The 141,640-nt window shown below is 35.8% G+C and overlaps 6 protein-coding genes, 1 long non-coding RNA gene, 1 other non-coding gene and 2 pseudogenes across 10 annotated transcripts; 5 read left to right on the top strand and 5 right to left on the bottom strand.

The window, feature by feature from the left end:
* Positions 1 to 8,179: 8,179 nt before the first annotated feature.
* On the top strand, positions 8,180 to 11,059 carry LOC122276262 (annotated as a pseudogene).
* Positions 11,060 to 22,639: 11,580 nt separating this feature from the next.
* LOC122276851 lies at positions 22,640 to 23,698 on the bottom strand. The gene has a single exon (XM_043086749.1). It carries the CDS (start codon positions 23,696 to 23,698, stop codon positions 22,640 to 22,642), a length of 1,059 nt encoding a protein of 352 aa, XP_042942683.1.
* A 17,763-nt stretch (positions 23,699 to 41,461) lies between these two features.
* LOC122276850 lies at positions 41,462 to 50,536 on the top strand (annotated as a pseudogene).
* Positions 50,537 to 51,746: 1,210 nt separating this feature from the next.
* On the top strand, positions 51,747 to 54,897 carry LOC122276270 (protein SRG1-like). Its single transcript, XM_043085861.1, has 4 exons — positions 51,747 to 52,133; positions 52,960 to 53,207; positions 53,876 to 54,200; positions 54,465 to 54,897. The coding sequence occupies exons 1-4, from the start codon at positions 51,885 to 51,887 to the stop codon at positions 54,711 to 54,713; spliced, it is 1,071 nt and encodes a 356-aa protein (XP_042941795.1). The 5' UTR covers positions 51,747 to 51,884; the 3' UTR covers positions 54,714 to 54,897.
* Positions 54,898 to 55,683: 786 nt separating this feature from the next.
* Positions 55,684 to 59,180, bottom strand: LOC122276273. Its single transcript, XR_006228817.1, has 2 exons — positions 58,844 to 59,180; positions 55,684 to 55,979 (listed from the first exon to the last, which is right to left on the bottom strand). It is a non-coding gene; the product is annotated as an uncharacterized LOC122276273 (long non-coding RNA).
* A 5,930-nt stretch (positions 59,181 to 65,110) lies between these two features.
* LOC122276257 (ABC transporter B family member 9) lies at positions 65,111 to 75,915 on the top strand. Its single transcript, XM_043085847.1, has 13 exons — positions 65,111 to 65,254; positions 65,491 to 65,805; positions 69,918 to 69,972; positions 70,993 to 71,168; positions 71,388 to 71,609; positions 71,708 to 71,946; positions 72,119 to 72,644; positions 72,745 to 73,018; positions 73,102 to 73,777; positions 73,859 to 74,087; positions 74,167 to 74,433; positions 74,507 to 74,770; positions 74,982 to 75,915. Exons 2-13 carry the CDS (start codon positions 65,545 to 65,547, stop codon positions 75,630 to 75,632), a joined length of 3,840 nt encoding a protein of 1,279 aa, XP_042941781.1. The 5' UTR covers positions 65,111 to 65,254; positions 65,491 to 65,544; the 3' UTR covers positions 75,633 to 75,915.
* Positions 75,916 to 76,255: 340 nt separating this feature from the next.
* LOC122276271 (SH3 domain-containing protein 3) lies at positions 76,256 to 87,456 on the bottom strand. Of its 2 annotated transcripts, XM_043085862.1 has the most exons (10): positions 87,203 to 87,452; positions 86,647 to 86,769; positions 84,858 to 84,927; positions 84,525 to 84,670; positions 82,259 to 82,360; positions 81,921 to 82,118; positions 81,777 to 81,839; positions 81,598 to 81,687; positions 77,263 to 77,337; positions 76,256 to 76,604 (listed from the first exon to the last, which is right to left on the bottom strand). In XM_043085862.1, the coding sequence occupies exons 1-10, from the start codon at positions 87,260 to 87,262 to the stop codon at positions 76,485 to 76,487; spliced, it is 1,047 nt and encodes a 348-aa protein (XP_042941796.1). In that variant the 5' UTR covers positions 87,263 to 87,452; the 3' UTR covers positions 76,256 to 76,484. The 2 variants fall into 2 exon arrangements, with proteins under 2 accessions (XP_042941796.1, XP_042941797.1); XM_043085863.1 differs by lacking the exon at positions 77,263 to 77,337 and having other exon boundaries at positions 87,203 to 87,456.
* LOC122277920 lies at positions 78,461 to 78,606 on the bottom strand. Its single transcript, XR_006229224.1, has one exon. It is a non-coding gene; the product is annotated as a small nucleolar RNA snoR74 (small nucleolar RNA).
* An 18,164-nt stretch (positions 87,457 to 105,620) lies between the features above and the next one.
* On the top strand, positions 105,621 to 113,808 carry LOC122275648. Of its 2 annotated transcripts, none has more exons than XR_006228617.1 (5): positions 105,621 to 106,090; positions 106,850 to 108,246; positions 108,347 to 108,445; positions 111,952 to 112,419; positions 113,264 to 113,808. XR_006228617.1 is itself a non-coding variant. In XM_043084790.1 (5 exons), exons 2-4 carry the CDS (start codon positions 106,000 to 106,002, stop codon positions 108,437 to 108,439), a joined length of 1,581 nt encoding a protein of 526 aa, XP_042940724.1. In that variant the 5' UTR covers positions 105,621 to 105,900; positions 105,955 to 105,999; the 3' UTR covers positions 108,440 to 108,445; positions 113,264 to 113,808. The 2 variants fall into 2 exon arrangements, 1 of the variants encoding a protein (XP_042940724.1); XM_043084790.1 differs by lacking the exon at positions 111,952 to 112,419 and having other exon boundaries at positions 105,621 to 105,900; positions 105,955 to 106,090.
* A 228-nt stretch (positions 113,809 to 114,036) lies between these two features.
* LOC122275649 (membrane protein PM19L-like) lies at positions 114,037 to 115,185 on the bottom strand. Its single transcript, XM_043084792.1, has 3 exons — positions 114,785 to 115,185; positions 114,511 to 114,685; positions 114,037 to 114,211 (listed from the first exon to the last, which is right to left on the bottom strand). The coding sequence occupies exons 1-3, from the start codon at positions 114,915 to 114,917 to the stop codon at positions 114,190 to 114,192; spliced, it is 330 nt and encodes a 109-aa protein (XP_042940726.1). The 5' UTR covers positions 114,918 to 115,185; the 3' UTR covers positions 114,037 to 114,189.
* Positions 115,186 to 141,640: the final 26,455 nt, after the last annotated feature.

The following is a 141,640-nucleotide window of genomic DNA, read 5'->3' as shown; positions in this document are numbered from 1 at the left end:
TGTCCTAGCCTCTTCTCATTTCTTTGTGAAGGACAATCAGATCAGAGCCATACTCTTGGAAGGCAAAATTGAGAATGGGTTGTACACCTTACATTTGGTGATTCAACTATTCTCTACATGGGTTATAACGCTCTACATGGAAACAAAGAAACACCTTTGAGCAAGATGTTTCCTTTCTTGCTTATACTTGATAAGTTGATATGCTTGACTTCATTATGTGCACAACTTGAGTTTGAGACTCTTTTATATTTGAATTTGTTTGTTATCATCAAAATTCATATATAGATATATAATAATATGACGCATGAAATTTTGGATTCAAAATATTAGATGAACAAGTTGAAATTTTGAAATTAAAAATGTGTGATTGGGCACTCCATCCTCCCAATCACAGGTGAGCAATGAAGCTAGCCTGAGCAACACAGTACCCTCACAAGTGAGCAATGAAAATCGCCACGAACAAAAAGCGTAGTGAGATCATCACGTGCGAGCACTAAGACTTGTCTCGAGCAATCAAAAGATGAGCAATTAGCTTGCCCATACACTAAAGTTTGGCAAGCAATGAAGCTCACCCCATTGATGCAGGTGCAAAGCTCGTAACCTCGGATCTCTTCAACAAACAACCAACTACAATGCTCACCCCGAGCTTCTATGCTCATCCCCAAGGTTCTTCTAGTTCTCGAACTGAAAAATATTTATCAAGAGAAGTGTGTTCACACATTGACATATCTAAATTTTTGTGCTAAAAATCTAAAAATGCATTCAATTTTAATTGATTTTGGTTCAACTCTCCTGTCCATTCGACACTACTATATGTTTTAAAAATGAGAAAAATTGGGTTATATTAGCATTTGTTTTTTTATAACTAATTGCTTCCGTTGGTTTTAAGAATTATGTCTTGCAATTTTCAGATTGAAGAGGTACCATAATTTAAGCTTAATAATTTTAAAGCATTTCAATGTTGGTTAGAAAGGAATCACGTTACCCGTAAGTGGCTACCATTTCCCTCACAATTTATCCGCAAGGTATCTCTACCAGTTATGAGTTATCTATGATAAAATCAAATCTCTAGTTACACTATTCCCAATATCTTCCCCATAATCAAACTATAAAAGTAGTTGCCCAGAAGTATGCCCGTTCAGCATGCACCAACCTAAAATATAGCTCGCTAGCTACTTCCTCATTAAGCCACTTGTGCTAAGTGACAGGAGGTAAATGATGGAGCTGAAAAATGTCATGAGGTGGAAAACAAAGACAAAATGAAAAAATAAACTAGGGGTGAAAAATACAGTAGGACGAAAAAAAAAAAAAAACAAAAAGGTCACTAAGGATGGAAATGAAGATAGGAGGGAAAAAATTAGATGGGGCAGGGAAATATAGTAGGCGGAAAAATGAAGATAACACAAAAGCATTCTTGAGATTTTCTGCTTAATTGAGCAAACTTCCACTTCCATCCAAAGATGTATCTTGTATCTGAACATCACATGGGTTAAGAGTCTATTTGTAACAACCCAATGGAAAGCATAAACCACATGGCTTATACCCCAAAATGACTAGTCGGTGATAAAATTGGAGCCCATTCGAACCTTATAAAAAGTAATAACTTCTCATTTCTAAGCAATGTGGGATCTCATACACCACCAACTATCAATCTTATCATATGGAGGTATCACAATCTATCCCCCTTAAATTCCCGACGTCCTCGTCGGGCGTGTTCGTTGTAGGTGGCACAGCTCAAGTCCCACATTTCTAGTTGGGATAGGCTCTAATACTATTTATAACGCCCCAATAGAAAGTCCAAACCACATAGCCTGTACTTAAAAAGGACTAGTCAATGATACAATTGGAGCCTCATTTGAACCTTATAAGGAGCAAAAACTTCTCATTCCCTAGCAATGTGGGTCCCATACACCACCTACCATCAATCTTGACATATGAGAGTATCACAATTGCTAGAAACTAGTTTGATTCATCCATACAAGTTGATAACTTAGCATATTTTACTCAATAGGTTCATCCCTGCCTGTGGCTCCATAAAACTAATAGTTAAGAGACATGTTCCTATGGGACAACTTGAAGTATTAAATATAGATTCATCAAGTATTGAGTTTAAATTAAAAATTTTAGCTATTTCTCTTTCAATATAGACAACTAAATTATTTGTTAGAAACTAATCTTCAATTTTGTTGCGAAGTCAAACATTGGCGATGTGATTTTAGATCTTACTATCTAATTGTTCTATACCACAAAAAAAAAAAAAAATATGTATAGAAATAGATGAAAAAACATCTTGTTATATGTTTAGTTTTACTTGACCTATCTGAAACAAATTCTTGATTCCGCCACTAATGTCAGACGTGAATCTATAAAAGCTACATGTGAAGGGTGTCGTCCATACAGCTTGAAATAACACTCCTAGCATTTTCTGTGTCTAAAAGTTGTTCACTTACCCAACCACCATGGCCAGAGTCCCCCTCCCCCCCAACCACCTAACACGTCAAATTAAAGATATTCTCAAGAAGTGAAGCAAAGCCATTTTCGAGCTAAATTCTCTAAAGCTAGCCGATAGAGCTAGTAAATTTTACATAGACAAAGGACAGGAGCTCTCTCTAAGCACACATCTATATGCCAAGCATATGAGCCAACTTTTCAAGCTTCTGAGCATGCAAATGGAGCAACAAAGTTCGTTCACCACCACGGTTTTATGTGTAGAGAAATGAAGGTCTAGTTTTCCATAATAGTGCACCAATCGTAAAGGAGGTCTAGTTTTCAACAATAATGCGTCTATATAGCTTGACAATAACACTCCCAGCATTCTTTGTGTCTAAAAGTTTTTCAATTATTTGACAGAGCACTCCCAATGGTTTATGGATCATATCCTTTAAAATATAAAATTAAAACCTATTTTTTCTATTTTACATACTGACTTTTACACATTAGTTTATCTATTCTTTCTTTATATCATTTAAATGTTATATTATTTAATAGTTTGTTGGGAAAAAGAAGTACAAGGAGAGAGAAACTATTATGGGAGAAAAAGTACATGAAAAAAGAAAAAACAAATAAAATATTTTTATATTTGTGTACAGTTCATGCTACATGTAGCTGAACACTGTAGCAAAATGGAAAATAGATTTGAAAACACATGATTCGTTGGAGGCAATTTGGAGTTACTTTTCTTCAAAGTTTACATAAAAACGGGTTTTACAAAACCCATTGGGAGTGCTCTAAGGCCAAAGTCCCCCCTCCCCCTAAAACACGTCAAATCGAAGATATTCTTAAAAAGTGAAGCAAAGCCATTTTTGAGTTAAATTTTCTAAAACTAGTTGACAAAGCTAGTAAATTTTACATAGACAAAGGACAAGAGCTCTCTCTGAGCACACATCTACATCTAGAGCATATGAGCCAACTTTTCAAGCTCCCGAGCATGCAAACTAAGCAACAAAGTTCATTCGCCACCACAGTTTCACGTGTAGAGAAATGGAGGTCTAGTTTTCCATAATAGTGCATAGTCATTTAGATACAAACATAATGAGGTACGCCCAAGTTTGAGCAAGCTCGGTAAATACTTGGCTATATAAAAGTTCAAGACCAAAGTTTGCAAACATTATGTTCATTTCATTATTAGTTTACAAACATTCTCGGTATAAGCATTATAGCTCCATCGAAGCGATTGTAAAGAAGCTCCCCCTTGGATCCTACACATATCACAAATTCGAACAAAGTTATAGTTTGTTTCTGAGCAACGTTGTATTCCTTAGTAATACGTTGGCAAGGTTATATTCTTTGTTCACACATTTGGCCTCTATTAGTTGTTCCAAGTTACAACTTAATAGCTAGGCAACCCTTCTAAAACGTTGTGACCGACCATTTAGGCACCGATTGAGTTCACCCGTACAAGTGCAAACTAATACCAAGCAAATCATGAAGGTCGCGATCAAAAGTCTCAACTTTGCTCAAATCACCGATCTTGGTCTCCCAAAAATATGCAGGAAGAAAATAAGCTCTTGCTCAAGATTACCGACCAAGACCTATCTACATAAGACCCTGCCTGAGATCCCCAATCAGGAAGAAAGTGAAATCAACCCTTGCTCAGGATCACCGAGCTAGGCCAATCTCTAGCTTGGGATCACCGAGTAGGGAGAAAGTATGTTCTAGCTTGGGGTTACAGAGCAAGAGGGAAATCAGACCGAGCAAGACTGATCTCTTCAAGCCTCTTCATGATTATCGAGGAGGAACGAAACTAAGCCCTTACTCTCAATTTCCAAACAAGGCCAATTTCTACAAGACACTACTTGCGATCACTTAGAAAAGAGAAAATAAACCCTTGCTCGGGATCACCGAACAAGACAAATTTCTAGCTCGTGATTACCATGTAGGAAGAAAATAAGTCCTTGCTCGAAATCAACAAGCAAAGCAAGTTTCTTACTCGCAATTATGAATCAAGAAAAATAATAATAAACACTTTCTTGAAATTACTAAGCAAGGACAATCTTTACAAGACCTCCTCGTAATTATGAGGAGAAAAGGCTCGGGATCAACAAGTAATGCAAATTCCTAGCTCGTGAAAATTGAGCAAGAAGAAAGTTAGCACTTGCTCGAGAATATCGAGAGAAACTGAACTCTAGAAGACATCTTTGCGATTATGGAGGAAACCTATGCCAAATAGTCAAAAAAGCCCACCACGAAAGCAATAGAAATACCTCCTAAGAGTCATCAGACAAGAACTCATTCTAGATCGATGAGTGAGGCCAAAAATTTGTGGTAAGATTCTCCGTCAAATTATAGTATTGACTGAAATAGAATGATATAGTATTAATGGACCTTTCGACTAAAGTGAAAAACATGTTACCTGTAAAGAATATGAGCAATGGATGACGGAAAAAGTTTATTTTCATTCATGTGATCTTTGCCATATATATAGAGTGCAACAGTATAATAGAAAAACTAAGTAAGGAAAGGCTAGAGACAAGGATATCTACAGATTACAATATTCTATCAATAGAAGATGTCTATACAAAGATAATGTCTAAAATCTCGCATGTTGACTAGTTGTGATGATCTTCCAGAATCTGTCACGATCTCTTCTTGCTGGGATCATTATCTTTAATATGCCCCTTAAGAGGTGTGTTCCATTGGCAACACCAATCTTGGTTAAAAGTCTTTGAAAATGTTGACGAGATAAGCTTTTTGTGAAGAGATTAGCAAGTTTATCTTCTATACTAACATGTGAGACACACAAGATTCCTTTACCAACTAAGTCCCGAACAAAGTGGAGGTCAATGGCTATATGTTTCATGAGAGGGTGGGAAACGGGGTTGAGACTTAGTTGAGTGACGCCAATGTTGTCGCAGAATATTGTAAGAGTCGTGGGAATTGAAATACCAAGTTCACTGAACAGATTTATAATCCAAACAAATTCAGATGCGAAAGTGGCTAATGCTTGATATTCTGCTTCAGTAGAGGACTGCGCAATAGCACATTGTTTGCGAGTGGACCAAGAGATAGGAGTTGCACCAAGAAAGATAAGATATGTAGAAGTGGAAGTGTGGTCAATCTTGTTGCCAGCCCAGTCGGCGTTAGAGTAACCATGCAATTGTAGCTTGTTGGTTCGGCCAAGGAGTATGCCATGGTTAACAGTAAGCTTGAGGTACCATAGCAACCTTGTAGTAGCTTGCCAATGGAGTGTAGTGGGCTGAAGTGGGCTGATGCATGAACTAAGCAAGTTAGTTAATAGGAAAGGCTATATCAGGCCTTGTAAGGGCCAAATATTGTAAGGCTCCAATTACCCTTCAATACTCAATAGCATCAATTGGTTGGGAGCCATCATTCAGCACTAAGTTGTCTTTGAAAGCAAGTGGAGTTTGAACCTCTTTAGCACCTTCCATTCCAGTTCGAACAAGGAAATCACGAATATACTTGTCCTAGGTAAGGAATAAGCCATGCTTGCAGGGAATCACTTCCACACCAAGACAATAGTGAAGGAGGCTGAGATCTTTAAGAGAAAATTTTACTCCAAGTTGACAGATGATCTTGTTGATGGTAGCATAATCATTTCTGGTGATGATCAAATCATCAATATAGACAAGGAAATAGACTACAAGTTTATCCTACTAAAGAATGAACTGAGGGATCTGCTTTTGAGTTAAAGAACCCCAAGTGTAGAAAATAAAGTTGGAGCTCCTTGCACCACGCTCATGGAGCCTGCTTTAGGCCATAAATAGATTTCTTAAGCTTGCAAACATGCAAAGGAGAGTTAAGATCAACAAAGTCAAGCGATTGAACCATATAGACATCCTCATCCAAGGTTCCATGTAGGAACTCATTATTGATGTCAAGTTACCATAAGGGCCATCCATGACTCACGGCAATAGTGAGAATTGAACGAACAGTGACGGGTTTGACAACAGGACTGAAAGTTTTAGTATAGTCAAGGCCTGGTCTCTAATGATAAACCTTAGCCACCAACCGCGCTTTATAGCGCTCAATACTGCCATCCGAGTTCCTTTTGATACGAAAAACCCACTTGCATCCTACTAGATTTTTAGTAGATGTACGTTTTAGAAACTAATTCCCAAGTACCATGTTTCACAAGAGCCGTGAATTCATCTAACATTGCTTGGCGCTATTGGGGGGTCTTTCAAGGCTTGCATAACATAGGTGGGCTCCACAAGGGAAGGGAGAGGGGGCTTAGTAACTAGGTAGAGCTGCTTGGGTTTATAAATGTTGTGCATGGACCTTGTGGTCATTGGATGGGTTCGGGGAGGCAAAACTCATTAGAGGTGAGGGGGTTGGGTTAGATGGAAGACTTACGGGGTAAGAAGCGGTAGATGGCTCTGGACAAGGACTCAGTGGGGGTTGGATTGAGGTAGTAGGAGTAGCATCCTACACGAGCAGATTTCCAACTAGTGGAGATCGGGCTAGGGGCATCAGATGTAACAGATCAGCAGGAGGTCCTCCACTAGCAGATGAGACCAGAGGCATTGGTTGGTGAGTCATAGAAATGGCAAAGGGAAAAAAATGCTCATCAAATTCAACATGTCTAGATATATAAGTAGGGCAGCTCAATAGTAAGGCCATTTAGGCCATTGCTTAAGGCCCTCACCTTATGTAAAGCACACAAAATAAAAAATGATGTTTTTTTTTTTTTTAAATAAAAACCATTTCATTAAATAAAATTTTAAATAACTTTTATGTTTTTCAATATGTGCAAGGCCCCATAATAATAAATTTAATATTTAATACAATAAATTATTTATATTTTAAATAATTTTTTAAAATCTTGCTAAATTGAGGTATAAAATTTGTAATGAGATCTCATTTTAAGTTATTGTATTAAATGACGAGTGGCTACCAACTCTTTAAAAAAAAGTTATTGTATTAAATGTAAATACAAAAAAAAAAAATTATTTAAATATTTTAAATAAAATTTCATTTTATTGAGAATTTTAAAAATATTTAATATAATGATTTATATTTTATTTTATTATAATTACGAATGACTAATTTAAATTTTATCTTAACCCTCAATCTGTATTGAGTCGTCCCTATATATAAGTTTTGGAGGACTCTAAATCTAGACATGGCTTTTGTCGCAACTATTTTATATTTTTTGCATCAAATTTAACATGTATAGACATATAAGATGGTTATGATTTTTTTTTTCACAATTATTTTATATTTTTTATATTTAATTTAAGTAATATAAAAAATTATTTTTTTTACAGAGATAACGATAAGCACTTTAGTAAGATGGCAGCTGGGATCCTTATCTCTAACAACCTGCACCAGGCAGAATCCAAAAACCCAAAATAAATAAATAAATAAAGTCTTCGGCAGAAAAAATAGAGTAAGGTAGACAGATAGAGCATACACACATATTCAAAGTCAAAGCATAAAACAAGTTTCGACAGCAATACAGTACTGGTAATAGATCAAATAGTTACAAAAGCCCGCCACGAAGGCAATAGATCAAATACCTCCTAAGAGTCATCAGACAACAACTCATTCCAGATCGATGAGTGAGGCCAAAAAGTGGTGGTAAGATTCTCCGTTAAATTATTGATTGAAATAAAATGATATAGTATTAATGGACCTTCCGAATAAAGTGACAAACATGTTACCCGCACCAGGTAGAATCCAAAAAACCCAAAAAAAAATAAATAAAAGTCTTAGGCAGAAAATAATACAATAAGGCAGACAGAGCATATACACACATATTCAAAGCATAAAACAAGTTTCGACAGCAATACAGTACTGGTTCCCCCATGGCCATTTTGTAATAGGTAGAATTCAAGCTCTGTATTTGCCTTTGGACTTCCCATCTCAGAGCTATGGAAGCTGAGAAAACGAGGTTTGGGAGCTCTCTCCCAGTTCCCTGTGTTCAGGAGCTGGCAAAGGACAAGCCAAACGCAGTGCCACCGCGCTATCTGCGGCCCGATCAAGACCCTCCCTTCATATCCAACTCCACATCTTTGCCACAACTCCCAGTCATCGACATGCATCTCCTATTTTCCCCAGATTTTATGGACTCTGAGTTGCAGAAATTGCATTTCGCAAGCAAAGAATGGGGTTTTTTCCAGGTCAGTTTGATCTCTCTCTCTCTCTCTCTCTCTCTCTCTCTCTCTCTCTCTCTCTCTCTCTCTCTCTCTCTCTCTCTCTCTCTCTCTCTCTCTCTCTCTCATACACAAACAGACTGCACAGAGTTGTAGAATACTAGAAATTATAGCATCTGATCTATAACTATTTTCAACCAGTAAATGACTCCCGATCACGAAAGACTTTGAAAACACATCCCCCCCAAACACGATACTGACTGATCAAGGGTTCGAAGTTTGAAAAGATTGAAGAAAAAACGAATCCAAACACAAGTATTCGGTCAAAAAAAGTATCAAACACGAATGAGATTACCAGATGCATTAATGAGATAGCAAACCGTAGTCATATATGTTTTCGAGCATCTTTCTTAATCATTGAATTGTTTCATCGAATGATCCGAGAAACGTATTGGTTGTAAACAGACTGCACAAAAAATAATATTTATAAAAAATTAATTTTTTTACTTAATTAATTTTAAGTAATTAATTATTTTCATTCATGTGATCGTTGCCCATCAAGTATATTATGATTTTATTTCTTAAATTATACGATTATATTTATTTTTTCATACGAAATTTTGTTTTTGATATTTATTTATGAGGAAAATTTAATGTGGAAATGTATTTGCAGTTGATAAATCATGGGGTGAGCAGTTCATTATTGGAGAAGGTGAAATCTGGCATTCAACAACTATTTAATATGGAGATGGAAGAGAAAAAGAAGTATTGGCAAGGTGAAGGAGACGGAGAGATGGAGGGATTTGGACAGACCTCTGTTGTTTCGGAAGACCAAAAGCTGGACTGGGGTGACATGTTCGCCCTTATCACCCTTCCCACCTATTTGAGGAAGCCCCACCTGTTCCCTCGCCTTCCCCTCCCACTCAGGTCCCATCTCTTTTTTTCACTCACATGCTTGCATGATTTTTAAAATAGAAATTCTATTTACAGTGTTAAGGTATCTAAGTATGCTGAGTCCCTCTAAAAAATATGACACATAGTCAAGTAGTTTACACAAGTTTTATTTCTTTAAAAAAGAAATGATACAAACTCAAGTAATATACCGTCTTTTACATAATTTTTATAAATCGTTATTTTTAATTCAAGCACTTCAAAGTCAAAAAAATTTCGAATGAGTTTAAACGATAATGTTATTTTATCAAAGAATTTCATAAAAAATTTAAATACCAATTATTGTTAAAAAGAGTTTTGTAAGACCCATAATTATAGTTATTCAAAAGTTAAAATGCCAATATTTTTCATAATCATTATGGAATCCAATTGCAGAGATAACTTAGAAGCATACTCAACAGAGCTGAAAGATCTTGCCATGAAAATCCTAGATCAAATGGCGAAAGCTCTGAGAATGGAAAATAGTGATATGAGGTGCATATTTGAAGAAGGGATGCAGACAATGAGGATGAACTACTATCCTCCTTGTCCACAACCAGAGCTTGCCATTGGCTTAAACGCTCACTCTGATGCTACAGGCCTAACAATCCTCCTCCAACTCAATGAAACGGAAGGTCTCCAGATTAGAAAAGATGGAATGTGGATCCCTGTTAAACCCCTTCCCAATGCTTTTACCGTCAACATTGGAGACATTTTGGAGGTAAATCTTGGAGACTTGTATTGCCCTTAAGTTCTTTTACGTTACACATTCGAAAAGAGACTGACAAAATATATCAATCCCATATCGACTGTTATCTATAAAAAACTGTCTATTAAATATTACAATAAAATTCATCAAGTGATGTATCCATATCTTTCTTACAGTAAAAAAGTGTTTGATTCTAGTTTTCAGTCGTTGGTTAATTCCCATGCATGAATGGTTCGGCAGATTGTGACGAATGGGATCTACCGTAGCATCGAGCATCGTGCGACTGTAAACTCAGAAAAGGAGAGGCTGTCGATAGCCACATTTTTAAGCTCAAAACTGGAAGGAGATTTTGGTCCGGCGCCAAGCCTTGTCAATGCAGACTCACCGGCATTGTTCAAAAGAATAGGACTTTTAGATTACTTGAAGGGTCATTTCTCACGCAAACTCGACGGGAAGTCGTACATTGATACTATGAGGATCTAAGAATTGAGGCCAATAATGCATGCTATTGATCAAAAGAGCATAAGTTTGTGATGCAGGACATTAACAAGCAAGTTGCTAAATCACCGATGAATGACCAAGAATAGCCTGTTAGGATCACACCAGGGCAGCTCAATATTCTTCACGATTTCTTTCCTTTTTCATTGCAAATAAGATGGATTGTTGTTTTGTTTTCTTTCCTACTGTGGTTCTATTTCTTTCATTAGCTTATTACTCTCTTATTGTGTTTTTCTGTTAGAATAAACTTTCATTTATTGTTATTTTCCTCCTACAAATAATCTGTAGGTGGGAAGAGAATGATTGTTATTATCATTGTCAAAGTTTCAGAAGTTTTATAAATAAAGTTTATATCAGTTTCGTTCCAGGAATACACAACTCTTCTTCATAGTTTTTCATTTGTCTTCCGCTACGCCAATTTGGCATTAGAGCAAGGTTGCGCCTTGCTCGATGGCAAGAGAGGAAGGTAACCCCTACGATGAAGGACGTGGACTACCAACCCTTTGGGCTGCTATCCAGTCACAAAACCAACAACGATTCGTGGGGATCGAAGTGATGTTGCTGGAAATCCAAAGAGGCATTACCAACTTTCATGTTGGTGGCGATGGGCATCAAGAGAATGGGAGGGATCGAGATCATCTACATAGAGACCGTGGTTTCATACCAAGTCAACAGAATCAAGTGCGAGATGCTTCATCTAGTGATGAAGAGAATGCTGGTTTCGATGGAGAAGGCCAAGTTAATCAGAGGGGATCAAACCAAAATAATAACTCTCGAATCAAAATTGATTTACCATGTTTTAACAAGCATCTCCATGTCGAGAGCTTTCATGACTGGAAGTAGAAAATTTTTTTGATTATATGCTGATTGAACTAAATTATTGCATATTTTTATATATTTAGAATTAATATATTTTAATTATGTCATTACATTATTATTGGTTTTAGATAAAACAAAATGATTAAGAGGCATAAATCCTAGTTATAATTTAAATTAGTTAATAGCATAATTGATGCTTAATTTTATAACTTGTGATTTAATTAGGTAATATTTTTCACATGCACAATATATCTTTGATATTTTATTTTTCCTTTTTATTTTTCTTGATTTCTATTTTTTTATATATAGGCCAAGATGCATTGATGCTAAAGAAAAGAAAAAGAAAGAGTTCAAAGAAAAACACATAAGAAGAAAATGCATGCATAGAAGGGAGCAGCCACAAGTGAAAATGGTAGCAATAAACAAAACTGTTAGGTACAATCGGCATCTACAAACGTGAGGTAATCGGCTAGCGTACGTGGAAGTGAAGAAATATAAAAAAATAAAAAAGCAAAACTAAACTTAAAAAGCAAAGAAAAAAAAAAGTGGGAAGGAAAAAAGCTGACTTTTTCTTCTTCTTCATGACAGTAGCTTGCAAAACAAAGCAATCCCTTACAACTAATTCTCAAACAGCTTTTTATTGATCTTCCCCTTCTTCCTTATAATTAAAAAGGAAAATCATCCACTGAAGACCTACTTGAGAGTAGATCGAAAAATGCATTTCTTTTCTTTTTTGATCGCCAGACCATTGGGCGATTCCTCCTTTTACCCCAATCTCTTAACAACAACATAAAGCGAGGCTTTTGGGCAGATTTGGCTCAAAATAGAACAAGAGAATGGTTGAGGAAGCTGCCTATCAAAACAAATGAACTTGGTACGTTGAAGCATTTCTCCACCAAGAAAAAAAAAAAAAACTCCATCTCTTAGATTTCATCATTAACATATTTTTCCCAAACTCATTTTCAAAGTATATCTATTATTTCTTGTTGATCTTTCCAGATAAACCATTGTTCATTGATGATGGCCGGCTATGAGTGCTCCCAAACCCATTGGAGCTACTGCTTCTTTTAATTCCGAATTTCGACGATGAAAAAGAAGAAGATGTAAAGGAGAAAAGCTTGTTTTTTCCATTAATGGAATGGTCGTTCTCAGGGAAGAAGACTAGAAGCTTCTTTGCCTTCTTGTAACTAGCTCGGCTGATGGCGTCTGAGGAGCAGGGAGAAGGAAAGTGGAGCCGAAGTGGAGAAGGTGAAGGAGATGGAGAAGGGGAAATGAAAGGTTGAGGGAGTGAAACGCACCTTTTGATGCTCACTTATTCATTAATCCACGTAGGACACGACTACACCCCGCTTACACATACCGACTGCATTTAGCATTTTTGAGCCAAAAAAATAAACTCACACACACAGCACGGAAAGAAGAAGTGAGGAGTCCTTTCTGGATTTGGATGGAAACTCACACACCTCGGCTTTTCATTTGGAGAGTCAGAGATGCACGGGTTTAAAACAAAAATAAGTTTTCTTTGGCACGCAGGGTAGAAACGTAGCATAAGGGGGAGTTTTGATTTTAGACGGAACCCATATATTTTTCTTTTTCGTTGGACGCAAGATGAAAGGCAGATTGTTTTATTTTTTCCGTATTAGGACTGGGACGCAATACAACAGGAAAAAAAAAATTCAGAAAGAAGCACACAGCAACGCCGCTTGAAGAAAAAAACTGCCGCTGCCCAACATCCGCCATTACTTGCTGCCTTCATCTCTATTCATCTGGCCTACTCTTTCCATTTCCTACTTTTTATTTAATTTTTTTTTTATAGGAACTAACATCTTCATTAGAGATCAAACGATTACAAACATTTATCAAACCATAAGGCTTGAGAAAGAAAGTCTGGAATACTATCCCACCACATATCAATATCCTCTACTCTCCAAGCATTTCTCGCAAGTAGATGAGCAGATCTATTGCCCTCTCTATACACATGAACAAAGGAATTACTTGAAAAATAGTTACATAAACGTTTCACTTCTGAAAACAAATTGCCGAGCAAAGAATTTGTCATATCTTCCTGTTGCAAAGCTTGAACAAGGAGCAAGCAATCACTTTCCACCTCAAGAGCCGAGATACCCATTGAAATGCACATCTGCATACCTCGGAAAACAGCCAGGAGCTCCACGGTTTTAGGATCTTCTAAAGCTATCTCAATTTTTGAAACAGCCATAAGAACATGCCCAATTGAATCTCGCAATATAGCACCAATACCAACTTTATGAGCATCTAAAAAAATGGCACCATCAGTATTAAGTTTTAGCACACCTACAGGAGGAGCTTTCCAACTAAAATGAGACCAGGCTTGCATCCGAGATTTAATAACTACAGCTTTATAACTGTGTAACAGACCCAATGAATGGGAAATGACATGAGAAGGAGAGAGGATCTTGTGATCAAATTCAAGTTTATTCCTCCTAAACCAGAAACCCTATGCAAAACTGAAAAATCTTGCCAAATTAGACCAATCTTGTCCAGCAACAAACTGAATAGCCAACTCAACAACACTACTAGGACTAAGATTATGTAACATTGGGAAAAACTGAGCCCAAGAAGCTTGCACCTAATCGCAAGTGAAAACTGCATGCAGTAAATCTTCTACCGGGAAAGAACAGAACCTACAGCAAGCATCCTGAAGAACCTATTTCTGCATCAATTTAACTTTAGATGGAAGACTATCCATACAAGCTCTCCAAGCAAAAATTTTAATTTTATTTGGTACCGGCATCTTCCATAAAGCTTTCCACAACTTCTGCTGAGATCTAACATTAGAAGATTCAGAAGTTTCAAGCCGATAGAGGTCCATAATCAGCCTATAGCAGCTTTTAATCGAAAACATCCCATTTCTTTCAAAATTCCATATCAATTTATCAGCTTTACCACTCGAAAATACCATAATTTTCATGATTTCACACACTAAACTTGGATTGAAGAGAGTTCTTAGTTTTTGAATATCCCATCCCAGATTATCCACCTGAAAAACCGATGCCACAACATCCTCCCTGTAGTCTCGACTACCCCATGTTCTGAAGCTAAGTTTTGATGACCTGGCAACCATTTATCATGCCATAAATTGACCTTTTGCCCATCCCCAATCCTCCAAATACAACCCTCCTTCAGCCAATGCTTCGCCTCCCAAATACTCATCCATGTATATGATGGACAATGCCCCAAATTGGATTCTAAAAAACTGGACGTAGAGAAGTACCGAGCTTTGAGTAGCTTATGTAACACCGAATTATTATTCTGTAGTAAACGCCAACCTTGTTGAGCCAAAAGAGCCATGTTGAAAAATCTTAAATTTTTAAACCCCAATCCACCCCTACACTTAGCTTCACACATCTTGCGCCAACTAACCCAATGAATTCTTCTTTCCTATCTTTTTTGCCCCTACCAAAAATTTGACATGAGACCCTCTAATTCAACACAAAAAGAAGCAGGCAATAAGAAACAACTCATCGAATAAGTTGGAATCGAAAGTGCTACATCCTTGAGTAAGATCTCCTTTCCCCCTTGAGACAATAATTTTTCCTTCCAACTTTGCAATTTTTGCCAAACCCGTTGCTATATAGATTGAAATGCCCTGGTTTTTTATCTACCCACTATTGGAGGCAATCCAAGATACTTCTCATACTGGTGGATATCGCCATTACCCCACAAAGAATGGATCTCTTGCTGTAACTCGTGACTGACATTGTTGCTAAAAACCATAGATGTTTTTTCCTTATTAATTTTATGCCCAGAAACTTGTTCGTAAACATCTAACACCTCTTGTACCCTTTTATTCTCTTCCACATCCGCCTTACAAAAAATAACACTATCATCCGCAAAAAGCAAATGATTGATATTAGGAGCATTTCTGCAAATTTTCAGCCCAGAAACATCCTTTCTAACCCCAGCAGCATTCAGCAAAGAAGAAAGACCTTCAGTACAAAAGAGGAAAAGATAAGGGGATAAAGGATCCCCTTGTCTCAACCCCCGAGTAGGAATAATAGGCCTTTTTGGAACTCCATTAACTAAAACAGAAAAGGAAACTGTTTTAACACAATACATCTCCAAAGAAATAAAGCTCGGCTGAAATCTCATAACTTCTATCACCTTTTGAATAAAACTCCATTCAACCCTATCGTATGCCTTGCTCATATCTAACTTCAAAGATATATAACCTTGACGCCCAGACCTCTTATGCTTTAGATAATGTATCAATTCATAAGTAATTAATACATTATCTGTAATTAAACAACCCGGAACAAAGGCACTTTGACTTAGGGGTGGGCAGCGGGGCCCCGTTACCCACTGCCCCGTCCCGATGCGGGGCGGGGCGGGGCATCCGCACCATCAGGGCCGAGGCGGGGCCCCCCCGACCCGTATGGTGTAACCCAGCGGGGGCGGGGGACGGGGATGGACCCCCCCGGTCGGTTTTTCCCCCGCCCCGCCCCGTATGTATATATAATATATAATATATTATATATATATATAAGTTTAAGTTATACTTAAATGAAACGGCGTCGTTTTGTCATTGACAAAACGGCGCCGTTTCATTTAAGTTGCTGCATACCCCTGACCCCCCCCCCCCCCCGGCGTCCTTCACACTTCTTCAGTTCTCCCGAGTCCCTCCCCTCCCCTCCGACCCTAAGTCGCCGTGCCGCACGCCGTCCCTCCTCCCTCTCCCACGTCGGACGCACGCAGGATGCACGCCGGACTCACGGTATGTATACTTTTATCCTCCGGTCATTGATTTTCTTAATTTTTCTCCGTTAAATTATATATATATATATTTTTAGTTTTGATCGAAGATTGGAGGAAGGATGGGGTTGAATCGGAGATGGAGGATGGAATTTGTGAATTGTGTGCTGTGGATTCGTTGTTTGTGACATTGTGTGATTGTTTCAGATTTCAAGCATTTTGGATGTTTCGGATTTGCCCATTTTTGTTGTAAATTTCATTGAAACCCTAACCCCTAAATTGATTTAGGGGTTTCATGATTAGGACCCTAAGTTAAATTAGGGTTCCAATCCGAAACCTTAAATTGATTTAGGGGTTTTATGGATTGAAACCTCAATCCGAAACCCTAAACTCATTAATTTCCGAGTGCCCACCCCTACTTTCAACTTGCAAATTTTGTTTACAAAATTATTGAATACAAAAATTGTAAAGAATAAGAAAAAGACCTACCAATTAATCAAGAAAGAAATTATTTATATACATATATATAAATTTATGGAGTTGTGAAACTTGTTTGAGATAATAATCATCATGTAACACTATGATTTATTAGGGTTTTTGGCATCTTTCTTTTCTTGGCTAGGGTTTTTGCTCTTGAAAGTATGAAATTAAGTTTTTGGCTCACATCAATTATTTGTTCGCGTGTTAACACGCTAATTCAAAAAAATATTATTTAAATAATGTATGCATATATCAATTGGTAATTTTCGAACTTACAAGTTTCTTTCCCTTCTTAGCTTTGATTTAGATACTAAATTGAGATGGTTTGTGAATATTAATGAAAAAGTTCGTAAATAAAAGTAAAATAGTAATATACCAATATTTTTTAAACATCTTTCAAGATTTTAAAAAATTAAAAAATATACCAATATACTAATATTAATTTCAGTAACTATTAAGAAAATAATTTTAAAAAATTAAATATATGAAAAGTAAAAATGAGAGAACAAAACTATGAAGCATATTATCATTTTTTTTTTTTTGTTTTATTTAAAAGTTTGAAAAAATTATAACTATTAGATAATTAAAATTCAAAAAAAAAATCAATTTGAAAATTATATAAAATCAATAATGGCCTTCATTCATAATTTTTTTTATTCAATCATTTAAGTACATATCATTTAATTGAATGATATTATTGGGTGATTAAGACAATGATAATTTTTGGGTGATTAAAATTATGATAATTTTTTTTATTCAATCATTTAAGTACATATCATTTCCAATTACGAATTGAGAAAGTATGAGTATTTTTAAATGATTGAATAAAATTATCATATGTACTGTGGGAAAGTTTTATACTCATGACTCCACATGATATATATAACGTACACATGATTAACCTAAATTACCTTGGCCTATATATAAATGACACGAAATTAACCCCTATGCTTGCCAAAACTTAAAAAATGGTAAAAAAGAGAAAAGAGAGAAGAAAATAATGCCTATTAAAGTGGCCTATTAAAATAATGCCTATTAAAAATATGAAGCATCTCTCTTCGACTCTTCCTAATCAAATTATTTGGAATTGCTTATATGAGGTGTAAAAACTTATTATAGTGTAGCCATTCATATTATCATCATTATATATAAAAAGTACTTAATACATCAATAATAGTTTTGTATGTAGTTTTTGCTGATTGTGTTGGATTGCACTTTGAATTTTTTTTTTTTTTTTTTTTTTTGTTGGACAATCAGGAATGTCTTCGGATTTCAGTGATAACTCGCCTTCCCCAGCCAACACCCCTACCCCAGAAACTAACCCTACTCCTACCCCTATAACGAGTACACATTGCCCTGCTCCGAAGCCCACACAGGGCAAGAAACCTGTATCTATAGTTTGGCAACACTTTACCAAACTAGAGGGTGGAGACCCCAACAACCCACAAACTAAATGTAATCACTGTGGGAAAATGTATGGATGTCACTATAGGAAACATGGTACATCCCAGCTGAAGGTCCATCTAGAGGAACAATGCAAGAAGAGTGCAATTTTAAAATCCTTAGTAGAGAAGGGCCAATCTAGACTAGATTTTAAAATGGCGGATGGGAGTAGTGGGGCCGGGGGGCCAACATTGAAGGGGTATACGAAGTATAACCCCGATGAGTATAGAAGGAAGTTAGCTCGTATGATTATCATGGACGAGCTGCCTTTTCAGTTTGTGGAGGGTAAAGGGTTCCAAGAATTTGTCCAAGAGTTGGAACCCAGATTTGTACTTCCTTCTCGTCACACTGTGGCAAAGGATATTAAGAAGATGTACCTTCGTGATAAAGATGTTTTGAGGGGCCAACTCGCGGGTTTGGTAGTTTGCCTCACTACCGGTACTTGGACTTCTATCCAAAATATGAATTACATGTCGTTGACTGTGCATTTTGTTGATGCTGATTGGGTTCTACACAAAAAGATTATTAAATTTTGTCAAATAACTGATCATAAGGGTGAGACGATTGGGAAGGCATTGGAGGCCGCAATAAAGGAGTGGGGGTTGGAAAAGGTTTTGTCTGTGTCAGTTGATAATGCGTCGTCTAATGATGTCGCATTGGGATATCTAAAGAATTATCTTAAAGATGCAAATAAGACATTCTTGGGCGGTGAATACTTGCATGTTAGATGTGCTGCACATATTTTGAATTTAATTGTGACTGAGGGGTTGAAAGATGTTGATGACTCGGTTGCACGAGTTAGAATGGTTGTGAAATGGGTGAGGTCTTCTCCTTCTAGATTGGAGAAATTCAGGGTTGCTGCAAAGGCTGCAAGCATAACATCGAAGAAGGGTCTTTGTACTGATGTTCCTACCAGATGGAACTCAACCTTCTTGATGTTGGAGGCGGCCCAGGAATATAAGGCAGCCTTTCAATTATTGGGTGATGAAGACATCTAATATGTCAAATACTTTGATGAGCACGGGGGATCACGAAAGCCTAATGATGATGATTGGGTGGTAGTTTCTACTTTCATTGATTTTCTTGGATTATTTTATGATGTCACGTTGAATGTATCTGGTTCTTTGTACCCTACATCCCATGGGTTTTGTCAACAAATATGTAGGGTAAAAGAAGAATTAGAAGATATGCGTAGGGGTTCCAATGAAAGGATGAGGGGGATGGCAGTGACCATGATGCTAAAATATGACAAGTATTGGGGAGATTTGACTAGAATGAATATTTTCTTATATGTGGCTGTTATTCTTGATCCCCGTCTGAAAGTTTTAGGCTTGTTATATGGGTTGGGACTTGTTCACGATCAGGTATGGACTGACATTATTGGTGAATTGGCCCGAGATACCCTGAAAAAATTGTATGACGAGTTTATGGCAATTAAGGGTGGTACTACATCGAAGACACATACACCGACCCCAACGCCTTCTACAGACACCATGACCGAGCCTCCTACAAAGAAGCGCAGAATGCCGTGGACTCTTGACCCTCGCACAGAATCCCACACTAGTCCATCAATCTACGGAGGTTGTTTCTGAGTTAGACAACTATTTGTCAGCGGATATGGTCCAAGATGATGATGATCATTTCGATATATTAGGATGGTGGAAGAATACCTCAAAGAAATATCCCATCATTTCTGAGATTACCCGCTGTATTTTGGTCATCCCTATTAGCACCGTTGCCTCAGAGTCAGCCTTTAGTACCGGAGGTCGTATATTGGATCCTTTCCGTAGTTCATTGTCTCCTACAATTGTAGAGGCATTGATATGCACATAGAGTTGGACGATAGGAAAGGATATTCATATTCCGGATATTTTAGATTTTAAGGAGACCGATGAGGGTGGTGATCAGTCTGGATTTGGACCACCTGGTAATTATTTTTTATTTTATTATTTTAATTTTTTTATATTCATTTCCATTTCATCGTTATTAATTTTAATATTAATTTTTGTAGTAACACATGAGACGTCTAGCACCTCTGCAACATAAAAATGTGCTCAAGCTTGGGCCGCCCCAACTGTCACACCCATTGACTCACAGACAAGTCATAGCTGACAAGCCTCTTTAGAATGATCAATTTTTAATTATTTGTTCAAATTTTGTATTCAATAATTTGTAATGTTGATACAATGTCCTTTGGACACTTTTATGTTTGTAATTTTGTAATTGTTTATCCTTTCAATTTTGTAATAGCTTAGTTATTATTATTAGTTTATTACGTATTAGACTCTTAGACATAACACTTTTTTTTTATCTTTTAATCTGGGTTTTAAATTTTTTTTTTCTTTTTTACTTATAATTTTATGAGCTGAAAAATGAAAATGACCTACAAGGTATTTTTGGGCCAAAAATACGTACTTGTGGGCCATTTTAGCCCATTGCTGAGATTTCTGGGCCCAAAATGGCCCATTTTGGCCCAGAAATTGCTTCTCGGCCCAAGGCCCAGAAGGGGGGTGCGGGGGGCCGGACGGATTGCCCCCCCACCCTGTACCCCGTCATGCGGGACGGGGTACCCCACCCCTGCACACAGGGGGCGGGGGACGGGGGGGATTTTCCCCATCCGCCCCATGCGGGGGGCGGGGGGGGCCTACCCCGCACCGTATGGTGCGGGTAGCACCCCTACTTTGACTTTCCCCAATAATACAAGGCAAAACAACTTTCAAACGATTAGTAATGACTCTAGATATAATTTTATAAGCCACATTATACAAACTAATGGGTCTATAATCAGCAACAACGGAAGGGCATTTCTTCTTAGGAATAAGAGAAATATATGTATGGTTAAGAGAAGGAGGAAAAACGCATGTATTTTTTTTTTTTTTTTTTTTTGATAGGAAATGCTTCACTGCATATATTCATAGGCGAAGTTACAACTGTGACTTAACAAACTGGAAAACCAGACCATAAGCCAACTAACGCATCTGCTCAGGAGCTCCCCCGTCAACAAATTTCTTTGTGACGGACAGTGTCTAAAACTTCTATACCTCCTCTCTTGACAGCGGTCAAAAGAGAAAGCTCTCTGATAAACAGAGATAAACGACCTCTCTTCCGAAGAAGAGAGGTACACCACACTCTCTCCTCCCACGGAGGAAGAGTACCCAAACCTACATTCCTCCAAAAGAGGAGTAGGACAAAACCCACATTCCTTTTAAGAAGGAGTGGGACTCTAGGCAGTATATTATAAATAAAAGCTAAAACATAATTAAAACAAATACAGAACAACATAAAAAACAGTAAAGGGCTGTGCAAAACAGAGGGCCCAGCCCAGGCCCAAGACCCAACATCGTGGGGGCCCAACCCGCTAACAGAATAGGCGCCTAAGGATCGGACTAGGGTTTCTTCGCTACATCCGCCGCCCCTTCTTCTTCTCTGTTCCTGTGCAGCGCTGCTACTGCCGATCACCACAAGGCACGGGAAGACCCCCGATGCCTAGATAAGCCCCTCCATCGTCGGCCAGAAAATAGATAGAGTAAACCAGCAGCCCCATCGTACGAAACCCAACCCTCTGTTACGAAAACAGAGTATCAAGCCTCTTGCCGTCGAGCCACCCCGCCGTATCCCCGCCTCACCATAGCCCAAGCCGTCAACCTTGCGCCAACACGAATAGGCTAGCTTCTCACCCGTCCAGATCCTCCCATGTGTTTCACCCTCGCCGTACGTCCCCACTGCAAAGCGCCTCCTCGCAGGACTGCTCACGCCTCCTCTGCAAAACGCCACTTCGCTGGGTTGGTCGGGGCCCTTACCGGTGATCCTCGCTCCAGGAAAGACACTGGAACCAGGGGAGAAGAGCTAACCACCACAATCGCAGGGCCGACTGATAAAAAACCAAAAACGAGCCAAAACAACAGCCGAAAAAGAAAAATAGAAAAACAAAGGAACAAAACGAAAGGGAGAAGGGAAGGAGGAGGGGGGGGGGAGGGGGGAGCCGAGGCTCCCACCTCCCTCAACGGCGATGACACGGTTTGTTTACTTTTTAGAGAGGGGGCAGAGCTTCTCGCTCCACAAACCCACCGAGCAAAAACACATGTATTTAAAGCTTGAAGGATCGCACCCTTCATGGAAGATCCTACCACATGCCAATATTTCTGAAAGAATGCAGGAGACATTCCATCAGGTCCTGGTGCCGACGAGGGGTTCATTTCTGCCAGCGCATTCCACACTTTAGATTCAGAAAACTGTTGACTTAGTTCCAAATTCATTGCTGGAGTAACTCGATCAGCAAGTGCATCCAGAAAATCTGTTGAGCTTCTTGGATTAGAACTCTCAAAAAGAGCTTCAAAATAGTCCAAAAGAATTTTATCACGCTGAATACCAGTTCGCCACACCCCATCCCCATCTTTTAATTTATCCAGCCTATTCTTTCTTCTTCTCTGAGAAGCTTTCATGTGGAAATATTTAGAGTTTTTATCACCCTCTTTCAGCCACAAGGCTTTTGAACGTTGTCGCCATATAACCTCGTCTCGCTCCAACCATTTCTGAAATCTTCTCTAGCCTTGGTATGATCAGTTTTGCATTCTCTTGTTGGATCCGAGACATTTAGCATTTCCATATTTAGTCTAGCCAACTTCAATTGCTTCTGCACATTACCAAAACAATTCCTATTCCACAAATTCAGTTGAAACCCACACTCCTTAATATTATGAATAATATGATCCAAATCATGACCCCCTTCTACACCCCTCCAATTGGCTTTAATAATATCCTCACAACCCTTTTTCCCCACCCACATTTCTTCAAAACGAAATGGGCATTTAAAATGCCCATGATCACTATCAGCTTCAGTAATCACCCAAATGGGAGAGTGATCAGAATAAGAGGCCACACCATGGGAAACACCTGCAGATGGGAAAAAATCGCACCATGGTTGGTTTGCCAGTACACGATCAAGTCTCTCACAAATACTCCACTCACCTCCTCTACCATTTCGCCATGTAAACTGGTTACCTTTAAACCCCAAATCCTTTAGCAAACAATCATCAACCACATCCCGAAAAGCATTTATCTGCCAGTTTGGCCAAGGTAAACCACCATATTTTTCATCATGATGCAAAACTTCATTAAAATCCCCAATCACCATCCACGCCTCCCCATCCCGTCTATTTAAATAACGGAGCACATCCCAAGTTTTAAAACGTTGAGAAACTTTCGGAAAACCATAAATACCAGTGAGGTACCAAGTGCCCACACCCATAACATCATCAATCCGAGCATCAATATGACAAGTTGAATAGTTCAAAATAGTTAAAGAAATATACCTACCCCACAATAAAGCAAGACCACCTTTTCTCCCATTACAATCAACAACTAAACAATTAACAAAACCCAATTTAAATTTGCATACCTCAAATTCCTTTGCATTCAAACGCATTTCCTGGAGAAACAAAATGTCAGGAGCTTCTCTCCGCACCAAATCACAGAGAGTTCGAATGCCCCGTGGGTTCCCAAGCCCACGGACATTCCAACTGACAATTTTCATTGCCTTCGGTGGGGCTGAGCAACAGCCACCGCTGATATGAAGTCATCTCCCTGGGGAGATTCAATCAAATTACCCCGTGAAGAGCCTCCTCGTTTGGTCGGTCTTCCCTTGTCATTATCATCAGGAGAACAAGTCTTCCGTTTCAGGGCTAGAGTGGAAGAATGAGAGCCCTTAGCTACGGTATGAGAAGCAGAGGAAATACATGACATCCTCTTCCATTTCCTGCTAGAAATACCATCAGGCCGATCCACCAATACTGGGTCTTGAGCTTTACTGCCCAGCCCTTCACAATCAGAGCGAGCCCCTTTAGGTTCCACAGCTTGCAAAGATGGCCCAAGCCCCGGCCCATCACCCAAAACAAGCCCATCCGACTTAAAACCCAAATCAGTAACCGAAACATACCTAGAAAGGGGGATTTCCGTTTCAGGAATTTCAGCAAACATATGGTTTACCCCCTCACCAGAAATTTGAATCGAACCATCACCATTAACCGTTTCCCCATTTGTAGATAATTCTCCAATCCCAGTAGGAACATAACAATCTGAAGCCTTACCATTTAATTCCTTAATCTGCGCCGAGAAAGCTGGAGATGTTTCATCCCATTTTCCAACTGCTGCACAGTCTCCTGAGACGAGAGAAGCTGGTGGAGAAGCACAACGGCCTGACTGCAACCCAGTTTGATGATTCCAAGTGCGTCCATCGTGAAATAAGTCCCCATAACTAGAGGCCCTTAACCAGGAACCATACGGGAAAGATTCATCAGAGGCACCCAGAGCTACTTGTGTTCTACGTTCACATTCCCGATCTCCATGACCCAGACAACCACAATAGAAGCAGAAATTAGATAAACACTCGTACGAAAATCGAACCCAGTATGATTCTTCTGCACCCATGGAAAATTAGGTACCCCTCAACAAAGGCTTCCTCACATCCAGCGAAACTCAAACCCGAAGAAAATCCCCCCATGCCAATTCACCATTATCCAAATCAACTTCTATCACCCTCCCGATTTTCGCACCAATACATTGCCCTACTCGTTCATTCCGAGCCCGAAGAGGAAGATCATGTAGTCTGACCCAAAAAGAAGCTTCACGGATTTTTATTTGCTGAACCTGTTTACTCCTGTCCACTTCCTGGACTAAAAGAAGATGCTTATCAAAGGACCAAGGGCCTTCTCTTAACACTTTCTCCTTGTCACGCAAGTCTTCAAATTCGGCCAAAAAAGATTAGAGTGAAGGTCTCGGAATTTCACCCCACGCACCAGTCTCCAAGCACGCTTCCTCGTAATTTTGAAAGCATCCCGGTAAAAATGTTTTTCAGTGAAAAGGGATAACACTAAACCCTTACCATTACACAACGAAGATTCCTCCAAATCACACAATCCCACCACAACTGCCTCCTCCTCCTGTTCAGTTAGAGATAACCGTTGATACAAATCATCTAAATCATCCTCCATACCGTCGCTGCCTAACAGGGAAAGCAAAGAGATGAAAGGGACTGTCGTACCGCAGAAAAAGACCCCTACTTTTTTCTTACTTTTTTTTCTTAGTTTTTAAACTTCCATTAAATAGGCATTACAATTGTTATTAATTGATTTTTAAGAATTTATTATTTGAATACAAAGATAAACCCTAGAATCTTCATTTTAGGGCTTTTCATTTTTTAGCTCGTGTTTTGTCAATTATTTTCTAATCTAGCTTAATTCTTGGCTTAGTTTTATTAGTCTCTTAATTCCATTACATTTTAGATTGATTAAAAGTTAATCAGAACTTAAATAATTTCAGTTTTATTATTTGATTTTCATATTAAATAAGATTGTTTAGCGTAGTTGATTCTTTGATTGTTAATTTCAATTTGTTAGTCTTTTAGTTTCCCTTTTGAAACTCAAAAATCCAAAAATATGAATCTAGTCCATGACTAGTACCATTTTCATTTCCGTTGCATTCTTCCACTCATTGTACATATCACCCCTTTGATTTTCGATCTCTTTGTGAATATTTTTACCTTTACATGAGTTTGATTTTAAACACTTTCTCCGAGAAGACGATCTAAGAATTTTATTTCTAATTATTACACGACATTCTCCTACACTTTGGATAGCCTTTGTGGGTCTTGTTTTAAAAAACGAAACCCTTGAGGCACAATAGGTGAAGTTAATGGCATATAAATTGCATGGTGGTGCATTGGCATGGGAGGAAGAAATGCAAAACAATAGGTGGCAACAGGGTAAACAACCAGTGCGAGCATGGTCAAAGATGAAACAATTGATGAGAGTTAGGTTCCTTCCTCCAAATTATGAACAGATTATATACAAACAGTATCAAAACTACAGGCAAGGAATGAGGATTGTTAGCGACTACACAGAAGAGTTTTACCAACTAAACTAATAATAATTTGTTCGAAATAGAAGGGCAACAAGTTGCCAGGTTTGTGGGAAGGTTGCGTGTGGCCATCCAAGACAAAGTTTTGTTCCACACCGTGTGGACTCTATCGGAGGCTATCAACTTAGCTCTGAAAATTGAGCTACAGTTGTCCCAACCACAACCCAAAGCACCATCTTTTACACCACTCGTCAAGAGAGTTGATCAACAACCTCGACTAAGCAATTCACAACCAAGTTCATCTAATCAGCCTTAGAGAGGAAACACCAACAGCCAAACAATGAAAGAACTGACACTCCAAAAGTATAAATGAGCGGCACCAGCAATAATCACTATACTAAGCCAATGATGGGAAATGTTTCCAATGCAATCAGCCTGGACAACACTCTAATGAGTGTCCCACATGTCGACCAGAACATATGATTGAAGAAGAAGAGAGAGGTTAGAAAGATGAGGATGACAATGGAGATAAAGAACTAGGGGAATTGGTGGAAGGTGATGAAGGCGAACCAATGAACTATGTCATACAACGAGTGATGCTAGCGCCGAAATTTGAAGAGGAGAATCAGAGGAACTCAATATTCAAAACACATTGCACTATCAACAATAAGGTATGTAACGAGATCATAGACAGTGTTAGCTAGGAGAATATTGTGTCCAAGGCCCTTGTTACTACACTTGCATTATAAACCGAGAAGCACCACATTGATTTGGCCCCAGGAGCAAGCCTATTGACTCTGTCTCATTACTGTATGAGTCCCAATGAGAATCAAATTCTTCAAACCCAAGTGGAAGAACTCATTTGTTAGGACCTGATCGGGGAGAGTATGAGTCCATGCGTCGTGCTAGCGTTGCTCATACCAAAGAAAGATGAAAGCTAGAGGATGTGCGTGGACAGTCGCACCATCAACAAGATCACGGTAAAATATTGATTTTCCATTTCCAGTTTAGCTGATATGCTCGACATGCTTACAAGGTCTAATGTGTTCTCAAAAATAGACTTACGGAATGGGTACCATCATATTTGAATTCGGCTTGGTGATGAGTGGAAGACAGCGTTTAAAACCAAGGAGGGGCTATATGAATGGTTGGTGATACCATTTTGCTTATCTAATGCACCAAGCACCTTTATGAGGGTCATGCACCAGGTGCTCAAGCCATTCATTAGGAAGTTTATCATCGTTTATTTTGATGGCATTCTTCTTTGCAGCCGAGATGAGGAAGAACAAGTTGGGCATTTACAAAAGGTTCTATTTGTCCTACAAGACAACAAGTTGCTTGTCAACCTCAAGAAATGCTCCTTCATGAGCGACCGACTGTTGTTCCTTGGGTTTGTGATAAGTGCAGAGGGCATTCACATGGATGAAGGAAAAGTCAGGGCCATCCGAGAGTGGTCGAGACCTGCGACTGTTGGTCAAGCATGTAGCTTCCACGGATTGGCAACCTTCTACCAAAGGTTCATCGAGAACTTCAATTCCATCGCAACTTCCATCACTGAGTGTATGAAAAAGGGATAGCTTAGTTGGAAAAAAGAACAAGAAGCTAGTTTTGCTCTAATAAAAGAAAGGTTGTCAACTTTGAAAAGCCTTGAAAGGCTTTACAAGCTTGAAAAGCTTTGAAAAGCTCTTCAAAGTGGAGTGCGATGCATCTATAGTGGGCATTGGCACAGTTCTGTCCCAAGAAGGTCGGCTTATAGAATTTTTTAGTGAGAAGTTAAATGAGTCTCGACAGAAGTGGACAACTTACGAGCTGGAATTCTAGTCTATTATTCGGTCTCTTAAACACTGGGAATATTATTTGATCCAAAGAGAATTTGTTTTATACAATGATCATCATGCTTTGAAATTTATAAACACTCAAAGTAACTTGAGCTAAATGCATGCAAGATGGATCAAGTTCATGTAGAAGTTTACCATAGTGTTGAAACATAAATCGGGACAACAAAACAAGGTCATTGACGCCCTCAGTCATCGACCAACCTTTTTTAGTAACTTTGAAGGCTGAACTCACAGGCCTTGAACAGGTACAAGAGTTATAAGCCGATGATCTAGATTTCGCTAATTTGTGGAGCACGTGCTTGAATGGACAAGCTGCGAGAGACTTTCACATTCATGCTGGCTATCTTTTCCATGGGAACCAGCTTTGCATCCCTCAAACTTATGGGTAAGTGATTCCTTGAGACTCGATTTTCACACATATGACTTATCTAAAACAATCTCAAATACCTCCCAGATAAACTTAATATTATTATAGATAAAACTGTTAATAAATAATTTACATTCATCAAAAAGACAAACTTAATGATAGGATAAACTTTATCATTTTAGTCACCTATTTATATCCAAACTTATCAATTTAGTCACCTAATTCTAGCCAAAATTTTGCATCTACAATGTTATATTATTAATTACGTTTTGCCAAAGTGGTACCTACAAAAATTTAAACTTCTAGGATATTCTAGTACATACTATGCATATCTCATTAAGTCACAATCACTTTTTTTTTTCTAAAATCAAATTAAAGTGGTCAATATAAATATGCAATGATATTCTAAATCTTATCGTTTCTGTCAAAACTATTGACATCATGGCACATTTATGATTCAACCGAAGGATTTGTTTTGAGGAATTATCCCATGCATTGTTCATTTTTTACAACGAAGATGCTAGGGCCATTGAGAAACCGCATCAATGAATTCTATGTGCAAATTTTTTATTTATTTTTTATTTTTTAAAGGATTTTTTATGTATTTTTTTAAGTACAAAAAAATAAATAAACATGATATTAAAAAATAAATAAACACAAATATTGTTAAAAAAACACATATTCGATAGCTTTCATCTTGGGATTCCTTGGTGGAAATATGATTTCCATCACTAGTTATATATGCTACTCATCATCCAATACCATACACTATACATATTTTAAATTTTATTTTTATATTATTCTTATTAAATTAATTAAGTTTTTTTCTACTTATTATCCATAAGTAAAATAAAAAAATAAAAAATAAAAAAGTGTATCGTGTATGTGTGTCGATCACTGGAATTACTCTTTCCATCATTTCCCTTTTTAGAAACCATATGAAATATGATGTGACCGAGGGTGGGTGCGCTTTACACTAGTTTCCTCATCTATACAGTATAGTACTATCCCATTTTTGTAAGGAAAAAGTTAAAGGTAGGCAATTTCGTGCATCCCTTGCGCACGAAATCCATGTAGCTACCAATGGGTTAAATAAAATGGTGCACATGGAGTGGGCCAAGCGAAGGAATTTGGTTAAATAAGAGAGTTTTGCTATGTACAAGTAAAATTGCGTACTAATACTGATTCATTCATATTCAAAATTTAAATTAGCATTATTTTCAATAAAATCTACTTTTTACCAATCACATTAGATTGGTGCACATATTAGTGCGCAGTTATACTTGCAACTAGATTTTCCCTAAATTGAAATGGTGTGCACCGAAGGATTAAATGAAATGGACTCCCAAACATGCTAAACAATGCGTACCAAAGTGCTTTCCTCTTCTCTTCTTTGTGCGAAATCGAACTTAAGCCCATCTTCTTTGTAGCTCCTCAGTCTCTCATCTTCTTGTCTCCAATCTCTGGACCCTAACCTAACCCTAGACAAAGCCCGAAGTGAATCTTTCATCTTCCTTAGATCGCTCTCTCTCTATCTCTCTCTGATTGGTAAAATTTAGATCATTTTTTTTTTGCACTATTACAAATGTTATTCAAGGTTGCATTTTGCATATGTATTTGTTTTGGTTGTTTTCTTGTACTGTCATGTTTGTTCTGTCTGGATATTTGGTTGTTTTGGTTGGCAGTGGCTGCAACTAGCATGCTCAAAATGCTGAAAAATGCTATAATTCAAAGCAACTGGAAATGTTGAACAATGTTTGGGGGGCCAAGCATAATATTGTAGTGTGAAATTAGAGACCAAGGAATTGAAAATTGTAGTGTGGCCAACAACTTTTGTGCAGAGAATGTGTTGTTGATTGTATTAATTGAGTCAATTTCATGTGAAAATTGATTGTTTATGAAAATGAATTCTACTTGAAAAAAAAAAATAAGTCTAGTTTGAACTTATGTTGAAAATGTAGTGTATTTATCTCAGATCAACTAGTTGAGCCATATGGATTTTTGGATAAGAATTTTCTCAATTTCACTGGAAATGAAGAATATTTATTAAGTACAAAATATTCAATTTTGTTTTTTTTTTTAGAGAAATGATAATTTCATTAATTAAACGGAAACACGATTACAGACAATTATCAAGCCCTAAGGCTTGAGAAATACAGTCTAGAATAAATTCCCACCATAAATTAATACTTTCAACCATGAAAGCATTCCTAACCAACTTATGAGCTACCATATTACCCTTCCGATATACATGTGAAAAGTTACAAGTACCAAAACAGAAATATAGTTTCTTAATTTCATGATAAAGCACGCCTAGCATAGAGTTACTCATACTATCATCATGTAAGGCTTCAACAATAATCAAACTATCACTTTCCACCACAAGTTTTAAAATTCCTAGTGTGGCACATAGTTGCATACCTCAGAAAATGGCTAAAAGTTCTTTAGCTTTTGTGTCTTTAACCTCACACTCAGCTTTACTTGTAGTCATAAGAACATTACCTAAAGCATCCCTTAGAATGGCACCAATACCAATTTTTTCCAACTCATCAAAAACTGCACCATCAACATTTAATTTTAACCAATCCGTAGGAAGGTGTTGCCATCTATAATGTTTCTTGAGTTAGACACAAGTTTTCGGCCTCACTTTATCAAAACTGTGCAGCATAGTCAAAGCATTATCAACAACCTGCTTTGGAGTTAGCACTAATTTCTCATGCACATACTTATCATATAGCCAAAGAAAATAGCCAACTTATCATATAGCTTCCTGTCACATAGTTGCAAGGCCATGTCCAAAACTGACAATCAGTTATCAATAGAAACTTCTGGTAAATACAAGTCCCAAGTTTTCTAAATGGAATTATAGCTCATCACAGCATGTGTAAGTGTTTCAAGTTCTGAGAGACAAAGACTACATGTGCCATTAGATAAAAACATGTTTCCATACTAACTGTTGTCCAATGGGTAATCCATCTTTACAGGCATGCCAAGCAAATATTTTTCTTTATTTGAAACTTTCATCTTCCACAAGTGCCTCCAAAGAGCATGTTGATTATGCACATTTGATGCCTCTGCAAACTGGGTACCAATTTGAGAATGAATGTATCTATAACAACTTCTAATTGTGAATTGACCATTCCTTTCGTGAGACCACACCATTCTATCTTCCATATCAGTAGGACACAGAAACACTTTAAGAATATCAACTACTATATTTGAATGGAAGAGAGATCTAAGCTTGTTAATATCCCACACCTTCTCATTATCCACAAAGAGGGAAGCAACCATATCGAACCTTGAGCCTGCTAACATCATAGCCCCTTCCAACAATAAATAAAGATGTCCTAGAATCCACTGATCATGCCAAATATTTACTGATCTGTCATCTCCTATTCTCCACTTGCACCCTGCCACTAGCCATTTCTGAGCCTCCCAAATGCCTCTCTAAGTATAAGAAGGACATTTACCCAACCCAACTTGCATAAAACTACTATGGGGGAAATATTTTGCCTTTAATAGTCTATGCATGAAAGAACTTTCATCTTGAGACAACCTCCACCCTTGCTTTGCTAGTAGTGCTAAATTAAAGCTTCTAAGGTTCTTAAATCCCATACCACCCAAAGACTTCCTTTGACACATCTTAGCACAACTTACCTAGTGAATCTTCCTCTCATTGCCCTTTTGAACCCACCAAAATCTTGACATTGTACTTTCCAACTCATTACACAAACTAGAAGGAAGAAGGAAACAACTCATTGTATATGTTGGAATCGAGAGAGCTACAACTTTTAATAAAATCTCCTTTCCCCCTGTGACAATAATTTTTCTTTCTAAGATTGAAGTTTTTGCCACACCTTTGATTTTATAGATTGAAAAGCTTGAGTCTTAGAACTCCCACTAACAAGTGGAAGCCCAAGATATTTCTCATATTGTTAAATCTCACAATTGCTCCACAAATTTTTTATCTCAAAGTTAGTATCCACACTCACATTTCCACTAAACACAATAGTAGTCTTTTCCTTGTTAATTTTCTGCCCAAAAATAGCTTCATACCTCGCCAACAAATCTTGTACTCTTTTATTCTCCTCAACCCACCATATCTCTAAAGAGAGATCAAACCCTCAATACAAAGAAGAAAAATATAAGGGGACAGAGGCTCCCTTTGTCTTAAACCCCTAGAATGTACTATAGGACCCTTGGCCTCCCCATTTATCAAAACTAAAAAGGACACAAACCTAACACAACACATGATCAAATCCATAAATTATGACGAAAACCCATCACCTCCATAATAGATTTTATGAACCCCCACTCAACTCTATCGTAGGCCTTACTCATATCCAACTTAATTTAAAGACATGAAACCCTTTCTTCCTTTCCTTTTTTGTTTGAGATAATGTACCAATTCATATGAAATTAGTACATTATCTAAAATAAGATGCCCGGGAACAAAAGCACTTTGACTCTCATTAATAACACTATATAAGAATGTTTTCAACCTATTAGAGAGAACATTTGCAATAAGTTTATAAACTACATTACACAAACTAATAGGCCTATGATAACTCACTTTCATGGGACACTTCTTTTTTGAGAATGAGTGTAATATGTTTATGGTTTAGAGAAGTAGGGAAAACATATGAATTCAAAGCATGAAGAACTATTGAGGTAATAGAGTTGCCAACCACATGCCAATATTTCTAAAAAAAATACCGGTGACATGCCATCAGGACTTGTGGCCTTCGTAGGATTCATTTGTTGTAGTGCTTCCTTCACTTCATCGCATGAAACTCCTTAATTAACTCCATATTCATCTGAGCATAAACTTTGCTAGCTAAAGATTCCAAAAATTCCAAGGAATCAGTTGGATTAGAACTTATGAATAGATCTTGAAAATAATTAAAAATGACTCTATCCCTTTCAGCCCCTTCCTGTCATTGATCATTGTCATCTTGAATCTTCACAATCTTTTTGATGTTTTAAACAAGTCACTTGTCCACCTAATTAGATGACGCCTAAAATATATCCAAATTGTGTGCTAGGTGGATACCTATCAAAAAAAATAATTGTGCTGGATGGATTTTCCCAATTGCAAGTGGAATAAATAGAATTTTATTCTTACATTTTTATTTGTTTCAATTGAAGTTCAGTAGTTTCATTACTAGGAGGACTTTGTCAACATTTCAGCTTTCATTGAGACTAGTTAGAAAGGCAATACCAAAAGTTTCATTTCTAATAGTGTAGATTATAACAATGGATTAGAGACCAATCAAACATGTCACCCTTGGGAGATGTTGCGACGTGCTAGTGGCAAATCGATAGTCATGGGTGAAATTGGTTTCAATGATTGGACAAACACTCATTTCCTGAGCTTAATATGATTCTTTTTATGCAATGGTTGCAACTGAAATTTGGTTATTTTAGCATGCAAAGACCAAGTTAAGGTTCGTGGGAAAAGGCAGAGGAAAGAAAATTATTGTAAACCTTGGTTATGATTAGAATTCCTTAGTTAATGTTTTGTAAACCTTAGTTATGATAAGAATTCCTTGAGCCATAGTTATGATCAAAATTACTTGAGCCAGAGTCAATGAAAGATCAAGCTAATGTATTATAAACCTTAGTTATGATCAGAATTCCTTGAGTCGTGGTTGTTTACAAATTAATTGGCCACCAAATTCATTCATTGACAAAACAAAAGACTTAGGAATTTAGCATGCAAAGACCAAGTTAAGGTTTGTGAGAAAAGGAATTTAGGTCAAGTTAAGGAGTTGCTTACAATAAAATATTCAAAAGTATAATTCAGGGTTCTCAAAAGTATAATTTAGGTCAGGTTAGAATTGCTATTGCAAATTTGCTGGAAGAGTACTTAATTACTTCAGGCAATCATTGCATTGCATACAATTTTCGACTAAAACCTTTGGATTTCTAGGGCTATTGAGAAAATTAATCTTAGAGGAGCTGATACAGAAACCTTAAGGTATAAATATACATTCTTATTTTGTATTTTGGGCTCATATGACTCTCGCAACTATTCATTCTACTTTGTCAATGTTTGACTATAGTTTCTTGCACTATTTTTATACTATCAATTTTAGCCTTTATGTGAGAAAATTGTTTTATTAGAGGTCTTTTTGAATGGTCATTTCCTTTTATGCCATCTCTGGGCATTGTCATGGTGCATGACAAATGCCAGATCTCTCTCTCTCTCTCTCTCTCTCTCTCTCTCTCTCTCTCTCTCTCTCTCTCTCTCTCTCTCTCTCTCTCTCTCTCTCTCTCTCTCTCTCTCTCTCTCTCTCTCTCTCTCTCTCTCTCTCTCTCTCTCTCTCTCTCGTGTATTTTTAAGAGACCATATAGGCCTAGCTTATTAATCTTACATACCAATTAACATTCCATTCTTACATTTCAGGTGTTGTAATTCCTTGTGAATGTCATCGTCAGTTGCTTCATCTTCTCTTGTTATTCGTATTTCGAGGAACAACCCAATGTGCACCTGTGAGAAGTCTGCTTCACTTAGAATATCAAATACACACAAAAAAATCTAGGGCGATCATTCTTTGAGTGTCCAAAGTACAATACAGAGGTAGAAACAATCTTCATTACTTTGACATGCATTTGGGCTTTTACAAAATTTTTATATTTTACATACCTATCATTTGTTTGTTTATAATTACGGGTTATTGGACTGCAACTATTTCAAAAGGGTAAATGGCAGTGAGGAAAGAGAAAAATAACTTATGAAAATAAAAATTGAATTGTTAAGGAAAGATGAAGAGTTTCAAAAAAGAAGGGAAGAGATTGTGAAGAGGGCGTTGGGAATTCAGCGTGAATGCACACTTCTTTGTATCTATTGGGTGTTGTCTATATTAATTTTGTTGTACTTGATACGATCACAGTAATAGACGTACTCTTTGTAATGGACATAGTGTTTGTACTGGATGTAGTCTCTGTTTATCATATTAACATGTAATGGACATAGTCTTTGTAATGGAATCTATTTGTTGTTGGGAACATACCAGTTTCTTTTACTCATTTGACAAGCAACAAAAATCTCATGCACTAACAAGGATTGTTCCAAAATATAGCTTTTTACATTAATCCAAATGTTGAAAGTGGCTCAACCACTGAAGTATATACATTGAACACAATACAACAAGTCTGGAACTCAAATTACATAAGTTATATTCATGTGTACACAAAATAATATAACAACCACTTTACAAAAGACTTCACAAAAATGAGAACATAATATGACAACCACTTTACAAAAATGTCAGCTTCACTACTTCTAGCTACTCATCAACTAGATTTTTTCCAATTACATTGAGTTTCAATCATTGAAACATCAAACTGGGGGCCAAGCAAGCTATCCAGCTAGGTTCCACCTACCCCAAGTTGCATAAGTGAATGTAATATAAAGAGTTAAATATGAACGTAATATAACAAAATCAATCACTTTAGAGAAAGTGATGGAATAAACCAAGATTAACTACACATTTTTAGTCTTAATCACTGCAACACCAAACTGGGTTCCACTGGACTCCAACACTTCGACAATGTTTTGGGATGGCTAAAAATAGATTAAGAAAAATTAGATCAAAGTAACCCATAGAGCAAAAATTTAAAATCATATAATTTGACAAAATATAATACATTGAACATAATTTAAATGCAGTACTGTAACCTGAAGGAGAGCACTCTCTTCATTTCCAACAACTATTTGGCCAAAAAAATTCCTGCAAGTGTCAACAATTTCGCTATCTCTTCCTATCAGCTACAACATGGGGGAAACACCATATTACATCTAACAAACAATTACATAAGATAAATGGCTAACACATGAACTGCAAAGTAACACTAAGTTTACCTGTTTACGTTTTTCCTTCTAAGTAGCTTTCTTCATAGTGGGTTTGTGCACTCTCTCAATTGTTGATTTTTTCTAGAGAGATGGTGGCCTACCTTTGCCTCTCAATAAATGGGGGCTGAGTACCTTCTTCAAACTTCCAACTATATTTGTATCGATAGCTGTAACTGCAACGTTGGAGGCGGTTTGTTGCGACAGCCTGTTGGTAGACCACGTTCATTGCAATTAAATTGGCACTCATATCCTCAGCATGGTCATCACATGAAGCACCATTTGTTGCCACGTCGTAACACATCTTGATTACTAGGGGTGAAAACCGACCATTCGGTTTCAATTTTGGACCAAAACTGAAATCGAAATGAGAGGTGAAAATCATGTAAATCTCGACCAAAACTGGCCGTTGAAAGGGGAGAAAACCATCTACGTCGGTCTCGGCATCACTCCAGTCGGTTTGTCGGCGTCTTCGGTGGCGATTAAGGCTATTTTCAGGCGATGACGACGCAGTGACTGGGTGAGAGACAGAGAGAGAGAGAGAGACGATGTCGAGAGGTTCAATTTGAGAGAGAGAGAGAGAGAGAGAGAGAGAGAGAGAGAGAGAGAGAGGGGGCGGTGTAGAAATGATTCAGATGAAAACTGAGGAACTAATAAGAAGAATCGAGGAAGAAGTGTGCATGGCAACGTGAGTTTAAATCCTAGAGTGAAACGACAAGCCAAATTGCGCCATTTCATTTAGTTTTCTTTTTTAACTTCAGATGTTAAACAACGCTGTTTCACTTATTTAAATGAAACGGCGTTGTTTAAGTAAGGTATAAATCAAATATATATAACTTATTACGTCAATCGATTCAGCGATTTGAACCAAGGTCAAACCGCTGCCGAACTGACGTAGGTCGGTTTTGAAGAAATTATACCATACGCCGACAGGTTCTCCAGCGGTTCCGGTCGGTTCCTGACGCAGCCAATTGGTTCCAGTCGATGGCAGCCGGTGGCGTCAGTTTCTGTACACCCCTATTGATTATGCGTGCATATCTGCTCACTTCTAGCCTTGCATCAGCTACGTCATAATTACTTTTCATAACAATACATTTCCTTTTTTATATTCTTCCTCCATTGATCCAATATGTACTTCTCTGGCACAGAACGGACACAGTTAGTTTTGAAAACGGCTAATAAATGTGTACACAAGATCCCTCGCATCTCAAACAATCTGCATGAACACTTGGCCTTGCACGCAGTCTCTTTAAATGACACACGATGGGTAACTGACTTGATGAAACCATCAACACGAACTTCGTCTTCTACATGATATATTGCAATTACATCATCCATTTGGTGAAAAGTTTGCAGAAAACCAAGCGTCCCCATTATCTCTTGCTGAACTTCTCTAAATTTAGAGTTCATGTACAACTCCTGAAATACCTTCTCAAGTGGATTGACTGACACCACGGGTATTGTGACATTAAATGAGTGAAAGTCTGCCCCATTTTCATTCTCAATCTTCTTCCTTAACACATTATCATACTGATTGATGAACTCTTTTAAATTTTTTCTAGTATGGACATACCCGTCAAAGAAAACATTCATGCTGTCTTTTCGTTGGGTTGTATTCATTTCAGCCCAGAACATATCTTTTAAGAATACTGGTGCCTAATACATACGCTCCATGTATAAACTCTGCAACCAAGCATTCTCTTGAAAGTTGTAAGTCGTAATTAACACTTTCCAACATTTTTCAAATTTGTCAATTGTTTGAGAATTATACACATACTTTAGCAAATGACTTTTCAACTCGATTTTGTATGCACCATGAGAACCGAGCTTCCCAAATGCTTTCTTCAATATGTGCTAAAGGTAGAATCTTTATCGAGTATTTGGAAAGACGATAACAATGGCATTTTTCAGTACTCTATCTTGATATGTGATGATAGCATTAGAAGCTTTACCATTCACACAGTTCAACCAAGTCTGAAATAGCCATGTAAATGTTTCTATGTCCTCACTAGAGATCCCATTGTGGTACAAATGGCATCCCATACCTGTTTGTCAATATGTAGTATCGAATGTGACGACATCACCAAAATATTTGTAGGCTGCCCTACTTCATGCATCTACCAAAAAAAATTCTTCAATCTACCGTCATCATCGAAATCCCAATGCAAAAAACCCGTCATTCCTGTATTGCATTCTCGCAAATACTCACGAAGGGCTCCAGCGCACCTTTACCAAGTCAAAGGTGACGTGTCTTATCAATATAATTACGACTTTCTTTTTATAGGAATGGCAAGTTCTCAAACCTACCAACTTCTTGCACAAGAGCGGCAAAACTCTTATTCATTTGGATGCCAGCCTGATCATATGTATCTAACACTCTCTTCGCTGACTAGCACACTTCTCTATTGTAGCGAAAAAAAAAAAAAAAAAAAAAACCTTGATTTTTGTGGGGACAGGTTGTGGTTGTGTGTATTGTGAATCGTCAACACTTTCAACATCCCATCAATCAATGTAGCATTTATCTTCACCTTACAGTCTATTTTTTATATTGGCCATGGCCTTGCACGACATTCGAGGTCCAGTTTCATGCCTTCCCACCACAAGCACAACCCAACATTACATATCTTAGACTCCCATGCTCATAGCTCTTATTCCTTTGTGTCATTATTCTAAAACCACATTGTTCACATATTTCTTATAATAAGAAACTAACTCTTCTTCGGATCGAAACATCATCCCCAACTTGGGCTCCTTAATACCATCACCATCATTAGTCTGCATTGTAATTTGTATCCCAAACACCTCGTCATCTTTTGGATTCATCAGCATTACGCACAAAGGGTGTAGACAAAGTCTTAGCCTCCCCAGAGTCAAGTGTGGGGTCTTGAATTTCTTCGACATGACTTGAGCTTGAAGAGTTTATACCAACTAGAGGTGTAGCTAAAGAGTGAAATGGAGACACAAGATTTCCCTGTAGTTTACAACTATAAAAAATCATGTGTAAATCAATATAAGCACGGTGAGAAATAAGCACATTACTTAAAGAACGAATCCATCACCTGAGTAGTCAGTGGAGATGGGTTGGAATCAAGACGAGGAATAAATGGTGGTAATCACACATATGACATTTGTGCATGCAAACCATGCATATAGTTTTGGAAGTCCGAATAAAATAGTATCGGTATCACTTAACACATAAGTGAAACAGTAGTGATAATGTGCAAAAGATCAAAAACAAATATATTCATTAACAAAATAGTTTAATAGTTCTAAATTAATATTCAAAATACTTGTGATGTTATATTGGTTGATGGATGAGTAGTAGGAGGTCCTAGTAAATCCGGATACCATGATCTTGGTATCACCTAACACAAAGGAATAATGATAATGTGCGACTAAGATAAATATATTAATAGAACAGATAAATAATTCAAAAATATTATAACAGAATACTTGCGTTGTTGGACTTGTGGTATGAGGTGTTGAGAATTGTTGATAAAAGGGTCTTACTATCACCTAACATATAAACCAACCACTAGTTGATGGATGAACCAAAACTTATGTAATAAATATAGACATTAAGTGAAACAGTTATACTGAATTTTAAGCACAGTTACGAATACCTAGGTTGATGAATTTGTTGGTGGATCTGTGGCAGGAGGTGTTAACGAAGATGCATGCCCTTTCCCTTTCTCCATCTAGACAATATTTATGAAAAAAAAAAAAATCAGTTTAGCAGTCTTGCATGATGGACATTGAGGGAATTGATGCTTGTTGTCCATGACATACTAGCGGTTTCAAATGTAAAGATCCTATCAATCCACTTGTTGTCCATGACCCAATCTTAAACAATTATGAAGAATAAAAACTATAAACATATGGGGATTATCTGAACTTTTGTTATTAAAAAAATTTTTTAAAAAATTAAAAAAAAAACACTCTTCCAAATGTCAAGAAAAATATAAACACCTTATCTTTTATAAGGGCTCACCACATAATATGTGAGAGGGTAAAATCATCTACTCCATCAAATTGCTCAATTGAAGGCAAGAATAAAAACCTTGCATATATGCAATTGTATAATTTTTCTTTGTCTAGGAAACCCTGCAAATGTGACATGCCTTTTCCCAATTAAACTCCGGAGCCATGCAATGTTCCACCATCCCATGTTTTCAAACAATTATAGTGAGAAACTTGTTTTTAAATAATGTTTATACATTACTCAATATCTCCTAATCCTTTACATTTCCGGTGAGAATCATCCTTGTTATTGTCTTATTCTTTGCATACATTTCCTTGCTACCAAAATAATCTGCAAAAAATGCCCACGTGCTTCGTCTACAAGCTAAATTTCATGACTTTGTTAAGCATAAGTTAATGGAAGATCAGAAAGCTAACCTAAAAGGGCACAATCTCTTTACCCAAAGGTCGTGCATAGATGAAGTCCCTCGATAAAAGGAATGGCCGCCTCTCAGGAATAGAATCAATCTCAAAAACTTCAAATGTTTTATTCTTCTTCTTAAGATTTCCACTAAGATTTTTGTACTTGGTTGATTCTTTATAGATTGCTACTTCATGGAACTCCAAATTCACATTCTTCAAGAGGAAACCACTCGATTTCTAATTTGAGGTTTGGGATCTCTCTCTCGATTCCCCGTGTTCAAGAGCTTGCAAAGTAGCACTGTCCCCACCACAATATATTCGACCCAAGCAAGGCCCTCCCTTCATATCCGACTCCATAGCTTTGCCTCGACTCCTAGTCATCAACATGAGTCTCCTATTTTCCCAAGATTTTATAGTCTCTGAACTGCAGAAGTTGCACTTGGCAAGCAAACAATGGGGTTTCTTCTAGGTCAATCGTGACCTCTCTCTTTTTTAGCGTCAATTTTAGGGGGGACGGAAATGAATTGGTCGCAAAAACTCTATATTCTTGGAGTGCCTCACCTTTCTCTCCCACTCAGGTCATATCTCTTCTTCACTCTCATGCTCGCATGGTTTTCTAAAACAAATAAATAAATTATTTTGCACTTCTAAACTATCATCTATTATTTTGGAAAAAATTTATTCATCATTCATTTTCTAATCATTTTTTCATCATCCTATAATATGGCATTAGATTATAGGTTCACAAGTAAAATATAATAAATAGTCTTCAATCATCTAATACCACATCATGAAATAATGAGAGGATGATGAAAATTAGGATAATGAGTAGCATTACTTGAAACGTAAAGTCTGTTTAAAAACATAACTATTATCAGATATTTTCGAAATTCTTTACTACTTACTATTCACTGCTTTAAGACTGTTAAGGCGTAGTAAAATGTTGGGAACATTTAAACTGTTTAATCTAAAATATTCAATTTTGGACCACCAGATCTTATGATTCAATCAAACTATATATCTTTAAATATTTGGGTTGAAGTAAAAGTTGAAAAGATCAAGTTTGTATGTAAAGATAATTTGGAAGCTTACTCGGAAGAGCTTAAAAGTCTTGCCATGAAATTCCTACATCAGAATATGGCAAAAGCTCTAAGAATGGAAAGTAATCACATGAAGTGCCTATTTGAAGAAGGGCTGCAAGCAATAAGGATGAACTATTATCCTCCATGTCCACAACCAGAGCTTGTCATCGGCATCAACTCTCACTCCGACTCTATAGGCCTAATAATCCTCCTCCAACTCAATGAAATTGAAGGTCTCTAGATTAGAAATGATGGAATGTGGATCCCAATTAAACCCCAATGATAGAGTACTAAAGCAATTAATGGGTGATGTAGAAAATAACAATAATCAATAGAAAAAGAAGGAATAGTTCGACATTATCTTTGAGAAAAAATTGTACATTCAGCTAAAGCTCAACATTATCTTTGAGAAAAAATGAACATCTAGCTCGCCTCTTTGTCCGTCGAGAAACTATCTTCTTCTGTGCTTCCCTCGTGTTCGGTGGTGTAAGGGGAACTAGATTCGCTACCATCATCGTTGATAAATGTTCTGACATCAAGGTTGTGATTTTCAGCTTCCATTACTAACGATGCATCAATCTAAGTGGGCTCGACATCAAGCCTGTGCATGGGGTTAACTAGTCCAATGTCATCAGCATGGACTGACATGTATTCTTCAAAAGAATCATCCTCTTGGTATGCCTCCACGTCATTAGCATCATAAGCATCTTCTTCAATCAAATTTCTGAGGGGAAAATCATACACATTTCTATTGACAACCTTTTGTATTGCATACCAATTACCAGGGATCATACGATTTTTTAAGTAGAACACCTGTGAAGCTTGACACGCCAAAACAAATGGCTAGTCCTTATAAAATGTCAGAGACATATTCACACTAGTAAGATGATCGCCCACACGTATCCCTCGTCTGGAATCAGAGATGTCGAACCAGTCACATTTGAATAAGTACACATGGCGCCATCCCATGTAGCAAACTTCCAAGATGTCTATTAGAACACCATAGAAGTCAACACTTTGAGCATATAGTTCACTAATGATCAGGACACCTGAATTTTGGGTCCTACGATGTGCTTCACATTGCCTCGTGTGAAATCGTATGTCATTCATGATGCAACCAGAATAAGACACAACCCAAGGGTCAAAACCACATGCAAGTGCATATAGATCATCCGAAACATCACTAGGATTGTTAACACGTAGATTTTGAATCTGTCATAGTTGCATTAACCAAAACAATTATTTGTTGTAAAGCTGTAAAACCACAAGGTGTGAATGAGGTATGTAATAGTAAAATACATACGTGTGACTTGAACCAATTTGGAAAATTTGTCGCGTGCAAACTGTCGACATTATCAGGGTACTCTTCACTGACATGCATGTAGTGTTCACTGGACAACAGACCATCATTAGTGATTAAATATGATATATACAATCTATTTAAGTAATTCAACAAAGGAAAACAATAATGTCAATGTCTAGTTGAAGGTACTTACTTCAGGTATTGTCCGATCTCTTTGCAATTATTAAGCACGTACCATTTTACTTTTAGAAACAGGTCATCGTCTAGTCGATGATGTGATGCAAAACCCATGGGCCTCACCTTTTGTCTAAAAATACTTAGTCCTTCTCCTACACCATCTTCTCCTCTATCAAAGTTCCGTTCTTGAGGATTGAATCTAGATTCGACATCATGGAGGTATATGGAACAAAAATTCAAAAATTCTACATGGATACAGGCCTCCGCAATTGAACCTTCCCGACGGGCCTTATTCTTAATGTATCTCTTAAATTTTTCAAGATATCGTTCAAAAGGGTACATCCACATATATTGAACTGGCCCTACAAGCAGCGCCTCATGTAGCAAATGATAGGCTAGGTGGACCATTACATCAAAGAATGTAGGTGGAAATAACATCTCTAGCTTGCACAAAATGACGGCTATATCTAACTGAAGCCGTTCTAACACATCAACCTTGATAGTTCTTGCACAAAGTTCTTTGAAATATGTGCTCAACTCAGTCAATGCTAATCGTATATCTTGTCGTAAGTATCCACAAATTGCAACAGGTAGTAATCTTTGCATAAAAATATGATAATCGTGACTTTTCATGCCAGAGATTTAGCAATCGACAACACTCACACATCTCGCAATATTAGAAGCGAAGCCATCAGGGAATTTGACATCATTCAACCATTTACAAAAACCTGCCCTCTCGGCTCCATACAAGGTGTAACATGCATGTGGCATACTCACGCGTTGTCCATCCTAGATCAAGTGTAATTCTTTTCTTATATTGAGATTGGAAAGGTCAGTGCATTGACATGATCTTTAGTTTTCCCAGCGATATTCATCAAAATTTCTAAGATGTTGGCACATATGTTCTTCTCAATGTGCATTACATCAAGGTTATGTCTAAGCTTTAGAGTTGACCAATATGGTAATTGGAAAAGGATACTTCTTTTGGTCCAATTTAACTCATCAGTGGTACGCTTTCTCTTCTTTGTAGATTTGCCAAAATCAGTTTCTGGAATATTCTGCAATTGATTAAGTGTATCTTCTCCTGACAACTGCTAAGGTGGGCCACGATGCTCTGTGCTGCCATTAAAAATACTCTTTTTCTTTCTCCAAATGTGGCGTAGGGGCAAGAATCGGCGATGACCCATGTAACAATGTTTTCAGCTGTATTTCAACCACAAAGAATCTGTTTCTTGCTCGCACGATGGACATGTCATCTTCCCCTTAGTGCTCCACCCAGAGAGATTTCCGTAAGCAGGGAAGTCGTTAATTGTCCAAATTAAAGCTGCATGCAATCGAAAAGTCTCTTTGGCCTTGGCATCGTATGTATCGACACCATTTTCCCATAGATATAATAGTTCGTCTATTAGAGGCTGCAAATAAACATCGATATCATTTCCTGGAGATCTTGGTCCAGATATCAACAATAAGGTGATGAAAAATGGATCTTTCATGCATAGCCACGGGGGCAAGTTGTAAGGCACCAAAATCACTGGCCATATACTATAAGGTTTTGCCAAATTATTGAAGGGGTTGAATCACTGGCTAAACCAAGCCGTACATTTCAAGGATCTTCCACAAACCAAGTATGTTCTTGATCAAATGCCTTCCAGACCTCAGAGTTAGCAGGATGCCTTTGAATACCTTCCTCATTGACACGCTGATCCCTATGCCACCTCATATTAGCTGTTGTTTTACATGACATAAACAATCTCTGCAACATTGGCTTTAATGGAAAATGTCCTTTTGAGGAATTTGTCATTGCTTATTGTTACTGAATATCCATCCTGATGACTTACATTTAGGGCACTCTTGTTTCTTTGCATTTTCCCTCCAATAAAGTATGCAATCATTTGGACAAGCATGTATTTTTGTGTAAGAAAATCTCAGGCCTCGCTCTAAGTTCCGTGCCTCTTGATATGATTTCAGTAAAAAAGCATTCGGAAAAGTTGACTGTAGTATTTGAAGAAGCATGTCAAATGACTTTACACTCCAGCCACCAAGTGTTTTAATGTGCAGCAACTTAACTAAAAATGAAAGTTTAGAATACTTGGAACAACTTTCATAAAGAGGACGCTGTGAATCAACCAAAAACTGGTCAAAATTCATGGTTGATTCACTTCGGACTGAGGTTGAACCCCCAACATAGAATGACTCGGGTGAAGGAACATTAGGGAAATTCCCTGCCCGAATGTCTTGTAACATAACATCAATGTCATCAATGTAGGGATCAGCTTGTTCGGGATCATGAAAATCGTCATCATCAATAAAAGGTAAATCTTCCTCCTCGCAGTGAAATATCCATGTCGTGTAAGTTGGTTCAATACCTTTAATGAACAGATGTCTCTCTACCTGACTTATAGGTAGGAAATAATTATTTGAACATAGGGTACATGGACACCGGATTTATCACTTGTAGAATGAGATCGAGCTAAAGTAATGAAATCTTTAACGCCTGTCGCATATTCACTAGATCAAAATCTATTAATGATTTTCATCCAACTCTTGTCCATCTACGAAAAATACCTAAAGGTTAAAAATTGGTAAATTGGGAAAAAGATCCTTTAAAGAATCATTCCATTCCACCCATATATGGTCCTATAAAACCAACAGCCATTTATGTTCCACTTGAAGAGATTTTGAAGAAGAATACTTAGTTTTATAGCGATCTAATATCGTGTGGGTAAGTGTTATTGCTCATCGCTCTTCAGTTTGGTGTATCGTTATTTAATAATGATCAAAGAGTTTGGTATTGGTAGCAACAAATTATAGAAAAACCTTTAACTAGTTCAGGAAAAAAAATATTTTCAAGTTTTTCGGAAGAAGAGATGAACAATGCCTAATGCAAAAAAATTTTAGGGCAAAAAGGCAACTAGTTATATAAATAAAAGCCAACGAGCACTGGTCATAGTATTTTCAGAAAAATAGAAAAACAATATAACTGTATCTAGTATTAATAATACTTTCACTAAGAATTAACAATAGCCTATGAACAGAATTGGGAATTAGTCCTAAGAAAAAACAATAGCGCACAAACAGACCAAAGCAACAGACAAAAAAGCCTATGAACAGAATTGGGAAAAAGCCATTGAATATCACAAGGCATACCATTAGTTGTAAAAGCATTTATTATACTGAATGAACAATTTAAGTAGATGAAGCCTGCCAACTAAATTCTATTTATCAAAGTGCTGAGTTTTAAAAGGGCAAAACAAAAAAACAATTGCAGGAAATTAACGGAGAATCAGTGTAAAGGAGCCCCATTTCCTGGAAAGTGAACAATTATACCAAAACATAAAAGAAGGAGAAGCGTTTGCTTTGAGCCTTTAAGGCTTTTGGGGTCTGATACAATTATGCTGATCATGATGGTGTCTTAACTGTTGACTTTTTATTTTTTATTTAGTAAAAACATAGCATATATGATGTCAATGCAATAAGAAAAAGAACCTGCTAACCACACAGATAAAAAAGAGTGGTGAAGATTCACATAAAAAACTAATTCCCAATTCTTTGATTCGCATATATGTATTGTGATTTGATTTTTCTGGGGGCCAGCCAGATTATTTGGTGCTGCGTTCTCTCCATTAGATGAAGGACATGTTCTTGATTTACATAAAGGAGTTCTTTCTTCTCTTCATGATGCATTGGTTTCAATGAGTTTTGATGAACAATTCTGAAACAAGGGTTAATTGACTATTACCCATTTCTAATGATTGGAGGAAATAGAGCCAACTGACTAATCGATTACAAAAGAAATTGGAGCAGTATCTGACTAATTTTTCAAAGGCTAATTAGTAGTGACAGAAGCAGTGTTGGGAAATTCAGTGCATCAAGTTGCTGTCAAAACACACTGAAACAAACATGAAAAAGTTTTCATTTATGTAATTATTCATTGTCTTTTTTTGATCTTTTATAAGATGTAAACCAGTGCATCTAAACTTTTACAAGTCAATTAAGATCAATTTCATATAAAAATTACACAAGAATATCAAGTGATAAGATCAGAATCCTAGCAACATGCTTGCAACTGCAAATCAAGGACTATGGAAATCCAACCAAGCCCATGGCTATAGCCATGGACATAAAATAAGCCCACATTCAGATTTCAAGTAAAACAGCCTACATGGCCTCCTGATCCAGAAGGACAAAGTTTCAACCCAAACATCCTACCAATATTAGTAGCCCAAATGGCAAGTACGAAAAGTAATCATGTCTTAGATAATATCAGTGCAAAACGAGTGTTTGGCTTTTGATTCGGAGTTAAGATCGCGCTCATGGATAGCGAAGGTCGATTCCTCTGCTTCTTTTTAAAAAGAAAAGAAAATGCCAACAAGAAAATCAATAAATAAATAGAAAAACGATAGTTCTTAGCTAGATGTCAACCACATTTTGAGACAACAACTATATCCATGTATAAAAGATATTGGCCAAGAATTTCTATGTTTACGGAAATATTTTTTTTTTAATAAGTAAGAAAATTTATTGATCCTCATAATTAGGCAAAGTCCATTACACAGGTAGTGTACAAGAAAGAAATACATCTGTGTTTAGGGAAATGTTTTCAGTTTCTAGCATAGAATCCCCTGTTCAATTGTTGGAATGATATGTAATGTGGAAAGGTTCTGTCACAAACACAACTTCTAGGGATATTCCTGCAGGTAGAGAATAAAGCTTTAGTTCTGATATATGGTTTCTTCACTACTGGTGTATTATACCTTAAAAAGATTGACACAATCTCATGTTAGGATAGAGTAACATATTCCCAAAGAAGTATGTTTTTCTGAAAAGTGAGATTTAAAATAAAAGCTGAAGGGAAGCAAGCCCCATGTTTTGGTTCGGGGGGTGGGAAATTTCCTTCCAAATTCACCCCAGGAGCCTTAAGTATATACCATACTACATATGTAACATGACTTATCTGTACAAATGTTTAAGACAAAAGCTAAAGATACTATCCCCCACCAAAAAAGCTAATGAACAACATGGGTCTGCATTTTGTTGTGCACATGGCTGCTGTCCAAGACATTGAAAACACAATTGTTGATAATGTATAGGAGGAGGGAAAAGGGGGAGGGGGGAAGGAAAAGAAAAGAAAAACAGCTGTATTATAAAGGTGATGGGTTGTTTTATTGAAGCCCTCGGCACAGAAACTAATATTTTACAGACTTGTGAAAGGAAACAACAAGTGCTCTATTTCCATTGTGAATAAACTATATGAAATAAATGGTTTATTTCCAGTATGATAGGCTGACTAACACCATCAAATGATCATAAACTAAATATCACAACAAAATCCCAATTTTAGCAACATTATTATATACACAATATTGATAAAGTTTTGATGATTACACCCAGATTTTGATCCAAAATTATAACCCCTAAAATGATCATGTTCCGAGAGAAACAGATTAGGGGTACAAGTTAGGGTATATATACCTAAACTGAGAAGATAAATAAGTGAGGGGCCTTGATTTGGAAAACAAAAAAAAAAGCCAAAAATAGACAATATTGAGAGAAATACAACCAAGAGGCTATATGATTTCAGAAATTACAATCAAGAGGCTATACGATTGCATTGTATATATTATACAAAAATGCATTACAATCAAGAGGGTATACGATTTCAAAAATTAGAAGTGCTTTGATAGAATATTTTGCCATTTCAAAAGTAACAGACCAACAAAGCCCTAAGTACCAAGAGAGAAACATCGGTTGAGACAGCTCGGAGAGTAAGAGAAACATGAGAGAGACTCACCGGCGTCGAGAGGGCACAGCAGCTGAATCGACTGTGTACGCAACCGACACACAGCAGAGAGACGACAGAGAGAACTGAGTCTCACTATCGGTAAAGGATTAGGGGAAAGGAAAAACAAGCGGGCCGGTTGGGAGTTTTCCCACCATTTAACTGATTAAAGACTTGTTGCGGCAGTATATAGGTCGCTGTAATAAGAATTCTCCTGCCACAATAAAAAACTTATTGCGTCAAAACTTATTACCGTGACATAAAACGCCACTAAAAGTACTTGTTCCAACGGCACTTGACAATGGACAGATAACAATCAGGAAAAAATGGAAATGGTCTATTCCCGACAGAATTTTACCCGCCGGAAATGTTTTCAGCCGCAAATACTAACTTTTTTTGTAGTGATAGTCAACATTGGAGATATTTTGGAGGTAAATCTCAGAGATTTTAGATTAACCTCAATTTATTTTCGTTATGTCATGAATCTTTGTTCAATACTCAAAAGTACTAACACACTTTCTATAATTCAAAGAGATATGGATACAATATGTAAATTTCCCGACGTAAAATGTTATCGATAAAAATGTTTGATAAAAATGTTATCAAATATTCACGTAATGTATCCATATATCCTTCCCATGGTAAAAAGGTGTTTTGATTCTTCTTTGGAAAAAGCTAGAGATCTTGTTGGGAGCTCTCACTCCATTTTTTTTTTTAATTTCTTTTATTTAGTGATTAAGAAAATATTGTTTAGTAATATTGTGAATTTTTTTTAATATTTAAAAATATTAAAAAAATGATGTGAAAAAAAAAACAAAAGAAAAATGGGAATTGCCTAGCGAGAGCCCCAGCAGTAGACCCACCCTTCTTCTTTTGGTTTGTTTGTTAATTCCCACGCATTAGTGGTGACAATATATGTCACGACCCGTTAACTCAATACAAACACGATATGATAATAGCAGGTTTGGGTTTAATTTTAACGAATTCAGATCAAAACAGGTTGACCTGTTAAACCACGATTATTTAATAGGTTGATAACGGGTCAACCTATTTTGACACATTATAACCCGTAAAAAAAATTTAAAATTACAATTATACCCTTATACTTAAAATTTACATTTTTTGAATTTTAATTTCAATATTTTTAATGTTTTGATTGTAATTTTAGACTTGTAGTTAGTTTAATAATTTTTATAGATATTATAATTTTAACATTTATATAAAATTATACTAAATTTAATCCGATCAAATCAGTTAATTTTGAATCTATTCAATCCATTTATATAAACGAGTTAAAATGAATTGACACGGCACGATTCGTAATATTAATGGATTGTATTAGAGTTTGATATTTTAATACGATAAGTTTAACGGGTCGAGTTCAAGTTTATCTATATAATATAATATATATATTTTGACACGATACGAATACGACTCGTTAACATAATTTTACATCTCCACCATGGATGAATGGTTTGGCAGATTGTGACTAATCGTATCTACCATACCATCGAGCATTGTGCGACTGTGAACTCAGAAAATGAGAGGTTGTCGATAGCCACCTTTTTAACTTTTAAGCCCAAAACTGGAAGGAGAATTTGGTCCAGCGTCAAGCCTTGTGAATGCAGACTCACCGGCATTTGTTCAAAAGAATAGGAGTTGTAGATTACTTGGAGGGTCATTTGTCACGCAAACTCAACGGGAAGTCATTCGTTGATGCTATGAGGATCTAAGAAACGTGGCAAAAAATGAATGCTCTTGATCATGTAGAGAATATGTTTTGAGTATATATACTCGAGCCAGAATTAAAATAAATGAAATGTTCATGCTATATTATTAATTACTTTGTTTTGCCAAAGTGGGACCAACATAAATTTGTAATTCTACAGTAGTAAATATTAGATCAATGCCCACCATAATTTGTAAGTCACAGTCTTCTTCTTCTTCTTCTTCTTCTTCTTCTTTTTTCCGTCTAAAATCAAATTAAAGTGATCGATATAAAAATGGAATGGTGTACTAAATCTTATCACTTCCGTCAAAACTATTGACATTGCACGTTCAACCGAAGGATTTGTTTTGAGGAATTATCCCATGCATTGCTCAGTTTTGACAACGAAGCTGCCCAAATCCAGGATTTCTCAGTGCAATTTTTTTTAACTTTTTATTTTTTAAAGTATTTTTTATAGTTTTTTAAATAAAATAAATAAATAAACACAATACTAAAAATTAAACAAATATTCAAAAGCTTTCATCGTAGGATTCCTTGGTGGATGCATGATTTCCATCCTTAGAGCAGTCTCATTGGATTATCAATATCCAAAAGTAAATATACCTTTTTACTATGGAATACAAAATTCACTTGCAATGAATTATCTATTAACAAATTTTGTAACTTTTAACTAAAGTAATTGTAAACCTTATACCAAATTTGATATCTACTATACATATACCAAATATTTATTTTATTATTATTTTATAACACTCTCTCTTCTCTCTATCTACATCCACAAACTTCCATAAATTTCTTTAAATTAAATAGTAAAATGTGATCAAATAAAATAAATTAATAATTAAAATATCATAAAATAAAATAAATTAATAATTAAAAAAATTAAATATTTTTTAAATTATTAATTACTCATTACTATATAATAAAGAAATAGATATCCAATATAGAGATTTGATGTGAATAGTTAAAGTTAAATTCATCTTATATTATTTTATTATTGTATAATAAAAAAAAATAGTTATTTCAATGTGAAGACTTATGTAAATAAAATAGTTAAAATTTAAATTCATTTTACATTTATCAAAATTATCCTTTATACATGCATAATCCATTAACAATACTGTTAGTGGTTGATCACGAGAATTATACTACCCATCCACCAGTTGCGTTCTAGAAACCATATGAAATAATAAAATATAATGTGACCGAGGGTGGGTGGGTTTACACCAGTTTCCTCATCATCACAGTACTTTACTGGACTATCCCCATTTTTATAATACGTAGGAATTAAAGCTCTAAAATTGCCTTTGGATTTCCTAGCTAGCAGTCTAGCACTATCGGATCAGCTGTATATGGAAACGCAAACAACGAGGTTTGGGATCTCTCTCCCGGTTCCCTGTGTCCAGGAGCTTGCAAAGCACACAGCAAGCACTGTCCCGCCACGGTATGTGCGGCCGGATCAAGACCCTCCCTTCATATCCGACTCCACAGCTTTGCCCCAACTCCCAGTCATCGACATGCATCTCCTATTTTCTCAAGATTGTATGGACTCTGAACTGCAGAAGTTGCACTTGGCAAGCAAACAATGGGGTTTCTTCCAGGTCAGTCGTGATCTCTCTCTCTCACACACACCCACAGAAAGTATATATGAATATATGATCTTCGTTCAACTCTTCATAAATGAAGAAATTACCACCTGATCTGATCCATTATATAACTGTTTTGAACCATGAAATGGTGGCTCCTCATGACAAAAGGCTCTGTGAGAGTATAATTAAGTACAATCTATGACAAAACTCTTGGTTGAAGAGTCACGAACCATATTGAATAAACGGATTCAGGAAAAGATTGAAGAAAAAATGAATCCTTGAGCCAAAAATATATATGAGAGCAGCAGATGCACATGACGAGATTTCAGAGACTTGGAAAGGTAGCTTTACCAAAAGATATACATGCTTTTGATCATCTTTATCGTCCAATACAAATTTTTAGCAAATGAACAGAGAAACAAATCGTTTGTAAACGAATCACATGACCGTAAAGATCAATAATAATTGATCAGCGTTGTGTTTATCTGGACATCCAAACATACTCTTGCCCTTTTCTCTCTCTTGCACCTAACATGGACTTTTTCTATAGGATCACAGTAAAAAAGAGAATTTTTTGAGTGGGTGTTTTTAAATGAACGTAGAAGTTACAGGTTTTGGGCAGGTACAGGTATTGTTTTCTTTCTCTTTTTTCTTTTTCTAAAGAAAAGTAATCACAACATGCATGGCTAGAAAATGGAGGGTGAGTGCCCACCACTGCGAATAGGGGGGAGGACGGACCCAACAAGTAAAAACGACCATATTATATAATTTTAATTCTTAAATTCTAAGATTTTAGTTACTTTCACATGACTTCAAGATGTGGGGATGAGTTTTGTAGTTGATAAATCATGGGGTGAGCAGTTCCCTGTTGGAGAAGGTGAAATCTGGCATTCAAGAACTATTTAATATGGAGATGGAAGAGAAAAAGAAGTATTGGCAAGGAGAAGGAGAGGTCGAGGGATTTGGACAGAGCTTCGTTGTTTCGGAGGAGCAAAAGCTGGACTGGGGTGACATGTTCTACCTCATAACCCTTCCCACCTATCTCAGGAAGCCCCACTTATTCCCTCACCTTCCTCTGCCACTCAGGTCATATCTCTTCTTCACTCTCATGCTCGTATGGTTTTTTAAAACAAATAAATCAATTATTTTGCACTTCTAAACTATCATATATTCTTTTCAAAAAAATCTATTCATCATCCATTTTCTCATTATTCATTGATGTAGCATTAGATTATAGGTTTACAAGTGAAACAAAATAAATAAATAAAATCTAGTTTTAAGCATAATTGTGTACTAATATGTGCATTAATCTATTATGATTGGTCAAAAAGTAAATTTTATTAAAAATAGTGCTAATTTAAATTTTAAGTATGAAGGAATTAGTATTGGTACGCAGATTAGTGCGCGACTTTACTTGTATATAGCAAAACTCATAATAAATAGTCTCCAATCATCTAATGTCACACCATGAGATAATGAGAGGATAATGAAAATTGAGATGATGAGTAGTATTGCTTGAAACATTAAGGGTCAATTTGGAAACATAACTGCTATAAGATATTTTCAAAATACTTTATTATTATTCACTACTTTTTAAGACTGTTTAGACATAGCAAAATGTTGGGAACATCTGAACTGTTTAATCTAAAATATTCGAGTTTTGACCGCCATTAATGATATTGTGATTCAATCAAACTATATATCTGTAAATCTTTGGGCTGAAGGAAAAGTGAAAAGATCAAGTTTGCATGCAGAGATAACTTGGAAGCTTACTTGACAGAGCTGAAAAGTCTTGCCATGAAAATCCTAGATCAGATGGCAAAAGCTCTAAGAATGGAAAGTAACGACATGAGGTGCCTATTTGAAGAAGGGCTACAGGCAATGAGGATGAACTATTATCCTCCATGTCCACAACCAGAGCTTGTCATGGGCATCAACTCTCACTCCGATTCCGTAGGCCTAACAATCCTCCTCCAACTCAATGAAATTGAAGGTCTCCAGGTTAGAAAAGATGGAATTTGGATCCCAATTAAACCCCTCCCCAATGCTTTCATCGTCAACGTTGGAGATATTCTGGAGGTAAATCTCAGAGATTTTAGATTAACCTCAATTTATTTCCGTTATGTCACGAATCTTCCTTCAAAACTCAAAAATATTGACACACTTTCTATTATTCAAAGAGAGACAGATACAAGATGTAAATCTACCCACGTAAAATGTTATCCATAAAAATGTCATAAAAATATTTAGGTAATGTATCCATATATCCTTCCCATGGTAAAATGGTGTTTTGATTCTTCTTTTGGTTTGTTTGTTAATTCCCATGCATGAATGGCTTGGCAGATTGTGACGAATGGTATCTACCGTAGCATCGAGCATCGTGCGACTGTGAACTCAAAAAATGAGAGGCTATCGATAGCCACATTTTTAAGCCCAAGGCTGGAAGGAGATTTTGGTCCGGCGCCAAGCCTTTTGAATACAGAGTCACCGGCATTATTCAAAAGAATAAGAGTTGCAGACTACTTGAAGGGTCTTTTCTCACGGAAACTCGATGGAAAGTCATACATTGATGCTATGAGGATCCAGAAATGAGGGCGGAAAATGCAAGCTCTTTATCATAGAACTAGCCTTTTGAGCTTTCTTGCTTTATTAAAAACCTAAGTCACTAAAAGAAATAATTCCCAATGGCTCTTATCAAGTACTGAAGTTTAGCTTGCCCACACATTTCAATAAACGAAATCTTTGATGATATATCATTGCTTTGTTTTTGCCATAATTTTGAGGATATTCTACTATGCATGACTCAGTAAATTACAACCATTTGTTTCCTAAAAACAAAACAAATGATTTCAATCGCATTTACAGCCGTGGCACAATTTAAATGATTTCATGTATCAATCATCTAAAAATGAATACGATTCAAAATTTATTTAATTAAGGATGACAAAATATAAAATGAAAAAACTGATTCACATGTATTTTGAAAGTAACTAGTAAGGCTTAAAAGAAATCTCCGATGTTAGTTGATATTCTCAATGATGAAAGTCATCACCATTACCAATTAATTCTTTTAGGCCCTAGTTTTTTGTTGGGCAAGTCCATACACTTAATTTTTTTTTATTGGCACCAAAACAGCATTCCGACTGATCCCAAGTATTGCACAGGCCCTCACAAGGAGTTTCCCGCAAATGCACCTCGGGTAATTCAAAGGAAAAAATCATCCAGCCTGATGGCCCCTAGAAATTGTTCACACCCAATGAGATTTGAACCTTACACCTAGAGGGAGGAGACCTCCAAGCCTAAGGCCTTTACCACTAGAGCCAATCCCTAGGGATTAAGTCCACGCACTAACTTTAAAGGAAAAAAACCAATATCCAAAGCTAAACCAATTGAGTAAATATTTGAAGCATGTCACCATATCCAGAAAAGAGAACCAAGGCACAAGACATTCCCAGCCAACACCACCACTAGGCACATAGACATATATTTTAAACAAATTGTGGAATCCAATATAGGATGGTGCCCACGCGAGGGGAGGAAGGGAGGGAGGGAGGAGATAGGAGAATTCAAATCAGTCACTAGGTAAATACTCAAAAACAAAACATAATAGAAATAGAAGGTGCAGCAAGGCATCTATTATCCAAAGAATTTCAAAATAGATAAAAAAAAAATATACAGTGAATCTTAATATGATACAAAGATAGCTATGTTATGCGGACCAATGGCTTCATTCCCTATTCCAGACCTGAAGTATATTAATGCATAAATTCCAACAGTACCTTTTAGTGAGAAATTTTTCATCTATTATGTTGGAATAAAGCACAACCCTTACAGCAGGCATCGTTAATATCTCTGAACCTAACATAGATGGAACAAGAAGCATTGTCAATAAAGGATTATGATAAGCAGCATGTCAAAAGATAACTACATCAAGATCAATTCAACAGCGAGAAAGAGCACTGTAAGGGAACAAACAAACTTCTACACTATCCATAGCACAAACAAAGTTCAGTCAAAATATAATACAAAGTTATATTGTTGAAGTTGCAACTTTGCTCTGTAGTAGTAAATGGTAGGTTCCTCAAACAAACTGATACTGATCTCCAAACTCATATAGGGTCATAATAGAATTAACATCCAAGCTGCCTAGAGATGTTCAACATGTTTGGCAAACTTGTATTGACATGGGCACCCATGGCATGCTTACTCTCTTATATTAGACAAGACAAAGAATACATGTAGCTGTACCTAAACACATGCATGCCTTGTATCCCTTAAGTTGCAGTATCTTTATGCACATACATTTGCGTGCATTTGCTTATGTAAATAGAAACATCAATTAGACATGCTTCTATATATGTATGCATATTAGCGTGCATCATCAAAATCATGCTGCACAAAGTCAAATTGAGAAATTCAGCATTTTGCATTAACGGATCAATCTAAACACAATTTTTAAAGCCCCAATTCACTCCCCCCCCAAACAAACAAACACACACCCCTTCCAAAATCCCAGAACAAAGAAAATACAAATACACTTGCAAAAACCAAATACCGTTCAAGACCCTATGGGTTTGCATTTAGAACTGTCGGGTTTGAATAAAACAAGGGGTGTAAAAATTGGAAATAAAAAACAAAAGGGGGAAAGAAATTTGAAAAAAGAAACATTTGGATATATGGTCCTACAAACATTTACAAGGTTAAACATTTCCAATTGCATACTTCAGAGCCACGCTACTTCTTTAGCTTTATCTTGCCAACTGTTTTCACATAGAAAAACTAGCAAGATATCCAGGCACACAAACTTACAGAAGCATGATTAACCCCAAAAATGTCAACTTGCATTTCCCAAGGAAAAATACTCTGGGTATTGGTTTGCTGCACCATGGGGAGGAGTTGTTTATAGTTTTGTTATGGTGATTTGAAAAAATCGCAAATCATCAAGTTCAACCCTGGGAAACCACATTATTGACCTCCAAGTGGCATCGTTGTTATTCATCAAGCTAAGGTCAAAAAAAATTAAAATTGAAACTTCAAGATGGTATAGATTTCCACTTATTAAAAGAAAAGCCAAAATACGCACTACTGCACCAGATTAATAATGTAAAGAACAAGAATTTTTTTTCTTTTTGAAGTGGAACTAACTCCTCGTACAAAATCAAAATGTCTGTTTACAATTCATCTCAGGCCAACTCTTTGACCACTAGACTACACCTAGACAGATATTTTTTATCCTCTACAAACAATAAGTTTCACCAAAAAATAAAAATATGTGATGGGAGCTCGTATGCTAGAAACAAGGGACTATCCAAAGCCCAACCATATTGACCATGCCTAGTGAAAGACATATAAGGAAAATTACTCAACCAGTGGATTACCGAAGCAATCTAATTCTGGGATTGCGAAATGGAATTCACCCTCGCACAGAGTAGGATGCAGTACATTTTCAATTGTAGAGCCAAACCAATTAAGTATTTTTTTTTTTAAGATATGGAAAACTTTTTTCCTTGCTTGTTTTTTCTGGAGGGGGGGCGGGGAATTAAGTATTTGTTTTTGAAGGAATGGAAACTTTTCTTCCTCTTTTGTTTTTTTGTGGGGAGGGGGTCGTTTACCATTAGACATAAATTGGGCGTTTACTGTAGGCATAAATTTTTCTATGCCCTTGCATGCACAAAGCATCTACCTAACCACCAGCCAGGAGAAGTAAGATAATTCCTCTCGCCTTTTAATTTCCATTCCATTCATTTGACAAGTTGGAAGGATAGATGATAAATGTACCCACCATCCAGAAACCAGCTCCCTCATAACATGCACCTGAATTCAGATACGTATTTCTGCTACATTGGACTAAGCACATGGATGCAATGCACATGTATATAAAGTAATTCGTTTACTTGCAATGGACCCACTAGCCAGTATAATTTCACTTCTGTCGCCCTCCTATTTTCCAAGAGAACAGCTGCGCCTATTATGTAGTCAATTCAGTCCATGTCAGGGGATACAACACTAAACCCATCCACCCCATGTTAATTCATCAAGTGAAGCACATTTCCGGATGCACTAATTTATGATTTCTCTCTCCATCTCTTTCCCACCACCATCTCCAAGAGACTTCCAGGGCAGTGGGAATTTCCCATTGCCTTCCATTACCAGTTAGAGTGTTATATGGATTTGCAGTTCCTATTCTTTTTGCGTTTTTTTTCCTTTGATGGTTCAAATCTTATTGTTTGTATCCCACAATGGTCAGATTTCTCGGTGCAATATTTACAATGACTCTGTTAAGGTTTTAGCACATTCCTGACAAGGAATCTACGTGTTTTACCAAAAATTTCTCACTTGTTATATTTATCTCAACATTCTACGATGTATATGTAAAATCTAGTATCCTTGATAAAATCTTAGGGCAGAACTCGTAGACTACATTGCAAAATACCGCAAATCTACATATCAAGAGGTGATCAGCATGAGAAACATGTAAATATCGAGCAAATGGGAGACATTCCGCTGATAAAGTAGAAAACCCATATCATCACAAATGGCGAAAACCCAACTTGGGAAACTGTAAGGGTCGTACCATCACAACGCGAAATAAAACTCAGATTCTCACAAGCAGAAAAGGCAGAGATTTTCACAGCCCTAGCTAAAGAGTAAAAACCAACCCTCCCCCTCCCCAAAAAACAAAACAACAAAAGTAAGAACAAAACCTTACAGGAAAATTATACCTTTTGAGCACAAACCATCTCTCAGGGAACTGAATCACAAGGTGACGAAGGCCACGGCCAGCATGGGCTTGGGTTCGAAGTTTTCGAACTAGTAAACGCATCCTAAACCCTCGAACCCAGATGGTGAGAGGTGTGGGTTTAAGGAAAGTGAGGGTTTGGTTGGTGCAGGGACGGAGTGATGAGATTGGTGCACGAATTACGAGGGAAGCACAGAGAGAGAGACAGAGAGAGAGAGAGAGAGTTGTTTTGTATTTTTTTTTTAGAAATAATATTTTGGTTGCTTTTGAGTATGCGAGGTAAAGTATGTTTGGTTTGAAAACGAAACCCCGCCCTTCAGTCTTCGAAACTGTCCCTTTGTCTTTGTCGTATCAGGTTTTGAGTTTTGACTCCGTTCCGCGCGCGTTGTCCACACGTCCTAAAAGTTTTAAGATTTATTTTATTTATTATTTTTCATTTTATATATACTTCCTTCAAAAAGTTAATACAGATCACAGTAATAAATATCACCAAACGATATCGTATCTTTCGGCATTAAATATTACGCGCTCCCGTGTTCTTCCTGCGTATCTCTTTTTTATTAATTATGAAAAACATCTAACTCATCAAATTATCATAAATGTTTGGAAAAAGTTACTCTTACCCATTATGGCTTTCAATTATTTTTTTTATTTTTTATTTAATAATTAAGAAACTTTTTCCTAGACCAATAAAGAAATAATATTATAACTGTGCATAAGTATTGTGTAATTTTTCTTAAAAAAATTATGATTTATTATTAAAAAATTAATTTTTCTATAAATTTCGTATTTATTTATTTTTTTGAAATAGATTAATATTACTTACACATTTCGTGATTGTAAATATTAAAGCTCTAAAATTTTCCATGCATGAATTATATCTCTTGTTTAAAAGAAGGTTTAAAGTTGTATTTTAGTAAGTGTTCATCACAAAATATTTCTAAATCCCAATACAACCAATGTTAAATGGCTGCCAAAAAACACAAGCAAGAAAACATAATATGTGCATCAGCCACACCTTCACACTCTATAAAAAAGTATTAAATAGTAATATAAAATAATAATAATAATAATAAAATATTTGATAATACTTCACCACCCAAACAGCACTAAACCTAAAGGTCATTGGAATTTTCTCCATGTTAATATGGGTACTCATGAATAGGGAGGGAAATATGTTAACTGTTGCACAGAGAGCATACGCTATCTAGCTTGATTTTCTGAGGAGTTTAAATTTTAGGGACAATAGTTTACTGCGCGTGGGGGATCACAACTTTGTGGAAAGTTTTTCAGAGTTCGTATCTATTATGAATTTTGGATTTTCTTTCCTTTTAAAGTGCTTCTATTTTAAGTTTGGATTGTATTCATATGCAAGATGCTCTTGATGATTTGATACACACTAATGAAAATCTTACATGAACAGTAGATTTCAGGTGAAACCCTACTCGTAAATGTATCGGCACTGTTGTATATATCTAATTATTAAGTATACAAAAATGCTATAGTCACTAATTATTGTGTCTCGACAAATTTTTTTTTTTTTTATTTAGTGATTAAGGAAGTATTTTTTAGTGATATTGTAAATTTTTTTTAAAATATTTAAAAAATAAATAAATGAAAGAAACTTTGTTCTTCTCGAGATGAATCTCGTGCTACACCCTCGGTGGATGGAGCACGGGCTGCACAGCTCTTAAGTATAACATTTAAAGAGATTAGACTACGTTAGTTATCTATTTATTTGTTTTGGATCATTATATATTTTTTAAAAATATACTTATAGATTAAAGTCCCGTTTTGATGTTAAGTTGAATTCTTTATGAATAATAATGAATTAAGATAGTGAAATAAATTTTTTAAAGTCCACCTAAAATAAATTTAGATATGTTTAGATATTAAGATGAGTTAAATATATTTATGAGAAATTGAAAAAGGTTGTGGGTCTCACATGTAAAGAGATTTTGAGTTGAGTGATATTTAATGATTTAAAAGTTGAATGTTTAAACGTTAGACTCAACTTAAAATTAGACTTAACTAAATTGATCTCAATATCCTTTGACATCCAAACAAGACCTAAATATTTCGCTCTTTTTTAAGTAATGATAGAATAGCGTTAGGATCGCTCGGCCTTTTACGTCCAATTATGAATCATAGACTCTTTATAAATTCGTCTAAACTCTCTTTAAAATAACATCTTTGTTAAGCAAAAATATTATCATGTTTACATCCTCTATGAATTTCCAATTAATCTTCACCAAAAGTTGAAAAAAAACATAGACAATAGAAATTATTCACCAAGACCCTGTAAGCAGTAGTTGAAATTCTTTCCTTCCATTTTTAGTATTCTTTTCAATGTTTCTTAAACTTGAAGGGAAGAAAAAAAGGATGGATTCCTCCTTTATGGTCCAATGTCTTTTCTTTTACCACCTGAGCAAGTAAACAAAATTAATTGTACGTATGCCTTCCTTTTCTCTTTTGAATTAATCATCGACACCTTTCCTTTTGAACTACCCTTCCCCTACATTGTAACCATTGATTAGCCTTGAATTCTAAATTGAATGTAAGGCGGCCAAAGTCACCTGTTAGATATCCGTATACTTGTAGCCTGTTTTGATATTTAAAAAAAAGTACAGACAGACGCAATTGTGAGATGTCCAATAAAGACTAACTAGATATAATCATGGACTCTATAAGGGATGTGTATAATTTTTAAAAAAAGAAAATTAATTTTTTTATGTCTTATATTTACTTATTTTTTAAAAATAATTGTACGACGTTTACATACTGTATAATTGTAAATATCATTTCTCGTTTATAAAATATGAGATTTTTATAGAATAATGATAGCCTTACAACTTTTTTTAAAAAGATAAAATCATTTTATTCTTAAACCGGTGTGAAAAACATATCATCTACATCATTTAAGTAACAAAATTTTATTTATAAGATTTATATTTTAAATTTTATCTCTCAAATCAAATTATGTAATATAAGTATCTTATTATATGTACTTTACATACCAATAATTCTTCATTTTAAAAATGCATGCCCTTTAAAATAAAGTTGTAAAAGTTCTAAAAAGTAATGCATATTTATTATTTTTCTTACAATATCTACAATTCTAAGTATATTGATTTGAGTCCATAAAGAGGATCACCCACCATGCCACCTGCTGCATATATACTTGCTGACAGATTTTAATCAGGGCAGGAACACAAGAAGCAACCAACAGGGCCAGGCCCATTGGTACATACAACAAGAAAACGACCAGGACCTTCAATGTTGTGATCAATGACCTAGCCTTTTTCCTGTCCTTTGTCTTTATCCATTTTGACTCTCTCCCTAGATAAGATATTGATCCCAACAAATCTTTTTGTGTCATTTCTATAAACGTATACATGCCCAACCTATACATTCTGTGCACCAAAATTCTTAGAATTTTCACCAGAATAGCCAGACCCATGCATTGCCCAGAATAGTATTAGAGAATATTTGCAAAATTCATGCCGAATTCAGCTACCTGTGATTGAAATGATTAGAAGTTTGTTGACTCTTCTTTTTCTGTCTGTTGGGCTTTTGGGTTCATATGCTAAAAGCAATTAGATTCGGTGCATATGCACCAAGTGTTGTGGTCCACTGGCTTTGAGTCCTTTGCTTAGATTTTGGTAGCCTTCCCTTCTCTATGCAGCATTACTCTCTCTCTCTCTCTCTCTCATAAACAGCCTCCAGATCTGAGTTTTGTGGGAGGAAGCCTTATCCCTTTCCTTCCCTTCTTTCTCTATCTATCCGCTTTGTCTATCAAGTTGGTAGTTCTTTTTTCTTAATTGTTTTGTTTTTTTCAAGATCGAAAAAGATAGATCTACAATTTTCCATCGATAGGTTGTATATATATGTATATATCTACAGTTCTCCATCCACCAACCCATATTAATGATAATTTACATATGTATATATAGCCTGATCTTAGCCTAATTACTTTGGGCTAGTGCTTTAACAGATTTTAATTAGAAAAAGGCTCAAACTTTCATATATTTATCAGAGAAAATCTCACAACCTGTTGGGTATCAGACACATTTTTACACCAACCAATAGGAACTCAACACATATAGGATTTATTTATCTTACAATGGATCCTACCTTATTGAATTGGCTCTATTTCTTCCTCCCTCCAAACTTGTAGTCACCATCCATTTCCAATGTAATTTTTTTGTTTTTCTCTCAGTGAGAGTTGGGACTAAAGGAATGATAAATAAATATAAGTGAGAGAGAGGTGCAATATAAGAAGAATAAGAAGCAAAAGAATCCACACACAAAACAGAACTTTAATAGGCCAAAAGAAGTCCAACTTGTAAAACTCATAACAACAAGAGCCTCTCACAACGTAGGCAAAAGTAATTTCAAATACTCTAGACTTAGAGAGAGAGAGAGAGAGAGAGAGAGAGAGAAGGATCTGGGATTTTTTTTGTTTTGGTATTTTTTTTTTTTCGGTTACCCCAAGGCAAATATGATATCACAAATTCTATTTGATTCTCTTGCATGATTTTATCTCATGTAAAACTTACTCTTCGTCATTTGGCTTGTTTGTAACAGAATCTCTTCTTTGTGCCTGAAGTATCAAATCCTTTAATTTGTTGGGTAGTTTGAGAAAAATCTTATTCGGTTTCTTCGTTGTAGACTATAGTCATAATTCTTGAGGTAGGAGACCATTTTCTTCTACTTGCAATCTAAATCCCCCCCCCCCCCCCCCAATTTTCCAATGCAATTGTTTTGGTTTTTCTCTCACTGAGAGTTGAGACTAAAGGAATGATAGATAAAGATAAGTGGGAGAGAGGTGCAGTATAAGAAGAATAAGAAGCAAAAGAATCCACACACAAAACAGAACTTTAACAGCCTAAAAGAAATCCAACTTGTAAAACCCATAACAACAAGAGCCTCTCACAACGCAAGCAAAAGTAATTCAAATACTCTAGAATTAGAGAGAGAGAGAGAGAAGGATCTGGGATTTCTTTTGTTTTGGTATTTTTTTTTTTTTTTTGGTTACCCCAAGGCAAATCTAATATCATGAATTCTATTTGATTCTCTTGCATGATTATATCTCATTGTAAAACTTACTCTTCGTCATTTGGCTTGTTTGTAACAAAATCTCTTCTTTGTGCCTGGAGTAGTAAATCCTTTAATTTGTTGGGTAGTTTGAGAAAAATCTTATTCGGTTTCTTCATTGTAGACTGTAGTCATAATTCTCGAGGTAGGAGACCATTTTCTTCCACTTGCAATCTGATCTCCCCCCCCCCCCCCCCCCCCCTCACCCACCCAATGGGAGTCTAGGACTAAAGCAATAGAGACGGTGAAGGAGGCCAATGGGGGTGGGGGAATAGTCTTTTGAAGAGACTATTTTTTCATAGAGAGAGAGAGAGATGGGGGAGGAGGAGAGAGAGATATCTCGGACACATAGAAGACAATACAAAAAGAAAAACATGATCTGCTGCACCCACATCTATTCTCTGTGTTGCTAAAACTCATACGTGGCAGGTACTCATTTGCTAGTGTAAAAATGAATATTACACCCAACTGGTTCCGAGCCTCTCCCTATTTATTATTATAATACTACTTATTAAGTTATTCACAAAATCATTGGAAATTTCATATTAAATACAGGGGAAAAAAAAACTAAACTTATGCGATCAATTGTTGCAATCAAACTATCATTATTCTTATTCATATTCATAGTACGACATCCATTAACTAGGTTAAGAATATAAAATAAATAATAAAATATATTTCTTTTTATCAACTTAAACTTTTAAAACTAGTAGTAATTTTATATTGTATCAAAATAGATGTTTTAAATTTGAATCCTAACTCTACACTTCATCTAATTTAATTATAAATTTCGCACGATGGGACCTACTCATTGATAGAGACTAATTCACATATGAGGGGAGTGTTAAGAATATGGTATAAATAATAAAATCTATCATATCGCATCAGCTTAATTAAGCTTTTGAGATGCTAACATTTCATATTAAAAAAATTATATTTTTAAACGTTTTACAAATCATGAATTCATGTCACAAGAGACTGATTTATCAAGGAGAAGAGCAACGAAGCAAATGAGGTAGGGAGTGATCATAGGAGAAGCTGAGTAGTAATAAAGAAACTTCTAAATATATAGATGGCATTTACCTAAAATAGATGAGTGGTACACAAGAGGTGTGAAGGACGTCACAGCTAAACGACTCCAAATTACCTCCAAACTCTTCATCATCTATATTGTATATATTCCCCTGGCCGCATCATTTAGTAATTGCTTCCCTTCCCTCCTTATCTCCCCTCTCTCCTTCACTCTTTCTCTTTCTTTCTCCCTCTCTCGATCGATCTAATAACTGATCCTCTGCTGGTATGTTGTCTCGATCCCTTTCTTTCTTAGTTTGTGGTACGTCCTTTTTCTTTTTGCTGGATTTATATATAGAAAACCAAACTGTGTGATCTCTGCCCACAGTACAGACGTACGTCCTTAATTTCTTCAATGCTATTACACACACACACACACGCATTACGTACCAAAAACCAAATCCTTACGTTTCTTTGTTTTGTGTGATCTCTTTTGTTGGTTTCACGAAAAAACGCTTTCAGTTTTAGATCGAAACCAGTGCATGCACCAGCACATGAGATAGAGAGAAAAGAAGGATGGTCACAAAGCATATGAAAGAAGATGATGATGGAAAAGGAGGAGACGACAAATCAGGTGCAAAAATGGATAAACAGAAGGTTTCCTTCTACAAGCTGTTCTCGTTTGCGGACTCGCTCGACGTTGTCTTGATGATTCTGGGCACGATAGGCGCCGTGGCCAACGGGCTATCGCAGCCGCTCATGACACTCATCTTCGGCAACCTCATCAATTCATTCGGTACCTCGGACCCTTCTCATGTCGTCAAGCAAGTGTCAAAGGTACACCTCTTTACACTATGTTTGATTTGTAGGTTTCTTTCATTTTACTTTACTCTTTGTTTCTTCGCTTCTGCGTTTTAAATCAAAATACTGAATGGTGTATATATTACCTAAACGATCGATCACGGTGCAGTTTAGATTGGTCTTTGATTCACTTTGAAACAATAAATTAAAAGAAAAATTAGAAGAGAATGGAGATCATTGAAGAAGCTTATACGTATTTTGGTTTTCAAATGCCACCTATTGGCATGGAAACTGCGTAGAGAACAATTTAATTGCGAAAGAGACATGAGTGTTAGTACGTAGACATGCATGATGTACGGTACGTATTTGACTTGGTGCATGTTTAGTACTTTTTGGCGCAAATTAGATATTATAGATCACAATGTCACGCCCCGTGACCCTTTAACCTGAAATTCAAAATAATAAAAACTTAAATTCATAAAAAAGTCTTAATTCCAAAAATTCAAATGTCTTAAAAATCCTTCCAACTAAAATAAACTAAACTCTGTCAAAATTTCTCCTAACACGGACAAACCCACTTATTCCACCTAGCACTCATCTCATTTTTCTCTTATGAACCTATCAAGTACTGCTATCTATTCCAATTGTCACACCTATTGACGTCATCTATAAAACAATTGTGGATAAAAAGGTCAATCTATTGACTCAGTAATCAACGAAGTTATATTAATGTGTAAACATAAACCAATTATAGAATGTAGAAAAAAAAAATCATTCTAAAAGATAGTCATTATATTTTTAGAAACATTTTATATAATATATATATATATATATTCAAAAGACTTTAGGCACAAGCATAACTGAACATCATAAACATAAACAAAGGTCATGTTTACCCCTGTGGTAGAGTTGTGCATGTTTGAGATTAGCCAAGCAAAACATGAATTTTTGTTTTGTCACCCAAGTGATGCACTTAAAACAAAAGTCATGTTCACTCCCGTGGTAGGGTTGTGCATTATGTGGTTAGCCAAGCAAAATATGATAAATCACCATATCACCAAAGTCATTGCACTCAAAACAGAGGCCACATTAATTATAACCCCTGGTATGGCCGAAAGCTACTATTATAACCAGTGGCAGGGCCGTAACAAAAGCATAATAAAACCTTATGCTTTAGGGTTTTTCAAATGCAATATCATATCAATATAATTGGATCAAATATTTCAGACTTTATATTCACATTTTATGTAGTAGAGAAATAGAGTACAAAAATTGTCCATGTCTATACCAGTCATGATAAAATGTCAAATTTCAGAGTCTAGATATAGAGACTAATATAGAAAATAACTTGTTGAAAATAATCAAATATGTAAGTTTTGCATAAAATCAACCTCAATCAAGCTTTAACAAAGTCTAACATAAGAGCACTGCTTATCTGGACTTTTTAAATTCTCTGAATTTTCTCACAACGTTACCAAACAAATATCAATCGTCACCAAAAAATAGGCACGTAACTTGCATCAATTTTCAATTATACGTAAATCTCTAATTACGCACGTACTTTATAATTAAAACCTAAATTACTCAAATAACCTATACTTCATAAACCCTAAAATATTTCTTCCTCCAAACATCTATCTTCTCTTGGTTTCATTATAATATCACTAGCCTTAAACAATTCATGCAAACTTGTGTGACCTGTATAGGTAATTGCGTGACCTTGGTGTGCTTGAAAATAGTTATCCTCTTGATGCATATCAAACCCGTTCCTAACATAAACCCATAATTACACATGCATGCTCACATTAATCTTAGGCTTAACATGTGACCCATTAGCCATAAACTACATTGGGGGAGGGAGAGAGAGAGAGAGAGAGAGAGAGAGAGAGAGAGAGAGAGAGAGAGAGAGAGAGAGAGAGAGATTAAATATCAAGAGAACAAAGGTGAGCCATGGTGAGCATATGGATTATAGGTGCAGTGGTGTTGGATGTGCAGTTGGCTCGTTTTGGTGAAGCTATCGCGGCCAAGCCAAATAGGGAGGTGGTCAGGCGTGATGTGCAATGACAAAATTACACTTCGTGTTTAACTCAATGTAGGAATCGTGTGCAATATCGTCGTGGGTTGGTGCTCCTTAAAGAAAATATGGTGTAAAAATATTATTATTCCACACAAGAAGACTTTCCAGAGAGTACAATATATACACTATAAGATAATCAAGATTACTGGGATATGTCTGACATATAATGCAGTAAACGACTGAGCTAGTTGTTATGCACAATTTGAGGAAATTGCTTGTTACCTTGCATGTGAGACATGATCTTCAGTAGAGGAAATATTTCCATGATTTACGGTGCTGATAGATGGTGTATTAACACCCGTCTCCCAGCTCAAAGGGAGTGAGGGATGTTGAGCTTGTCTTGTAAAAAAGAGAATTTTGTCATGATTATTGGTTTTGTAAGGACATCTGTCGGCTGATCTTTCCTTGAAATAAGATGAACAGTCAGTTGTCATTGGGTCACGTGTTCACAGAAAAAATGAAAATCAATAGCGACATGCTTTATACAAGCATGAAATAATGAATTGACTAAGAAAGAAGTGGCACCAATATTGTCATACCACAAGGTAGGTGGCTGAGAGATAAGTGGCACCAATGGTTTGTGGCTTGATCACCAAACTATAAGTTTTATTATAGTCGATGACGGGTTGCTGCGTGAATCCCTTAGCCATGAGTCTTGCCTTGTGACGTTCTATACTGTCATCAGCCCAAACCACCACATCAATCCTTCCATAAGCCACGGACTTGGCCTCACTAAACCACAAGATGTTAATACACCATCTATTAGTATCGTAAATCATGGAAAGATTTCTCTTGCCGAAGATCATGTCTCACATGCAAGTCAACAGACAACTTCCTCAAATTGTGCATAACAACTAACTCACTTTGCTACATTATATGTCAGACATATCCAAGTAATCATGGGGCTCATTTATATATTATACTTTTTGGAAAGTTTTCTTGTATGGAGTAATAATATTTTTACACCAGATTTTTACACATTTGTGTGAGAGGAAGAGGAAGAAGCCATGAACAAGTATAGCGAAAAAAAGATGTGTCAGTATGGTATCCGAGCCCTACTGACACGTCTTTTTTTTGCTATACTTGTTCATGGCTTCTTCCTCTTCCTCTCGCACAAATGTCTCTACTACTCCACCAAACTACACAGTTCCTCCTACCAATATTACCCACCTTATCACTTTAAAACTAACCAATGAAAAGTATCTTCTTTGAAGGGTTCAACTCCTTCCTTACCTAAAAGGACAACAACTCTATGGCTTCGTTGATGGTACTCATCCACCTAGGACTATGGTGGTGAGGCAAACGGTGTGAGGCTGCAACATGGGGCTCAACTTCCATCTATGGCATGCAACAAGCTTGAACTGAAGGTGATTGTAGTTTATGGTGGCTGTAAGGTCATCAACGTGGCATATATGGCTACCTTGGCCATGGCTTGAGGGAGGAATGGTTGAGCAATGGCTTTGTGCCATCTAGGGTAGCAGCTTGAAGATGGAGACTTTGATAATTAGCAGCAGCCCTAATTTTAGGTCAAAGATGAAGTCCTACGTACATAAGGATGGCTTATATACATGCGGGTCTAAATTTAGGATTTCATAGGTCAAGAAGATGCACATGGGTTGGGCTTATTTGTGGGTTTGGATCTTAGTTTAATATTGTGGGCCAACCTAGTTACTTAACAATCTTAACGAGCCAATCTTGAATTCTAAAAATGAGCTTAACTTATCCAATAAATATCTTTGGGCTTTTAAAATAAATCTTTGTACTTAATACTAATTGAAAGGAGCCTACACAGTCCATAAGTATTAGATGAGCTGTAATCAAATATAACCCATTACAACTAATTTAGATCTAATAAAAATTATCTATATATGTCTCATTCCTTAAAATACAAAATCGAGGTGTTACAGGCAAGCTATAACGCAATGTACTGGGGAGAACATCAATTTTTATTATCATTTTAGAATATTTCTTGTCAACTTTCAAGAGTTGTTAATGAAAGATTAGACACTGTTGACTAAGAACACATCATGTTGACTAACTATGTATTGATATGTCCCTATTTGATTTTCAGGTGTCACTTGATTTTGTATACTTGGCGATAGCTACAGGAATTGTTTCATTTCTACGTAAGAGCATATTTTCTTTTTCTCTCTTGCACAGTTGCATTTGTTTCTTGGGTATTTTCTTTTAGTACAGACAATTTTTATATCATATCATATACGTATAAGATGGCTAGCTAATCAGTTTCTTAGAGTTTCTCTATATGGTTAGATACTTAACATGGCCCTAGATGTGGAATGTAAGTTTGATCTGTTTCTAGTCTTGTGGAATTTTTTTTAACATCTTTTGATTTGAAGGTTGGTCATGCATTATAGAGAGCTTCGTATAAGAAGTCACCCTTATGTAAAAGAAAAATATTTTAACCACAAAGGAATTACACAAAAATTATTCTATAAATTGATGTGGAATGATATAATTCATCAAATCATAAAGTTAATTTTATTATAAAATAAATTTAATAAATCACATCAATTTGGCTGAGAGCTCTTAACACAATGGCTTGCATTAATCTAAATTAAGCTCTTTTAGAGCACTAGTAATGGTGTAGGCAAACACCAATGCAAACCAATATTTAGCTAAGAACCCCATTAAATCTACTACATTGGAAGAGTCAAATGCAAATTTTTTGTTTACAAGCTATAGTGGTTCTACAAATTTGGATAGGTACTCTTCATCATCTATTGATTATTTTATCACTTATTTCTCTCTCCTCCCACTTGCTCTCTCTCTCAACAGAAGGCAAAACAATATTTTAATTAAAAATTAAATTATTAATTAACATATGGTCAATATAATTGCAAAATATGAAAAAAAAATTAGAAAAATTATTATTATTATTATTATTATTAAAAATATTATTTTATTATTATTTTAGCTAATAGATTGATAATCTAACATGGAAATCTCTCTTGAATAATAAAGGCAAAAGGCAAAACAAGTTATTTAAGCCAAATTTTACCTTTGATCTTTTGCCTACACCATTCTAATGCTCTTAGGTTCAAGCGGTACTACTTGATGACTTATATCTCTTTAATTTCCAATTAATGCAAAAACGTTAAACAATTACTTTGTGTCATATGTTGCAGAGGTGGCTTGTTGGACAGTTACAGGAGAAAGACAAGCCTCCCGTATCCGTGGTTTGTACTTGAAAACGATATTAAGACAGGACATTACTTTCTTTGACACTCAAACAACAACTGGAGAGGTCATTGGCAGGATGTCTGGAGATACCATTCTCATTCAAGACGCCATGGGTGAAAAGGTACACCTTTTTCTTGCTTAAAGACAATGTTTGTGTAGTGCTCCATTTTCCATGATATATAGTCTTAATTTACATATCTAAATGTGGTGTTCTTACTCATACCTACGTAATGCTTGCCACTTTTTCATCTCCTCTTCAATTTTCTCTAGTTTCCCCAACTTCATGTTAGTTTGTAGGATTGGAAGCACCGATAACAAGCTGCTAATGTTTTGACTGTAGGTTGGGAAGTTTGTACAATTTGTTTCTACATTTCTTGGAGGATTTGTGGTTGCCTTTGCAAAAGGGTGGCTTCTTACACTAGTTCTGCTTTCATGTATACCTCCTATTGTAATTGCCGGTGGGGCTGTTTCACTTATTATGTCAAAAATGTCAAGTCGTGGACAAGTTGCTTATGCAGATGCTGGAAACGTAGTAGAGCAAACAGTTGGAGCCATAAGAACAGTAACTCATGGCTAATAATCACTACTATTATTCACGAACATTCTTAAGAACCTTTTCCAAAATTCCAAGTCTCATAATTCTCTATTTGATTGTGCTAGGTTGCTTCCTTCACTGGGGAGAAGCAAGCAATAGAGAAGTATAACAAGAAGTTGAAAATCGCCTACACTGCTACAGTTCATCAAGGACTGGCCTCAGGGCTAGGAGTTGGAGTGGTTATTGCAATCGTATTCTGCAGTTATGGACTCGCTGTGTGGTATGGATCCAAACTTATCATTGAAAGAGGATATGATGGTGGACAAGTAATCAACATACTTATGGCAGTCATGACCGGTGGAATGTGAGTAGATTAACATATTTGATTCAATAATTTCCATGACAGTTTGTTTCAATAGCATAATCTCGATTTCTAAATTCATCTCTCATATCAAATGTTAATTTAGACAATCCAAATTGATTGAACAACTTTTCACTCACTCTCATAAACCTATTTTTCACTCACTCTTTGCCAGGTCTCTAGGTCAAGCATCCCCAAGTATGAATGCATTTGCATCAGGGCAAGCTGCAGCATATAAAATGTTTGAAACCATCAATCGACAACCCAAGATTGATATCTATGACATGAGTGGGGCCATGTTGGAGGACATAAAGGGTGAAATTGAACTTAAAGATGTGTACTTCAAATACCCTGCAAGGCCAGATGTTCAGATCTTTTCAGGATTCTCATTGCATGTTCCAAGCGGCAAAACAGCCGCTCTAGTTGGGCAAAGTGGAAGTGGGAAATCCACGGTGATTGGCCTGGTTGAAAGATTTTATGATCCCGATGCTGGTGAAGTACTTATAGATGGTGTCAATTTGAAGCAGTTGCAGCTTAGATGGATAAGGGAGAAGATTGGCCTTGTTAGTCAGGAACCCAATTTGTTTACAACTACCATAAAGGAAAACATAGCATATGGAAAGGAAAATGCGACTATTGAGGAGATCAGAACAGCAATTGAGCTTGCTAATGCAGCAAAATTCATAGACAAGCTACCCAAGGTAAACCCAATCCCTTGTCTTGTCAACTCGATCTTTTATTAGTTACAATTTAAGAAAAATGTTTGAATTTTGATTTTACCCTTATGTGTTTAATTTATAGGGACTTGACACAATGGTAGGGGAGCATGGAACCCAACTTTCTGGTGGACAAAAGCAAAGAATTGCCATTGCAAGAGCCATTCTAAAGAATCCAAGAATCTTGCTTCTTGATGAAGCAACAAGTGCATTGGATGCTGAGTCTGAACGCGTTGTTCAAGATGCACTAGTAAATATTATGTCAAATCGGACAACTTTGGTTGTTGCACATCGCTTGACGACTATTAGGAATGCTGACATTATAGCAGTGGTGCATCAAGGGAAACTTGTGGAGCAAGGTAAGATTCAACCTTTCGTTTTCCTTCCTAAATTGCCAAATTTTATGCCAATAATTAATTGTTATAAGAAACTGGAATTCTAGGAACTCATGAGGAATTGATAAGAGACCCGGATGGGGCTTACTCCCAGCTAGTTAGCCTACAAGAAGGAGCTAAAAAAGCAGAAAATGTCCAAACTACTACTGCAAACAAGACACATATAAGTTTCTTGGATGTAGATAAGACAGTGGAAAATTCAGGGAGCCGGAGATTCTCTTTAGGGAGATCCATTAGCAGAGGTTCATCTGGTAGCAGCAGGCGCTCATCGTTCACAATTAACTATGCTCTCCCTGGAGGCCCAATCACTATGCTTAAGACTGATGAAAGCACTACGGATTTTGAAAAAAGGGAGATAGATGTTAGCAAGCGGCAAAAGGTTTCCATTAAACGATTGGCCTACCTAAACAAGACTGAGATTCCAATTTTGCTAGTTGGATCTGTTGCTGCAGCCATACAGGGTGTTATATTCCCAATTTTTGGCCTTTTACTCTCATCAGCCATTAGCATGTTTTTTGAACCTCCAAGTCAACTACGGAAGGATTCTAGATTTTGGGCACTTGTGTATCTTGCTTTGGGTTGCGTAACTCTGGTGGCTATTCCATTGCAGAATTACTTCTTTGGAATTGCAGGTGGAAAACTGATAGAAAGGATTCGTTCCTTGACATTTGAGAAGGTGGTGCACCAACAAATAAGTTGGTTTGACGATCCTGCAAATTCAAGGTCTGTCAAACAAAAGAAAATTCTTTTGTCCAAGTTTTTCGTGCACTAAGCCTTTCTTCTGTTCTCTTCTATAATTTTTAGTGGTGCAGTTGGTGCAAGATTGTCCACTGATGCTTCCACAGTCCGAAGTCTTGTTGGTGATGCCTTAGCCCAAATTGTACAAAATATAGCCACAGTCATAGCCGGGATAATCATAGCATTTACAGCTAACTGGATATTGGCATTTATAATTCTAGCTATGTTACCTTTTGTGCTAATGCAAGGTTTGATTCAGACGAGGTTTACAAAGGGGTTCAGTGCAGATGCCAAGGTTAGTTTTCTCCTCAAACTTTTGCATTCTACGAAGAAACATGCATCATATGTACTAATGATGTTGTGAGTGTTTTCAGGTGATGTATGAAGAAGCAAGTCAAGTGGCAAATGATGCTGTTGGCAGCATCAGAACTGTTGCATCATTTTGTGCTGAAAATAAGGTGATGGATATGTATCAAAAGAAATGTGAGGGCCCTATGAAAAATGGAGTTCGGGTAGGACTCATAAGTGGGATAGGTTTCGGCTTCTCTTACTTTGCACTCTTCTGCACAAATGCATTTTGTTTCTATATAGGTGCTATTCTTATTAAACATGGGAAAGCAACATTTGGCGAAGTTTTTAAGGTATAATCTGAGCTGTTTGTTTCTTTTCTCATCTACTCTAGTCATTCCAATTCTAATTAAGGCTTTTTTGTAGGTTTTCTTTGCTTTGACAATATCAGCAACTGGTGTTTCCCAAACTAGTGCCTTGGGCCCAGACACCAACAAAGCTAAGGATTCAGCTGCTTCAATATTTGAAATGCTTGACAGCAAGCCAAAGATAGATTCAAGCAACAATACGGGCACCACATTACCTTCTGTAACAGGGAATATTGAGCTAAAACATGTTAGCTTTAAATACCCCACACGTCCGGACATTCAAATCTTCAAAGACTTGTGTTTGAGCATCCCTTCTGGAAAGGTATAGTCATCATCATACTGTTACATGACTTCCTTGTTTTTATCTCTTACTGATGTTTGGGCCTATGATTTTGAACTACCTTAACAAATACTCGTTTTTTATAATTTTTTTTAACTACTTTGATGTTTATATACCTCACATTAATCTTAAAACAATTTGGTTCTCTTTATGCATTTGACTCAATTGATTTGAAAGAGATTTTAATCTGCAGACTGTTGCTTTGGTTGGAGAGAGTGGAAGTGGGAAGTCAACAGTAATTAGCCTCATAGAGAGGTTTTATGATCCAGATTCAGGTTCTGTGCTACTTGATGGTGTGGAACTCAATAAGTTGAGACTAAGTTGGTTGAGGCAACAGATGGGATTGGTAAGTCAAGAACCTATTCTATTTAATGAAACCATTCGTGACAACATAGCTTATGGCAGCCAGGAGGGTAGTGCTACGGAGGAAGAGATCATTGCAGCCACAAAAGCAGCAAATGCACACAACTTTATATCGTCGCTGCCACAAGGCTATGACACCTCCGTAGGGGAACGAGGAGTACAGCTATCGGGAGGCCAAAAGCAGCGAATAGCGATTGCGAGGGCTATTCTCAAGGACCCTAAAATCCTTTTGCTCGATGAGGCCACAAGTGCATTGGATGCAGAGTCCGAACGAGTAGTGCAGGATGCACTTGACAGTGTGATGGTAGATAGAACAACCGTTGTCGTCGCTCACCGCCTTGCCACAATCAAAGGAGCTGACGTTATTGCAGTGGTGAAGAATGGTGTGATTGCAGAGAAGGGAACACATGATGTGCTGATGGACATCACTGATGGGGTATATGCCTCCTTGGTGGCACTTCATATGAGTTCATCGTCATGAGCAAAAAAGGAAAATCGAGAACAGGCAGATGAGCTCGAATGAGCTCATTTCCTTTAGCAACCATGTAGGAGAAGCATTCACTTTTATCCACAAAGCTAGTGGATGTTGACTGGCTTACAATTTGCCCCTGAAAAGTCAAGGGGGAAGCACAACTACATATATTTTTGTATACCCTATTATAACTCTACTAAAATCTACCCTAAATAACTATTATTTTTTGTAGTACTTGATTTAGAGGGGTTTTTTTTATAGAGAAATTAAATAAAAGCCAAGCTTAGCCTTACATGCTCTCCCCATTCAGTATGCTCAGAAAATAGATCCCTCAAAAAGGTTGAAAGAAAACCCAAACGACCAAACTACCATCATAAACTCGGCTCAGTTCTGACTTCTATCAGTTTGGTTTAGCTCGCTTGAGGTCTGTGGCTAAATTCTGTCTCTCGCCTTGACAAATCAACCAACCCGGGCTTTTTATTTTCTTTCTACACCATAGATTAGATGCCATGTTTGTTAGCCTTCAATTTGCATAGCTCTAGGGCTCTTTTCTTTTTTATCGGCCAGCTAACGCCATATCCCTAATTTTTGTTTCTGAGAATCTAAAGAAATGAGATCCTAAGAGTGCAATCTCCTTGAAAAACATGGCCATTTTCTTGAAGTAGATACGAAAGAACATAGACAGACATTTAAAGCCTTGTGCCTTTGAAATAGTATGGCATAAGAAAGAACCAACATGATCTGAAAAACTCAACAGCATACTAGTAATTATGAGTCTATTTTTACTATCATCTATACAAGTCTTTTTTTACCCAAATTGGATCGATAGATTTAATGGCCAGCTGAATACTTGGGTAGGGCTTAGTAAACTTCACCAGCGATGTCACTGGTAGGAATTTTTTGTCTCTTCTCCACAAATGTTGATGGAAACCACCCCGCTTTACCTCTGCATTCTCCTTCCGACCATCCTGATGGGCTCACCTGGATAAACATGTGAAGTTTCAGAATTACTGAACAAGCTAAAAGACCTGGATAAAATATATAGGGGTGATGTGACACCAACAAAAGGACTGGTGATTCTAAGACCTAAAAGTATCAAATAAGATTGAAGTGGACAGGACCATTGGGAAAATGTTAACCCTCAATGTCAAAGAGGGATCAGCTCATTGTTTGAAATGAACCAGTCAAGTAAACTTATGAAAGTTTCAAATACTTACCATATAAGATGACATTGCTTGTCTCAAGCATGTACTAAACTATTTGAGTGGATCTCTCAAATGCCAAAAAAAATCCTAAAAAATATTGAATGAGAACCGTGCGCCTCACAAAGAGTACCCTCACCATCAAAAGGCATGTCAGGAAACACTTTTGAGTTGAATGTAAAGTAAGCAATACGTATCCATGTGTATATATACATATATATATATATGCATATGCTTGCTTATTTATAAAGAGAAGGGTACTTCCACTATTTTACTGCAAGAGAAATTATATGCAGTACATTGATTTCCTTCTACTCCAACCAACAACATCAGTTACGTCCACTTATCCATATATGCCGCCTATGTGCAAATAAAGTACATGTACCAAGTACACGACTCAAAATTAAGCTATCTGTCTCAGGGAGGAGAAAAAGGACCTTCCGCACAACAACATAATCACCCACCGACAAGCTTAGTTCCTTCCCTGATTCAGCATAAAAATGATGTATTGCCTGCAAGAGGTAAAAAGTAAATTTAGTGAATGATTATTTATCTATTCAACAATATGGTGTGTTGGGATGCCGATTCATAGATGAGAGGGTTAAAAGTTAGTCACTGCTAGACCAGTTTCTAACAGCCTACTTGAGGAAAAGCAACTTTTTTGTTCATAAAATGATTTATGAGAGCATATCCACATCAGAATCTTTCCCTTTCAGACATTGTTGTTTCCCTTCCTAATTTCTCCCAGAAGGCCGTCCAAGTTTGATGTCCAGAGTTTACTTCCACAATTTCTTTCCCTCATTGAAAAAAAGAAAAAAAGTCATTGGGCAACAAGAAACTTTTAAAAAACAGGAGTAATGCCTATTGACTGAATGCTAACCTCACATAGATTTGGCGTCTTCTCAGGAAATGGAATTGGAAAGTTTGTACTAAGCATGTCAGTCCACTAGTTTTACCTTCTATATTCCAGTATTGCTTTTGAAATGACTAGGATTGCAACACATCACTTATTGGTTTCCTATCTTTCCACATTTGTTGAAAGGCAGGATGAGGATTTTAAGAAATCTCATCTATTTGAAGGGGGGATATATAGGATATAATACATTTTAAAAAGACATGTAATTAGTAATGGGCTCCCCTAAAAAAGTTCTATCTCATCTCTGACATTGCAGAAGAAAGAATAAGTGGCTTTAATAGAAACCAGTATGGCTCTTATACTTGAAGTTAAAAAGAAAAGTGACAAGTGCTCACAGCTGGATCATATGACTATGCCTTACACACCCCACCTCGGATTCTCTTCCTCTTAAAAGTTTCCACTGGCTCTTATTCCCGTAAATGCCTTGCTTAATCTAGGAAGTTCTTAGGACAACAATTTAAATATCTTTGGTAGTAAGCAAAATAGGAGGTTATCAGAGAACAACCATCAAGTTACCACCCTAATCCTGGAAACTGGTGATTAGGGATATCATGTGCATTTCAAGTTTTTATGGGATATCAATCAATTGTCATTGGTTAATGCATATTAAGGCTCGTTGCCCCAAGGCAAGTAGTGCCAAAAAGGGTATTAATTTTATTTTATTTTTATAAGTCGAAAAAATAAAAATAAAAATAAAAATTCTTCGACAGCTAAATAGTAAATGTTCCATCATTTACTGAACCTTCAGTCACAAACAACCAACAGAGGTTCACCCACTAACAATGAGAATGATATCCCTGACGTTTACAAGAGGCCCATCCATACTGGAGGTGATTCATGTTGGCATCTAAAACCTTTCGTAATCTAAGGAAAGCTAAAAACTTTGAAGGGAGCTCATCATTTTATCATCTCCCAACAATTCCTAGAACATGCCACTATCATCAATTTAGCAGTAGTGCAGCATTTTCTCTTATTTAAGAGGCCTTCACAACTTATCTCTCCTAAAGAATATTTCTCCACATTTCCCTAGTCCTTTTTAAATAGGTTCTTGATAAGGAGTTGGATAGAAAATATAACTTTTGCGATTCTGCCTTCTTCTTTCTGAATAACATTCAACTTAGTACTTATATTTTATCTCTTCGATTAGCATTTTTGGAGACATGTAAACATATACATGTTGTACCTTCAGTGGGTATTGACCCACAAGCTTAATTACCTCTCATCCCAATCTCCGCCAGTTGAGCCAGGTCTCATTGGCAAACCTTTCCCATGTGCAGTTGCAAACCGGAAAAAAGAGAAATAGCACTTAACCTTTGTTTTAATACTACTATCACCCTAAGCTGCTAGCCTCTTAGAATATCCTTCCAACTCTAGTCTTCTACTTAATCCTTTAAGGGGCAACCCAATTGCATCCTCTAATTTAGGTCCATCGCCATAGCAAACTTACCTACTCCCAGTTCACAATGTGGATGATGTTGATTGTTTGGCCAAAATACTTTGATGTATGGTGTCCTCTTTATCTCTATGACATATCTTGGTCTCCTATTAAGGGCACATTTTAAAGCTACATCATTTTGGGAAGGTATTTTTGAGAAAGTGGAACATAGATTGGAGGATGATGTATTTATCTAAGGGATGGAGAATAAGGGCTCGTTCAGACGCTTAGAATATCTGTGAATGGTAGTGAAATTGTTTGAATTAAGATGTTTTATTGGGTTTTGGGAAAAAAGATAAAGTTAAATAAAAATATTATAAAGCTAAAAAACTGTTTGAATATTATTTTTTAATATTATTTTTGTTTTGAAATTTGAAAAAATTGTATTGTTTTTATATTTTGTTTGGGAGTTTAGGAAATTTGTAATGGGTAATGATTAGATGAAAAGATTGAAGATTTAAAATTGAAAAGTGTTGTGTTTGACTGATATTTGTGAAGGAAATATCTTAGAATACCTGAGAATACTTGTGTTCCCAAACAAGGCCTAACTCTAATCCAGATTACTCTCTCAAGTTTACCCACTTACATTATTTCTTTATTTCCTCCTAGCAAGTGTAGCCAACAATATTGAGAAGTTACAGAAGGATTTTCTAAGGAGCTGGATGGGAGAGGAGTTGCAATTCCATCTAGTAAATTGGCCCATGGTGTGTTCCCCCCACCCCCCACCCACCCATTGGTTGGGGTTAGGAAGCTAATTATATTCAACCAAGCTTTCTATAGATGTGACTTTGGCCATTTGCCAATGAAAGATATAGTTTATGGAGAGAGGTAATTGGTAAGATGTGCTTGGTGTGGTTGGAACCCCAACAAGGTGATTAGGAATTATGGGGTTGAATTATGGAAAAATACTAGAAGGGGATAGGGGGGCAGTTTTCACTACATACCATAATGAGGTGGAATATGGATAAAAAATAAAGTCCAGGTGTAATGTGTGGTGTGGAAATCTGCATCTCAAAGAGGCTTTTCTGAGTTATTCCGCATCATTCAGGCCAAGGATGCTTCATAACAGATCATTTAGAATTTTCAAATAGGTAGTGAGTTTCATTAACGTGACACGAGATTGGGAAATGAATCTCTTCAACTCAATTTATGCTTGTAATCTGAGAAGTATGGGGAAGATAAAGTGCACCAAACCATGTCTAAGAGAGGGGTATTTGATGTCAAGTGGTTCAATAGCACATCAATCCTTCATGATAGCACTCGCTTTCCATGGAAGTCTACATGGAATGAGGCTCCCATAAGAGTAGTTTTCTTCGTCTGGATAGCTGCACAAGGTAAGATCCTTACACTAGAAAACCTACAAAGGAGATATGTCATAGTAATGGAGAGTGTTGCGTGTGCAGCAGGAACAAGGAAACCGTGGATCAATGATTACTCAATGCGGAGAAAGCTAGCGCCTTGTGGCATGTTGTTTTTGGCCTCTTTGGGCTAGACTGGGTGTTGCCCAGACAAGTGATAGATTGATTTACTAGCACGCTGGAAAGGAAGAATGTCCAAAGCAGAATTTTATGCTGAATAATACCAATATGTCTAATATGGTACATATGGCAAGAAAGAAAGAGCCGTAGCATCGAATACAGCTCAAGGTCGACAGAGGAACTCAACGCCTTCTTTTTTAATAAACTGTCATAGTATGGCTGCCTATTTATGTTTCCCCAGCTTCAGCTTCCAAATTTTTCTGGACCTTTTGACTTTTCCAAGCTAATGTATACTCCGTGTGTACTTGATAGTTGATGGTACTTCTTATCATTAATAAAACTTACCTTGCATATCTCATAATTCACCCAAGCATCTCACACTGTTGTAAGCAGCTATTAAGTTCTTAGCATTACTGAATTAGTATACAGATTGCTACCCACGTAATTTTGGGCAGAATCAAGTCCTCTCTCTTACCATCACAAGGAGAGATCTCTGTTCAGGTTTTGATTCCCTCTTCTTAACCTCTGTTGCCCAAAGAAAGCAACCAATCCACCAATCAATTACAGATATCACAAAAAATCACACCCACCGTTGAATATCAACTTCAAATTCTAAACCTTTAAGTGCATGGAAGGAGCTGTTATGACTATTACAAACACCACGCACTTGGTAGCAACCTCCTCTTAAGGGAATAGGGTTGAAGGGGGGAGAGAAGGAGAGTTTCATACTCCACTCCGATTAACCCACTCAGGAGTCTTGGATTATTTAATTAAAACTACACTAGCTGAACTCATAGCCACTTTGCCACAATATGATTGAGACATAATCTGAAATCATTTTTTATAAAGTAGTCATAACTGCTTTTTTTAAAAAAGTATATTTCCTTGAAGCTCCTAGAAAAATTGACCTTTAAAGATCCAAGTATAGAGAAAAGTAGCATACTTCAGCCAAGAAGTACGTCGTTTTTTCTGTTCCATTCTCTGATGAAATTATTGGGGGAGCAGAGTCTTTCCGCTGTTTCTCTACAACCATCTGCCACAAGTTTCAGGCCAAAACATGAGTTTAAATAGTTTTAACAGATCAAAATTCTCTTCTGAAAACAACACAAGCCAGAAGCAAACCTCAGCTTCGACTTCACCAAGTATAGCAGCTATTCTTAGATGATAAGTCTTTTCTCCTTCAACCTTCAAAACGAAAGGTCATAAATACCAAACTCCAAATCACTTTATGTGGAAACTTGTAGCCTAAAAATGTTCTGCACATACCATCGAAACAAGCCTCTGGAAAGTCAATCTTTGCTGCTGTGCTTCAACAGCAGCCAATGCAGCTGAAGCTTCTTTACCCAGAACAGCCATGTTCGCTTTTTGTTCCTGCATCTTTGCTTCAGCTGCATGCAGCTTTGCAACATTTTCAGGAGTCGGAGCTTCCCTTACCCGCACTTGTCTTCTAGAAACTTCTGCTGCCTGTTTGCTTTTTGTGGTCAATATGAATTATGAGCTATGATGCTAACATTAAGAATAGGAGACAAACAAGTGAGATTTAAAGCATAACAAATAACTAATATAGCATGTACCAATGCACATATGCCAAGTGATTTAATTACCTGTGCCTCTGCTTCCTGTCTCATTCGACTATAACGTTGAGCAAGATGACGAGCATCTTCCAAAGGAGGACCAGCAATCATTGCTCTCAATGGATCTAAAACCTGGAAAGGAAAATATAGAGTTAGTGCTTGTATCTTAAAGCATTAAACATTAAGGTTCTTATAGAAATCAATTGGCCTTTAATCTATAGCTAGCCAACTTCATTCATAGTAAAAAAAAAGGCTGTATATTAATTCGAGTTCCAAAACTTTACTTCAAATAGCACAAAAACCCTAAAAACCAAATTTCTTAGCCGTGCCAAAAGAGCAGCCTAGGAGAAATAATGCTGCACCATAAAACTTCAACAGAGAAAGATTCTAGCAGTTAAAGAACAAGAAAATTCTTTTGATTGTTACACAAACTGAAGCCCTCATTTTGCAGTTTCAATAGAACCTATTAAAAAAAGAACAAGAAAATTGAAAAGAAATAATAATCACAAAAATATATTCTGCCCCATCCCCTTCTTTTAAAAAAATAAAAAATAAATAAAATAAAATAAAATAAAAAAATAAAAAATGAGGTCAAGCCTCTATTATTAAAAACCCTCACTAAGGCAGAGGAAAACCATGATTACAACATCTCAACATTAGAATACATAAAAAACGAATATATGGAATACCCAATAAATCTAATCAAACAATACTCCGAAGCCTTCCTCACACCAAATCCTCACCAATAAAATCAAAAGATCTACCCATCGTGCCTTCTTTTGCCAAAAAATCTGCTGCCATGTTAGCCTCTCTAAAATTATGCCTAAAGCGAATATTGAGCAAACTAACAGGAGATTGTATTTCTTCCCAAAAGTCCAAAAGAAACCAATATTTGCTTATCCCGGAAGCTAGCCAACCCATCACAACACCTGAATCAGATTCTACCAATAAATCTCTCAAACCAAGTGAGTGACACAGAAGAAGACCATCAAGAAGAGCATGACACTCGGCAATAGTTTTCGTCCCATGACCATAAAAGTGAGCAAAACCTGCTATCACCTTAACCCCATACTCCCGAAGGATGCCCCCACCACCGGACCTCCTTGGATTGCCACAAGATCCACCAACATTAAGTTTAATAAAACCCATATCCGGCGGTTTCCAAGCTATTAATCTTGATAATTTTTCACAAACTGGAAGAATAGGACAATTAAGATCCTACAAAACTGAAAAATCATTATCACACATCATTTTGAATTTCCGTAAGCCATTTGAAATATCCCTCAAGTTCACTTTCACTACTCTCAAAAAGACCCTCCAATCAAAATTAACACCCTCCATCCAAGATGCACATCTAGCCCTCCAAGGAGCCCAAGAAATAATAATGGGTAGCACACCACAGATCCAGCCAACCTGCGAAGTAGATGCTGCACGCCTCAACCAAAAAATCATCATCCCATCCCAAGTCAGAAGCCGTGGCAACCAAATCCCACAAATCAACGCAAAATAACTCCATATTTTTTTCAGCCCCTCCCCCTCACATAGAACATGATCTAATGTCTCCATATTAGGCTCTACACAGCAAGAACATTTTGAGACCATCGGAATACCCAACTGCATAATAGCCCCATCACTAAATGAGATTGTTTCAGTGCTTACTAGTCAAAAGTCATACCATGTACATTAACTGATGATGAAAAATCTTGATGGCAAACAATCCTAAAGAATTCTGTTTTCGAGTAACGCAAGTAGAAGCCTCTTTTCTATGCTTTATATACAATCAGTGGCTTCTGTGGGCGATAATTCAACTACTCACAAATATCTCAACTATTTGGTCTACTCCTTTTTCTTATGTTAAATTAATAATCTTGGTGAGCTATCAATTTGTCCTGACTCAGTATGTAAATTTATGGAAGTTAAAATATGATTTAGCTGATACCAGAGATCATAAGGCAATCATTAGTATTGTTGTTGTTGTTGTTGTTGTTGTTTTTGTTGGTATAATCTTGATAAGGATGAAGTTGTGAGTTACTAAAAGTAACCAAAGGATTACTTTTACTAAAAGTAATCGATCTGATGTATCCTGTTGGATGTTGTTGTTGTTGTTTTTGTTGTTGTTCTCTCTCTCCATTCTATAATACTAATGGAGAGAGAGAACTGAAAATACTCGATGTGCAAGTAGACAACATCTGGGATAAAACATCCAACAGGATACATCAGATCGATTCTTTCTTTTATAATGGCTAACTTTCATCAACAATGTTTTCATCTCTGCTAGTGCAATAAAAAGGATAACCTGTGAAGACAACAGCTTGTTGAAGTCCTCTTGCTCCTTTTCCACATGTTTACGAGCATCTCCATATATAGATGCAGCCTTAGCTAAAACATTATCATTAATGTTCTCAGCTCCATATCTGCAGCAATCCTCAGATAACTTGATTCCTAAATACCATTAGAACTATAAATGGTGAGCTTAATTCTGAAATGCTTTTGTGTGTAAGATGAATCTAATGTACTTCTAATCCCATAAAATTCCCCTATGACAAATATAATATGATGCAGATAGTCTACTTAATTTTTCTTTTATTCCTTTCTTTCTTTGATAAGTAATAGCAATTTAATTTTTCACCTGTTTCAATATGCTTATAGCCTATGGCCGTAAATGCTTCCGCTGCTTTAACAACTTCTTTCTGGAAATCCTGAAAAAGAAAAAGAGAACTAAATTCAAAGAGAACTATAAATTACTGAATAATGACAATTACTTCCAGACATACGATAAACTACGGATAGTGGGGCAAAAGTGTGCGAGACCACACAGACCTAGAATGAATCATGGAAAATCATTTAATGAGTTTCACCAAAAATTCATGTCCAATTTAAATCTCATGCACAGGAGGGGCTGCCATCCACATCCATACTTCTATGCGGTATGACACAAGTGGCTAAAGAATTACATGCAGGACTTCATATGATTGAGAAAATTCTCAATCATTGGTTCAAAACTGGAATTCAAGTAACTTAATATGGACAAGGTGTTGCTCTGAGACATTTACAAGAGTTATTTTTTGTATGGGCATAAGCCATAGCTTGCAATGCAGACCACAAAATGAGGAGAGTAAAGGTATAAAAGTTATGAGACAAATGGATATAGCAAGTAAATTGCTGGATCTGAGATCCTGTGCTCCATATATATATATATATATGAATGACGGCACTTGAACCCTTGATTTTATGAAAGGATCATCATTGATGATGGCAAAGGGTCAAAAGCACTCATCAAAATATGATGAAGTACAATGAGAATTTTTTTTTTATAGATAAGTCATGACAAACTTTGAGACTTGTCAGTTTTTTTTTTTTTTTATAGGTAAAGTCAAAGGCAAACGAAAGACAAATTTTGAAGAATGAAATAAGTGTCAGATCTACAAATAATAGTTTAGCCCCAAGTCTACCAAATGAATCCAGCCAGACTGTCACCAAATACCACTTCCTATGGTTACCAAGAGTTAATCCAACCCAGAGCACAAAACATAGAGGTGTTAAAAATTCATAGCTGTGAACCTTCTCAGTGGTGGGATCAATTAGCCCACCAGTTTTTTTTCACAATTATCAACACATATTAGTGATTACTTGTCATTATTACATACCAGCAGCAAAGAATGTTCCTAGAGTCTTGCCTCGGCGGGTAGCCAAGCCTAAAACTGACTTACCTTCGCTGATGACCTTGACACCTACCGAATTCACATCACTGTGAGGTTCCATTTTTGTCATGCACTTCTGTTCTGCTGGATTTGGTATGTGTGATATTCAGCAGCCCATATCCTCCAACTTACGGTTGGTGCATTATTCCCTAGCCAACCCATTTGTCCTTAGTACTGCATACACTTTAGATGATGCCACACCATTCAATTGCCATTTTTTGCATTCAGTACTCTTCCTATACTATCTATCAAATCTGGTAAATTTTGAAGCATTAGCACTCCCAGAACAATTCAGGGTCTACTTAGACAAATAGAGGCCCAATGCAAGGCTTAAGAATAGGTTATAAGAGGCTTGAGAATAGCACATTGATCCTGAAGAAAGCTAACACTTGGGTTCACCAGCCTTTCATGCTGTCCTCTTATCATTTCCATCACCGTCAACATCCCTGGACACTAAGCTTCTAGAAAACCGATATAGACCACTCCATTTTATATAACAAAATCAAAAAACAAGCACCCTGCTAACATTATGTCCCTCCAATTGGTAGAAGCATTAGAAACAGATACCTCAACAAAAAGAAAACAATAAAAGAACAAAGAAAGAAAAATGGCCGCCACTTTCACAAATAGGGAAAATAAATGCCAAAAATTATTTATAAAAATTTAAAATTTAAAATTAAAAAAAAAAAAGAAAAAAAGGTGCAAAAAAATCTCTACCCTTCCTGAACGAGTGGACCTGTACAGTTTGTCTAGCTGTTGATGTCTGTGCATCTCGACCTCATCGATAACCATTACATCCGAGCTATCATAACCAGTTCCACCAAACTGCTTTATCACAGCCTGAAAATCCAAATAATATTAAAAAAGACTACATTCGATTCTATTTATCCTCCATGGGGAAAAAAGACAAGAAAATAGATGTAAAATAAAATTTTCCCCGCTTTCTAGAACAATAAAAACCGCCAAAGACAATTTTCACTTCAAAATGCTGATACAGATGGTGGATGTTAATTCAATTCACATTTGACCCAAACAACATCAGAGGATTATTTGGTTCCAGAGAAACTTTACACAAAAATATAGAATATAGGACTTGTCATTCGTGATCTGCCATAACAAAATCCTCCACTAGAATGAGCCTAATTTAGCTTTCTTTTTCTTTTTTTTTTTAACTTAAAACTACAAACACTTACTCTTCCCTCTGTCTAGGCAACATACTTCAGTTTCTCAGGAATCAAACGGATCATGGATTAAAGTGAGAGTTAAGTTATACCTGTTGTTGTTTGGCTACTTGTTCTCTGAGCTTACTTGCTTGTTTTCTCAGAGCATCCATGGCGCCGAGAACTTTGTGCGCAACAATCGGAGGCAGCGAGGGTGGTCAGATCTACAGCAGGTGGGCAAAACCGTGGGAGCTGTCAACCAGTTCGTCAGAGAAGGATTTCCTAGCTAGTAAACGACGATTACGGCTTTGAGAAGTGTTTGCGTGTTTCATAGGTGTAGGAATTGCAATTGTTTTAGGACGTTGGATGGACCCTTGTTAATGATCGATTTGTGGACCCAAGGATTTGGCTCGGTAGGGTGCTAATTTTGGTTTTGAGCAATATTAGGTTTTTTCTTTTTTTCTTTTTTTTTTTTTTTTTTTTTGAGAAAAATGGTAAGATGGGAGGACCAGAGATTATTTCTACCAAGACGTAAGCATAGTAACACACAATTCACTAGAGAGCTAAATAAGAGGGGTCTAGACAGCAAGAACTGCAGACACTCCTTACAAGTCAAACTTGAGCCATAGCTTAATCCGAACTTCACGACGGCATTAACATTCATGAGCTAATGGATCATTAATAATCCTGAGCGCTTTTTATTGCGGGATTTAAGCAATACTAGTTATAAGTGTGTAACACACATTTTATATTTTTTACATTTTATTATTTGATTCTTAAAATAATTTAATTTTAAAATTTTCTTATAAATTATATCATATCATACTAATAATATAGAGGTTATGTCCTTAACACCAATTTGTAAAATTTTCTTTTAGTTTTAATGGACAATGCTACTTGACTATTTGAATTTACCGTTCAAATTGACTGCTAGGCCCAACAGTGCCAACACTGCCATGTCATATTAAAATAAGTTAAGCGTAAAATTCTTCTTTTTTCTTATTATCATTAGTATTAATTTGTTATCATGATAGTAAGCACTTATAGAATAATTAATTGACTACAAACAATTATCAAGTCCCTTAATTAACTCCCAAAATGTATCATTCAGTTCATTACCAAACAACAATTTGCCAAAAGTTTCTTTCAATTTCCCTTCTTTCCAAAATAAAATTTGATTTATTTTATTGTGCCAAAGAAATTTCATAACTTAAAATTGATGGGCCTTATATTATAGTCATTACTATTAATAAACAAAAACAAAACAATAAATGGATCCGAAGAGAATATGTCTTATGATTGAAAAAAAGTGTTACATTCTTTTTTTTTTTTCTTTTAATATGACCTGACAGTGGCACTACTAGGTTAAATGGTCCATTTGAACGGTAAATTTAGATGTTTGAATAGCATTTTCCAATTTTAATATCTACAAATCTAGTGTGTCAACACACTATTTGTTGTAAAACTCATTTTAATTATAAAATTCAACACTATTAATTAGTTAACATGGCAAGTCTCTACATCCTCCTTAGGGCCGATGAATTTTGATGTGTCCAAATATAGATTTCCAAATAGATTTTTTTTTCTTGGAATTTTAAATCCATTCTAAATGCTTTTATTACTAAATATAGTTTTAGAGTTTGCAAACTATATATATAAATATATATATATATATATATATTTTTTTTTTTTGCAAAGAAGCAACGTATACCATGAAAACATAAATTTATTCGCGTGAATTTTAGGTACACCTCTTTTTTTAAAAGGAATTTACACGTATTAAAACTATACGAGTCATTTTCTATTAATAAATTAACTATTTGAATTTATGTGTCACATTCCGGAGGAATCATCTGATTTGGTAGGTTGGTTGCATCCACTATTCTTTCATTGCCATTAGGAGTCGGTTTACAGGCACAATCTTATTAACATACATAGATTGGGGACTTTCTATATTAAACAAATATGAGCTCCTTGAGTTCTATTCGGCATAATTGTCTTCTTTTCTAAAGTTAACTATTGAATTCCAATGTGCTTTTGGTTGAGTTTACATGAACAAATTTTTTATTACTGAGAACTTTTCCATAATACAATCTAGCCAAATATTAGATTTAAAGAAGAAATTTAAAGAAGCCAATAACATCTAAGAGAGTAGGGGTAGGAGGGGTCTAGGTACTCGTATCTGGCTCGCCCAAATCATTTATGGGACAGGTGAGGCCAAGTGCCTAATGGGGCATTGCTCCAACCTAAATTATATATATAATATGTAAATATATATTATATTACATATATTAAAAAGTTTAAACAAAATGACAACATTTATTAGAGTTAAAAGAACTCCCCAAGATGACGTCGTTCTAGAACACCCCATTCCCCCTCTTTCCCCTAACCCTGAAACCCACTCACCTCCCTGTCTCTCTTGAATCTCAGTCCCCATCACTCCTTTATGTCACACTCTCTCTTCTATGTTTCTTATCTCGCCATCATCGCAATCCCCTCGTTGTTCTCGTCGTTGTTTGTTCGAAAATGGGCCAATGACTGCCCACGTGTGGATGGACGACCATTGGCCAATCCACTCATATATATCTAGTCAGGCAGAGTCGAGTGATGAGGAAAAAAATTATAGCCCCTGCCCAAGCAAGTGCGAGGGCGGGCTATCCACCTGAATAGGGCGAGTAAACCCCACAAGGGAGGGTATAAATCTCTACCTACTCAAGCCACAATAGTTGCCAAAAGAGGGAAGAAACATATCCTTATTCCTTTACACTTTAGTAACTACCACATAGAATATTGCAATTAGGTCTCTATGCAAGTGGGCATTAGCCCTTATCGTACCCCTTCCTCGCTTGAGTGTGTTGCTAATATCCCCCCTACCCCTTGTTTAGTCCTCAATCTTCATTGATTGGAATAAGGGATTTTTATCCCCTTTGTCCATATATTTGGCCAAAATATCTCTTCTGCATGTAGATGTAGCCAAAATCAATACCCAAAAAAAAAAAAAAAGATCTGACCAAAATCTACGCCAAAAAAATGAAAACCAATCCACCAATCCACAAGCACATAAATCTAGCTTGGAAATGCATATCTAGGTCAAGAACAACAAAAAACTAGAGAAAACATATATTTGACTCGAGTGACTCGTGACCATGGTCGCCAATCTTTGGCTGGACATGGCTGTGGATGAAGCCCAGACAAACAAAAGAAGATAAAGAGGAGGATGAGAAGAAGAAGAAGAGCAGACTAAGAGATTCAAGGGGAGGAGAATATTAGGGATGGGAGAAGAGAAAATAGATTGACGTTGGGAGAAGGTAAGAGAGGGAGAGAGTTAAAATGTTAGGGTTTTTGGTTTATACGCTAACTATATAGGCTGGCGAGGTAAAAGTCGAGCGGGTGGGTACTTGACTTAAACACTTAAACTGCTTGTCTACAGTTTTTCTCGATGCAGGTGGGTTGCATATTTGTCTCCAAACGAGATGAGCAAATCATACAAGTGGGGTGGGCGAGGGTGACCTTCTCCCACCTCTAATTGCAATGGAGGGAAGGATAAATCTCTCGTCCTTATATGTAGCTCTTGTGTTGTGAGCTGTAGGGGAATATCTATTCCTCACCTTTATGCATGAGGAAATGGGGAATTTTGAGTGTAAGAAAAAATTGGAAAACCAGTTAAACTGAACCCATTGGTTCATAACCGGTCGAAACCACTGGGTTTTGTATGGTACCAATCCTTAAGAACTGAAACCGATCCTAAACTAGTTTGGTACCACATTTCATATTTTGAAAACTGGTTTGAACTAGACCGGTATATATATATGTATATATTTTTTAATTTTTTATATTATATTATATGTATTATATGCTAAATTACTAATTAATATAACATAAAATTTTAATCTCATTATTCATATCTATTAATCTTAAAAATATGTGGATTATATATACTCATATGAAAAGTATAGAATTTATAAAGACTATAGTTAACTCAATGCTATACTAGTATGTGTTAATTATTATAAAATAATATAAATAGACTAATAATTTAGTATATATAAACATTATATTATCACTAATATTGTAGCATAATTAGATACTAATATATTAGTAATTGTTAATAATAAATACTAAATTATAAAATTTGATTTTAGTGTTAAAAAAATTATAATATTAAACTTATGTAGTGCCACACATGTAAATAGTAAACTAGAAAAACCAGACTGAACTAAAATGGCAAAAATCGAAAATTTCGGTTAAGGTAATGAAATGAACCAATCCATATTGATTTTTAAATTTCTGAAATTGGTGTAATATCAATTCAATTCAATTTTAAAACTTGTCCAAAACCGAACTGGATGAGACGAGTTACATTTCAAGGAAAACTTTCATACCTTGTAAGTAAACCTCATGTGGTTACGAAGAGCAGAGATCCCCAACATATTAGGGCAACCCCCATGAAAGGGAATGATCTCTCCCTCCCTCGCACGCCAAAACTCAATGATAGGGGTAGACCTCATTGTTAGAATATGTTGTAATATATATTTAAATATTGAAGAAAGAAAGTTTGTGAAAAGATTAAAAATCTATATGAACCAAATAGGGGTTAGATTCGGCCTCTTCGGACCAGAGAAATCGATTGAACCAGCTATTTTTGGATCAAACTGGATGAAAAATAAAAAAATATATTATTTATATAAATAATTGTATAAATTAATTGTGATACCATATATTTACATGTATTTTAATTAATTTTACTTATATATTAATTAATTAATTATTTGATTTATTAAGATTATGAGATTTCTTATTTTAAATTTTAGATAATTTACGTGATATTATTTTACAACCTCTAACTGTGAAATTTAATTCAATATGTTTTTTGTTATTAATTATTGTCCATTATTTAAATTACTCTTTATTTAAAAATAGTTTATGGTTAGATTTTGCTATTTTGTTTTACTTAGTTACTGTTTTTAAATTATTTTATTTAAATTATTTTTTTGAAATCATTTTCGTTGGATCAATTTTGAGATCCAAGTTGAAAAAACTAGATCTCATTTCTTTTCCTTCATTTTTCTTTTTTTCCTCTTTTTCTTTTTCCATTTTCTCTTTCTTCTTTCTTTTTTCTTTTCCCCTACTTCTTCCTTCCAAAATGACACCCTCCCTTCTCTCATGTCGTGCGCCCTTTCAACCCAACCCGACCCTGTTGTAAGCCACCACTGGCCGTCATCGCCTAGCCCACCAACTCCACCACTCTCCGGCGAAATCCCCCACCCCATGCTCTCTCTCTCTCTCTCTCTCTCTCTCTCTCTCTCTCTCTCTCTCTCTCTCTCTCTCTCTCTCTCTCTCTCTCTGTGTGAAACTCATTTGGGTTATATCTTTTTTGCGCCACTGTGCATCATCCGTTACCATTACCGCCCCTCACATTCTCCTCCCCACTAGCCGGCGACCACCCCCTCCATTTTCAGCCCTTCCAACGCCGCCAATCTCCCCACTCACGAGTTTAAGTTGTGGCTTCATTTTGCTCTCGCGTCGTCATACCTCCACCGTTCACTGCCCGCCCTTCACCACATCATCGATGACCCTCCAGCTACCTAACACACCCATCTTCAGCCCCGATCTACCCCCTGTGAAGCCCCTTTATCTCCATTTCTGATTTATTTTAGACTCCAATTGCCACCTCTGCCGCCACCCATGGCCAACGACCACCACCACTGGTTTCACCAACATCTCTAAACTCTTCCATAGTCAGCCCAAGCCTTCATTTGTTCCCATTCGAAATTTGACATTTTGAGACCCACAACTTTATTGCGAACAATATTGTTCCGTCGTTGCGGCGCCACCTTTAGCACCACATTGACCCTCCAAAAATTATATTTTATCACTTTAAGTAATTTTTCAAAGAATTGTCTTAAGATTTAAATATATTTTTACATTAACATATTTTCTACGGTCTGGTTGGTAGTACTGAATCTTAGGTCCGAAGAGTATGGAGATTTGCTCGAAATGGAGGATGAGATTGTTTGTGGAATTGGATTGTGTTTGGATATTTTATATGTTGTGTTTGGTATCATGACATTCATCATTATGTTCATGCATTTTCATGTGTTAAGGATGAAAATTGGGTTTTCATGTTAAAAAAGTATTTTTGGGTATGTGTGTATTTGAATGGATTGAAAGGAATCAGAGAAAGGAAAATGAACTGTAGGGATGGTGGTAAGTAGGGATAGTGGTAGAGTTCCACCTGTGATTCTAGCCTACAGTGCATGTAGTAGAAATGGTGGTAAGTAAGGATGGTGGTAAGTTCCCTTTGTGCTTCCTGCCTACAGTGCTAGTGGTAGGGATGGTGGTAAGTAGGGATAGTGGTAGAGTCACGCATGTGATTCCTACCTACAAAGATTGATAAAATGGATATGTTGGACCATTTTCTAGAAAAATTGTTGTTTATGATTAAATGGATACGAGCACCATTTTCTAAAAAAATTGTGAGTTTATGTTTGGGCCATTTCTGGAAAAATGATAGATGGCATTTAATGGCGTATTTTGGGTCAAATGGGATTTTTGGCGTGTATTAGAAAAATTGTCATTTTAGGGAAAAATAATGGTCTTGGGCACATGCATGTTTCATCATGTGCACGCATACATGTTGGTTGCATTAATATATTTTTATCTCATGAGTTGTTTGGTTGGTTATTTACTAAAACTCATTATCTCACATGGTATTCAAACCCTACAGAATCGTAGATTTAGATATAGATGTAGACGTTGAGCCTAATGGATCGGCAGAGGTGGAGGAGTGGCCTGGGGTCGCTTTTCGTGTTTGTGAGTTGTTTCCCACTTTTGTTATGTATTTTGGTTTATATTATATTTTTACTAAATTACTGTATAATTTTTTAAGGCATTTTATTTTGAAAATTTTGTATTTAAAATTCTGGTACTTAGTAGACTGTCCTTTATTTATCCGCTGTGATTTTTTTTGTTATATACTTTTTGTATGAGTACACACTTAGCACTTGTCGTTTGGGGCATATGACCCATGTTCTCATCATCCTAACGTCACAATCCATGGATTTTTATACGTGGAAGTTGAGGCGTCATATTAATTATATATATCACAATATTACATAAGTATTATATTATTTAATATATAACTATAATATATGGTACTGGTATGTATTAATATATTAACATATTATAAAAGTTATAGTATAAATTATAGTATATGTATAAATTTATAATAGTTTTAGTAGAGTTAACTTAATATGTTAATATTAAATCACTATAACTAGATAGACTATTATTTAATATAGTATTACCAATTTATCACTAACATATAGTATATTACTAATACTACTAGTATATTTATTAGTTATAGTATTGGTACTAATCTATAACTATATATATTTAGATCAATATATTATTATATTCTTTAATGTATAACTATAATATATAGTACTAGTATATATTAATAATTGTATAATTTATTATGAAATTTCAGTCTATCACCCAGATCGAACCGGACCGTGCTCACTTAACCAAATCTCTCAAGTTATGGAAAATAAAATGAAAATCTGCTTGCAGGCTAGTGGGATTCGAACTAGTGCATGGGCTCGGGAAGAGACATGCCTCAACCACTAGGGTAGCACATCAGTGCTAGTTAAATTATTTAAACATAACTTCAAACGGTTATGTTACAGAAGATGCAATTTTTCACAAGTGTTTCTTCAAGTTTAAAAACAAACTTGTACGAATGCAAGAAAACTAGTTCTTCTTCTTCGTCCCAGTTTCGTACTTCGCCATAGAAACCCAAGAACTCTCCAAAATTGCTATTTGTAGAGTTACAAGCTGTGTTGTATCCTGGAGATGATTTGCTAGGAACCTCTTAACCAAGTGGGAGCAAATATAAAGACAGTATTTCTATACGCATCAAAGCCTACAAATTTCTTAGATTCTCTTTTTAATTCTTTGTTTTCCAACAATTTTAAAATGATATTTCAATAGAAGGAGGGTCTAATGCAATAGCTTTCAAAATCATGAATCAAGATTTTGTGAAATTGGACAAATTTGATTGAACCGATTTCACACTCTAGCAAGACAAGATGAAGTTTCTTCTCACTGCACTGAAGATTTTCTATGTTTTGGATCCAAATATGGAACCAGTTTCTGATCCAACTCCTGAAGATACTGAAACTGTTCATGCAGAGAGAAAGAAACATGAAGATGATGAACTTGTCTGCATAGGTCACATTCTCAACACTCTTTCTTATTGTTTATATGATCTTTTTACTGCTATTAAGCCTCCTAGAGAAACCTAGAATTCTCCAGAAGAAAAATATAAGACAAAAAAAATTAGGTACTGATAAATTCAAAATTTTGAAATACTTTGAATTCAAAATGGTTGATAATCTGTATGGCTTAGACCGAGTGCATGAGTTGCAAGTTTTGGTTAACAAACTCTGCGATCTGTTAATTAGTATTCTTGAGTCTTTCCAAGTGGGAGCAATTATTGCACAACTTCCACCAAGTTGGAATAACCGCAGGAAGAAGCTTTTGCATATGATCGAAGAACTCACTTTAGAACATATTGGAAAATATCTACGAATTGAAGAAAAGAGTAGAATTCATGATGATAATCATTTTGATTCTAAAGTGAATGTTAACAATATTCACAAGGGAGATGACAAAAAACATAATTATCTTAAGACAAAGAAGGGAAATACCTTCAAGAAGAATTATTCGACCAACAAAGGTAAGAAAAATAGGCCATGTTTTAACTGTGGAAAAAAGGGTTATTATATTCATGAACGCAAATTTTTAAAGAATAAGAAGAAAGAAAATGGTAGTAGTTCAAACATGGCAAATGCAATTGAAGAAATCACTGCGACGGTGATAGAAAAAACAAATTAGCATGATAACTAAGGTGCATTTCACTTCTACTACAAATTCTTCTTATTGGTGGTTTGATTATGGTGCTACCATGCATGTGTGCAATGAGAAAGCACAATTCAAGAACTATGTTGTGGCTACTAATGGCCAAGAAGTTCTTGTGGGGAATCACAATTCTATTCAAGTTCATGGAAGAGGAAATGTTGAGATGTTACTTACTTCAGGGAAGAAACTAATTTTAACCAATGTTCTTCATGTTCCAAATATTAAAAAAAAAAATCTTGTATTTGCCAATTTGTTATGTAAAAAAGGCAGAAAAGCTGTCATTGAATATGATAAGTTGATCTTGTAAAAGAACAGAGTATTTGTTGGAAAGGGATATTCTTGTGATGTGATGTTCAAAGTCAATATTATGAATAAAGATGTTACACATTCTTCTTATATTGTTGAGTCATTTTCTTTATGGCATGGTTGTTTAGCGCATTTAAATTTTAAATATATGAAACATATATCCAAGCATAGTTTAGTTTCTTAGAAAAATGTTGATGATACAAAGTGTGAAATTTGTATTCAAGCTAAAATGACTAAGAAGCCATTTCCTACTGCTAATAGAAATTCACAAATTTTAGAACTTATACATTATGATATATGTGAATTAAATGGCATTTAGACTAGAGGAAGTAAGAGATATTTTATTATTTTTATAGATGATTTTTCTAGATATGATGTTGTGTATTTAATGAAGAATAGAGATGAAGCTTTTCACACATTCATTCGCTAGAAATCTAAAGTAGAAAATCAAAAGGAAACGAATATCCAAATTCTTAGAACTGATAGAGGTGAATAATATTTCTCACGTGATTTTTCTAATTCTTGGAAGAACATGAAATTGTTCACCAAATGACTACACCTTACACACCACAACAAAATGGTTTGGCTGGATGGAAAAAAGGGACACTTGTAGACATGGTTAATGCTATGATTTTAAGTGCAAAGTTGCCTTTTAATTTGTGGGAAGGGGCATTACCTACAACATGCCATGTGCATAATAGAATACTATCTAGAAAATTATAAATGTCAGCATATGAACTCTGGAATGGAAGAAAACCAAATCTAGATTATCTTAAAGTGTGGGGGTGTCAAGCCTTTTACAGAGTTCCTAATCTAAAGATCAGGACTAAGTTAGGACGTAGAACAATCAAAAGTGTGTTTATTGGTTATGCTTAAAACTCCGAGGCATATAAACTATTAGACTTAAGCTATGATATCATAGTGAAATCAAGAGATGTTGAATTTATTGAAAATAAATTCAATAATGATATTGAATATGTTTTAGAACATAATCAAACACAAGTTTCTAACTCTAATTCGAGTATCTCTCTTAATAAAAATAAGAGAAAGTCAACAGATTTGCCAGTAGGGCAAAGAAAAGAATTTTGGTCCTGACTTTATTCCATCTCAAGCTATAGTCTTCCTTGTGGAAGGAGACATAAACATAGTCCTTAATAAAATACCCATTGTTCTTAACACAGAGGATGATCTAAAAAGTTTTGATGAAATCATGTCTTCTAGATATGCAGCCTTTTGGAAATAAGCTATAAATGATGAAATTGACTCAATATTATCTAATAATACTTAGGTGTTAGTAGATCTACATCCAAATTCAAAAACTATTGGTGACAAATGGGTATTAAGAAAGAAGTATAAGTCTGATGGATCAGTCTAAACTTTTAAGGCAAGATTAGTTGTAAAAGGCTTTAGTCAAAATGAGGGAATGGATTATTTTGATACCTATGCTCCGGTGGCAAGGATCACATCTATTCGTGTACTTATAGCTCTTGCATCTATATATGACTTACATGTACATCAAATGGATGTAAAAACTGCTTTCTTAAATGGTAATTTTGATGAGAAAGTATCTATGGAACAACTTGAAGGATTTGTTCTACCTAAAAATGAAAAGAAAGTATGTAAATTAGTTAAGTCATTATATGGTTTAAAACAAGCACCAAAACAATGGCATGAAAAGTTTGATTTTGTTATTTTATCTAATGGTTTCAAATACAATAGTGCTGACAAGTGTATCTATTCAAAATTCACTAAAGGTTACGGTGTTATTATTTGTCTTTATGTTGATGACGTGCTAATTTTTTAAACTAATATGAAAGACATACGTGAAATTAAGAAGTATTTGACTTCAAAATTTAAAATGAAAGATCTTTATGAAGTAGCTACTATTTTGGGAATCAAAGTGAAAAAGACATAGTGATGGTTATGCACTATGTGAATCTCATTATATTGAGAAATTGATTCTTAAATTCAAACATTTAGGAATAAAAGCAAACACACCATATGACTCTAGTGTATAGTTAAGTAAGAAATTGGAAGAGCAATAGCACAGCTTGAGTATGCTAGTGTAATTGGTAATATGATGTATGCTATGCGTTGTACCAGACCAAATATTGCCTTTGCAGTTTGTAAACATTCCAGATACACTAGTTGTCCTAGTATATATAACTGAAAAGCAATTAGCAGAGTTTTTGGATATTTAAAGAAAACTATTTACTTAGGACTCTTTTACTCAAAGTTTCCAACTATACTAAAAGGATACTCAGATGCTAGTTGGATTACTAATACAAGTGACAATAAATCCACGTCTAGTTGGATATTTTCCTTTGATGGAGGTGTTATTTCTTGGGCATCAAAAAAATAGATATGTATTTTTCATTCCACAATGGAATCTGGGTTTATAGCATTAGTAGTAGTAGGAAAAGAAGCAGAATGGCTTATGACTATGTTGTTGGATATAAAGTTATGGCCACAACTTATGCCAGCTATTTCCTTGCATTCTGATAGTGAAACTACTATGTCTAGAGCATACAATAAAGTGTGCAACAGAAAATCTAGACATATAAGTCTAAGATATGATTATGTTAGACAATTAATAATTGATGGAATTATAACGATTGTCTATGTGAGGTCAAGTTGTAACTTGGCAGACCCTTTTACCAAAGGTTTATCGCGAGAATTGGTAAGGGTTACATCCATTGGAATGTGACTAAAACATTTTCAAAAGAATCACCAATAATGGTAACCCAACATTTTTTCAGTTTTAATATAAAATAGTTTAATGGGTAATAACAAGTTACTGATTTGTTATTAGTTCAGCACTGCAATAACAAAGTCTCATTCATGATGGATCAGTACTGATTGTTATGATTAAGGAGTATGGGTTTTACTCTTAATGAAATTCAAATATAGAATTATTGTGGTAACAATGACATAAAAGGAACTTCGCCCATATGAACATAGAAGTGGTGCTGCTTCTAACAAGAAATTTGGGTTTACTCTTGTAAGTGTTCATTAAACTGTAGCACAAGGCCATAATAGTGCTAATAATTATGAACCTGTATTATGAATTAGATATTCTCATGTGTGTTATTTCCGGTTTTAAGTTAAAAACTTTTGATTTTAGCCTAGTCCACTAATTACTTTTTAGAATTTTGAATTAATCACACTAAGTGTACGTTTGGGATTGCGGTGATAAATATAGTTTATAACTTTAGGATTTATAACTTATAACTTAAATAATAAGCTCTATATATTAAAAGCTATTTACTGTATGATAAACATGTATCTAAAGCACTTTTATAGTTAATTATATTAATTTTTTTAAAAATATACAGTGATCTGCATGAGCATTTTGATAAAAGTTTCAATTCGGTACTTTTAAAAAGTAGACTTGCAGTTTTTTTAGGTGATTAAATTTTGTCTTATAAATTTACCAAACATATTATTTTTTCTTTAAAAGAACTTTTAAATAGTTAAAAGTACTTTTTAAATTTTTAAACTCAATCCCAAACAAGCTCTGAAAAAAGATTTAAGTAGAAAGATACCATCTTTTATGCATGATAATATTAATACTGAAATTGAATATATAATATATATTACAACCTAGTGGGGAATTTTTGGAATAGGTTGTAGTATATATTTAAATATTGAAGGAAGAAAGTTTGTGAAAAGATTAAAAATCTGTGTGTACCAAGCCTCTCAAGTTATGGAAAACAAAATAAAAAGACGCTTGGGGGTTGATGGGATTCGAACCAATGCATGGGCTAGGGAAGAGGCATGCCTTAATCACTGGGTTGACACATCACTTCATTTATACTTGTAACCGTTATATTATTTAAACATGACTTTAAATGGTTAAGTTACAAAAGATGTAATTTTTTATAAGTGTCTTTTCAAGTCTATAAAACAGACTTGTATGAACGCGAGAAAACTAGCTCTACTTCTTTGTCCCAGTTTCAGACTTCGCCATAGAAACCTAGTAACTTTCCAAAATTGCTATTTGTAGAGTTGTAGGTTTTATTGTATTCTGGGGTGATTTGCTAGGAACCTATTAGCAAGCTTTAATCGAGTGAGGGCAAATATTGTCTTAAAGACAGTATTTCTATACGCCTAAAGCCTACAAATTTTTTAGACTCTCTTTTCAATTCTCTGTTTCCTAATAGTAGACCTCCCTTTCTTGTGCGTGGAGTGGGTGATCTTCATGTTGCCAATCACGATGGACAAAGATCCCTCCTCGACTCCTCATTTATTAATATGCAATCACTACAATTATATCATATTATCATTTTTTTATTAAAATCTCTGTTTTGAATTGAATTTTAAAGTATATGCTTGATAATTGCAATAAAAGTGTAATGGGTGGAAGGATTTAATCGTCACTAGAAGAAAAACGATTATTACTGTCAGTTATTTACTGTTAAAATATCTATTTTCTATTAAAATTAATCTATTATCATCACAAATAGTCATTTTCATCGTAAATAACTTGCCATAAATACTCATTTTTCTTATTGTTCATACTCAATATTTCAATGTAAAATATTGTTGAACCCAAGGTTTTAAGATTTGTGTAATTATATATCTACACATGAATTTTGATGATAGAAGTCTCAAGCTCAAGTTGTCTACACAATGGAGTCAAACACATCAAGGAAATAACCATGAGCAAGAATGGAACAACTTCACATTAAAGTTATAGAGTAATGTTGTAAATCTCATAAAAATTTGAAATTAGGATTAAGGCTCAAAATTAATATTTTATCATAAAGCATTAAAATACATTTTCCATATGTGCATGAATTTTTTGAAAATTAAATTTGAAAATTTTGAAAGATGATTGATTGTCATCTTTTACATGTGCATGCCTTGATTAAAGGATTGAATTTTGAAAATATTAAAGATGATTGAATGTCATCTTTCACATGTGCATGTTTTATTTGAATATTTTTAAAAGTGATTGATACTTTTTTTTAACTTATGCAAAAGGTAGATGATTTTGTTTGAAATATTTGAAAAGTAAAATGTGCTCCTTTTGTCATATGCAAAAAGTAAAAAATTAGGTTTGAATTTTTTGAAAAGTAAAGTGTGCTCCTTTTGTCATATGCAAAAAGTAAAAGATTAGGTTTGATTTATTTGAAAAATAAAATGTGCTCCTTTTGTCATATACCAAAAGTAAAAGATTAGGTTTGAAGTTTTTGAAAAATGAATGATATTGTCTTTGACAATTGAAAAAGAAGAACCTTTTATTTGATTTTTTTGAAAAAGTGAATGATGTTGTCTTTGACATGTGAATCTTTTTAAATTTGAATATAAAATCTCATATGCCTATAAATAGATCATTTGAGAGTTTCACATTTACAACATCCAGAGCATACAACATTCATTCAAAACTTTCATTCTCTCTTTTCTAAGCATTGAGCTTTAATTCTTGTTCATTTTGAGAGATATAGTTTGCGCTGTATTATTCTTATTTCACTCACTGATGAGTGTTTTCTGATAACCTACCCACTATCAGCTCTTATATCAGTAAAATGGTGTGTATAACCCTTGTGCGTGTAGAAAGTGTTCTACACAGGGAATAGTTGAATCACCACGTGTAAGGTGATTGCAAGTGTAGAGGGTGTTCTACATGGATCCTTTGTAGCGGTGTTGTTCAAAGGTGTAATAGGTTTCTATTTCCACCTGAAGGAGGTTGAATAGTGAATTTAGGGATCCTCAATGGGTAACTTAAGGCAAGGACGTAGGCAGTGGGGCAAAACCTCGTTAACATACTGAGTTTGCTTCTCTTTTACCCTTACTCTTTATATTTATTACTGTTTCGTATTTTGTTTATATTTTATATTGTATATTTGATTTATAATTGTTATTTTTTTAATACAACTCAATTCATCACCCCTCTTGTGTTAGTCATCTGGGCAACAAATATGATTGTTGTAGTCCAATTGAGTTATAGTTTTATTGGATAGATTCTGGTTTGAGATTTTTAGAGATGATTTCTATATTTAGACGTGACTATAATAAAACTTCAACTTGTTAAGAATGGGTAATGATATAATCATGTGTTGTGTAAGCGCCACGCATTTTTTTTAAAAAGAGTAGAGTCCATTATTATAAAATTATTATTATTATTATTATTATTTTTCATGTGAATCTTATATTTACTTATTTTTTCATTGCAAATAATTTGCCATAAATACTCATTTTTCTTATTGCTCATAATCGACATTTCAATGTAAAATATGATTGTTGTAGTCCAATTGAGTTATAGTTTTATTGGATAGATTATGGTTTGAGATTTTTAGAGATGACTTCTATATCTAGACATGCCCATAATAATACTTCAATTTGTTAAAAATAAGTAATGTTAGATATAATTATTTGTTGTGCAAGTGTTACGTACTTTTTTTAAAAAAGAGTGTAGTTCATTATTATAATGTTTATATTTTTCATGCAGGTCTTATATTTATTCATTTTTTTTCTAAAGAAATATGTGACGTTTGTCCACTTTATAACTGTAAATATAATTTCTTATGCACTTATAATTTTATTTATAAGACTAATTTTATTAATTTTTTTAATTTAAATTTTATTATTTTCAACATACTAATAACTAATACGATAACTATACGTATCAATAACTTATACATGAAAAAGTAAATTTTGTTTTTTAAAACTACATTTAGCAATATTTTTTTTAGGGCACTTCCAATGGATTATATAAAATTTATATTTGTATAAAATTTAAAGAAAACAGTTCAAAATAGCCATCTAATGAATTATGTATTTTATTTCTATTATACAATTTGCTACAGTACCTCATCTACATTTATAGAATACTGTTCACACTTGTATATATATTCAATTAAATTCATTTATCTTTTTACTTTTTATTCTTTATTTATTTCTTTCTCTATTTTTTATTTTTTTATTTTATTTGAAATGAATAAAATATATTAAAAAATATAATATTTAAATATGATAAAAAAATAAATAAATTGACTGTAAAAATTAATATGTAAAATAAAAAATAAATTTTAATAAAATATTTTAAACGATAGGATGAAGAATATTGGGATTACTCTTATAACCGTAACGATGCTGCTGTGCATTTATTAGACACGTATTAAACTCGGTTGAGGATGTTGAGATCTGCATCCATAAATGTTCACATGCAACGTGGGCGTGGATATATCATATAATCATATCAAAACAAGACTTTCTGACAAGGTCTTCGGTGGCATAATTCAGGCCATAATAGACAAAAAAAATTAATAATATAAATTTAAATAAATTATTTTAAACCAATTTCGAATTTCAAATTGGAAAATGACAGAGAGCAAATCAATTATAATTTTAATGGATCACTTGGGTAGGTAGGATGATTATTAATATATATATATATATATAATAAATTACTAATACCTATTTTGTCTTGATTGAAACCAATACTGTGATTGGTTGGATGGAAAATAGGAGGGAAAGATAAGGAGGGAAAGATCAAGAGGGAAGTCATTGGGATGGAGAACTTTCCCTCATCCGTGTGTGGACCCACTTCTTTTGGGCAGATATGGAGGGAAATAAAAGCACGGAGGACTTGTGCCTAATTAACGATCTCTGTCCTTAGAAATATAAAGTGTATATGAGATGATGAGATAGGGAAATGATATTTATAATAAATATAAATTTATGAATACGTGAGATTTATATATTTTAAAAATTATAAATATTATTTATTAAAAATAAGATATTTTTTTATTAATTTAATAAAAAATTCTATTATATATAATCACTTTTACGTAATTTTTACTAACTCTATTAATATGATTGATCAAAATAGTTATTTTATATTAATTAAAAGTGATGCAGTTAATTATATTAGTGGAGCATAAAAATATATAAAAATGACTGTATATATAATTTTATTTTTTTTTATTAAAAAAGCTTTGCTACATATATATCCACATACCAAATATTTTTTTAAAATTTTTTTAAAATGTATTATTTTTAAATTAATTAAATTTTTCTATTCATTATCTGTATAGCAATCATTTGGTTAGAAAAAGTGACGTGTATGCTTAAAAATTTTATAGAATTTTTGTTCAATAAAATTGCTTATTAATTAATTTTTCGATGTGTTCAGACCTTTTTTTCAAAGCAAAGAGATAGCGACACAAGTTTGTCCTCATCTTCTTTTTCTTTTTTTTCCTTTTTTGATTTAAGACATACATTTACAGGCATATAAACAGAAAAAGTACAATATTTATCTCCTGGATTCAATTTTGATAAAAATAAAAAGAAAACTACCTTTAATTAAAATAAAATCAAGAATAAAAAAATATTACATATGATTCAATATAAATACCAGGCGATAAAACTTATAGGTGCTTAATATTAACAAAGATTTATGATATGATACACAATTTTAATCACATTATAAAAAAAGAGGATTAAATAAGAAATTATTTATTTAAACAAAATTAATATTATTTTGAAAAATAATGAATGGGGGTAATGTAATTTTGAAAAAGAATACACATACAACAATTTGTATTACTTTTTACCTAATTATATTTTAAATGAGGAACATTTTTTTTAAATAACTTATAAAAATAATATCATTTTAAAAAAATACCTTTAATTTAAAATATGATTGTATAAAATATTTTCTCTAATCTTTAATTATTTTTTGTATTATTATTGCAAATATTTATTTTTAGGCAAGTGTATTATTTTTTAAATCTAAGTAAATTATTTTAGTGTATATATATATATATTAGGTCGGCCTAATTATGATATAAATAGTGTGATCAACTAGGCCGACATGGACGAGATACACCTTTAACTTTTGAATACTAAAATAACAAATTCAATGTGAAATGGACCCACTATTCTATCATAAATATGACTAAGACATAAATCCAAATTATATTTAAAGAATAATACTATTTATTATCTCAATTTTTATTATCTTTTTATCATCTTATAAGATAATATTAGATATTTATTATATTTTATTTATAAATTTATAATTTAATATCTTATCATAAAATGATAAAATAACGATAAAAAAAATAAATGATAAGTAGATTTTTTCATATATAAAATCATCATTATATCCATGAACACAAAAATCAATTAATTAAAAAGAAAAATTTGGCAAATTCCACACCACTCAAAAATTTTCCCACCCAATTCCCCATCATTTTCATTCCATTTTTCGTCCGAATTAAATGTATGTAAATTTCGTAAAGTCCAACTTTACACCTTTCAAAAAATGACACTAGAAATAAACAACAAAATAGGACCCGACTGTACTCAGCACCCCTCCCCCCAAAAATTGCATTCACGACATTTATAGGCCAGACGGAGCGGCAGATTATTCTCCACATGGAAAGTGAAAGACGGAGGTGGAGAGAAATAGACAGAATATGAATTCCCCGACGTTTCAGCAATTTGTTTCGGAATTCCCAATAGATCCTCATCCGTTTCAGTCCTTACCAGTTATATATTTTCCATTTTTGAAACGTAGATACAGCATTATTACAGAAGAAAGTTAGGAAGAAGTAGAGATAAAGAGAGACAGAGAGAGGGGGGGCTCACGGACCCGATAACAGGGACAAGTTTCAACTCACGATCTGTGAGAATCCCACTGTAGCAATCACCCAGGAGAGCCCCCACAATCATGCCTTCAGGTGGCAAGAAGAAAAGAGCTGCAAAGAAAAAGAAGGGCAGCGAAACCCACACCCCCAAGCTCTCAACCAACGACATTCAAGGTACTGACTTTTGCCCTTCTTATTTCTTTTAATACAGCCCCGCCAGGCTGCTCCGCACTTTCCCTTCTCAATGATGCACCCAGCTTTTTAAAGTTTGCTTCTGATCTGTTATTTCGTTCCAGTTTGGGTTTAATGGGTCTTAGTTAATTATTTCTGTTTTGCTTGGTTTCAACTCTATCAAACCAATCCACACTTGCTTGTCTGTCATTCAACTATGCGCTTATCTTATTTTCTCAATCCGTGTTTTAAAATCTTTTTGTCGACTTAATTAATGGGTTTTGTTGGTTTGCTTGCTTTCAACCCCACCAGACCAATCCGAACTTTTTGAGCTGCCATCCAAATTTTACTCTCATACTTGTCTATATTATGTTCTTTTTTTTTGGGGGGGGGGGGGGGGGTTGGTTCTCAATTTGGGCTAATGGGCGTAAATTAGTATCCCTTGTTTGCTCGATTCTGATTATGATTCTTATGATTGGATCATATTATTTATCTGTTCCTGAATCATGCTCTATTCTCTGTCCTTTTTCTTTAAAAGAAAGGGTTGAACGGGCCAAATACAAGTTTGCTAAACACCATTTTTACTTGGAATTTTTTTGTTACTTATTCTGATTGAATCAACTTAACTTCTGTTACTCAACCGTATGTTAATTTTTGCTTGTAAGTGGATTTTATGGCCCAGTTGGCTTAAATATTCTTTGTCTGTGACTCATGATGCTTAATTTTGATTGAAAATCTTTTGACTGAATCAAACTATGTTAGGAAATGACGATTTGAAATCCCAAGATGGGAAAGAAAGTGATAGTGGAGAGGTTAATAGCCCTGCATCTCGGGACCAGGGCAGTGACCAAAATCAATTTAACGAGGGAAGCGAGGACTTGGAGGAGAGAGACCCTTCATCCATTCAGTCATTTGTTGCTGAAGACAAGTCTATGGAGGGATTCCCTATTAATGTAGAGGGTGCACAGAAAATAGGCTTAGAGGATGATGGTGCTATTGAAATTGAGAGGGAGTTGCAATCGGAGGAGAACTTTGAGAGCAAAAATGGTAGCATTGAGCACCTTGAGTTGGCCAAGGAATCACATGATGGCAATGATCAGAGCTCTAGCAGTAGTAGTTCAGATGATGAGGCACGAGTCACTAATGGTAAACCAAAGGAGGCCTACAATTCAGTTTTGGAAGCAAGTTCATATGATGACTTGGTTAAGCCTGTGGATTCTTTGCCTGCAGAAGCGATGTGGGCTACTGAAAATCCATCAGTTGGGGAGACTGTTAATTTAATTGCCGAAACTGCCCCTTTTATTGAATCTGTAAAGACAGTGGCATCTGTTTCCCAGGAGACAAGTCACAGGACTGAAAGTGCTCCAGTTGAGAATCCAGTGATTGCTGATGTTGTTGAATCAGGACCAAAAGAAAACCCTCTCGTTGAGTCTCCTAATCTGGTGGTTTCTGTGTCCCAGGAGACAATTTACATGACTGAAAGTGCTTCAATTCAGAATCAAGTTGTTGCTGATGTTGTTGAATCAGGACCAAAAGAAAATCCTGTTGTTGAATTTCCTAATCCAGCAGTATCTGTGTCCCTGGAGACCATTCACATGACTGAAAGTGCTCCAGTTGAGAACCCAGTGATTGCTGATGTGGTTGAATTGGGACCAAAAGAAAACCCTCTTGTCGAATCTCCTAATCTGGAAGTGTCTGTGTCCCATGAGACAATTCACTTGACTGAAAGTGCTCCGGTTGAGAATACCATGGTTGCTGATGTGGTTGAATTGGGACCAAAAGAAAACCCTCTTGTCGAATCTCCTAATCCAGCTGTATCTGTGTCCCTGGAGACAATTCACATGACTGAAAGTGCTCCAGTTGTGAATCCAGTGGTTGCTGATGTGGTTGAATCAAGATCAAATGAAAGTGATGAAAAGTTGTTGCGTAAATCAAGTCAGGCTCCAGTAGCTGTGATGGATTTGACAGTGAATAATAATGAGGATGGCATATTTCCTTTATCTGATGATCATGTTCAGGCATCGTTGACTGTGGTGGAATCAGTGTCAAATGGATATGAGGGTAAAATATCGCCATCATCTAGTGTTCCTGTTGCTGCAACTAGTAATAGTGCAGCACATGTCAAAGATTCTGAGATTCCTGAATATTCTGAAAGCCAGGTATTGCCCCCTATACTTTTCTTGATTGCAATTTTGATTATGTATTTATGGTATAATGCATTGAAAATAAATGTGTTTATGTTTTGCTGAGTTGATGTAGCCTCTGGTAGCACCAGCCCCTCAAATGGTGAAAAGAACCTCCTGGCTGAGTTGCTGTGGATTGTTTGAGGTTCTAACAGGCACCGGGAGATAAATTCAGGTTTGAATGATTTAATCCAGTTTATATAGCTCGTCTTGCCCTTTCTTCCTAAGAATTGTGTTGAGGTATCGAGATTTGCTCATATCCTATTTTGCTGTGCACGTTTTTCCTTCAAACCCCCGGCCCCGCGGCACCAAAAAAAAAAAAAAAGGTGTTAGTTGCTAGGATGTCATTACTGTTTCTATGATATTTTGGAGGCATATGCTATGGATTGATCAAGCCAGACCATTCGGATATATGGTATATATTTGTAAAAATCTCTTTTGCTAGTGTCTTACATGTATACCTTGAAAATATGGTTTTTTTTTTTTTTTTTTTGGCATTGGGTGTCTGAGAATAGCGTTCCGAGTAATCCTAGGGGTGCATAGGCCCTCGGCAAGAAGTTTCTTACAAGTGCACCTCGGGTAATTCAAGAGGAAAATCCCCTATTCCGATGGCTCCTAAAGATTGTTTTCACCTAAGAGGATTCAAACCTTAGAGGGAGCATACCACCAAGACCAAGACCTTTACCACTTGAGCCAACCCCTAGGGGTTATATGGTTGACCTTTTATATGGCAAACATAATGATTGCAAAATAAAAAAAATAGTGGAGAGTGGTCTTACAGCAACCAAATATAGTTTTTCTATTTAGAATGTGTATGGAAGAAAACAATATGTGCCATGCATTGGTCTCTGAGAATTGGATAAAGAGCCCCTAGCACATATATTACTTAATGATGTAAATTTCACATTTGTGACATATGAGATACAAATGGAGTTATATGCCATGTTAGAATTTTGGCCAAGTTCTCTACGACCAAAGGGTTTTTACTATGTATTAGTGAAAATGTGATTGGAGGAAATAAGGAACGTGTTGGAAAATTGTGAAATGTGAAGTTTGATGGGCATGAGATAGCTTGGTTGCCATGTTCTTGCGAAGGGACATATATTACACTAGTTGTGTTACATGCAAAATCAGTAACCGGCGTCTTCTACCATCTATATCGTGTGAAAACTAAATGAAAATTGGATTAAAAGGCTTGAAGGGCAGCCACATTATAAGTTATTTTGTGGGTAATATAATGATTTTACTTTTTTTGATAAGTAAAAATATTATATATCAATAGGAGTAATCAAGTATGTTGGATGTATACAAGAAAACACTTAGTCCATACTAGAGAACTCCTAATGACCCCAAGCCTGAATACAATGGAATACACCAGGCCTGAATCTGAATGGAACACACCTCCCCAACCCTAACCCCTTGTTTCCCGTAAGATTAATGCTCCACCCTAAACTCCCTCTACGAGGACGTCTTCATAATGCCCTCCCTTTAGTCTTCCCTCGACTTGAGTTACTTCTCTTTGCGTTGTAGTTGATTGCCCAAGAAAGACCCATTAACTCCCTGTTTTTCTTAAATCTTGATTTGGTTTCAAGCGAGTGGCCCACCTCAAGCGCAGTGAGTAGTGCTTTAAATTGGTCTTCACATCCTCCATATGAAAGTTCCACAATATGCTGAATCTCATTACCCTTATGCATAACCCAATTCGATGGTGAACCCGCTATATTGTTTATCGGAGGAAGAGAAACTAGGAGAACAACATTATTCCCAAACATAGTTCCCAAATGCACTTCCGACCCTAGACATTCCTCCTCACAAGGCACCAACGACAAACCCATAATTTCCTCCCCGCCATGTCCTGCATTTAAATCTCAAACCTCCTCAACAGCTATATTGTTACTGTCCATTGTTGTTGTCACCATTAAGGGTTCCTTCACCTTCGGCATAGGTGTTGTTCTTCCATCGACGAGGACGTTGCTTGTAGGTGCTCCAGCCCTTGACGATCCTTTATGTGCCACTTTGTCAAACCAAACTGCTTCATCAGGAGGCATAGAACAGGTAGGGGAAGCACTATCTTCTGTTACCCCATTTTCATCTTCTGAAAGAGGCTTGTCTGTTTTTTCCAAAGTATTCAAAAATTCTGGAAGGACCCCCATCTACAACTGAAAGCGAACCCTGGAAAAACGTACCAACCCCATTTGCAACTAGTGACTAAGGGCAGTTAGACGACAAGTTGTCGATGTCCTGAGTGATACCGCCGTCTGACTTCCCTATCTGTGATTGCGTCGAGATGCCCTATGACGGTGCACTTGATGCCTTCAAACCCATAGGATCTAACCCCCACCCCCCCTCGTCCGTTTTCAATCCACCACCCAAACCCGTGACCAGGTCCAGCCCCTTATCCACTTTAACGATGAAGAGTGTTTCCCAGTATATTAGAAGTATACAAGAGATCCACCTGACAAACATAAGTAAAAAGAGAGAAAAGTTCTTGGCATGTAGAAATAGAGAGAGGAACACCATCTTGGGCCATTATCCAATGGAAAGGGGTTTTTATAACGAAAGGCTTGAGCTTTGACACCGATTTTGAAGTGAAAAGTAGCACCATCTTGGGCAATTATAAAGTAGAGAAAGTGTTGGTTAGTCAAGAACCAACATTTCTGCTTTTTGGATGTCATTGTAGCGGATGCGTTCTTGAGGAGGTAGAGATTGCTAATAGATTGAGATGCTGGTAATCATGTAAATAGAGGCAAACATATTAGAAACAGATGAACTCTGGTGGAATACTAAATGAAGATGATCACCGTGTGTAATGGAGTTCAATCTACTGTTAGGATATGGGAAGAACAGAAAAAGTTACGAGAATTGCGTTAAAGGACAAATGAAAAGAGAAGCTTACGATGCCAAGGTCATGCATACTAAAGAGCAATGGCGAGACCTTGCCAAGTAGTAATACTATGCAAGTTGAAGTTACAGTGAAGATGAGCTTAGAACCATATTGCTAAAAACTCTTTATGTTTGGATGTCAGCCCAGAATAGTCCTAGCTTTTCTAATTACAGTGATTTTATGTCTTCTAATTTTCCCTCTCTTTTCTTGTATACACCCTGTTGCTTGGGTTTGAAACCCTCTGCACTTTTAATAAATTACCTCACTTATAATAAATAGGCTGGGAAACAAAAGTCCCTTGCTGTCATATGTCAATACCCTTTCAGCTTTCAGCATATCGTTTGATGAAATCAATTTGTGTACCTTGACATCTTTTTTATGATTGCTTTGTGTTCCGTTGCATGCATATGGTGAGGTGCATTAGATATCCTTCACATCTATTGAAGGTTCTTCCTCCCATAATTATGATGTTTTTGTTCAGTATCTATTGACCTCTCTCCCCCCCCCCCCCCCCCCCCCCCCCCCCAACACCCCCACGCACACAGTAACTTTCTGTTTTATCTCTTACTATACTATATTTTAGATTTTAATATTTTATTGCTGATGATGAGATGTTTGAGACTTTTCCCTTGTAATATCACCCAATTGCTTAAGATTTTGTTGTGGAATTTTGTTCCTCTCTCCATAGAAGATTATTCTTATAAGTTATAACAGATGAGCTTAATAGATATTTTGTATAAATTCTCGAGTTTGTATTGAAATATTGAAATGATATAACCTTGCTTTGAGTGGACCAGGGAATTTATGGAAGCATTTAAAAACTACTGAGGCACTTGGAGAGGAGTGAAAATTTCCTTTCAAGGGAGAGGAAAAGTGATTTTCATTTTTCGTTCAAATATTTTATGCCATGTCAAGGCCTGATATGGAGATCATCGGTCCCATTTTCTTGTTTCTTTTATTCCTACTTAAAATCTGATATTCTCCTTGAAGTTTTCTACTGCTATTGTCTAGAGAGACTTTTGAGTTGCATTCAATAAAGCTGTTACCTTCCACAAGCTTCTCAGTAGCTGTTGGGTATCATAATAAGTTATGTTTTCTGGCAAGATTGGTGAGGTGAATGCCTTAGCAACTCTGGAACATATTGCAAAAGTGATGCATGTCTGAGATGGAGGCTTTGTTTGGTTTTAGAATAATCATTGCTGAATGTCTTAGAGAATTGCTGTTTCCAAGTCTTATTTGGTGCTTCTACACCTCGCCCAGAAAAGGTCCCAGTGAGCCCCACATCACATTCTGACTCTGTTCTAAACTTTTTTTGAGCCTTTTTCTATTCTGCATCATGCAGCTTTTGCCTTTAACGACATTTGGCTGTGTGATACTGACAATGAGTCCCAGATCACATTCCTGCTTTCTATCCTTTTTTATTTAAGTCGTGTTATTTCTTGAGCCTCTTCTATCCTGTACTATGCTGTGTTTTTACCCATAAGGTTCTTCTGGGTTTGATTTTTTTTTTTTTTTTTTTTTTGATAAGTAAGAGAAAAAATATTATTGATCTGAAATAAATAGGCGTAACGCGCGTACACAGGAAGTATACGTAGCACTGGGTTTGATTTTCAACACTAGCTTTTAGCCCATTCTATTTCCTAGCGTGTATTTAGGTGTTTTCGCTTGTATACTTCCTGTGTGCTTGGGCTATTGCCTATTTACTGGTCAATAAAATTTCTTATTACTTATATTAAAAAAAAAAAAAAATTCAACAATAGATTCAGTAAACTTGATTTCCAAATTTCCAAGTGAATTGCTTTTAGATTTTTTTTGCCTTGCTGATTGGCTGCTCTAAGTGGTGCATAGAGTGATCTGAAACTTTGAAACTGGGTTCTTTTTTGTGCTCGATTGGGTTACAATTGCCTGTAGCACTTGTCACAGTTCTTGTTTATTTGAACCATTCTTTTGTTGCTCTTCTTGTCAAATTTGTGTAATAAAACCTAGTATGGTTTGATAATTGTATAACTGTTTTTCTAATTTTTAAGTGTTTGATGAATTTATATCTTGCCTTGGACTTTTAAGAAAGTAACAATATTTGACGATTGCCATGGTTTCCTTTTGATGCAGAAACAGATGGGTTTCAGTGGAACGGTGAAGCTTGTGAAAGTTCAGAAGGATTTGGTCTAGAGGAAATTTTGATTTGTCCAGCTAGAAAACTGTTCTTGGTTTTTCCCAGTAAATAACCAGCCAAGAGGTCTGATCAGATAAACAGTCTTAGGGTTTGTGATGATGGTGTCAATACTTGTAGGCAGCTTGGTGTCCCTGGCTTTCGGCACACGCCTTGTTACTCTTGTAGTCTAGTGCTTTTTCTAGGTGGTGTGTTGTACTTACAGTTTCTTTTGCATCATTGGGTAGGGTGGTGGTGTGATCTGGCTTTTGCAAGTTCTTAGGTGATATCAATATTCCTTTGATTGCTGTCATGGTGTTATCTTATGGATGGTGTCTACGCTTCGTCTACAACTTTATATTTTGCTTTTACAGCATATGGGTCTTTTTATTGCATGGTTGCTGGCTTTCTTTAATTGATTGGGGGTGTTTTTAGGAATGGATTTCCTCTTTTGAAATGTTGAAACTTAAAGAGAGCCATCAAATGCCTGATATGGTTGGTTTTAGTATTGTGTCTGAATGAGCTGGTGATTTATTTATCACAGATAAAATCAGTTTGATGATATATGCCCTTGTTCTTTCATTACAGCACAACTGCAACCGATTACAATGGAGCACGAACAATTAATTAGAACTCCATTTTTCTGTCGCAGACTTGTTGAAGCATGGTTGCAGATGTTAAGAAATAATAATAATTAGTGTTTTGTGATGCTTGTGATTGATATGACAATGGCTTGGTCAAAAGTCAATTTCTGTGCTTAATTCCTACAATGCGTTGTGAGGAAATACATCTAATTCCAAGCAGGTAAATAGTTGAACTAACTTGCGTACAATAGGCTCTTCAATTTGTGAAACTAGAGGGAACAGCTGTGTCGCTGACAGGATGATTAGGAATGATTCCATCGTTCTCTGCAAGAACAAATGAAAGGAAGTTTCCACAAAATGGATATTGCAAGTGCAGTGATTACACACCCACACACATTTCTATCAGGAAAAGAAAAAAAAGGAAATCTGGGTTTTGGTCTAACCAGGCGAGCATTTTTTATGTGGAGCTCAATCTCTTTGCAGGAAAATTTGTACACATTGTTTTACAGATTAGGACCAAAAGCAACATATTTCTGATCCGTTTTTCATTTCTATTTGGAGATACAGAGGGAAAAAATGGAGATATAGAGAGAAAAAAATGGTAGTTTGTGGTAATAACTTACCCCAAGCAACAATAGCCTTCAGCAGTCCAAGAAGGGACATGGTTGAGTCCGGATATTGCTGATGCAACACCAACAACTCCGGCTATCAAAGAAAACGTGACAAAGAACCCAATGGCAACATTTCCTATCGGAAAGTATATCGGCAAAAAATGCGCCAGAAGATCAAATCTGGGTCCTGGAGTTCACACAAAAAGCATCATAAGCAAATGCAAGTTGCAAACATATTAACACAAATCATGATAAAGAAATGAGAGGAGATAGGAAATGGTTATACCAATGATGAAGCCATGATCAAATATTACTCTATTCATAGCCCGAGCACCAATTCCCAAATCTACGACGTACATACAAAAATTGACGATCAAAAGGAGCTCGGAGGTAGGTTTCATTTGTTGCTCACCAGCCATATTTGATCAAAATGATGTTTAGGAAGAAAAGCTGTTGCAAGAACTAAGAAGATAGAACTAGGGGGAGTTTTCAGAACCCACAAGAGTGCAGGGCAGGAAAGGCCAGTAGTTGTTGATGCAAGGATGTGTTTCATGCAAGCAATTAGAAGGGGGTCTCTCGCTTCTCTCTCTAGAAAAAAACTCTCCCTTCTCTCTAAACACTCTCCACAGATTCGGCTAGAGGGGGTGGGAGCTTCGGCTTCCTTCCCCCTCCCTCAATCTCTACCCCTCCCTCCCCCTCTAAGTAGGGATTTTCTTATGTGTTTTTTGTTTTTCAGGCCAAATAAGGGAGAATTGCAGATTTGGAAGACTCCGGCAACCACAGACCAGCACGTGCCCCTTAATGGTGTTGCCCAGCCACCGATTTTCAAGACCACTGAATACGGTGCCAAACGGAGCGGCAAATGGCCTGTATGTGCGGGTTGAAAGTTCTCGAAGTTTTGGCGTGTGGCTCTCATGAGCCACCGGGAAGCCTCTGCCGACGCCACAAGCAACTATTCTGGGGCATGTGAGTCAGGGACTTCTAAGATCGGCCGTCAGTTTTCTTCCAGTGTGGTGCGTGTTCTGCATGCGCTACAGTAGCCCCTGGGTGCATTGGTTTTCTGTGTGTAGTGTTCCCATTGTAGTTTATTTCGTGTCCTATCTTTACTTTTCAAAAAATAAAAATCCAAAAATAGTACCTTCAGACCTTAGTCTGAATGGAGTGATCCCCCCCTCCACTTGCGGTGCTTATGGTGGGGTTAGTGCTCCATACTTCGCTTAGTCGGGGTATGGGGATTTGGTAACTCTATCGTGGATAGAGTTGTACTATCTCTTAAACTTAGGTCTTTAGAGATCTGCCGTCTGGACTAGACCATGCCAATCATGGTAGTGTGTTGAGAAGTTATTAACATTTGTAATTGACTTGTTGTTAAATTAAATTTGTATGTCCTCTTTTATAAATAGAATGTGATCCGTTATTAAAAAAAAAAAAAGAAAGAAAGAAAGAAAAAGAATGGGGTCTTATATGTACGTACGTAGCATGGCGTAGGGGTGGGCAGCAGGGCCCTACACCCCGCTACCCCGCCCCCGTTCGCCCCGCCCCTATATATATTATATATATAAACATAAATATTTACATATATACAAAAACATAAATATATGTTTATATATATAAATATAAATATATCTTTATATTTTACAAATTGTGTATATATAAATATATATATTACAATTTGTTAGACTTGTTTATAAAGTATGCCTTAACAAATTTAAAAACTATATAGTTTAAAAACTATATAGTTTAAAACTACTACACTACAACTTACATAAAATATGCACTAGCAAATTTAAAAACTACATAATTTTTAAATTATAGTCATATTTACAAAATTTAAATTTACAACTTGAATCTAAAAATATATATTTTTTTTTATCACTTTTAGATCTAGAAATAATTTTTAAATATAATAACATGTAATTCATATTTAAAGTAAAAATGAAGCGGGGGTGGGATACGGGGAGGGGGCTACCCCGCACTATATGGTAGGACTGTTCTTCTGGGTTTCAGACTGGGAATCCGGGTGTACTCGGCCCAGAACACGGGTTTTAAATCCGGGCCGGATTTTTGCCCAGGTACATCCGGTTATGACATGGTTCGGAACCCGGTTGAATCCGAGTTCCGGGTTGTACCCGTTTATTTATTTATTTTTTTTAATTTTTAATTTTTATTTTACAAAAGCCTATATTATTAATTTCCTTTCAAGCAACATATTTTTCATCTAAAAGCCTATATTCCATTACAAATTTTTCAATACAAAATGTTGCAAAGCTTATTCTTTTATATTAGAAAACTAATTGCCTTTACATTTTTAACTAAATGCATCTAAAATAAATAAATTCAATATTTATCACGTCATGCAAAACATAATGCAATCACTGCTTATTACATTACATTACAAAACAAAAAATTAAAATATATGAAATGAAATTACATATCAAAAGTTTACATAGAGCCACCAATACATAATGCCTACTTCATGCAATCAATGCATTCCTCCACAACTGATACATGTGTAATGAGAACCTCCATTTACATCTTCATTCTCCAATCCACAAAATAGGTGCCTGATAATTTCCCCACAGAATAGGTGCATGCAAGAATTACATTCTTATGACTTGAATTACTTGGCGAGGGGTCTTGGCCCTTGGGTCCTAGTAATAAACGTTAACCAATTGATAGTGATATATCCTTTCCAGCCACACCAAATCAACAGCCAAAACCCAGTCCATCTTAAGTTGTTTTTCTAGTAAGATGCACAAGCTTTACAGTGGGAAAAAAGTATCCCCATTTGATCTCAGAAGGGTTGTACTAGTTTCCAGGCCAAAGAACTTACTTTAAAACCACTCCTAAAGAAATTTAATGCAGGCAATGGGAATCAAACTAGATAAAGTTAGATAATCATATAAAAAAAAATTAAAAAGACAGAGTTAGATATATATATATATATATTTATAAGTAAAAAACAGAGTTAGATATATAATAAACTCAGTTAGATAGATATTAAAAAAATATTTCCGGCCCTCAGAAGCTAGCAAGGTTCTCAATATATATTGTTCTGAGATCTCCCAAAATCAACAAACAGGGAACAAATAAAGTAAGCAAAATATATACCACATGTTAAGATGCAAGCCAATAAATGTTGCATAATCGTGCTTGTTATTGTGCAAGTAAGATATTATAGTAATGAAAATCTCCTTGCAGGACCCAACACCTTTCTTTTTCAGTAATAAAAATTTGAATACAAGGCACTCATAAAAAAATATTAAAAAGGCAAATGGTGCATGCAAGTAGGCAGGATGTATACTAGAAAACACCTAACTAGAAAGAGAAAAAGATACAAGAAAATCATTGAAATTAAACCCATTAAAGCCACTATTGCTGAACCAAACATCATGTAATATATTTATTGAAAATAAGTACTCTAAAAACCATGGACTATGGATACTTCCAGTGGATAATAGTGTACACTGTCTTAGTTTAATATAGAAAAACATCCAAATGTAAGGGTCACTTAACAATTTACAAACTGGAAGAATTGCAACTGAGTTTAATCAAACATCTGAAAAAAAGTAAGTGTTGAATCATTCATGAAAGCGAGCTATCTTGTATATTTTCAGTAAAAGGATTGGGTAGGTGAAAAAAGTACCCCCCTTTGGATGAGGCATCTCGTTGGCCTTAAAATTTCAAAAAGGAAAATCAAAACCATATTCTCAACAAATAACAAATCCCAAAAAAATTTAGCAAAGCATGGCAAAATGCAATTTCTATAAACCAGCTTTTGATCTGTTTGGTGTCATATCTTGATGCACATAGAAAATAGAAGCAATGAATCAAATAACAGTACAATGATGTTATTTAGCAAAGCATAGAAAATATATTTATTGGTACATCATAAGTGAAAAGGGGAAAAAAAAGGCATGGATTAGTATTCAACTAATAGAAACCCTAGCTCTCTTCACATGGGTTTGTTGTGAAATCTCGTGATCTCCATTTCTCATTGTTTTTAGAATTTTAAATAGCAACAAACCCATTCTTTAGATCTAAACCCATTCTTCCAAATAATAATAACCCATTACCCACGGCTCTAGCATTTTACAACTAACAGAATACTCCTCAAACAAATCTACATAAAAATACTCCTCAAACATTCAAACATTCTCATAAAAAAAAAAAAAAAACCCCAAAATCAACAAATAGAGAACACAACAGAGGGAAGAAGGAAAACATACCCAAACGGAAAAATGTATAATCCCTTGGATCCAAAAGAACTTCCACTGTTTGGCATCACAGATAGCAAAGTCAAAGATAGAGCAGATATCAAAGTCAAATATGACAAACAAATTAGGTACAATTTGTTGCTTCAAATAAATAGAGATGACAAATTACCGGAGCAGGGTAAAAAAACACGAGAACATTTTAAGTGCCTTCTTGACAGCTCTTCTAAGCATTGGAGCTCCAAAATATTGCCATTCAAAGGGCCTAAGCATGGCGACAGCTTGCTGAAATTTTAGAAGAGTTTGTTGAGAGAGAGAGAGAGAGAGAGAGAGAGAGAGAGAGAGAGAGAGGAACTGGGGGAGGGAGGCGAAGACTTCGTAGAGTAGAGAGAGAGAGAGAGATCTGAAAGGGAGGGGGGCGGCGGCTAGAGAATTAGGTTATCTTTTCACTTTATAAAACTCGAGTCTCGGATTTAAAATCCGGTACCTGGGCCGGATTAATCCGATTTTTCAAATCTAGATTCTGGCTTGGATTTGACCTAGGCCGAAAATCGAAACCGGAACCGGATTTCGGGCCGGTTTATTCGGCCCGGATGAACAGTCCTACCGTATGGTGCGGGTAGCACCCCTAATATGGCGTGAAGGTTTTGGTTCTCTTGCGGCGTCTTGCCCTAACTGCAATACTGTGTCTACAAAGGGTGCAGTGGGGTTGTAAAAGTTTGTACTGTTAATTACTTGTTCTTGGGAAGGAAGTGATATTCTTTGCCGGTCCTAAAGGAGGTTATGTGTGCGTTGCATTTATGTCAATTATCGGCTTTGCCATTTGCAGAAAGACAGAAAAAAGAAAAAAACAAAAAGTTTTTAGAGAAATACTCATGTATGTTCTCTTTAAAAAAAATCAGAGTTTCAGTTTTATACTCTCTACCTAAGCATGTTTATTCTCTTCTTAAATATTAAATGTATCACTTGCATGCTCATGACAATTGCAAGCACCGATCATTAATCGTAGTGAGATTTGAATATTTGAAATACTATTAAATATTTAATAAATATGTTTTGAGAAATAATATTTACAATTTTAAAATATATAAATATCATGTAAAAAATAATTAAATATGAGACATATATAAAAAAGTTATTTTTTTAACCATAGACTTTATATTTTTTAAAGGGAGTATACGAAACTTGCACATTTTAAGACTATCTAACATTACATTTTAAAATATTGATCTTCTTTGAGGTCAGTTTTTCTAAATTCTTACAAAATTTCTTGTCCCTAAATTTCAAAATCAAACTAGTTAATTACATCTTTAAATAACCTTAAAAAAATACTATTTCAACTTTTTAATAATTCTCATTGGTTCTCTAATTTTTCTAAAACATGAAAAAAGAAAAAGAAACCAAACAAAGCATTGGTTAAAAAAAAAAAAAAAAAATCGGCATTGGTTTGCAAGTTTAGGGACACATATAAAAAAGCCATCATAGTGTAGGACACCAAAACGGTAATGCATTTCATACCTTGACCATCTTGTTCGCGTTCATTGACCGAATACGACTTTATCTTTAACATTTTGCACCAGTTATCTAAATTAAATTCTGCTTGGCCACTGAGAATTCTCAAATGAGAATTTTGAATTTTAAGATTAAATATTAAAATATTATATTTTAATATTATTATTATTTTAGGATTTGAAAAAGTTAAATTATTTATTATATTTTGTATGGAGATTTGAAAAAGTTATAATGATGAGATGATAATTTTATGTTTAATATAAAAAATTTCAATGGCCAAACAGTACTTAAAATTTCTTCCAACTTCTCATTCTCCATGCCTGGCATGAATCCTTGTTGCAATTAAGATAAGAAGAGATAAAATATTTTATTAAAAATAAAATAAAATATTATTATAATATAATTTTTTAATAATAATATTTTTTTTTTTTAGATTTGAAAAGATTAAATTGTTTATTATATTTTATATAAAAAATTGAGAAAATTGTAATGATTAGATCAAATGAGATAGTTTGGTTTTGTGTAACCAAACTAGTCTAGAAAAATTCTATTTATCATCATCTCCTATATCACACATCAATATATGATTTAATATTTTTGTTTTTCTATTTAATTAAACACACATGATATATTGATGTGTAAATATATCTGTTTAAATAAAAATATAAAAATGATAAATCGGATATTAATGTATAATGTATGAATGATAAATAACATTTCTCATTGATTTAATCCACTCCAAACAAGGAGCAGTTGGTTATTGCTTTCAATTGATTTGTAGGACATGGTTATCGATCAGAATGCTTATGGAGTTTAGAAGAAGAGAAGTTTGGAAGGGGTGATAGAGAAGGATCCTGGTGGAAAGAAAAAAAAAAGAAAAAAAAAAAGAGAAAGAAACATGTGCTTACTGATGTGAGCAACTAGATTTTATTGGTAGACGTTGCCAACCCCAATGAATATACTTAGTTGGAACTGTAGAGGGTTTAGGAACCCTTGTACAATTCTTGAACTTCACTTGTTAGTGAAGAAAAAGAACCCAAATATAGTCTTCTTCATAAAGACTAAATGCAGAAAGGAGAAGGTTAAAAGGATTAGAAATAAAATGAAGTTTGATTGCAGCTTTGTGGTTGATTGTATTGGTAGAAGTGCTGGCATTGCTATACTATGGAAGAATGAAATTCAGGCTAAGTTGGCTTCTTATTCACAAGGCCACATTTCTTTAACTGTTGTAGTTTTTGATACAAACCAGAAGTTGTTGGTGTCTGGCTTTTATGGGAATCTAATTGCAGCAATGAGAGTGGACAATTGGGAAATATTGAGACAATTAAAACCTTCCATGCATGTTCCATGGCTATGCATGAAAGATTTTAATGAAATAATTGCACAAGATGAGAAGTTAGGGGCAGCTAGCAGGCCTTACAGACAAATGGAAGAGTTTAGAGAAATATTGGAAGACTGTGGTTTATATGATCCAGGTTACATGGGTTCAAAACTTACATGGAGCAATAAAAGAGATGTGAGGAATTTCACAAGAGAAAGATTGGATAGGGCAGTTGGGAATAGGGCATGGATCGGATTATGAATTTTGATAATTTAGATATTCACATTCTTCCTGTTTTAAAGTCTGACCATAGCCGATTGTTTATTTCCTGTTATATGAATAATAGACCAGTTAGCAAGAGAAAGAGATTATTTAGATATGAAGCTAAATGGCTGAGACAAGAGGATTGTTCTAAGTTTGTTAAAGAGGCTTGGAATTATAGTGTGTTTGGAAGAGCTGATAAGGTGCTTATTAAGAAAGAGTTGGACAGATGACAGACTCAACTTATCAGGTGGAGTAAGGGTTTTTATAATAACAGGAAAATGATTATTGAACAAAAAAGAGAGATGATTAAATAATTACAAAGGTTGAACCAAGGTGACTTTAATGACACTATAAAGGACTTATAGAAGGAAGTGGATGATTTTTTGGAAGATGAAGATCTCAAATGGTGCTTAAGAGCAAAAATGAAGTGGTTGAGAGAGGGTGATAGAAACACAAGATTTTTTCATCTTTGTGCAAACTAGAGGAAGCAAACCAACACTATTTCATTTATATCTAATGGAGAAGGGGGCTGGGCAAAAGATCAAGAAGAAGTTAGTTTTCTTTTCCAACAATATTGTCAAGATTTGTTCTCTACTTCTCAACCTATTGGTATAGCAGAATGTTTAGAACAACTTGATGGAAAAGTAACAGAGAATATGAATAGATCTTTCCTTAAGGAATTCACACATGAGAAGATTAAAGCGGGTGTATTTGAAGTGAATCCCGTAAGTTCCCCTGGGCCAGATGGCTTTCTAGATATATTGAATTCTAGTAGTGGTTTTGAGGAACTAAATGATACTTTTATTACTTTGATCCCAAAGAAGCAAAAGCCTAAATTGGTTAATGAGTATAGACCAATCAGTCTATGCAATGTATCCTATAAAATATTAGCTAAAGTGTTAGCTAATAGGCTAAAGCTTATATTACTAGATCTGATTGCCCCTACTCAACGTGTCTTCATTCCAAGCAAGCTCATTTAAGATAATATTATAGTTGCCTATGAAGTTTTGCATACCATGCAAACTTGATTGAAAGGTAGAAAGGGAGGTTATATGGCTCTTAAACTAGATATGAGTAAGGCATATGATAGAGTGGAATGACCTTTCTTGGAAGCAGTAATGGTGAAATTGGGATTTGACAGGAGGTGCATTAATCTTATAATGCAATGTGTAAGCAAAGTTAACTATTTTATTCTCATAAATAGTATTCCACAAAAGAAGTTTAGACTATCAAGATGGATTAGACAAGGGGATCCTTTTTCCCCTTATCTATTTATACTTTGCTTTGAAGTTCTAAGTTCAATATTGAATTCTGCAGAGGAGAAGAAGTGGATCTCAAGAATTTCAATTGCAAGAGGAGCTTTAACTATTAACCATCTCTTTTTTGCAGATGAAAGCCTTATTTTCTGTAAGGCCAACTCAATTGAATAGAGTAATCTCTTTCATTTACTAAAATCTCATGAGGCTGCTTCAAGACAAAGACTCAACTTGGAAAAGGCATCTAACGTTTTTAGCAGAAATACAAGACAAGAAGCAAAAGAGATTATATTGGCCATTGTAGGGGTTAGTGCTGCTATATCATATGAAAACTATCTGGGTTTGCCTTCTTATGTTGGTAGAAACAGGTCTAAAGTACTCAATCCAATCCTTTACAAAGTAAGGGAGAGAATTAGCAATTGGAAGCACAAATTTTTGTCCCCAGCTGGTAAGGAAATTCTTCTCAAAGCAATAACACAGTCTATACCTACTTATAGCATGGGTTTAATTAAGATTCCTAAGCTAATTCTAAAGGAGATCAATGGTATCATGCAAAACTTTAGGTGGGTACAAGGAGTAGAAAAAACTAAGATATATTGGTTGAGTTGGCAACAATTTGGAGAGTCAAAAAAGACAGGTGGGTTGGGATTTCAAGAGCTTGAGAATTTCAACTTAGCATTATTAGCTAAGCAAGGTTGGAGACTTGTTCAAAAACCAAATTCTCTTGCTGCTTAGGTTCTCAAATTAAAGTATTATCCAACGACTAATTTTCTTAGTTAAAAAAAAGGAAAGCATGGCTCCTTCATCTAGAAGAGCATAGTGGCAGCAAATTCTTTGTTAAATGAGGGGCTTATATGGAAAGTAGGGAATGAAAAAGATGCTAAGATATGGAAGGACAGGTGGACCAACTTTTTTCAAGATTCAGTCATCAGTTAGCATGTTAGAAGAAGAAGCAAATACAAGGTCTTGGAATCTAACTTTGTTGAGAGATTTGTTTTCTAAACTTGAGGTTAACACTATCTCAAAAATACATGTTAGTGCATGTAATAGTCAGGACAGGTTGGCTTGGAGGTGTACTGCAGATGAAAAATTTTCAGTCAAGAGTGCATATCATTTACAATGTGAGTTAGTGGAAAGGAAGAAGGGGCAATCATTTGAAGTTAATTCTCCCTATGCTATCTGGCCAAAGATTTGGAAGCTGGATGTCACTAATGCAGTTGAAAATTTTATGTGGAAAGCAAGTTTGAAGTCATTGCCTACCAAGCTTAATCTCTTTAAAAGGAAGGTGGTAGACTCTACAAACTGTCCTATTTGCTTGAGTGACTCAGAATATGCTATTCATGCCATATGGAGTTCTCAAGCAGCTTAGGATGTGTGGGCCGTTCAAGTCTAGGAAGCTACAGAAGGGTTGGTTGGAGGTGTCTTCTTTCCGTACTTTACTTGATTTGTTCTTTTCCTCTTTGACAAATGAAGAATTAGTTGAGAATGCGATAATCTCTCATCTAATTTGGAAGAGGAGGAATTGTTTTGTGTTTGATGGGAAGTTAAGGTTAGGTTTGGCCATCAAGACAAAACACAAAATTCTCATATCATCTAATCTCATCATTATAACTTTTTTAAATTTCTACACAAAACATAATAAATAATTTAACTTTTTCAAATCCAAATTCAATTTTTTCAAATACCAAAATAATATTAAAAAAATAATATTTAAACTTTCATCTATAACTAACAATTCTCGGCTCACTTACCTTAATTTACAGAGCTGGCTATTTAGTCTAGACACATAGTGGAGGAATTTTTAGCTGCAAGACAAGAGCCTCAAAATAGATTAGTTACTGTTGTAGAATCAGATCGAGCTTGAGAATGTCATCCTCTTCATACTTTTAAGCTCAATTGGGATGCTACCAACGATAGTGTCAACTGTTTGGTAGGAATAGGGGTAATAGTAAGAGACCATAAGGGTCATGTGGTTCCTACTCTCAGGTCCTTAAGGGTGTCCTTTCCAAATACAAAGTTGGGTGAATGTATGGCACTACTCAAAGCTATTGTGTTTTGTAAGGAACTTGGTTGACAATAGGTTATATTGGAGGGTAACGGACTTTAAGTTGTAAATGATACTAAAAGCAATGTGGATAAGTGGTCGACTGAAAGCATGATTATTAGAGACGTGAAGGAGTGTTAGCCATGTCCCTAGAAAGTTAAATATTATAGCTAATGTGTTAGCCAAAGATGCTTTACTACTTTCATAGGAGTGTATTGAAGTGGAGGTAGTACCTTCTTGTATTTATACTTTGGTTGTTTGATCATGAATAAGATCAGGTTTTCCTAAAAAAAAAAAAATGATAATCAGTCCCTTGATGGGATTTATTTTTTAATTTTATTTTATATTCCCTTAATGGAATCTCAATTTCAAATCATTGTAAATTTATATTCCCTATGATGTGAATAAATATTGCACACATGAAGTACTATATTTATCAACAAATAATGCTAAATACATTTTTTGGTGTACAAGTTTCACATTCCCTTAAAAGAATAAGACCTACAAATAAAAAAAAGATTTTATTTTTTAAAATGTAGATTTCAGATGTGCCAACTTTTTTAAAATGGAATACTAGAGACTTGAACATCATATGACGGTACAAATAATTTCACTTTACCAATAATACCTTTTGTGTTAATTCTAATCACAATTGTTGAAGTAATATTTTTTAATAATTTAATATATAAAATTAAATATACAGTCACTTTTATATATTCTTTGTACACTTCGTTAATGTGATTGGTTATATTATTTTTTTAATATAAAATTATTGATGAGTTCCATCACATTAATAGAGTGTGCAAGAAATATGCAAAAGTGACTTTATATAATAAAATTGTTTAACTTATTAACCTTTTAAATGAGCATTTATTTGAAATAGAAATGAGAAATGATAGTTGCAATCCTGAATGTGTAAATACTATACAATCACTTTAAGAAAAGTAAATAACTAAGAGACCCATATGAAAAGAAATTAATTTTTTAATAATGGATATAAGTTATCTTCAAAATGATTATATAGTACTTGTACATTCCACGATTGTATATTGTAGCATTAATTAATAAAGGAAGAAAAACAGAATTTTGAATGATGAGTGAATATTTATCAAATACTAAGATTTAATTTAAAAATTTTAAATTAAGGCCTTGTTTATTTTTGTAGATAAGATAAAATTATATGAGTTGATATAAAAGTTAAAAATTAAATAAAATATTGTTAGAATATTTTTTTAATATTATTATTATTTTAAAATTTATAAAAATTAAAATAAATTATAATAATTAAATAAGATAGAATGAGTGATATTGCCAAGAGGAAAATGCTACTATCACGTATATTTCTCACCGAAATCTTCCATCGACTGGCCTCGCTTCTGCCACCTGGAAATATAAATAAAGAAACAAACTGAAAATGTACAACCTCATCTCCCTGAACCGTCGTCTCCCTCGTCTCCCTCAACACGTTGAAAGCTGAAACTGTCAAACCCAAACTGAATCATCTCTCTCATCTCCCTGAACACGCGCACTCATCTTCCTGGAAGTGTCAAATCCAAACTGAAAATCGAACAGGAACCCTCGTCTCCCTGAAAATGTAGAACCCATCTCGTCAAGAACTCAGCCAGATGAACATGTGTCTCTTGGGCAAGTTTTTAGTTTCGGAGTTGTTTTTTTCCTTTTCTTCATTTGCTTACCAAAAGAAAGTTTTATTCTTGAAGTAGTGTGATCTTAATTATGGAATCCAAATTAATGTTTTGGAGAACAAACGTGTTGCATTTACATTTATGGTTTCTACTTCAAATAAAGTCTCTTACTTGATACTCTGGGTGCTGCAAAAATCGCAGAGTATTCTTCTCATAGTTAGATCCCATCCGTTGGTAGCTATGAACTATGCATCTTTATGCTAATTGCTTCTATTTATTTCGTGATGGAAATTTTTGGTTTGCAGAAACATTTCTGGGTCATCCTTAAGGAGATTTTTTGCACCAAAACTGGGGTGGTTTTGGCCGGCGGGAGGCGTTCCAGATCTAGACGATGGTGCCTGAACTAGAGGTCTGCCGGTGAGGACTTCTCAAGACGGCGGGAGAGGCACGATGGGTTGGTTTTCCTTTTTGTTTTTTTTTTGTTTTTAGGTAGCAAGAGTCAGTTTTAGAGGACAGGGACGAATCACGATGGGTCTGTTTTTATATATATATATATATTTTTTAATTCATCTGGCATGCCATGTAAGGTCCATCTCCGTCGGTAAAAATTTTCTGTAGAAAGTTTCTGTGACTGTAGCATGGCCCATTGCCAAAAACCAACTGGCCCAAAATTAATCCTAGTTTAAAATTCAGTTTCGAATCTACTTTTTCCCAACATCTGCGTGCAGCTAGCTAGCTAGCTAGCGTACGTCATGTAAAAATACGTGAACATGAAACACCTAACAACCAACAGCTTGCGCGTAGTACTACTTCAGACAACTCCTCTGAAAACGTATTCCTCAATATCAAATCCCTCAACATCTTCCCTGCATACGTTTCTGATCTCTAGCCTGTTATAAACCCTACACAGTCGGGTGATCATCATCTTCAACTTCATGCGGTTGCTCTCTCTGTTCTTCATCTGACGAGTCGGTGAGGAGCCCATTCCACAGCTCGTATATGTTCGACGCCACAATGTCCCGTGTTCTAATCATCTTCGAATCCTTTATCCCAAGTTTGAGTGGAAATGCTATCTTCAATGTGCTGATATCTTCTCTTATCCGCTCCGCATCCTCTTCGCATTCGTCGAGATCATATTCTAGCGCTAGCACTGACGACTCTCCCACGATCATAATGGCTTCTAAACGCAGAGATATCTCGATCAGTTGATCAAGGAGTCTCTTCCCAACTTGCTCCACGAATAGATTAAGGAGTTCCCCAACTCGGCTTCCTTGGTCCAAAGCAGTGACCGTCCATCCTTTGTTCTTGATCATGACCTCCCGCTTGGATTTTTTCAAATGGCTGACTTCGGCGTCTGCCATTTCCAGGAGAGTCACGATTCTGTCTATCACCATGGAATTATTCCGGCCATTTTCGATAACCCAATTGGATGCTTCAGACTTGAACTCTCCGATCTTTGCTGCAATATCTTCTTGCCATGACATCATGAAAACGAAATCCACGATCAGGTTTGAGAGCTGAATCCCAACTTGAACTGCTTGAACCATCATCCCAATCAAGATCGTTTTTTCTTCGTCAAATTCTTTACAGTCTTTGATCCAATCCCTCAAACCCTTCTTTCTTGAATTTACGTTCATCTTTTGTTTGAACGAGTCGAATTCCTCTGTCTTCCTGTCATCATCCTCAACTCGGCCTTCCAGAATATCTAGAGTTTCCTTCATGGATGCGTCTTCGATCACTGCTCCGTCGCTTTTCTTGCTCTTAATAAGCGAGCTGCCCAGTTCTTCAAGACGCAAGTTGGTCATTTCAAGATCATCGTCGTAGTCGACTTTGTTACCCATAGATGACCTCCAAAGAAAAGATATTACAAAACAACGGAAAAAAAAAAACGGAACGAAGAAAAATTAAGAATGGAATTAAGTACTTCCAGAGATCAGGTGGAAAGATATCGGGAGGTATGGTTTTAGCTATGATCTTGCTTTGAGGGAGATCAGAGCGTCAAATTAAGAATTTATAGGCAAGGGATCTTTTATTTCAGTCAGAGAGTGAAATATGATTGGTCTAAACTGTAGGAGATCAGGATGAATTAATAAACATTGAGTTTTTTTTTTTCCTTTATTTTCTTTAAGCATTTTTTATACATTCTTAAACATTAAAAAAAAATATAAATTAACTAATATTCACTTTCTTAATCATTAATAAAATAAAAAAATTAATAATATATGAGGAAACACATACATAATTTAGTAGACATATTTAGTAGTACTCGTACTACCATTTTCCTAAATTAATTTATACGATGGGTACAAGTGGCCGGGTCGTATTTATAATAATTAATGGTTGTGTAAGAAATTAATCATCACTCATTTTATGTGTCTATTTTTTCTCGATTTAAAACTTATAAGTTGAGACAATTATAAGCTAGGTGGGTCTTTTTCTAGTGATATAATTAAGAGAAATGATAATTATAGTGGTGAATACATAAGTGCTGCTCAATTTCAAAAAAAAAAAAAAAAAAGTAAATAAACACGGTACTCACATTAAAATAAATTAATTTTTTAATAGTGAACTCTACTATTTTTTAAATTGACTGCATGACACTTACATATTCTGTGATTATATATAGCATTATTCATTAATTAATATACTCTGAATTACATACCTCAAATGCAGTTCATATGAATGTTGATCAAGATTATAACTCAAATAGTACATGAATTTTTATCTGCCATTTGAATGAGTGGATTATTTTCCCTGCAATTGCTTGTAATCCTCTAAGCCGTTCAAGGATAGTTTGTAATCCTTTGGATCAGTTGTTGCGTGGGTTCATTTTTTCTTGTAAAACCCAAATTTGTGTTAATTTATTTGTAACTCTCATTGAAGTATTCTCATATATATCCTTCAAGCAGATCTCCATCAGTTGATGAATGTTATAGCATATATTGGTTTCTACAATGAAGAAGCATTTATAATAATAATAATAATAAGAAGAAGATGAAGAGGAAGAGAAGAAGAAGAAGAAGAAAGCACAACACGATTAAATTAATTCAAGTATATATAAATTAAGCGAAATGTAATTAATGTTAAAGAGTACTGTCAAACAGATCATGATAAGATCAAAGAGATCAGGACTTGGAATTTTATTGATGGTGATAATTTTATCGATATTCATGATGATAATACGAGTACTGGCGTAATTCTGAATAAATTGGATTTCATTAAACGTAAATCTGACATTCACGTAAATCTGGACAAAAATCAACTAAAACATACTCGGATAAATTATCAGGATCATCCTTACTCTTCTCCCCATGGAACTGCTCCTTCGCATCATCATCTCCAGCTTCTAATTTCCCTTGATCATCAGTTGCCCGATCTTCAGCACTGCTCACGATCACTACCGGATCCTCTCCATCCTTTTCCTTTCTTTCGGTACCATCAGGTTCTCCAAGATGAGAATCATCGCTGCGATTCCCATGTAAGCCAAACTTCGTTTCCAATTCAATTATCATCTCGTCGAGACGATCCTGTCCGTCCAAGACTTTTCTCAGCTCCTCGCTGAACATCTTCGTATCTATATGCTGGAAATCTTTATGCGGTGATTTACGTATGACCATGAGTTCCATACCTGCTTGAAATTTCCGCAGCAACTCGAGTGTGGCCTTCAGTTCGCGACTTTCTCGACCTTTCCGCAGGGATTCAAGAATGGCCTTCGCTTCCCTATGTTCTTCATCTTTCAGCTGCGATTTAAGTTCTGTGGCGGCCTTCACTTCCGTACCTTCTTGACCTTTCGGTATTGATTCAGTTATTGGCTTCAGTTCCTTCATATTTCCGCCCGTACTGGTATGTTTCTGCTTTGAATCTGATCTGATGAAAATTGCGGGATCTTCGTCTTTGTAACCGTTGTTAGCCATTGATGACCCCTACAAAAACAAATAGAGAAAAACAGAAAGGAAGCTTGAAGAGTGAGAGAGGCTGCTAGGGAAATAGGGTTTCAGAGAGAGAGAGAGAGAGAGAGAACGTCAATTCCTTCGATTTGATTTGGTTTCGCTGTTAGTGCGGAAACTGATCGAGTTTTCTTGAAGGAGATCGGAGACAATTATGGCATTGAAAAAGAACTTGATTGGTTAAGAGAGCAAGAGAAGTTACATATATCCATCTTCTCGTTATTTTTTTTCAGACCAAAATTTTGGTCCCGATACAGTAAATTTCTTTTATTTACTTTTCTTGATGTATTTTTAAAATAGTCATTACCATTTAAAAATATAAATAAAATTCATAATGTTAATAAAAAATATTTACTTAATTATTAAGTAAAATAAAAGAAATAAGGAGAAATGCTCGGCATCCATTATCGGATCCCAAGCATTTCTCATAAAAATAACGATATATAATAGTTTTGCCAAATGTCACCACATCAACACGTACGTTATATATTGTTAATACCTTTCAAATTTAATTAAATTTTTTAAGTTATTATTCTCATTAATTATCATTTTTTTTTCTAGCTGCATGCAAGTGCACGGCTGAGGGGCGGGAGGAGGGAGAGCCCCTGATCTCCCAGCCAATGGATCGAGTTGATGGAGAGCGGCAATTGCGCGAACCATCCATAAGCTAGCTTAATCGGAGTACGTACGTTATTCTTTCAACACTTTTTGAAAAATACTATTATTATTTATTATTTAAGAAATTAATTTTTTAATATATTTCTATTTTATTTAATTTTTTTAAAAGAGTAAACTAACATTTGTACACTATATAATTGTAGATATAATAATTCTCTTTAATTAAAAAAATATACGCGTAGAAATTATTTGATACATTATCTACGTGGGAATGATTTGCATTTACTATAGAAAAAATGAAAACAATTAAAATAGATGTGTTGTGTGGGGATGATAAGTAAACTTATTTTTTTACAAATAATTTCACTATTATTAAAAAACGAATCCTAAATGAAAACAATAATAATACTGGCATAATTTTTTTGAAGTAATGTCATATAGCATATTATATATTGATGCTGCTGTGAGTTTTTTGGACAATATTCAATTAAATGTTTAATAAGTATTATAATATTTACTTCATATATGTATCTCTCTCACTTTAGTCATTCAGATTTGGACAAGACTTTTGATCCATTTTTATATTTTGAAAATGGTCAATCTAGAAATTAAGGATCGATGTATGTAATAATGAAATTGACACTTCTATAAAACTTGCCTACTAATTATCAATTATGAACTTCCCTATGATTCCAAAGGATATCAATGATTGCTCACAATCCGTTCCGTTGTAACGCAATCATTAAGGATGGATGTGAGAGAATAGTTATTCCTAAAAAATATGAGAGACCGGATTCGATAAGCCTCCACAAACTTCACAACTTCCAACCGATGGAGTTAAAGGGATACAACTTTTTTTTAATGTTATTTTTCTTTTCCAATAATAATTATTTTATTTTAGTTGATTGATGAGTTTTTTTTTTTAAAGAGGAATATATATATATATATATATATATATATATTAGTGTCATTTTACATTATTATTTCTCTTACAAAAAGCTATGGAATTTACCAATTTTGATTTTTGAAGGATATAATTGTCATTTTAGGTTGCCTCCATTAGACAAGTATATATATATATATATATATATGGATTTTATACAAAATGAACTATATATTTGATGATAGAAGAGCATATGGATCTTTAAGATGATTTTTAAACCACATGGAGCGGAGAAAGACAAATTTTAGGACTCATGATTCAATAATTTTTCTTAATATAACTTATTTTTCTTATTACTGTATGAAAGAATCTATGTATAAGCCGATGTAGATAACATACTTAGTAAAGTATTTATATAGCATGATTTGATTTAGAAGAGAAATTTTAAAATTTAAATTTTACAACCTGAATCTTACCATTTAAGTGATGTACATGTGGATTGTTTGCTATACATGACACTGAATTAAGAATAGAATAACTTGATAGAGTTATATGAGTGGAGACAGATAATAAGAGTATTTTTATTTGAAAATCTTTACACTGTACACCATCCATGTGACATAATTTAATTTGTAAAAATAAATTTTACAAATTAAATTATGTCACATGGATGGAGTGTGGTGTAAATACATTTAAATAACAATATAACAACTATCTTACCACTCACTTCAAATCAATTAATGCAATTGTGCAACTTCATTAAAAAATATTTTTAATTGTACATAATTACTCTTTATTTTAAATAGAGTTGTAAAATAGTTGTAAACTATTTGTAGGTTTATCATTTTTCCTTTTTAATTATTTGTTGTGAGAAAGCCCAAATCAATATATATATATATATATATATATGTATGTATATATAAAATAATAAGATGGGGTCAAGATTAAAGCCCAATAAGTTTCTTTTTTAAAAGGGCCAAGTCCCAATAGCAAGAAGAGTAATGCTAGATATGTCCTAGCGTATATAAGTCTCGCATATTAATTTTTTAAAAAGTAAGATCTACCACTAAATTTTTTTTTATACGGATTTCATATTTACTCACTTTTTTTCAAAAGAAATGCGTATAATTTACACACTCTAGAATTGTAAATATAATTTCTCTAGCAAGAATTGGCCCATAGGTCAAAACATTTTTCTCATAAATTTGAGAGAGGGTTAATGGTGGTTTCTAGTTTTGGCTGCCTAAGGAGGATGCGGACAACCTCTACTTCAGGGAGGGTCGATCCAAGAAAAAAAAGAAGACAAAAAATCTAAATATAGGGACAAGTCCAAGGCAGTTTGAATGATTGAATAAAAAATATGTATGGTAGGGACTTGGAGAGGAGTGTAACCTAAGGTAGTGTTTCATCCAACTATGAGTTTCACGTATTCGAACAATAACGCTAGTTGCCCACATACGTAGTGTTGTGTTGACATGTATCTTTTTTCGAGAGAGTAGAAACATAGGTATCATGGTCATAAGGCACATTGTCAATGATGACATTAATCGTGGTGCTCAAGATTTGATGCGAAAGGTATAAAATCCAATAAAGAAAAACAAAAATAAAAGAAAAATAAGGAGAGAGAGAGAGAGAGAGAGAGAGAGAGAGAGAGAGAGAGAGAGAGAGAGAGAGAGAGAGAGAGAGAGAGAGAGAGAGAGAGAGAGAGAGGCTCTGTAAAACTAATGAGAATAACGTATTAACATGCTTTGCATTCATATAATATTCCTTAGTATAGTGTGCCTTTTATAGAAACGAAATGCCAGAACAGTTTAGGCATTTCTACAAATGAGTGGTGCTCTGTTGTATTTGCAGAGTTGTGTGAGTTTGTTACAACCGTATGAGTGTCCTCAATACAACCAAAAATACAAAAGATAAATCCAGAGAATTTGGATGATTCACTAAGGAATAATTCCAAAAGATTCTGTTGAGGTAGTTGGTTGAGATGGCGCTGCATTGCTCTGAGGTGGCTGTGTGTCTTCGTGTATGGTAGAACTGGAATTCGATGTGGCTTGAGGTCTGTTACCCTCCCACGAGTCTAACAAGGGAACCATGGTGAGACTCGACCGAAGAGTGAGAAATCGTGAAGAGAGTAGTGGCTTTGTAAATAGGTGTTCTGTTTGATCCCGAGATGAAATAAAAGCCACTTTCAATGTTTTGGAAGCAACTCTATCGTGCACAAAATGAAAGTCAATTTCCATGTCCTTTGTGTGGAAGTGGCGAACTGGATTAGCAGAGGGATAAGTTGCCCACAAGTTGTCACACCATAAGGTGGGAGGCTATTTGAGAAAAACACCAAGTTCTCTTAGAAGTGACTGGAGCCAGAGGAGTTCAGCAGTGGTGTTGGCTAAGGACTTGTATTCTGCTTCCGTGATTGAGCGAGCAATGGTACGTTGTTTGTTGGAATCCCAAGAAATGATATTGTTGCCAAAGAACACACAGAAGCCGCCAGTAGAACGCCTGTCATCTGGGCAGCCGGCCAAGTCGGCTTCTGAAAATGCATGTAAAGTGTAATGAGGTAAGGGTCGAATTTGAAGACCAAAATGGGCAGTGTGTTTGAGATAGCGTAGAATTCTCTTTACAACTTGCTAGTGAGGAAGCTTGGGAGCATGCATGAATTGAGAGATTGTTTACAGCAAAAGCAACATCTGGTCGGGTAAGAGAGAGATACTGGAGACTACCAACAGTGCTGCGATAAAGAGTAGGTTCTAAAAAGGTAGGACCATCAGAAATAGAAAAGGGAGGGGAAGTGGCCATGGGAGACTTCACTGGTTTAGCAAGAACCATATTTGTGCGTTTGAGTAAGTCATAAACATATTTGGTCTAAGATAAATGGAGACCACTGGAAAGAGGAGTTACTTGAAGGCCAACGAAAAATCTAGGAGAGCTGAGATCTTTGACCTAGAAGGATTGATGGAGAGATGCTAAAACAGAGTTAATGGCATGTGAACTTGAACCCGTTAGGATAATGTCGTCGACATATACAAGGAAAAATAAGGTGAGAGAAGAATTATGATAGATGAATAAAGAAGGATCAGCAAGAGACGGAGTGAAATCGAGTTCAAGGAGTCGAGAACTTAACTTATGGAACCAGGACCGTGGCGCTTGTTTGAGGCCATAAATGGCCTTGTTCAAGCGACATACATGAGAAGGGTAATCTAGGTTGATGAAACCGATAGGTTGGGCCATATAAACTTGCTCTTGAAGGTTCTCATGGAGAAAAGCATTGTTGATATCAAGTTGTCGAAGTCCCCAACCTTCAGTTACAGCAATGGAAAAAATTGTTCTGATGGTAGTAGGTTTGAAAATTAGACTAAATGTTTCAAAGTAATCCACCCCTTCCTGCTGGTGAAAGCCCTTGGCCACCAAACGGGCCTTACGGCACTCATCAGAACCATCAGAGCAATGCTTGGTTCGAAAAACCCACCTGCATCCAACCAAATTGTTAATTCCAGAGGAGGGAACTAGAGTCCATGTTTTGGTCTGAAGAAGAGCATGAAATTTATCGGACATGGCAGTACACCATTCTTGATGCTTAGAAGATTCAGCGTAAGAAGTGGATGTTTCAGGAATACAGGAGTTTGTGGTGAGAAAGCTGCGAGGTGGAGGCCAAAGGATGCAGCCGTCCTGGAATTTTTGAGGTTGAAGAGAGTTGGTTTTTGATCTGGTGATTATGGGTCCTGAAGCTGAAGGAGGATCAGGAAGAGCATTAGACAAAGATGGGGAGGAAGAAGACGATGTGTTGGGGCTAGAAGCAGAATCATTAGATGGGCTGAGAAAAATATTGGGTCGAGAGGGAGTGGATTCAATAGAAGGGTTGGGCGAGATATTGGTTGGAGACTCAGAAGGGGTTGGGGTAGAAATGGGTGGAGGAATATTTGGACGTGATATTAGGCCAAGAATAGATGGGAGAAAAGTTGAGCTGGGCTTGGAAGAAGGTAGGGTGATGCGTGACTCAGTAGCATATGGAAATAATTTTTCATCAAAGATCACATCCCGAGAATAATATACTTGCCCAGTAGGAATATGCAGGAAGCTGTAACCCTTGTGAAATTCACTATAGCCAAGAAAAAGACATCGAGTTGGACGGATATCAAGTTTGTGGTGGTTATATGGCCTGAGATGAGGCCAACATGTAGTGCCAAAAACTTTAAGGAGGGTATAGTTTGGTGACTTGGAGAAAACCTTTTCATATGGAGAGGAATTTTTTAGAACGGGGGTGGGTAAACAATTTATTAAGAATACAACGGTATGAAAAGCATCGACCCAAAAAGATTGAGGTAAAGAGGCATGAGCCATAAGAGCCAAACCAGTTTCAACAATGTGTTGGTGTTTTCTTTCCACAACACCATTTTGTTGGTGGGTGTGCGGACAAGAGATACAATGAGTAATGCCTTGAGTTTGCAGGAGGGTGTGAAGGGAGCGAAATTCCCCACCCCAATCACTTTGAAAGGAAACAATTTTTGAATTAAAAAGTAACTCAACATGTTTATGAAATTGAAGGAAAACTGAAATAACATTAGATTTTTTGATTAAGGGAAACCACCATATATATCTAGAAAAGTCATCTAAAAAGGTAACATAATATTTAAAACCATCTTGTGAAGTAACAGGGGTAGGGCCCCATACATTAGAATAAACAAGCTGTAAAGGTTTAGAAGAGTGTTGATGAGAGTCACGGAATGGAAGCTGAGAGCTCTTGGCTTGGCAGCAAGCATGACAGACCGAAGGAGCATTACGAGTTGAAACTAGAAGGGAATATTTGGAGACAACCACTGGACTAATTGAAGGGAAGGATGCCCAAGATGGGAGTGCCACTGAGAGGAGAAGGTACGCTCACCAACTAGAGCTTGAGGTGAGGATGGAGCTGGAAAGGTGTAGAGACCATCATGTACGAGACCACGGAGAAGAAGAGTCTTCATGTTGGAATCCTTCACAAGAAAAAAAGAACTGTTAAATTCAAAAAATACAGAGCTATCATGGCACAACTGTCTAACAGAGACCAAATTTTTAGTAATTTGTGAAACATGCAAAAGATTTTTGAGAAGAAAGCAATGAGAAGAACTAGAAAAATTAGAGTTACCAATGTTGGATATCGAGAGAGATAAGCCATCACCAACTTTGATGCTATCGGGACCTCTGTAAGGAGATGAGTGAATGTTGAGGTTAGTGAATTTTGAGGTAAGATGATTGGTGCCAGCAGTGTCGGGGTACCAGGCGGAGTCAGGAGTGGAGCCAAAGGTGGTGTAGTTGGTGGTGAGAGATTTGGGCAGATCACTTTGTTAAGCTTGGTTAAAGCGATGATAGCAATTTAAGGCAATGTGCCCGACTTTGCCACATACCTAAAAAATGGGCTTGGAATGGGGAAGAGGACTTGGCAAGATAATAGAAGAGGGTGATGCAGATGAATTAGGGAAGGAAGTGTTTGAACGATCCCTGCCATGACCACGGTTGCCACCGCAATAAGTACCGCGGGAGGAACCACGCCCACTGAAAGAAGTCATTAGATTAGTAGAGAAATCTGTAGATAAGGGAAGATGACAGGAATGGGCAATACGATTTTTATGGGTGAGGAGAAGGCTATATAATTCTTCAGAGGATAGAGGGTCAACGCGAGCAGTTATGGAAGTAATGAAAGCATCGTATTCACTGTTGAGACATGCAAGCAATACGAAATAAACTCTTCAGAGGACAAGGGTGTGCCAACATCACCCATTGTGTCTGAGAGATGTTTAACATTTTTAAAATAATCAAAGATGGATGAAGACCTCTTAGATACGGTGGCTAATTGATAGCGAAATTGAATGGCACGGGCATGATACTGAGAAGTGAAGAGAGTGTCTATTGCAGACCAGATGTCACGCGCAGTGGAATAACCGATGACCTAGGCAATAAGATTATTAGACAAGGTGGATATGAGTGTACTCAAAATAATGTGGTCAGTTTGACTCCATTTGAGGAAATCATGATTAGGAGTGGTGGAGTTTGGGAGAAAGCGGGGGGAAGCAGCTGCAGAACCATCGACAAAATGAAAAAGTTGCTGGCCCTTGAGATAAGGAACCAGCTGAGCTCGCCAGAGAAGAAAATTATCGTTGGTGAGCTTGACAGTAACCAAATGGGAGAAATGAGGAAGAAGAGGGGAGGAAGGTTTGGGGGTGGGCGATTTTTGCAAAGAGGCATTTTCTGCCATTGGAGATGTTAGTCTTTTGGAATGGCTCTGATGCCATGTAAAACTAATGAGAATAATGTATTAACATGCTTTGAATTCATATAATATTCCTTAGTACAATGTGTCTTTTATAGAAACGAAATGCCAGGACAGTTTAGGCATTTCTATAAATGAGTGGTGCTCTATTGTATTTGCAGAGCTGTGTGATTTTGTTACAATCTTATGAGTGTCCTCGATACAACCAGAAATATAAAAGATAAATCTAGAGAATTTGGATGATTCACTAAGGAATAATTTGAAAAGATTATGTTGAAGTAGCTGGTTGAGATGGCACTACATTACTCTAAGGTGGCTGTGTGTCTTCGTGTATGGCAGAGCTAGAATTTGATGTGGCTTGAGGTCTGTTAGGCTCTGTCTCTAATTCATTGAAGAAAGTTCCAAATGTTTTCATGGTACCTTTTGACGTAGAAATTAAAGTATTTAAGTGTTCTTTGTCTCTAACAGCCCTTAAGCCCATCCTTACACTCTAGGAAAAATACACCATTAAGGCGGAAGGAGGAGCTCCTCCCTTCCTCTATTTTTCACCAACAATTTAGTTTCTTTTTAACTTCTCTCTTTCCTCCATTGTTTTTTAATATACTTGGGCTCTTTTTTCTGCTTTTACAGGACAATGTTTGGAGCCTTAGCTAATTGCCCTCTGACCCCCACCAACTAGTACCACACATTGACTCTTAACATTTTTCTCTCTTTGCCTACATTTCGACATCTTCAGTGCATCCCACATTATGTGTGTGTGACCTAGCATGTGTGGATCTTACATGCCATCATTCCCTCCCCCAAAACACCACAAACGACCACCCTCTTCCCCCTCAAACTGTGATACTCTATATTTAAGTGTATTTTTAATAACAAATTATTTAGATTATTATAATTAATGGCTCTCTTGTTTTAACTTTAACGTATTAATCGATGGATTATTTTATGATTTTTAAGATGTGAAATTTATTTTTATGTGTTTGCTATTAATAATTTCTTTGCATTTAAATTACTCTCTAGCTTAAATTATGTTATTGTTGAGTTTTAATTATTTTATTTTGCTAAGTCACTGCGTTTAAGTTAATTTATTTAACTTGCCATTTTAAATTTCATTTTTGTTGGATCAATTTTTAGACCCAAGATGAAAGGCTGGATCTCATTTCTTTTCCTCCCTTTTTCTTTTTCTTCTTTTTCTCTTCTTCCTTCTTTTCTTTTCCCTTATTTTTTTTTCTCTCCCCTGATTCTCTCCTGCACCCCGTCGGTCCCTCTCCCCTTTCAACTCTTGTGCCTCTCAACCCAACGGCGCCACTGCTCGATCGGCCAAACCCCGTTGACCACCTCACCTCCACCCCCTCACGCCATAACCCCCTTCACACGTCTCTCTCTCTCTCTCTCTCTCTCTCTCCCCACAACATGTAGAACCTAGGGGTTCTTCAGCCTGTGCCTCCGTGGCCAGCTACGCCACCACACGACTGCCAGCAACCCACCACACCTACCCCTACTCATTGGTGACCTTCCCCCCTCCCTCTCCATGGTCAGATCGAAGTCCCTAGCCCCTTATTCTCTCTTTTCGGTTTCTCCTTCATGCACCGCCGTGCGATACCTTGCGACGCCACCAGCCATCTCTTCAGCTCCTCCTCAACCCGACCAACACCGTCAGCCAAGCCCAGCCCCTCTCGGCGGCTCCTTCTCCTTCGTGAAGCACCCAACCCAATATGGGTTTTACCTCCTCTCATGATTAGATCCCCACCGTGCGCCGCCACCTTTTGCCTCCTAGCACGTCCCTTAACTCCTCCATGCCCCTCCATAGCCAGCCAATCTCCCCTTCAAAATTCCCACTCTGAGACCCAAGGTCATTGCTTGGAAACCACCACTCGTTGCAGCTCTGCCACTTTTGGCGTGACTTTTGATCTTTTAGAATTTGTTTTTAAGCACTATAAGTATTTTCCAAATAACCTTTAAAATTTATATATATTTTGCATTAACAATACTTATGATTTGGTTGGTTGTACATGACTGAGTCCGAGGAGTATGGGGATCGGTTGGATTGGAGGCCGGAGTTGTGTATGTGATTGATTGACGTTGGGATTTGTTGTTGGATATTTTTGTATCTTGTATGTATTGCATGGTGAATGCATGTTCATGTTTGTAAAATGAAAACTGGGTTTTCATGTATTAAATGGATTTCTGGGTGTGTGTGTATCACGATCCCAAGTCGAGATGGGGTATTATCTCGGTGGAGCTCATCTGGTCACTCAGGAGTGGAATATACTGAGTGACGTCTCCTGCATTGTCATTGCGCGACAACAGGATTGGATGGGTTGATAACGCTCTCGTGCCGACTCCGTGGCCCCTCTGCTAGCGGGGACTATAGGATGCTTGACTATGAACACGCTGGGTGCAGAACTGGGTATCGCTCGTTACGAAGTCACACACATGGTGTGGCGAAGAGAGCCAGGGTGTGCAGATGGTCCCTAAGGGAGATCATGGTGCATACGGTTCAAATTGGATATGTGGGTCATTTTCTGAGAAAATAGCGAAATTTGTTTAAAGGATATGAGGACCATTTTCTAGAAAAATTGTGAATTTTATGTTGGGCCATTTTCTAGAAAAATGGCGGATTTTTTAATGGATATGTTTTTGGGCCAAATGGGATTTTGGCATGCTTGAAAAATTACTAATTTTGGAAAATGATGATTTTTGGGCCTCATGCATATGGCATCATGTTCATGCATATTGTTGTTGCTTAATTGTATTTTTTATCTTGTGGGCTGTTTGGTCTATTACTTACCTGTGGTACCGTTTCTTGGTACCTTAGATTTTGTTACAGATGAGAATGCAGAGCCTGAGGATGCGGCTCCGGCGGAGGAGTGATCAGGGTTGACTTTCTCGTATATTGGGATTTATTTGCCTCTTTTGGTTATTGTATTTGGTTTGTATTATATTTATATTGGATAACTGAATAATTTTTTTTAAGGCTTTTTATTTTGGAATTTATATTTAAACAATTATAGTACTTAGTTGATAGACTTTAACTTATCCATTGCGTCTTTTGTCTTACACATGTTGTATGTGCACACACTTAGCACTTGTCATTTGGGTGTGTGACCCGTGTTGTCATCATTCTAACGAATTGTTTTTCACGTGTCCGTATGTGGAAGTTGAGGGCGTCACACAAACACCTACCATGAGTTTG

This window comes from Carya illinoinensis, chromosome 9 (genome assembly GCF_018687715.1).
Source record: "Carya illinoinensis cultivar Pawnee chromosome 9, C.illinoinensisPawnee_v1, whole genome shotgun sequence".
In the NCBI taxonomy this organism is placed as follows: domain Eukaryota; kingdom Viridiplantae; phylum Streptophyta; class Magnoliopsida; order Fagales; family Juglandaceae; genus Carya; species Carya illinoinensis.
This window is presented reverse-complemented; position numbering and strand designations above follow the sequence as displayed.

What these genes read in the sequence shown, in the direction of transcription:
- LOC122276851 (XM_043086749.1), bottom strand. Translation starts at nt 23,698, where the DNA reads ATGAAAATTGTCAGTTGGAATGTCCGTGGGCTTGGGAACCCACGGGGC.
- LOC122276270 (XM_043085861.1), top strand. Translation starts at nt 51,885, where the DNA reads ATGGAAACGCAAACAACGAGGTTTGGGATCTCTCTCCCGGTTCCCTGT. An exon ending in CACCTTCCTCTGCCACTCAG is followed by an intron (nt 53,208 to 53,875) that starts GTCATATCTCTT and finishes GTTTGCATGCAG; the next exon opens with AGATAACTTGGAAGCTTACT. An exon ending in ACGTTGGAGATATTCTGGAG is followed by an intron (nt 54,201 to 54,464) that starts GTAAATCTCAGA and finishes ATGGCTTGGCAG; the next exon opens with ATTGTGACGAATGGTATCTA.
- LOC122276257 (XM_043085847.1), top strand. Translation starts at nt 65,545, where the DNA reads ATGGTCACAAAGCATATGAAAGAAGATGATGATGGAAAAGGAGGAGAC. An exon ending in CAGTTGGAGCCATAAGAACA is followed by an intron (nt 71,610 to 71,707) that starts GTAACTCATGGC and finishes TGATTGTGCTAG; the next exon opens with GTTGCTTCCTTCACTGGGGA. An exon ending in TCATAGACAAGCTACCCAAG is followed by an intron (nt 72,645 to 72,744) that starts GTAAACCCAATC and finishes TTTAATTTATAG; the next exon opens with GGACTTGACACAATGGTAGG.
- LOC122276271 (XM_043085862.1), bottom strand. Translation starts at nt 87,262, where the DNA reads ATGGATGCTCTGAGAAAACAAGCAAGTAAGCTCAGAGAACAAGTAGCC. An exon ending in AAGTAGCCAAACAACAACAG is followed by an intron (nt 86,770 to 87,202) that starts GTATAACTTAAC and finishes TTGGATTTTCAG; the next exon opens with GCTGTGATAAAGCAGTTTGG. An exon ending in ATTATGTTGTTGTGCGGAAG is followed by an intron (nt 76,605 to 77,262) that starts GTCCTTTTTCTC and finishes ATGTTTATCCAG; the next exon opens with GTGAGCCCATCAGGATGGTC.
- LOC122275648 (XM_043084790.1), top strand. Translation starts at nt 106,000, where the DNA reads ATGCCTTCAGGTGGCAAGAAGAAAAGAGCTGCAAAGAAAAAGAAGGGC. An exon ending in CTCAACCAACGACATTCAAG is followed by an intron (nt 106,091 to 106,849) that starts GTACTGACTTTT and finishes AAACTATGTTAG; the next exon opens with GAAATGACGATTTGAAATCC. An exon ending in CTGAATATTCTGAAAGCCAG is followed by an intron (nt 108,247 to 108,346) that starts GTATTGCCCCCT and finishes GAGTTGATGTAG; the next exon opens with CCTCTGGTAGCACCAGCCCC.
- LOC122275649 (XM_043084792.1), bottom strand. Translation starts at nt 114,917, where the DNA reads ATGGCTGGTGAGCAACAAATGAAACCTACCTCCGAGCTCCTTTTGATC. An exon ending in TGATCATGGCTTCATCATTG is followed by an intron (nt 114,686 to 114,784) that starts GTATAACCATTT and finishes TGTGAACTCCAG; the next exon opens with GACCCAGATTTGATCTTCTG. An exon ending in GAAGGCTATTGTTGCTTGGG is followed by an intron (nt 114,212 to 114,510) that starts GTAAGTTATTAC and finishes TTGTTCTTGCAG; the next exon opens with AGAACGATGGAATCATTCCT.